A 144,179-nucleotide genomic window follows, 5' to 3' on the forward strand; every position below is an offset into this window, starting at 1 on the left:
ACGCCAGCAGCTAAGCAGAATATAGTAATTAGCTCTGTGTTTGTGTGCCTGAGCTTTGCGCCACCAGCTGGCGCCACCAATCTGGCCGCTCACGTTGACGCCCCCGCTAAACCGGAAAGCCGCCCGTGCTTGCCCGAATACCGGACACGCTAAATGTCTCTACAGTTGCCGGGAAGCGTGAGAAGCAGTCGGGGACCTTTTAATACTATCGCGTTCCACTCTTCAATGCGAAGCTTCAGCGTCCTCCAACATTTTCGACGTTTCTTTCGCGTTAAAGCGAGAAATGCACGAAGGTCAATTCGCTCGCTGCGGCTGCCGCGATTCCTCACTCCAGCATTTTGACAGCGAGCTTCCCCGCTCATCGAGCGAGATGTGTTCATGTTTACCTGTGCGCGCGTGACACCGTGCTTGTTAATTTTGTTAAGACACGTTGACGGGCTAGATGGTTTGAATCCATGATAGAATGTGTGAGTGCGACTGAACGAAGACTTAGAAAAAAACAGAGAGATCGGTGTCTCTGTGTGTTTTTTTCTACGTCATCGTTCAGTCGTGCTTAGATATTATATCATTGCTAATTATATTAGTAAGCGAATGTTTACAAGTTTGTATGGGCGATAAAGCTACTATCCTTACTTCGTATAGCTATTTAATTACTAATTTGCTGTCGCCATCGGTGCTTTGCTTTTCGGGCGAAACTGCAACTTTTTTTTTTCTCTCCTTATCAGGTGTAGTACTGTGCAATTCTTTTCTCTCTCTCTTTTTTTGCTTATTATCAGTTGTAGAACTAGTGCTCCGCCTGCGTTATCGCCGTGATCGGCGGATCTTGAGCAGCGGACGATAGGAAAGGAATTCAATAGAGCGAAATAAATCTCTGCATTACACTTGTCCTACTTAACATCGCCAATGCTTTGCCTGATATTTCCGATTCAGGGCACAGATAATTGGTTGACTCCCGTGATCTCACAGTGGCGCATATCCAAAGAGCTCAACTGAACGGATCAAAGACAGGGAGGATGTTGATTGGAACGTTATTCTTTATTTTACGTATTATCGAAGACATGTTGACAAAAGACGACGCACGCTAATGCTTTGAGCTATGTCACTATTTGAGTCCCGTCTTATAAGTCTCTACCAGATCGCCGGGTAGTGGGTAATTTGCATTGAGACAAACGCCGTTTAATCCGTTTCCTCCTAGCTTATTTGTTGGGAAACATGTACATCCAGGTGTGCATCCATTGGGACAGTTACTCGGCTGGCACTGCAAAATGAAAACAAGAGATATTTATTTGTACTGGGCAAGAACACCATAATCTTTACGAACTTCTATGTTTTCTTGTCATTTATCATCCGCTGTAATTAAGCTTGTGGCTATCATATCAAATACGATTTATGGAAACTGTCTATGCGCTTATGTTTGATGCAGAGGTATTAATGCCTTGGAAATTTAGTTCCTGGCATTGTGCCAAAATAGCGTGTATGGCACTTTGCTAAGAAAGCCGCCGCCCATAGACGCCGACGTGGTCGGCGCCCCCAACACGACGTACGCTAAAGCTTCTATCCCCCAAAGTTGGGACTAACGAAAAAATCGACCCTGTATGCCATGGAAATTATGAATGAGTCATTTGCTTTCCGTGCGGTCGCTGCTTGCGCAGTTCCTGGATGGCCCGCAGTTTATAAAATAAACATAAAAATGTTTGCAACGCGTAGTCGAAATAATATTGTGTCGCTCACTATAGGATATTAATATGTCGTGATGCTATAGATATATATAAGATCGAGGTCGCAGGTTTGATTCTGGGCGCGGCGGCCGCATTTCTGTAGGTGCAAAATGCAAAAAAAAAAAACGTTCGTGCACTTAGATTTAAGGGCACGTTAAAGAACACCAGGTGTTCAAACTTATTCCGGTGTCTCTCACTACGGCGGACCTCGTATCGTGGTTTTGGCACATCAAAATTTATCACATTTGAAGGAACGGTATTGCAGTTCCTTGCGCGCACTTGCTGGTGTAGTTGAAAGACCTGTGGCTATATATGCAAAATCCAGTGGGGACTAGCAAGTAATGTTTTATTGCGATAGCAATTATATGGACACTCCAGGTGCATTTTTGCCAACGCCGTGGTGTTCCGCTTAAAGTCGAAGGACGATAACACCGTCGTCGCGTGTGGTATGCTGTATGTTTGAGCGAAATCATGCGTGGGTGAGCCGACGATTGCGACTCAATCTCGCGCGGGCAAGGGAGGAAAGCGTAGAAGAAGCGTGCCGTCTTCCGTCACGCGCAAGGAACTGGGTGGATGGTAGATAGGGGGGGGGGGGGGGGGCGTTGTATTCGGCAGCAATTGCGTATAGCGAGGCCGCACGCTGTCGCGCGGGCTTTGTCTTAAAAACGATCTGATTTGGGGGCACAGTCTAGCTGGGCCAACGGTTCGTAGCATTGCGTGCGCTGTGTTCTCGCCGCTCAGTTTTCGTTGAAGCGACAGCACGAAGGTCACTTCGCTCGCTGCTGCTGCCGCTCTTCCTCACGCCAGTGTTTGCACAGCGAGTGTCCGCGGTCATTGAGTGTGATGTACTCATGTTTGCCTGTGCACGCTCACACCATGCTTGTTAATTTAGTTGGTAAGCGAATGTTTACAAGTTTGTACGGCTGATAATACTATATTCTTACTTATTATGGCTGTCTACTAATCTGCTGTCGCAATAGATGCTTCGCCTTTCGGGCGAAACTGCTACTTTTTTTGTCAGATCTATAGAAATAAACCCAATTATTTGTTACTTTTGTGAGCCCTTTATCAGTTGTATGAATATTTCTGTGCTTTTTTACTGCAGGAGCGTTTTAACTGAGGTCTGTCGCAGACTTCCGTTTCACGGGAACTATACATCACCCGAGACAGCTCAACGTGTTTCACGTAACTAGACGTATTTATTTATTTATTTATTTATTTATTTATTTATTTATTTATTTACTGGCGTACGCACAGCGCCTTCAAAAGGCATTAGAGTGGAGGCGGAATTACATAAAATAAAACATAAAAAACAATTCAAGCAACGTAGAATAATATACCATAAGTTCATGTCTATACTACACTCTAAAACAAAGTCACACCCTTTGGCTCGTATCTTGCCACACAACAGTAAACGTCATCTGTCTTGCCCGCATTTCCTTTCTTTAATGCTGCGAGCCCGGTACTTCTCAGTAACGAACGGCATGCGCGTTATCAGCGTGACATAGCATTCCCGACAGGAAAGTAGCGGGCGTGGCGTTTTCAAGAAAGGAAACGCAAGCAAGGCAGATGACCATTATCGTTGTGTGGCAGATATACACACCAAAGGGTGTATATCAAAGTGTATGAAGCGACTGTACGAACATGTAATCTGAAGTTGTTTTGACATCACTTGGTAACCGATTCCTGATTCGAGTTGTACTGGGAAAAAGGGACTTGCTAAACATGTTAGCTTTAAATAAAGCTTCTTGCAGTTCGTCATCAACACTCACAGACAGGTATTCAGGCATATGTAAATACTTCATGCGATCAACACCTGCTCTTGAACGAAAAATGACATAGTTTTATTCTGTGAGTTGTTTTTGCAGCACATCCCCCAATTTTCTTTGTTGGCGTCGGTTACACTAAAATTTCTTGTGTAATTTCCTGATACAAGCCGCACAGCCCTATTCTGTATTCTTTCCAGTTTGTCTACATTCGTTTGGGTCCGAGGATACCAAACCGTGCCGGCACATTCAAGTATTGATCGCACACTGTAAATACAGAGTAGAGCATTTGATTAGAAATTGTGTTATGTTTTTTTCTTAATACCCATAACACGAGATGCTTTGGCTGTAATGTGATCAATGTGACGTGTACAAGATAAATCAGTGGTAAAATACTCTGCCAAATATTTAAATTCTGAAACCGTCAGCAGTTGCATCCATTAGTATTATAATTAGGCTGAATTCTTTTTAAAGAAAAAGTCAAGGCTAGCCGCCCTGCGAAGGTGGCTGACCAGCGGAGCTTTAAACGTCGTGGTAAAAAAAACTTGTGGTAAAGACTTTATTGCATCACTCATTGTCCCATGGTAATGATGGTAACAACGGCTTCGTGGTCGCTATGATATACACTGATTGGCGTACTCGCAACTGCAAACACATTCTTTGAGGATGCTAAAGCGATGCACGTACGCCGCTGGGTGGTCGGTTGGGCCGGATTGTTGTGGCATCGCAAGCGAAAACTCTCCAACACGAAACGCGTTAACCACTCCCGCTTCGGCCCCGACAGATCCACATTGAAATCACCGACAACGGAGTGTTTTAGGTTTAGGGGACGCAAGTGGCTTGCGTACGGGAGAACTAGGGGCGACGGTACTGCGCATGCTGTAAGGTTTGGGGTCAGGCATGAAATAGATGGTAGCTGGCCCATGCCTCTGGCGCTTTTTGGTCAAACCTGGCCCTTGCGCCATAAAACACCACATATCATCATCATGGCCCATGCCTTCGTCCAACTCATCCACGCTGAGGACGTTGTTGAAGGGAGAGACTTGTTCTAACCGAGAACGAGGAACATGGGGTTTATTTACAGTATGTACATGAGAACGTTACAGTTCACCAGTCTAGCATGACTGAAAGAGAATGCACACTGAAGAGCCAACGACGGCTGCTTATGAACTCTGTCCTCCCTAGATCCCTAGGGGAGGAAAAAACGGCCGTTCAACCTTCGACCAATTCTGAGAGTCCAAAGTCATCGTAGCCGACCCGCCTTTGAGGCGGAGGGTTTACACACTTCCGCACAGGTTTCACTGACCACACCGAGGTGAGAGCGTTTTCGCAGACACGGGTCTTGCCCTGAACAGGTGCCTCTTGATCTCAGAGTTGACCCCGCAGACAGTGACCGTCGCGTCTGTTTATTGACTGTGACCTCTTCTGTTGCCCCTGAGACCACACCGCAAAACATCTCCTTCCAGGAGTTCCCCCGCTGCAAAAAAACCGAGACGGCGATGGCGAACCCTCTAAGAATACTTGGTCCGCCGACCGCGTCTAGACATGGTGGCGCCGACGGGCGGCTGACGCGGCGCATTGTCATCTTTACAAAGCGAGTCATCGAAGCAGATCTGCCAGCGCCGATGGGCTGTTGACTCGGCGCATTGTCGTTCTTACAAAGCGAGTCGCCGCAGCTTGGTGGGAAGGCTTCGGAGGTCGCTTCTCCTATAGATCCCCACCCCCGCAGCTGCGGCGGGCTGGGATAATTTTGTAGAGGTCGGTACCTCTGCAGGCCGTTCGTAACAATGGGCAGACGCAGTCGTAGGTGTCTGCGCATGCGCAGTACCGTTGCCCCTAGTTCTTGCCCACGAAAGCCCCTTGCGTCCCCTAATCTAAGACTTTAATGACGACAGGGGCAGCGTCATTGCAACTAACCCACGCAAAGTGAGTAGCTATGAACCTTACGGTACCATTGCATTTTTCCCTTGCTCACGAGGGTATGAGCCACTGATGACGACAGTTTTCGACATGGTGTTCTATATGCTGTACGGATGATTAGAAAGAATGTAAGCACTGTTCGCTTCACTTTGCTGAGTGCTTGTAGCCTCTGCCTTACGGGGTCATGAGACATCGCTTTTTGCTTGCTAACGGGGGTATATAGCCATTGACGACCATATAGTTTTTGTGTGCGGACGCCCAAATTCTATGGTACCCTTGCCATATACAGGTTCGTTGTAAAAATATATGTGCGCTGTTTCTTGTTACGTTAAGCTTCATATGCCATGTTGCGCACCACTATGTAATCATGTCGACGTCACCTTGCAATCCTACACACCCATATAAATTATTAAATACCTTGTACAATATGCAGTCACCTGCGAACATGCACACAGAAGAGGTAATATTATCACCAACGTCATTCACTTAAATCAAGAAGAGCAGTGGGCCAAACACCGACCCTTGTGGTACTCCTGACGTCTAGGGATGGGCGAATAGTGATTTATGAGACCGATTCGAATACGAATCGAATAGTGCCAGAAGCGAATGAATTGAATATTGAATGCCTTTTGAATAGTTTTCGAATAATGAACAGCCGTTATCACAATAAATATAAAACGATGTTCACATCACACTATTCTTAAAGTTCCCACATTTCTGTGATTACATAGTATACTATGAAGCATTGTTTAATAAAAGCAGAAATGGAACATTAGAAGGAGACAAGTGGTTTCTTTGCATGCACACGTCTCTTCAGAAAGTGCGAATCATATATCTGTATAGCCTGTAAAGTATGTCTGCCTAAGTGGCATAGCCTGCTCCACTACGCAAGTTTCCGTGTTTTATGTCTATACTATGCCCGTAGGGATTAAAACTTACCGTAGGTTCGCTCCAAATTTACGTTTAGTTGGGCGCAGTTGAAGTTTTGCTATATTAGAGAAATATTCGAAAAATATTCGCCTTTACGGACAGTGACTGATTTGAAGACCGAATCGGAGAGGATACTATTCGATTCGTTGTTCGTGTTTCGAATATTCGAGTTTCAAATATTCGCACACCTCTACTGAAATCACGTCAGCCTCACCCGATTTCTCTCCATTAATAACAATCATCAAACGTCTAAACTGCAGTTGCAAGCACATGTGCAGGTCAATGCGTCAATATCCCGCACGCAAGGGACGAAAGCAGGGAGGAAGCGCGCCGTCTTCCGTCGCGCGCAAGGCTCCAGGAGGAGGGCACGGAGGGGGATGTTTTCTTCTCCGGACGGCCCGGGTGGCCGCGTGTACCCACCCATCTGCGACGGGTGCAGAGTGCGCTGTGTTTTCGCGGCTTCGTTCGCGTTTATGCTAGAGGCAGCACGACAGTCTATTGGCTGGCTATTGCTGCCGCGCTCGCTCACTCCAGCGTTTTGACAGCGAGTTTCCGCGGTCAACGAGCGAGACGTGTTCATGTTTGCTTGTGTGCGCGTGGCACCATGCTTGTTAATTCAGTTACCATGACTATGTTTAGAAGTTTATACGGCTGATAAAACTACTATCCTTACGTTTACTTACTTCGTGTAGCTTGTGGGAATTATGAAAGTTCATATTTTCCCGCGCGCCTACGCGAGCTATGGAAGTCAGGAGAGCAGACGCCTTCTTCCGATCTTCCCGTCCGGGGAGCCAGGCGACTTTTCACGCAGTTGCGCAACCCTCTTGCAAAACGGTTGCAAACGTAACGGTCACGTAGCCGCGTAGTCGCGCGCCCATTGGACCGTGAAAAGAACATGGCAGGGGGCGCCGAAATCTGCGTGACCGGCGAACGCCGGAGCGGAAAGACTGCGAGCCACGACGAAAGAAGGATCTCAGGCAAACATCTAGTTCTTATCATTTGTCGTGCCCTGTTTTTGTTCGCCTCACGATAGACCCCAGCAAACGTCGCGGTCGGAACTAGCCTGCTTCCACATGAACCCCTGGAGCATTAAACGTTGTTTGTTATTCTAAGTCATGTTGTCATGTTTCTGCTTGTCCTAGTACCACTGAAGCGCCGCCGTACAAGACGAGCAAAATGCAGTCGGCCGTCAAGCCTAAGCCTCACGCACCAAGGCGGCTTGAGAGAATCCAAGACTATAGCTGTCCACTAATTCTCTATCGCAACTGATGCTTCGCCTCTCGGGCCCAACTGTGACTTTTTTCTTCGCTATTACAACTTGAGAGGCCCAAGAGCTGCGTGAGGTACATTTCTCTTTGATGTAGCGTGCTTTCAGTTGTTCACGAGCCGTTCTATTACCGCTTCTAGCCAGTATGGCAACGCGCTTAAAGTATGACTCACATGCGCAGGCATTGCAATGCGCGCTAAATGGCACGCCATCCAATTAATTTAAGTTTTCGGAATGCCCTGTGTGACGGTGCTCTGTGCGCCTGTGTGTGTTTCTCCTTTGCTTGTGTCCTTTTAGCGCCCTAAAATCATGTTTTCCAAAGACATGTGAGTCGTATCCAACTTGTGCTTCACTTAGGGGAAGTTGCACAGTGCTTGTCCTTCATAGTAAGGTTCTACATAAAACGGGCAGAATCAATTGTACTTCAAAATAGAAGAGCTTGATGAGAATGCTGTGGAACAATGCAGATGATGATATTATTTGCACCACCTGTGCATTCCAACAAAGCAAGGCTTTGGGGGAAAAGTGCGCTAAGAGAAAAATCCCAGAAATATTCTGTAACTATAACTCCATAGGATTTAAAATTGGCTGTTTAAATAGAGCATCAACTTCAGCGTGTTCGAATATCAAGGTTTACTCACTGTTCTGAAGCATGAGGAGTGGTTTGCGTTCTTTCCCCATTCGAGGACACCTCCACTGTGAGGAAACAAGCGTCATGTTACCAGCACATTAAAACACACATATATCACTAATGTTTTTATATATGTAGGACTCAAGGACAACGAGAAACTGTACGACATTCCGCTCACGCACCTGTCAAGAGCAAGAACAATAATTTAGATGGGCCTTTTCCCCCAATATTTTGCGTGTCATTTTCATCACGACAGACGGCGACACCTGTTAGATCATATGACCGACACTTCCGAATAAATCGAACAATTTGTGTCGTCTTTCCCACCATGTGTGCATGATATATTGTTAGGTGGCAGAGGGCCACTCCTGCTATGCAACGATTATGCTATGAGGTTATCTCATCTCCCTGACCACTATGTCACCTGACTTTAGCAGAAATGGCTGCACGGCTTTTGGTTTGCTTTCTTGTTCATTTTAAAGGAATCGGTCTCCCATCGTGCTTCACAATATTATAAGACACCTCTAAGCTACAGTGAAATCTTAACCTGTACGGAATGTGCTGCACTACTTGAGCGCTTAGCCGTCACATTTGCCCCAGAAAAATGCATCCTAAATCATTTTGAACTGCAAGGCACACGAAAATTTCTTATAATACATTTGAATCTCCGCCCTTCCCACGGCTTCTTAATGTCACAGGTGTTTTGGTTTGAATGTATAGACGAAGTCTATAAACAAAACGAAAAATTTAGGATGCACACCAAGAACTAATTTATGTCGAAAATGAATGCAAGCTGTTATGAATAGCATTTGCCAACTATAAAGACTGCTTTGTGCGATTTTATCACTATATATATATATATATATATATATATATATATATATATATATATATATATATATATATATATATATATATATATATATATCACTGGCTCTTCTTATTCCGCGACGTGTGCTTTGTCTTCATGAGTACCATATCTATTTGTAGCCTAACTTATTTAGCTTGACGAAAGTCTTTTAAATAACGAGCTAAGTCTGTCGTATCGGTACCATGGATTGTAGCACTTAGTAACACAATGCAGTGCTGCTTATTGTTATCACACATTATGGTAAATGCGAACAGGTTGTGTCTCACTCCCTCCTTTGATATAACTACAAGACGCATTGTCAAGCTCGGGTGTTCGTTGACTAAATGAAGAGCCATAAAGCATGCGGCCTGGAGCGCTTTTCCGTGTGACCTGGTGGTCCTCCACGGCACTGGCGGGGTGCCACTTTCTATATTTATCTAAGCCTTGGAAAAATTCTCATCACCTCCGGCCGGCTTCCGCAACGCCTGTGCATATCTGCCGCCACGTAGCAGGCCCTCCTTGGTCACAAGACTTTCTCATCCCTAACTGAGGCATAGCACGTTAGATATTATGCCATTGTGGTGCCGCTGTGGCACGAATGTGTCACATTCGAGACGGACGCTTCGTATGCTCCAAAGTCTTTGTGCCGCAAACGTAACTTTTGAGAACAATTAGCTTGAAGTCTCAAGGTCTCAATGTTACAGGCAATCTTGAGACCATTTTCACAAAAAGGCATCCCTCTGGCTGACAAGAGCCAACTCACGGTAAACGCGATCATGGCAGTTCTTCATCTCAGTTTCCATACCGAAGTGGTGAAAGAGCACTTAGTAAACAACGCATATGACATATCGTAATCTAGCCATATGAAGGCAGTATGTTATTATTTTATGAGAGCTAACAAACACCATATGTTGGGTAGCAGGCACAGGCTAGCAAACGCCTCTCGGAAGGGGCACCACACCAACACACTTGAAGTGGAGCGACACACAGCACAAGAAGAGAAAGGCACACCACGGCACATCACACACAGTCCTTAAAATATGAAGGCCACAGATGAGGACAGAGTGCCATCGCGAGTATAATTGTAGGTCGGCTTTGCCAGCCTCATATCGACTGGACGTTCGACATTTTGAAGATAATAGACAAATAAGCGACGTTGGTAATGACCTTGCTGTTAGAACATGCGGAATGTCGGACATGTTAAAAGCAAGTGCGTAGGTGATTCGCCGTTGTACCCACAAGGCGGGCACGAAAGACTTCGCACATGTCCTATCCGATGCTGTTGTTCCAAGTCAACCCAACTTGCCACGGGTCGGTGGCTATAATCTGGCACTAAGAAATTCTGCTGTAACTGATATGCCAGAAAAGACGCAGACATATGTCTGAAAAGGCACGAGCGAAAAAGCGTACTTACAAAACACAACCAACCATGCTGGCGACTACAAAAAGACACAGAGTGTTCGTTGATTTTATGTGCATGCTTAGATGCAGAGACTCACGCTGCTTCAGAAGTACGTACTGACTACCCCCATGAAATTGCTCCTTATATACGCGCGGCAGAGATGAATGAAAAAAAAATTATTCCGTCATAGAGCGCTGCGCACAGCAGTAGTGCATCGTTTAGTGGCTCTTTGCAGCTGTCTTCTTTGACGCCGTCGGCGTGGCAAGAACAGTGGGATTTCTCCGAGCTTATGAAACACGGAATGCGATGGCGAGAGACAACGTGGAAGTCCACGTTTCGCCCGTAGTAACGCCAAAAGTAATTCAAGTTGGAAGTTTGAAATAGCATTCTAGTGGGTACGAGGACATTGCATTATTTCTGGCAATACAGCAGCCGATGAAGCAGCACGACAAGCACAGCTAAAATGTGACGTGGTTCCACTCTCAATATTAAAGAATGAATTACGCTTCATTATAGGCGCTATGTATTTCAATATGTGTAGAAATACGTGGTTTGACCAGAATTCTAAGAACTCAGATTTGTGCCGTATCGATCCGTTTATAGAATTCAAGTTTTCATCGTAATAAGACATAAATATGGAAACCCTTATTCATCGACTAAGGCAGGCACTTCCGACAAAATATATTTCTTACATAGAATTGGCCTTGAGCAAAGCCCCGAATGTGATTGTGGATTTGTAGATGAAGATATACATCACCTCCTTCTCGATTGCACACCATCAAGACATATCATGACGCCGACTTAAATCAACTCTAATGACATTGGACTGTAGACCCTTCAGTTTAAAGAAAATTTTGGGTCTTTGGTCAAAAACGGCCTTTCAGAAAGGTGGTTGAAAAGCATTGCAAACTTTTCTCGAAGACAGCGGCATTGTTGGCCGTTATTAACGATTTTAGCGTTCCTTTTATTTCAATGCGGCTGTATATATGTATGTGTTTGTGGTTTATGTTATCTTGACTGTTCTGTTCTGACTATATGTGATAATGCATTTACACAATGTATGCACCATTCACTGACTAGAGACTGTACTGTTAGGTGACAGTATCATTTGTATTTTTGAGACTTTCTTCTACAGTGCTGTAGAACTATTTAACATGTGTACCCTACGTACTACGTATTTTTTACGTCATAATGTTACTGTGAAAACGTTGCTTGAAATGTTGGTGCTTGTATTAGAAGGTTGCTTGATATGTTATCTTGAACCCTGTACGTTGTAGGTTAGATCCATTCAAGAGGTAAGGAGTAGCCGGTGCCTTTAATTGTGCGTCAACATATCCTTATATCACATCAGTAAAAAAATGTTAACAGAATTAACCTGCAGGAACAGATAAAGGACATCCGTGTTGGAAGCTTATAAATGGCTGGAATCGTGACGCAGGCTTTGTATCCAAAAAAGAAGAAATGGTAGCCTTTTCGCGATTTTGAGGTAGCGGACGCCGCAAGACTGCCGCTCCCCCGCCAAGTATACGTACCCAATCAGCGTTCCGTGCGAGCGAATTCCGAGCTGCGAGATCGGTCGCGTTCCCACATCGTGCGAGCAGCGCTGTAGAAAAAAATTATCGAGGTCCTTGCTGCGCGCCGTCTGGCGCATCCACAAGGTGGAAGACTCGTGAGGTATGATCCCATAGTTTCCCAAATGCCAGCGAGGCAAAGAGCAAGATGTTGCACGGGCCGAGAAACTGCGGATGGCCAAGTTGATAACGACCACGATGCTTGTATGCTCGCAGCATTTTCGACCAGATGACAATTACTTTATTAATGATTTCGTTTGTTAATGGGAAGCATTCTTGCCTCATTCTTTGCATTTTGCGGCCGGTAGGTTTCTGTCTCACCTTGCTTGAATAAAGTGAAAATAATGTGTGGCTTACGATTGCGTCGAGCCCAGCTGCCAGGTGCTCGAACCATAAGGCTACGATCACATTCATTTATTGCGAATATCATTCTTTTCCTTCTTTAGCCGTTCCGAGCCTGCGTGCCTGGGTTGCCCCGGCAGACAGTGGCCCGAGTTGTCCAAGTGGCCGAGGTTGTGTACCTGCTTGGGTCACTAGACATCCGCTCCTGGTCGTGATGGAGTCGTGGTCGTTCCACTGTCTCGTGATCCTACTCTCGTCATGCAACCGTTGCCACCCTTTCAGTTCCAACCCAGCGACCCATGTTGTCCAAGTGGCCGAAGTTGTGTACCTGCTTGGGTCACTAGACATCCACTCCTGGTCGTGATGCCGTCGTGGTCGTTGCACTGTCGTCATTCCATCTTCGTGATCCTACTGTCGTCATGCAGCCGTTGCCACCCTTTCTGTTCCAACCCAGCGGCCCAAGTTGTCCAATTGGCCGAGGTTTTGTACCTGCTTGGGTCACTAGACATCCGCTCCTGGTCGTGATGCCGTCGTGGTCGTTCCACTGTCGTCATTACAGCTTCGTGATCCTACTCTCGTCATGCAGCCGTTGCCACCCTTTCTGTTCCAACCCAGCCGCCCAAGTTGTCCAAGTGGCCGAGGTTGTGTACCTGCTTGGGTCATGTTACGTTTCGCCTGTGACGCGCGGTGTAGCCGGCGCGGATTCAACGGACGCCGGGGCTTCGTTCAAAGCGGCGGACATTTTGGCCCGTTCGGAGCGGCCGCGACGCATCCCCGCCGAGCGCGTCCCGGCATGTTCAGTGCCACGTGTCTTCGTGTGTGCGTGTGTGTGTGTGTGCCCACGCTTGTCAAAGCGCGGCAGCCGGGGAGAGGAGCTCCCCCAGTGTGAAGCGAGGAGGTCTGACCGGCGCCGGCCCGGCTGATGCGTCACCTCCTTGTCTCTACATGTCTCTCAGTCCGTCCGTGCCTTGCTGTCACGTGGTGTCATCTCGTGACCTTCCTTCTTGCCCGCGACGCCAAGAGTATAAAAGCAGCTGCTCCCGGACGCCAAGAGAGAGGCTCCGATTTCTTCTGTTGAGTAACGTGCTCTCCCATCTCTCTACTTCGGTCGACCTGACCGCCCGCTCTTTGCGATGCTAAAATAAACAAGTTGTTCTGTTAGCAGTCGCCTCATGCTTTGCTGGGACCTTCGGATGCTTCCAGTGTGCCCCAGGCCGCCAGGCCAACGCTACCCTTGGGGCTTGCGACCCATTTGCAACAACGGGCGCCAACGGTCCGGTTGCAACAACGGGTGTCAGCACTGAGGATCCAACAGCTGGTGGCAGCGCTGAGATTCCAACAGCCGGTGCCATCGGTGCGGTTCAAACAGTCACTAGACATCCGCTTCTGGTCGTGATGCCGTCGTGGTCGTCGCACTGTCGTCATTCCAGCTTCGTGATCCTACTCTCATCATGCAGCCGTTGCCACCCTTTCTTTTCCAACCCAGCAGCCCAAGTTGTCCAAGTGGCCGAGGTTTTGTACCTGCTTGGGTCACTAGACATCCGCTCCTGGTCGTGATGCCGTCGAGGTCGTTCCACTGTCGTCATTCCAGCTTCGTGATACTACTCTCGTCATGCAGCCGTTGCCACCCTTTCTGTTCCAAGCCAGCGGCCCAAGTTGTCCAAGTGGCCGAGGTTGTGTACCTGCTTGGGTCACTAGACATCCGCTTCTGGTCGTGATGCCGTCGTGGTCGTCGCACTGTCGTCATTCCAGCTTCGTGATCCTACTCTCGTCATGCAGCCGTTGCCACCCTTTCCGTTCCAACCCAGCGACCCATGTTGTCCAAGTGGCCGAGGTTGTGTACCTGCTTGGGTCACTAGACATCCGCTCCTGGTCGTGATGCCGTCGTGGTCGTTCCACTGTCGTCATTCCAGCTTCGTGATCCTACTCTCGTCATGCAGCCGTTGCCACCCTTTCTGTTCCAACCCAGCGACCCAAGTTGTCCAAGTGGCCGAGGTTTTGTACCTGCTTGGGTCACTAGACATCCGCTCCTGGTCGTGATGCCGTCGTGGTCGTTGCACTGTCGTCATTCCAGCTTCGCGATCCTACTCTCATCATGCAGCCGTTGCCACCCTTTCTGTTCCAACCCAGCGGCCCAAGTTGTCCAAGTGGCCGAGGTTTTGTATCTGCTTGGGTCACTAGACATCCGTTCCTGGTCGTGATGCCGTCGTGGTCGTTCCACTGTCGTCATTCCAGCTTCGTGATCCTACTCTCGTCATGCAGCCGTTGCCACCCTTTCTGTTCCAACCCAGCGACCCAAGTTGTCCAAGTGGTCGAGGTTGTGTACCTGCTTGGGTCACTAGACACCCGCTTCTGGTCGTGATGCCGTCGTGGTCGTCGCACTGTCGTCATTCCAGCTTCGTGATCCTACTCTTATCATGCAGCCGTGGCCACCCTTTCTGTTCCAACCCAGCGACCCAAGTTGTCCAAGTGGCCGAGGTTTTGTACCTGCTTGGGTCGCTAGACATCCGCTCCTGGTCGTGATGCCGTCGTGGTCGTTGCACTGTCGTCATTCCAGCTTCGCGATCCTACTCTCGTCATGCAGCCGTTGCCACCCTTTCTGTTCCAACCCAGCGGCCCAAGTTGTCCAAGTGGCCGAGGTTTTGTATCTGCTTGGGTAACTAGACATCCGTTCCTGGTCGTGATGCCGTCGTGGTCGTTCCACTGTCGTCATTCCAGCTTCGTGATCCTACTCTCGTCATGCAGCCGTTGCCACCCTTTCTGTTCCAACCCAGCGGCCCAAGTTGTCCAAGTGGCCGAGGTTGTGTACCTGCTTGGGTCACTAGACACCCGTTCCTGGTCGTGATGCCGTCGTGGTCGTTCCACTGTCGTCATTCCAGCTTCGCGATCCTACTCTCGTCATGCAGCCGTTGCCACCCTTTCTGTTCCAACCCAGCGACCCAAGTTGTCCAAGTGGCCGAGGTTGTGTACCTGCTTGGGTCACTAGACACCCGCTTCTGGTCGTGATGCCGTCGTGGTCGTCGCACTGTCGTCATTCCAGCTTCGTGATCCTACTCTTGTCATGCAGCCGTGGCCACCCTTTCTGTTCCAACCCAGCGGCCCAAGTTGTCCAAGTGGCCGAGGTTTTGTATCTGCTTGGGTCACTAGACATCCGTTCCTGGTCGTGATGCCGTCGTGGTCGTTCCACTGTCGTTATTCCAGCTTCGTGATCCTACTCTCGTCATGCAGCCGTTGCCACCCTTTCTGTTCCAACCCAGCGGCCCAAGTTGTCCAAGTGGCCGAGGTTTTATATCTGCTTGGGTCACTAGACACCCGTTCCTGGTCGTGATGCCGTCGTGGTCGTTCCACTGTCGTCATTCCAGCTTCGTGATCCTACTCTCGTCATGCAGCCGTTGCCACCCTTTCTGTTCCAACCCAGCGACCCAAGTTGTCCAAGTGGCCGAGGTTGTGTACCTGCTTGGGTCACTAGACACCCGCTTCTGGTCGTGATGCCGTCGTGGTCGTCGCACTGTCGTCATTCCAGCTTCGTGATCCTACTCTTGTCATGCAGCCGTGGCCACCCTTTCTGTTCCAACCCAGCGGCCCAAGTTGTCCAAGTGGCCGAGGTTTTGTATCTGCTTGGGTCACTAGACATCCGTTCCTGGTCGTGATGCCGTCGTGGTCGTTCCACTGTCGTTATTCCAGCTTCGTGATCCTACTCTCGTCATGCAGCCGTTGCCACCCTTTCTGTTCCAACCCAGCGGCCCAAGTTGTCGAAGTGGCCGAGGTTTTGTACCTGCTTGGGTCACTAGACATCCGCTCCTGGTCGTGATGCCGTCGTGGTCGTTCCACTGTATCATTCCAGCTTCGTGATCCTACTCTCGTCATGCAGCCGTTGCCACCCTTTCTGTTCCAACCCAGCGACCCAAGTTGTCCAAGTGGCCGAGGTTTTGTACCTGCTTGGGTCGCTAGACATCCGCTCCTGGTCGTGATGCCGTCGTGGTCGTTCCACTGTCGTCATTCCAGCTTCGTGATCCTACTCTCGTCATGCAGCCGTTGCCACCCTTTCTGTTCCAACCCAGTGGCCCAAGTTGTCCAAGTGGCCGAGGATTTGTACCTGCTTGGGTCACTAGACATCCGCTCCTGGTCGTGATGCCGTCGTGGTCGTTCCACTGTATCATTCCAGCTTCGTGATCCTACTCTCGTCATGCAGCCGTTGCCACCCTTTCTGTTCCAACCCAGCGGCCCAAGTTGTCCAAGTGGCCGAGGTTGTGTACCTGCTTGGGTCACTAGACACCCGCTTCTGGTCGTGATGCCGTCGTGGTCGTCGCACTGTCGTCATTCCAGCTTCGCGATCCTACTCTTATCATGCAGCCGTGGCCACCCTTTCTGTTCCAACCCAGCGACCCAAGTTGTCCAAGTGGCCGAGGTTTTGTACCTGCTTGGGTCGCTAGACATCCGCTCCTGGTCGTGATGCCGTCGTGGTCGTTGCACTGTCGTCATTCCAGCTTCGCGATCCTACTCTCGTCATGCAGCCGTTGCCACCCTTTCTGTTCCAACCCAGCGGCCCAAGTTGTCCAAGTGGCCGAGGTTTTGTACCTGCTTGGGTCACTAGACATCCGCTCCTGGTCGTGATGCCGTCGTGGTCGTTCCACTGTATCATTCTAGCTTCGTGATCCTACTCTCGTCATGCAGCCGTTGCCACCCTTTCTGTTCCAACCCAGCGACCCAAGTTGTCCAAGTGGCCGAGATTTTGTACCTGCTTGGGTCACTAGACATCCGCTCGTGGTCGTGATGAAGTCGTGGTCGTTCCACTGTCGTTATTCCAGCTTCGTGATCGTACTCTCGTCATGCAGCCGTTGCCACGCCTTCCGTTCCAACCCAGTGGCCCAAGTTGTCTAATATCTAGGCACGGGCTCGGGGTCGTGATGCTGTCATGGCCGGTGCATCGCCGTCATTCTAGCTTTATTGTCTGACACTCGTCGTGCCGTCGTTGTCAAGCCACCGTCACATGCAGTCTTCATACATTCGTTGTCACATCGTCAAAGTGACGCCGTCGTGGTCTTTCAATCGTCGTCATTTCAGCTTCGTTATCTGACTCTCCTACTGTTATCGTAACGCCTTCAACTCCGACTCAGTGGTCCAGGTTGTCTAACAGCTTGGCCCATTAGGGATGTGTTCGGGGTCGTGATCATTCTTCTCATTCCGTGGTCGTCACACCATCATCACCATACAGGTTTCGTGCTACACTTATTGTCACGCCATTGTCATTATACACTCATCGTTGTCCCATTCTCCTCATGCCGTCGTCATGCCATCTTCCTCAGTGCGTCGTGGTCATGCGTGCGTTGTCACACCGTCGTGAGGATACCCTCACTGTCGTTCCATCATTATCATTACCACTTCGACATCTGACTCTCGCTATGCCTGCAGGTGATGAGGTCACCTGCAGGCATAACGTCAGAATAACAAGAGCATACCAACAAGACCAGGCGTAACAAGAGTCATAATGCGAGAGCATTCTGATTCTTCCACGCGGTACTTTTCACTTGATGATGCGCTCGAAGGTAAAGTCAATTTTGTGGGTGGGCCACCCAAATTTTGGGGGTGGGCCAAGTCAGTTCTTGAAGGGGGCCCGGTTGGTTTTGAACACGGGTCAACTCAATTTTCGAACTGGGCAAAATAAATTTATCTGGGTGTGGGGCCACGGCGTCCGTCCGACGCCGTTTCTGTTCACCATGTAGCAGTGCTAGGCGCAGCAGGACCAGCGCCGGGAACGTGACATCATCACATGGTCACATGGGTTTTTGTGCTATCGGATGTTAAGGGCTGACACTTACCGGATTTTCCGCTTCATGGGGCATGTAAGATTTTCGCCTTAATAAGACGCGAATTCAGAGCCGCTACAACCCGAAACATGAAGACATAGCATCGGAAGCGCACATGTACAGCGCAAAGAGCGATTTGCAAATTGTTTTTCTATAATGAGATTCATGATATTTAAAATTGTAGGTCATATTGAAAGCCCCTGGTTAGAGGGTGGAAGCCAGAGTCACCGTTGTTCTTTGCGAAGCGGGTAATCATTTCCGCGCTAGATTTTGATGCGAAAACATCGAATGACCCATTGAGCGAAAAGGCCGGCATGTGTAGTAGCGAAACAGCGAATAAATTCCCATTGGCTACGACACCACGTCACGTGTGCGTCTCGAAGGAGCACAGCGGGTTAGAGGGAACACCTATTAATTGGGGCGCTGGCGCGTCAGGAGTTGCGAAAGCAACTCCTGACGCTCCAGCGCCCCTTTTGGTGTTCCCTCTCGCTCCAGAGGGCAAGAGGGAAGAGGGCAAGAGGCGTCGCAGCGATGCAAGAGGGCATCGCTGCGACGCCCACGTCACTCTCGTTTTCACTTTCGGAAGCCTGCGTTATCTATGCTTTCCTTCTCCGTGCAAGCTCTCGCCTGCATTCTAGCTTCGCCTCGGTAATCACTATAAAGAAATTGATGTATAAAACAGAATAAATTCGAAGGGAAAGGCGTTGGCAGTAGTAAGTTTCGAACATAGGTCCCCACGCTTATAAGGCGAGTGCTTTCCCCCCTCAGCAAAACTAGCGCCTCCAAGATAGCAGGACTGTGGGCTAAGTTTTGTGACATCGTGCTTCTTGGAGCGAAATTTCCATTGCAAAGCAAGGCGTAACGAAAGCGGTGACATCAAAATCACTGCGGCTTACTCGGGATCATCTCTATTAGATCCTATATGACAGTCGGGTAAGGTAGCATGACGTCCCGGATCAAAGCGAACCGGCCTTGTCCTATCTAGGAGGCATTGGACGAGCGTCTCTGCGCGCTCGTTTTGTCCCGACGAGTTCATTAAACGGTGGACCGCTCAGCGGCGTTCAATTGGGCATTATTGGTTTCGCATTCACAGCGCATAAAAAAAGTGCTTAGGTGTCCTCGGATTTTATTAAACTCGAAATTTGTAGCCGCAATAAAAATACATCGCAAGTTAGATCAATGCAACGGCGGCTTACTGTGTTTAAAATAGAAGGCAGCTTCGAAAAACTAGCTCATGGAATGTATGAAACGACGCATCTTCTGCTACGACGCAAACTCTGACGCACATCGTGCGCTCTTGTCTGCTTATTAGACGCCTGCTTATTCCTAAAGGTTAGAATTTATGCGCATTTTGGTCAATCATTCATGTTAGCATTATTTGTGGCTTCGTGGTATCCAGATGCTTGTGCTAGCGACAGTCCTAAATTATAAGAATAGTGACATTGACACTTAAAGTTGTGCGTCATTGTTCGCTGTACTTTGCGCACATGCAAAGGTATTGTATAGGCAAGAGCAGCATCTGGAACGTCAGTATTCATACTCTCTACCATGGACGTTAACTTCTTATCCACACGCACAGTACCCTCGAGAACACCACGAGAATGTGGTGGCATGTGATGACAGAGAAATGACTCATCTTTTGGTGGTATGGGAGGCAGTCCAGATTATCACGCCCATCATACGAACTAGCCCGCTAGATAAATTACCGGGGTACATATACCCAGCATCCATTATAGAATGTCTAACCCTTTCATCCTGAGCCCCTAAAGCTTGTTACGAGAGCCCTAGTCTTCGTGACACCCAGGTGGCTCACAATGGTCCTGGCTGGTCATCCACCTAGACAGAGTAGAATGGTTCGTGAATGGTTTAGTTACATTACGTTACGTTACATGGTTGCGTAAGTCTGACCTTCAAGCTTATGCAAAGCCGAACTGGAACTCTCAGAGCGCCGATGGCGCCGACCAGCGTCTGCGTGTTTTCCGCTAATCCCATCTCGTGCGTCGCCGGGGCGAGACACCTGCAACGCTACCGGCGCGCTCATCACACCAGTCTCTCTCAGGCGCCTTCTGTGCAACGCCAAACCATGCTATCGCTTTCAATGCGTCGCCTTGGGGTAAAACCGTAAATTTCAAATGGGAAGCATTTCGTGGCGAGCATTCGCCACTTTGACAGATTCATCCAGCCGCATACGTCTTGGTGCTCTCGTGGTCGTTTCGTTAACTTACCAAAACTGGCATAGTATGGCAAGAGTGTATAACGAACATAAATGATGGGTCATGACACGAATGTCATGACATTCGCTCCATGTAGATAACGAAACAGCCACCTACGTCATGGTGTTCTCATGGTTGTTTCCTTAACTTGGTAGGCTCCCAGCACAACGTCGATTCCCACAGGGTGTGGGCTCTGCCGGATTTCTTTTTCTTTTCGTACATACATACATGCTTACATACATACGTACATACATACATACATACATACATACATACATACATACATACATACATACATACATACATACATACATACACACACACATACACACACGCATGCATGCATGCATACATACATACATACATACATACATACATACATACATACATACATACATACATACATACATACATACATACATACATACATACATACATACATACATACATACATACATACATACATACATACATCGATATATAGCCCCCAGCAACTGTGGGATGCACCCAAGTTATGCTGACGCATTAGAACGCTGTCAGAGCTGCAACCCTGTAGCCTTCAAGTTTCCTTGCAAAACGTTTACCAGTCCGACATGGAACGCGTGAGTGATTGCGACCGTTTCACCTGTCTTTGTTCACAAAAGCTCGCGCCCTTTCAGGCTACTTATACGCTCACTGACGTTTACAGGTTCACGAACTTCTCAGAACTCATCAGAGCACTTCCACGAATATTACTCGCCTCCTAAAAGCAACCTTTGCGATGGGCTCTGATCACGTGAAACTTGCCACTTTTACATTTATGATCGATAAGTTATAGGGCGTCACTTGCATTTTTTTAGTGTTGTTTTGCGAGAAGCCACCATAGAAGCTTTAGCGAGAGAACGCTGCGCCAACGTCAAAGACTTTGTAGCGCTAGCGACATCGACGCGATAGGTCCATAAAGCTATAAAGAAGACGAGGTCAGGCAATGCCACGAGTGGAGCGCGAGCTTAGCGGGAGCTGAGGGCCGAAGAAATAATAATAATAAAAAAGATCAGTGGAGATTGAGTTGTTCCTTCAGGAGTTATACACTTGTGAAAGGATCCTGTGTCCTGTATTCCTGTCGAAACCCTCACGAACAAAAGGAAAAATGAGAAAAAAAAGGTGATGTTTGGGCCACTCCCATAACGGCCATTTTCCATGTGGCGCCCCAAATGCCCATATTGCGGCGGGGAAGCGTTGGGGTAGGAGTTGTGTACAGAGTCGTGCAACATCGTCAGAGAAAGCATTAGGTGGAAGGCCTTCGTAACTAGAAAGTTGCACACCTATATCCGATTGCGCTCAACATTCATGTAACACATTCCTGCCTCATCTTGTAAATTGTCTTAGTTTAGTTAAAAAAAACTGAGGAGCCGTTCCACTCTGTGAAGGTGGATGACCAGCGAAGCTGTAGAACGTCACACAGGTTTATGCCAAGGAACACGCATTATATTCATCATTTGGCAATGCTAGTGACGCCAGCTTTCCGATTGCTGACATACACTGATTGGTTCGGTTACACACTTGGACAGAATCTTGGCGAAAGCTAAATCTATGCACGACCGTTGTTGAGTAGTTGAGTGGCTTAATTGGATTGGTGTGATACTTCAAACCAAACCCTTTTAGCACCCTTCTAGACAACAGCGCCTTGCGGCGTGCCGGCCCCCCTGTGTCGATCTCGGGCGACTTGAGCCCTCTGACGGAGATGACTGCTTCCCTATCTGATAGGAAGCTCTTGATGTAGTTATACGTCCGTTGCTATAGTCCTATTCGTTCGATGTTTTCCAATATGGTTGCGTGGTTGGCATTATCGAAAGCTTATTTAAGGTCAAGACCCAAGATGGCCCTTGTAGGGCGCGTTTTATAATCGATTATCTGATGCTTAAGTTGGAGCATCGCATCTTGTGTCGAAAGATTTTTGCGAAATCCTATCATTGTATTTGGGTATATGTTATTATCCTCTAAGAAGTTATCTACCCTCTTTAAAATTACACGTTTCATTATTTTCCGACGCAAGATGTTAGGGAGTTTGGTCTGAGGTTGTCGATCTCAAGCTTTTTACCAGCTTTTGGAATCAGCGTTATCGTCGCTTTCTTCCATTGAGCTGCCACTTCTCCCTTTACCCAACACTCGTTTATGTATTCTGTTAGTTTGGCTATAGATTGATCATCGAGATTCCTGAGAGTCTTGTTGTTTATACCGTCCTGGCCTGGGGCGGATTTGGTGTTTAGCTTTTGTAGGGCTGCGCGGATTTCTGCCTCCGTCAGTTCCTCATCTAATTTTGCGTTTGTATTCCCGTTGTAGCTAGGATAGTTGCAAGGGGGTGCCTGTGTTAAGTATTTCTGCTGTAATTCATTGAGAAACTCCTCTTCTGTGCCCTCATATGCGTGTATTAACATATTAATGGCTTGCATGCGGTTTTCCTTGTTATTGTCATGGTCAAGCAGGAACCTGAGCATGTGGCAGGTTTTGCCGGTGCTTAATTGTCCGTCCATGGGATTACATATCGCGTCCCATTGTTGTTAAGTCAATTGCTTAGCATGTTCTTCTATTCTTTTGTTGAGGAGCGCTATGCGCTTTCTTAACTTTCTGTTATGCTTCTGACCGCTAAGTCTTTTCTGAAGCGACTGCTTAGCTTCCCACATGTGGAGAATTCTGCTGTCGCATTTATCGAAGTTAGATTCAGGTGGTGCTATTTTTTGGCAACTTTGACGTCATCACTGAGCTCTTTAGTCCATTGTTCTATGTCAGCGATTGATCGTTGCTGTGTCGTCTCTCGCGTTCTACGAAACAGTTCCCAGTCTACTTTTTTGATCTGTCGTTCCCTAGGTCTATTCGGCCCTTCTCTGACGTGTAACTCCAATATGCGGTGGTCACTACCCAAATCTTCCTGTGTGTTGAGCCACCTCACCTTTTCAATATTGGCAAAGGTTAGGTCTGGGGTTGTGTCCCTGTTTAGCGCCATGCCTACTCTGGTTGGAGTGGTGGGGCCTGTGACGAGCGTGAGGCCTAATTCTTGCGAGTCATTCCCTTCCTTTTGCTCTGGTATATAAATATCAACACGTGGTGATTGAGTAATTAAAGTCTCCTATAACTACCGGATTTTGTCCAGCAAGTCTGAGTGTTCTCTGGAATAGGTTCTTGAATTTGTGCTTATGTAGCATGGGGTTGCTATAAATGTTCAGAATAAATATGCTACGCGCTGTCTTCTTTTGTGGGATGAGTTCCAACAGAATATTGTCAATGTGCGTTATGCCTGTGTTGTGCTGCACGCAAGTTATGTTTCTTTTTACCAGTGTGGTTAATGTCCTGGTGTCCCCTTCGGCATAGCCAAAAGATCTGTATCCTCCTAGCTTTGCAATCCCGTGTGTTTCCTGCAGAATTATGACGTCCGGTGTATCCTTGTCTTTTAAATACTGCTGACCAACTGACTTTTGGTTTCCGTAGCTTCTACAATTCCACTGCCATATCCTGAACCCTTTTTTTAGCGCGCCTCATTTCAGGTGCGACCATGGGAGGCAGACGGGAGGTTGGAGAGAAGCTCATCTTATATAATTATGTGGTTGTGAAGTGGGTAAGGATTGCGGTGCTTCTGACGCAACAAAGGGGAGTCCATTACCTGGTGACTGGTTTGCTTCTAGGATGTCTAATTTACTCATAATTGCTGATATTGCCTTAGCCATTTAATTCATCATTTCGTCCTGTTTTTCATTTGACCTTTCTATCTCTGCTAAGGTCTTTTGAATATCGGCTAATGCTTTATCTACCACTGCGTTATCTTGTTTATCACTGATGGCTTGGGCCTTGCGTTTGAGTGGAGGGGGGCCATCCCCTTCGTCCATCTTATTGTCCGGGATTTCAGATGGCTCTTTCGTGCTCGCGTGGGGAGCGCGAGTTACCTGATTTATTTGTTTTTTTTCTCTTCAGATTTTAATTTTATCGCTCATACGTGCTAGCAACATCCTCAACTGCGCGTTCACTTGATTTAGTTGCTTGATCTCGTTATTAATTGCAGTCTCCTCTCCAGCCTCCGGGCGCTCGCAGTCGACCACGTCTGCCCAGCTCACCGTGTTTGTCTGGTTTGCTGAAGAGGGTGGCGTAGTTCTGGACCTGGATCTGGATCGTGTCCCCGGTGTCCTGGAGCCGGACCGGGATAAGGATCTGGTGGTGGATAGAGACCTTGTTCTCGATCCGGAGCGTCGTTCCCTGGCGTTTGGGAGGCCAGGCGTTCCGCGAGGCTCTGCCCTGTCTTCTCTTGAGATAGCGTCTTCATGTTCTTCTTGTCGTTCTCGTTGCAGTCTGTGCCTTTGTATCTGTTTAACCATGAAGGGCTTTTTGAATTTGGCTTTGCACGTCTTGTCTGCGGTCGGATAGTCCTCGCTGCATGACTGACATTTAGGTTGGCACCTGTGCTGTTTATCTGGGTTTGGTGTTCCACATCCCGCACAAATCTTGTTGTCAGGGTTGGGATATACATCTCCTCTGTGTCCAAGTATGTTGCATTGGTGACAGAAATCCACTTCTTTGCTGTACAGGGAGCAAGGGAGTAGCGCTGCCCTGTATCGGACGTACGTGGGCACTTTGCGTTCTTCAAAGAGCACGATCACTGTGGTGGTATTACTGAGAGCCTCTGCTGCTATCACCGCTGGGTTTTTACTCGTAACCGCCGCTGCTGTGATGTCTCTTGGTCCCTCGTCGAGTGGAAGTCCTCTGATGACTCCTTTGGCCGTCATGTCAGGCGCTGTCTCGTAAGCATTGGTCTCGTAAAAAGTGTCTTGAATCTTGATACGTGCTACTTCCTGATATTTGTTTGCACGCTCTTAATCCGATGTACTGACGATAAGGATATTTTGATAATTGTTGGGGCAGACAATGCCCTCCTACCTTTCGTCTCGAGGAATGCCTGCCGCATCTTGTACCGCAGCTGTGAGGTGAACTATACCGTGCTGGGATATTTTGAGTCCTCCACGTGGTCTGATCACAATCTTGTAATCCCCTCTTGGCAAATGTGGCATTCTGCTTGCCTGGCGTGTGCGCTCTAGCTTGCCTTTCCATGGGTTATTGTTGCGCTTGTCGAGCCGCGTTGGCGACAAGGTGCTCTCGCGACGTTGGGAGGTTCGCCGGTCTGATCTTCTGTGTCTGACCTCCTTCCTTCCGTTGCTTGTATCCATTTCTTCCTAGGATATGCTGCGCCTCTCTACGGGGACTTCCATCGTTGAGAAAATGATCGGCAATTCTCGAGGAACCCGGCTCGGGCGCGTGGCTTCGCGGCTCCCCCGCCATGAGGTCGGGCCAAAATATTGTCGTAGAGGCTTGAAAAATGGGAATCCCACCTGGCATTCGGTGTTCCCTTGTTCCTGGGAACGAGCTCAGTCCGTTGGCGTGCAATAGCGGGGGGTTTTTTTGCGGTTTGCGCCACAAGAACATTCGTGGAATGCGGAGCCGACGTGATGTGCATCCGCTCCCTCCATCTTCTTCTTCTTCTTCTACTTGTGCTTAATAACTGAATGAAAGAAATAATAAATAAATGGCAGTGAAAGTGGATGAAAAACCAACTTGGCGCAGGTGGGGAACCATCCGAAGTCGTCGCATTAAGCGCGCGATGCTCTAAGCAATTGAGCTACCGCGGCGCAATTGGTTAGATCATAGGACGCGTAATGCAAAGACGTGGGATCGTTCCCCACCTGCCGCAACTTGTTTCTTTCATCCACTTTCATTGCCAATAATTTATCATTTCTTTAGTTCAGTTAGTGAGCGCAAGTAATTTCCCCTATGTTTTTGTTGGCGTCTTTGTTTGTTGGCTTTTCGTGGTATCCAGATGCTTGTGCTGGCGACAGTCCTAAATGATAAATATTACCGGTGGCATTGACACCGAAAGCTGTGCGTCATTGTTCGCTACCCTTTACGCACATAGAAAATTATTGCGTAGGCGAACTAGGCATATGGAACGTTGTTAGTGTCCATACTGTCCCTCATGGACATCCACTTCTTATCCACAAGCATAATACGAACTGATACCCACGAGAATACCACGAGAATGTGGTGGAATGCGTTGACAAAGAAGTGACTCATCTTTTAGGGGTATGGGATGCCATCCAGATGATCACGCCCATCATACGAGGTAAACTGCTGGATAAATGACCGGGGTAAATGTGTCCAGAATTCTTTATAGAATGCCTAATCGTCTTTCATCCTGAGCCCCTAAAATGTGTTACGATAGCCCTAGCCTCAGTAAGACGCCGCCACCGGTGTCTTACTGAGGCTAGGGCTATCGTAACACTTTTACGATAGCCCTAGCTATCGTAAACACTGGCTTGGGATGGGATATCTCGCCATCGAGGTGAGATGGGATGGCACCTGCAACGCTACACGCACGCTCATCATGCCAGCCTCCCTGAGACGCCTTGTGTGCAACGCTAAACCATTCTATCGCTTTCAACTGTTGGCCTTCGGGTAAAACCGACAATTTTGAATGCGCAGTATTTCTTGGCAAACATTTGCCGCTTTTACAGCGTCTATCTAGCAGCTCACGTCTTGGTATTCTCACAGTCACTTCGTTAATTTGTTATGTACCAAAATTGGCATAGTATGACAGGAGCGTATGACGAACATAGATGGTAGGTCATAACATGAATGTCATGATATGCGTGTTATGCAGTCATGAAACAGCCGCCTACGTCTTGGTATGTACCAAAATCGGCATAGAATGACAAGAGTGTGTGACGAACATAAATGATAGGTCATCACGTGATTGTCGTGATGCGTGCGTCATGCAGGTAATGAAACAGCCACCTACGTCATGGTGGTCTCAGGTTGTTTTTTTTTACTTGGTAGGCCCCCCGCACATTGCTTCACACAACGTCGATTCCTACACGGTGTGGGCTCTGCCGGATTTCTTTTTCTTTTCGTACATAAATACATACATACATACATACATACATACATACATACATACATACATACATACATACATACATACATACATACATACATACATACATACATACATACATACATACATACATACATACATACATACATACATACATACATACATACATACATACATACATACATACATCGATATATAGCCCCCAGCAAGTATGCGATGCACCCAAGTTATGCTGACGCATTAGAACGCTGTCAGAGCTGCAACCCTGTAGACTTCAAGTTTCCTTGCAAAACGTTTAGCAGTGCGACATGGAACGCGTGAGTGATTGCGACCGTTTCACCTCTCTTTGTTCACAAGAGCTCGCGCCCTTTGAGGCTACTTATACGCTCACTGACGTTTACAGGTTCACGAACTTCTCAGAACTCGTCAGAGCACTTCTATGAATAATTCACTCCTCCTAAAAGCAACCATTGAGGACACATAAACATTGCCATTTTTACATTTATGATTGATAAGTTATGGGGCGTCACTTGCATCTTTTTTAGTCTTGTTTTGCGAGAAGCCGCCATAGGGCTTTCGCGAGAAAACGCTGAGCCAACGTCAAAGAGTTTGTAGCGCCAGGGACATAGACGCGATAGGCCTATAGTCGCATACAATTTTAGAAAAAAAGGGGAGGCCCCGCCCAGATGACCGAAGCGCGACAACCGATTGCTGCCGCGACTAAAATAGTCCCGCTCTAAAAATCGTGCTCCGGAAACGGGTCATGCTCGGTATAAATAAAGACTTTGATGACGGGTTTAGTAGAGCTCTCATGTGCTGCAGCACATGCCGGGTAGCGACAGAAAAATAACCCCATGCTTTCTGCAACGCTGCCCTTCGTCTGCTCATAGCAAGTGACAAATGTAGAAAGAGCTGGCTTTTGCGCTTGTTCACATGTACACTGCGTATCCACTACTGGTTTTCCAAGCTTAAAATGAATCAGTTGCTATAGAAAAAGTACTTGTATAAAACGATGTATTTATCGCAACCATTACAAACCTGGGGTGAGGGTATGGTTGAGGCAGAAGGTACAAGAATGCTTCATTCATTGTTTTAAATAAATACTCTTGGTTTTAAGTAGCATAAAATTTATATTTTTTGGTTTTGTGTTGTCACAATTTCACAGCACGCATTCTACAGCTTGTGCGTGCAGTGAGCACTCGTGGACAGCAATCTGTCGACGGTGCTAACCAACGCTCGCACACTGTGGCTAGACGCTCGGTTATCTCACTGCTGACAATGATCGTTCACACTAAGTTCCAGGCGACAAACCTTTGCGTTGAAGGCTTCTTCTGCAAATATTTTCTGTTGAGACACTCGTAGGTGTGTTTCATGCGCGCACACTTTTCTGATTTCTCCTGAGAATGGTTTTGCTCCATCACTTCACCCCGTCCGACGAAAAACGCAGCGACACGGTACACGAACACAAGCGCCGCTAACAGTATAGGAACCAGTCTTTGGGAAACTTTTCTCGTCGTAACTTCTCTCGGGAGCGAAATAAAATAACATGGAATAAACATGCAGGATGTGTGTTCGTAGCGGTCGCTGCGGGATCCTGTTTCCAGGCAAAGCGTAGCACAGCGCATGCGATGCTCGCTGCAATGTTCCTTCGCCAGATCACGGCTCAGAAAAAACACACGCGGCACAAATGCCGCATCGTAAGCTCGCAGTAATATTTCTGGCATGATAGACCATCACAAACAGTTCTGGAATTCACTCTGACGAGAGGCTCAATCACACAGCTGACGCAACCTCGCCCAGTTCGAAGCGCGGGCGGCCATCTTCTCTGTCGGCGGGGTCATCTTCTCCGTCTGGCTCATGACGTTAGTCTAGAGTGCGCGCCCATTGGTGGATGCTCGTGTGCATCCACCTCGGAGGAGTAAACGCCCCCTTTTTTCTAAAGTTGTATCGGGCTATAGGAAAGAAGAGGAGGTCAGGCAATGCCACGATGGCGCGCGAGTTTAGCGGGAGATAGGGGCCGAAGAAATGATAATAAAATAGATCAGTGGAGATTGAGTTGTTCCTTCAGGGGTTATACGCTTGCGAAAGGATCCTGTGCCCTGTATTCGTGTCGAAACATTCCTGAACACAAACAAAAAATGAGAAAAAAAGGCGATGTTTGGCCGCTCCCATAACGGCCACTTTCCATGTGGCGCCCCACATGCCCCTATTGCGGCGCGGAAGCGTTGGGGTAGGAGTTGTGTACAGAGTCGTGCAACTTTGTCAGAGAAAGCATCAGGCGGAACGGCCTTCATAACTAGAAAGTTGCACACCTGTATTCGATTGCACTCATCATTCATGTAACACATGCCTGCCTCATCTTGTAAGGGGTCTTAGTTTAGTTAAAAAAAACTGAGGAGCCATTCCAATCTGTGAAGCTGGATGACCAGCGAAGCTGTAGGACGTCACACAGTGTTATGTCAAGGTACCCGCATTTATTTTCATCATTTGGCAAACTAGTGACGCCAGCTTTGTGATTGATGATATACACTGATTGGTTCGGTTACAAACTTGGACAGAATCTTGGCGAAAGCTAAATCTATGCACGACCGTTGTTGAGTAGTTGAGTGGCTTAATTGGATTGGTGTGATACTTCAAACCAAACCCTTCTAGCACCCTTCTAGAACTATTCTTCGTCTGGTTCTCAAATTTCCACATTGAAGAGAGAGAGACAGAGAGAGACGAAAGGCAGGGAGGTTAACCAGAGGCGAGTTTACCGTTTGCTATACTGCACTGTGGTATGGGACATAGGGGTTTTAAAGACGACAAAGGGTGAGAGGAGGAAAAAAAAGGACTAAGAAAAGAAAGAAAAACCCGTAACGTAAAAGTCGTTCCAATCAAAGGCGTTCACACAGGCCGGTCGATCTCAGGCGGCGCAGCAGCGCTGCTTGAGGTGTTTCAAAATTCGGTGTTTCAAAATTCTTTCAGCTGAAGCTGGTCGTTCAAGTGATTCAGCACGATAGAAAGCCATTGTCTCTTCCAACTGTTCAGCGGGAACTGGCAAAGAACATGAAGGATTGTTTCCGCGTAGCCGCAATCGCCACATGCTGCGGTGTCGGCCTTCGCTATGCGGAACGCGTAGGCATCGGTAAACGCGACTCCCAACCATAGCCTACACAAAAGGGTCGCGTCTCTTCGTGGAAGTCTTGCGAAAGTCGGAGGCTTAACGTTGGATACAGGGTGTATAAACGTGCGTGCATACAATGTGGTTCATTCCACTCTGACGTAGTGCATTGGCATGCAAGTAGGCGGAGCATCCCTGCAGCAACTCTCCTAGACAGCGGGATTGATGGGCTGTTGTCTTCTGCGTGAGCTAAACGAGCAGCTTGATCGGCACGTTCATTGCCGATGATACCACAGTGGCTTGGTAGCTACCGAAAAATTATTTCATGTCCTTTCTCAGTCAGGTGGTGTGTGGCTTCTGTGATTTCAAATACCAACTGTTCATGCGGACCGCGCCGTAAGGTTGACAATTGTCAAAAGCCTGGTTGGCTCTAGAGGCTGAAAGTTTGTACATACTGTACGAAATGGCGTACCGCCTTGACTAGCTTTCAATGGAGTCAGTAACGTCCTGGATTATAATTATAATTTACACATTTATAGACAGTCTAATAGAACTTGTGGCTACACGGGATTATTTAGTCGCAGCTATTTGCAGTTTTTACATCAAGAAATTAAGGTGCACAAGCCGTTGTAAGGACCTGCTGTTTGTCTAATAAAGTTTTGGCAGTTTACGCATGAAATTTTAAGGCTGTATATGAACGGAACCTTACAGATGTGCGAGACGGTCTAATTAAATTTAAATTGAACTGAGCGTGGATGGAAGTCTCCTCAAGGTTCACTTTCGCGTAGCAGCATTACCATCTTGCATTCCTTTCGCTGTGAAATACAATTCTTTCTCGATGCTTGATAAACTACCAAATACATCGTGTTCTTTACACTATTTTGCAGAAAAGATAAGCGAAGGCGTATATTTTTCTGAGCACTTTCAGGAAGCTAAGAAGCATGTAGTGCCCACAGCTAAAATAAAACAAAAAGTTACTTCGCAAACGTCGAAAAACGCAGGAAAGCAAGAACTAAATCGTGACACACTTTTTTAAGGCGAAAACCTTAGCTGCCAGTTTTGGCGGTGATGTTGGCAAAACTGCACCGTGACGAAAAATGGCTGACACTGCAAGGAGCAAAAATAACATTTAAAAATGCTTATTTTGACGTCACATTTCTCGAGAAGGTTCCTGTAAGCAAAGTAAATTAGTGGCTTTGAACAAAAACATTTGGTACATTTCGGTCTGAGTGGGAAATGAGCCCGGGCCTCCGCGGTGAGTGACTAGTACGCTTTTTTGAAGTCATGGCTAATTTTTTATCTATTGCCGGTTTGGCGAAAAAGCAAACGGGAACACTGTACGTTCATAAAGGCACCAACCGCCTTTGGGTGGAGCGCCCGTTAAAAACGCTTCGAATTACCAAGTTCATCCATCGTACTGATCCACTGTGGATGATCACTTTGACTCTTGAGTGCATCTCTAACATATAAGATGCTCTCAGTAAGTACTGCCTCGCAAGGTGAGCAATCAGCAATCCCGGCTGTGATAAGTCCTTTCCATAGACTGTGCAGGCTCAATAACATGACGATATCCAAGGGTATGCTTCCGAAGTTTGGGACAGGTGAAAACCGGATGCCTCGATGTGACATCGGGAGGTTCTTTCTTAAAGTTCGTTGGAGGATGTCCCACAGAAATACGGCATGGAAGCATTCGCGGAAGATATGTTCAGGGGTCTTGGGCTTTTTGCACAAGAACAGTCGACAGAGTATACTAAAAAAAAATTATTGAAGCTAGAAAAATGGCGCAACAACGCATTGCGTACATAAATGATGGCGTTCTGCTGGCAGCCACACGGACACCAGAAAATGCCGGAGAAGATACGCTACGAATCAATCCAAGACAAAACACCATGATCATGAGGGCTGACAGTGTACCGGATGGTTGGCTACTGGGAGATAACTAACCATTACAGATTGGGGAAAGTGCGTTTTCCTCCCGCACACCCATCACTTAATAAGCAGCAGGCGGTGGCATGGTGGCTCTTTCAAACACATATCCAAATCCGGAGACTTATAATCATTATTACCCAGGCCAATATCCGGCCAATTATAAATTTTGTCAAGAAATGGCGGACCTGGATCACATTATCTGGGCCTGCCCTCGGGCGCCCCAACAGGGCCAAAAAATTAAGGATCGGAGCAGTGGGAGACCATGTTGCTAAGCTCGGCCTCCGAAGACCAACTTTTGGCTGTCCAGCAGGCCGAGGATGTTGCTAGAGCTCAAGGGCTTCTGGCCGCCATCTAGGCGAGGTTGGCCCCCCCCAACAATCTGCCGGCTATATAAATAAAAGTTATTTCTCTCTCTCCCACTTGAAGCTAGGGCTTAACTGGCAACATATTGCTGCGAAAGAAATTTTTTTTCTGAGGAACAAATTGGCATCTTTTTATCTCTTTTATGGACGTCGCCTGCTGGACCTGCACCGTATATGGACCGGTACAAATGCACTGGTAGCATCACATCACATACATATTCGTGCAGTTTTATTCTATTAACTCTAGACAAGTACTCCAAAGAAACCCGATCTTTCAAAAGCTGGAAAGCTCAAACAACCTCACGTAAGGAACTACGAACACTTGTGCATCTTGCATCGCTCGTCGACACAAGATCATCTAACACTCCACTTAGCCCCACTTGTATTCTCCGCAGCTTGATACGGACAGGACTTCTTCAAAACGTTCAGCAGGCACATGTTAGCAATGTGGCGTTTGACTAGCTTGACTAGATTGTCTGTCGTCGTTTTCGCACCTTTCACATCAGATCAGTTTTACAAGGTTGACACGTGCTCCTGTAGGAAGGAGGAATAAAGATAGGAAGACAGGCAGATTACCCAGTGTAAGTACAAGAGACCTACTCTGTGCTGGGGAAAGGATATAAAGAGAATGAAAGGAAACAGGAGATCGGAGATCTAAAATAAAAATTTGGTTTTCTAGCCACACCACTATTAGGGCAGGCGCATAAGCGACCTCGGATCATTATCTCGTGGCCTCAGAAGTTTATGGTTAACATTGTGACCTGTACAGTGCAAGATTACTACTATATTGGCCTTGACCGACTACTGAACAAAACGTAGCCTTAACAGGGCCAAGATGAAACAGTCTATAGAATTGCCTAACATTCAGCGGAATTTCTTTTTCCTTCCGGGTACGACGATTGCCTATAGGTCCCGAAGTCATCAGGACAGATAACCCTGAGCATATACGAAATATATCTGATGCGTTCGTGATGACAAAGCAATTATGTTAAAATGAAACACACTGTTGAAAAGGCTTTCTTTTTCTCTTATTGACAATGCATACATAAAAAACTTCATGTGCATCTCTCTGCGTTCACCCATACACTGTGACTGTATACGAAGTGTACTCCACAGAAGTGAGTGAGTGAATAAGCTTTACTTCGAAGACCAAGTTGTAGATGCTTGAAGGTGGGCGGCCACCTTATTCCAGGTAGCCGGGGCCCCGGGCTGGTAGCCTACACCTATTCACTAGCCGATGTTTGTTCTCAGGTTTTGGGATTGTCAGCTGCGCCTCCCATTGGTCTTCTGTTGCTACTTGCATAGGCATTGTCCGTGGCTTCTTTTTGCATTCCCAGACCACGTGGGGAAGGATGTTTAGTGTGTTGCAGAATTCGCAGCCTCTTGTATTTTTCGAGGCGTACATTGTGTGTAGTAGAGTGCCGTTTAGGTAATTGCCCATCTGAAGTCGGCGTAGCACGACGGTTCCTTCTCTGTAAAGCTTGATGTGTGGCGGCGGATATTCCCTCCCGTTCTTCTTGTAATGTTCTAAAATGTATATTGTATCATGTCATCTTGGTCTGACGGTACACGATGTCCTGGTAGGGTTGCCAAGCGTACAGGTTCTCGGGCAGTGGCGTGAGCCGCTTGGTTTCCGACTAAAGATTCGTGTCCCGGGGTGCAGACAATGTACGTTTCAGGGATGTCTTGGTTCTTGATGATGTTGAGTGCGTTCTTGCTAACTATTCTTTCCCGAAAATGGCGACAGGCTGTCTCCAAGTCTGTGATGACGATGACCGGCACGTTACATCGGCACGTCACACAAAAGTCCACAACGTGCTCCACAGGACAAATGATTTTTTTTATGTTGCTTGGCTCCCAGGAAGGTTCTTGGTGGTGGTGGCGGTAAACTTTATTGAAAGGGGTAAGGGTAAAGGGAGACGTGGCTGACGGATCGGGTTCAAGGAAGGCCCCGGGCCTGCTTGGCCTTCTCCGCCCAGTCCACCAGGAATGAATGAATGAATGAATGAATGAATGAATGAATGAATGAATGAATGAATGAACTTTATTCCCCTTTTAAGAGAGGGGAGGGGCCGGAGGGGAGAGAGGGAGGTTCAAGTACTCGAGTCCCAGCAGGCGTCCGTCACCACATTATGTGTCTAGACGTCCGTCTACCAGTCGTGGTAGACCTCCGCTACCTCCTCAGCCCACCTAAGGACTCGGTCCTGTAGGGTGCGATTGGAGCTGCGCAGGGCAGTCTCCCACAGCTCCTCGCTACTAACTAATGGTTTAAGCATGAGGGGGGGTAGTTTTGATGGGGCATTGCCCCATGATATTGGAGAGATCTGCTATTAGGATAGGGCAAAAGCGCCACATGGGTGTCGTGTATGTGGCGGGAAAGCATAAGTGCAAAGTGCGCGGGGTAAGAAAAGTGCGAGTTTGTAGTTGGCGCCACAGTATTTCTCTCTGGCGCGTTCTAGGCACGAAGAGAGGTGGATACGTTAGGCGTTGGTGTCTGTAATGTGTACAAATTTCATGAAATGTGACGAGTGTGTCTTTATTGGTGTGTTGTTGAGAGTCATTGGGTTATATAGTTAGGCCCATATTTGCGGCCACTCATTCAGTGAATCCTCCAGCAGCGGCATGAGCCATTTCGTTGCCGTGGAGTCCATGATCTGCTGGAGTCCAGGCGAGAGCGATGTCGTTTTCTGGTGGCTGAGTGACAAGTAGAGAGTGCGCGAGGTTGTTAATGTAGCCGTTACTGAAGTTCCGGATAGCAGTCTTAGAGTTACTAATGATGACGTCGCAATCGGGTAGCCCCGATGCGAGTGCAATGGCGGCCTCTTCCGCGTGGCCCGCTTAGGTGGTCTTGACTGATGCTGAACAAACAGTGTTTCCCTGGTTGTCTACGACCGCTAGAGCATAACGATGTTTAGTGGTGTAGGCTGCACCGTCCACATAGTAGACTCCTTCAGCCTGTCCATAGCTGCGTTGTAGTGCCTTGGCCCGAAGTTTGCGGCATTTGACGTGAAATTCGGGGTGCATGTTTCTGGGTAGGGGATGGATGTGGTATTGACAGTGTATGTTCGGAGGAAGTTGATGTCGCTTGCTCTGGTTGAATGGTGGAGCATGATGAAGTTGTCTCAGGATCTCACGCCCAGCTTCCGTGGTGGTGAGTCTGTGGTACTGCGATGATAGATGTGCTTCGGTTAATTCTTGAAGTGTATTTATTAAAGCTCTTTAATTCAAATACGTACATTTTCTTGCAGCACTTTCACTCATTCTTTTTTCATGCTAGTCATGGATAGCTATCTTTTTATTAGCTGCGAACACTTCGCTAAGTTACTCATTAGATAACCTAATCATAAGAAGGCAACAAACACTGGCACCAAGGACAACATAGGGGAAATTACTTGTGCCTAATTAGTGAAGTAAAGAAACGATAAATTAATGGAAATGAAAGTGGATGAAAAGACAACTTGCCGCTGGTGGGGAACGATCCCACAGCTCAGCTTTTCTGGCTTATATAGGTAGACTTTCTTAATACTTTCCGTGTTCTATTTTGGGTGCATAATTGGGCGGTTTTAATTTTTATTTCTTTTTGTAGCAGATGCATGTGCAATGAACTTCACGCGCTCATGTGCCTGCATCGAAGGACGAGGAAGAAGAAAAGCTCCACCCAATGGCGATGGCTCAGGTAAGAATTTCTACTCCCTCCGTCCCCGGTTCAGATGAACCATAATAGATTCTGAACTCGAACGTAACATGAGCCAATGGAGCGACCAGTTCAAAGGACTCTCCTCCCGTTTAGGTCCCCGAACCTCAATGAGGCGCGTTATCGGACACTCGTACAACCCAACACGACTCGCTAGCCGCACCGTGTAGCATATATGCTGACAGGCTGTCGTTGATTTGACATTACTACCGTAAAAGAGCGTGGAAAAAAAAGAAACGTAGCAAAAGCGAGAAGAACGCGGGAGGCTCGTCGTCGTTCTCTTCGTTGCTCGCAGGTGCTGCATTACGTTTGCACCGTCGTGTACGTCCTGTCGCTTTTGAGTTGGTACTCACGGCACCCACCGTGGTTGCTCAGTGGCTGTGGCGTTGGGCTGCTGAGCACGAGGTCGCGGGATCGAATCCCGGCCACGGCGGCCGCATTTCGATGGGAGCGAAATGCGAAAACACCCGTGTACTTAGATTTAGGCGCACGTTAAAGAACCCCAGGTGGTCGAAATCTCCGGAGTCCTCCACTACGGCGTGCCTCATAATCAGAAAGTGGTTTTGGCACGTAAAATCCCATAATTAATTGGTACTTATGGCTATTAGGGGGCTTTTCGGTCACCTCATCGCTTGTATGAAAGCCCGTGACTTTCTTTCGGCTCTTGCGTGGTGTTCTTTGTGGACGGTGGTTGCACTATCGCCGCCCGTACTAAGGCGCCGAGGCAGAGAGCGCGACCCCTCGAGCCCTCTGCTTGCTCTTGTGACTGCGAGTCGTAGGGCCCCTCCGAGTAATAGTGTATATTACTGTAGCGCACATTGACACGAGCACGCAAGACGGCACACGAGAGACACGGGCACGGCGCTGTCTTTCATTAGTTTTCTTATGTCCTGGGCTGTACGAGCCACAGGTATGGTACTCCGAGATGTCTAATAGCAACGATCCCGCATTGCAGCGTTAGATGTCCCTCCGAGCTCGGCAAGGTGTCCGAGGGTTATAGGGCAACTTGCGCTAGGATGTCCGGTGCCCCTGTTTCTCGCCTCGAGTGCAAGCCGCGTGACACGAATGAACAAATTGTCAACGCTCCGTGAAGCTGTGGCAAAACCGTCCCGGAGGCTGAGCTGGCCATAGCGTTGCGCTGCCAAGCACGAGGTCGCGGATTCTACTGCCGGCCACTACGGCCGCATCTCGATGGGGTTGGAGCGCGAAGTCGCTCGTACGCCGTGTAATGGGCGAGCGTTAAAAAAAAAAAAGAACGGGGATCAGAATTATCCGGAGCCCTCCCCCTTTACCCCTCCCCGCCTACACACACACACTTACAGAGTGCTTCCATAACCAGGGCCCGTACTCGCAGCAAAAGTTCTCATGCTAAAATTGTTAGCGAAAACCCATACTAGCCAATAGCAAGGTTGGCCGTACTAGCGACGGCAGCAGACCAGCGACAAAGAGCACTTACGAAGAAAAAACTCTAATTCGGCCCCTAGATCTCGGTTTCGGCGCGTAACAACGCGCGATTTATTTTAACCTGGGGCCAACGGATTCGGGCGTTATTGATTTTTGCTAAAGAAACGATGCCCAACAGGCATAGGCCATTGCAGGCTTTGATATATAGTACTGCACAGACTACAATAGCATAAGACTAAGAACATGGAATTCGCGTAGATGCACTGCGTTCGTGAAATTTACATTCATTTAAGGGCTTTAGGTAAAAAAAAGCGCCAATACGGTGTTTTACGTGTCGGAACCACTATCTGATTACGAGGCACGCCGTGGTGGGAGTGCTCCGGATTAATTTTGAACCACCTGTGGTTCTTTAGCGCACCACATGCACGGTGCACGGGCGTACGTTTTTTCATTTTGCCCCCAGCTGATTCCTGCCGGCGCGACCGGAATTTGATCCCGCGACCGCGTACTTAGTAGCGCATTGCCAAAGCGACAAAGCAACCAAGGCGAGCCTACCAGCTGTCGTTTATTTCCATGAGCTGACATTTCTGCGCCGCTGACAAGTACGCTACCCTACATAAATAGCTCAAGTTCATTCGCGGGCTTCGCACATGTGCGTATTTTGCCCGAGTCATTTTGTTTTGTCGTGTTGGTTTGCCCAAAAGGGCGTGCGATTGGCTTCGCTAATCCTCGAGGCTGTCACCGCACAGACGCGTTGCTATTATTCGTATTTACGCGGGGTAAATTGCTACCGTGAACGCTTAGGGAATTCCGGCGTTGCTTACCGATATATATCCTGATACACATCTAATTAAAGAAAGTTGTGGGTTCCTGAGCACGCGGCAAACTGCACTGGTTCTGCGACGCCGTTAACTGGGCCAATTGCAAAGAACGACTGCTTCACCGGCACCAGCACGTCGCGCCAGTCTAGGGTCCTTCGGACTGCACAAGGCGTCGGATATCGTATATAACTGAAGTACTATAGCGCCAAACAGACTACACAAGAAGAAGAGACACGGACGAGCGCTTTCTTCTGGTGTCGTCTTTTCTTCTCTTCTTCTTTTCCTTTCTTCTTCTTGTGTCGTCAGTTTGGCGCTATAGTACTTCAGTAATATGCACCAACTAGCCCAACAAAAAGTTCTGATCGTATATAACGCCGGCTCTGCGAGCGACGTCCCTATAGCTCCGACGGAAGTGAACTACAGCGCGCATTCTTGGCTCACTCTGTTGCTTGGCGCCCATCGGCAACCACGACGTGTCTTTTCACCGGAAACAAGCCGTCGTTTATACTTTACGAGACGTGTCAAACTGGCGACGAGGAACCGCTGAACCTGCAACATGGGACACGGGACAACGCGTATATACTTGCTGGAGCTCGAGGCACTGTGCCAGTCTACGGCAAGGCGCGTGTAGGGCTGTTCGCAGCCCCATTGGTTTCTCCACGATGGAGATATCGCAAGCTCACGCCTCGTACAATGCCTATCGCATATTGCTCGAGAGACGTGACACTGCTGCAGCGTGTTGAGTCGGCCGAGCAGTCACAGCCGCTTTCAAGTAGGCAGCGTACGTCGACGCCGCAGCGAGTTTTGTGGCGTCTCTTCAGAAAGTAAGCAATCGGGAACAAGCCATCGGGAAGAAAAAAAATCGAACAGGTTATTTTCTGCCTATTTTGTACTTATTCCTGGAAGCCTACAGACAAGGCGGCGCTGGTTTTAAATGTAATGCAACCTACACGTGGTCCGTTCGCACTGTTATACACATAATGGGAATATGACGTAATAGTTCTGCGGAAATCCGCAAGGTGGAGAGAAGTAATTAAGGGAACATGAGACATCCACCGAATGGTAGCAATTCCTACAAAAGAAACCTACACGGGTTCCTCGAAAGAAAAGCCTCGCAGTTCAACAAAAAATCATCCCGGTCCGTGACTCGAACCCGGGACCAGCGCCTTTGCGGGGCAGCCGCTCTACCATCGGAGCTAACCAGGTGACTAGCAAATGGTAGGGCGAAGTCGAATTTGTCAACAACTCGAAGGCAAGAGTTTAACGTTTGACCTTTATACCCGTATAGGTTTCCTTTGTAGCAATTGCTACGATTGGGTGGATGTCTCATTTTGCCTTAATTACATTATTGGAATGGCAGCATAATTTACTCATCACGTTGTTGCTGCAAGTTATTACACGCAGAACGAGGTCTCGCAGTCGGAGACCGAAGCGTATACCGTCAATTGCGACTTCCTGTACCTACAGACGTACGAAGTTAAAAAAGAAAAGCAACGGAAATGAGAAGCAGTAGCCCCAAAACCACGTACTTTTTATAAAGCAAATGCAAGCGTATACATGCAGAAAATACACAGCAGCATATTAAATATAGAAAAAAAAGGAAGTTAGAAGAAATACATTTTTTTATTAGAGTAACCCTTGTCCATGTCTGTCATCATCGTTTGCCATGTCTGACTCCATCTCCATAATCCCGTGTGATCACAAGCGATACGGCATGAGCACCCCTCTGTTGGATAAATCTATGCAATCACATGACGTATACGGGACTTTTCTTTATTAGTGTTGTCCTTCCTTCACAGTGAAAAGGTAGAGAGATATCAGGCTACGTCTACGAGACCATCGTGGGAACCGCTGCAGCAGTTATGCAAATGCGCAGGTGCCGGCCGAGCGGAAGAAACCAGCCCTGGTTCCCCATCCAGTGGCAGCACCGCCTAAAGATTTCCTGTCGCCGTTCGTGCCGGACGTGGCGGTGACTCCAGGAGGTCGCGCGGAACGCGTCAAACTAGCACAGATCGAGAGGGAGACCGACCCAGTGAACGTCGCCGTGAGGGTACGTGGAAAGAACGAGCCACTGTGAAGGGGGCGCGGGGCTTGTGATCCTGAAACGAACGCCTGGCGTGTGATTACAGTCGAGTATGTGATTACAGTCGAGTATGTTACAATCATAGTCGAGTTTGCACATCGAGAGGGAGACCGACCGAGTGAACGTCGCCGTGAGGGTACGTGGAAAGAACGAGCCACTGTGAAGGGGGCGCGGGGCTTGTGATCCTGAAACATACGCCTGGCGTGCGATTACAGTCGAGTATGGGATTACAGTCGAGTATGCGATTACAGTCGAGTATGTTACAATCATAGTCGAGTTTGCACATCGAGAGGGAGACCGACCCAGTGAACGTCGCCGTGAGGGTACGTGGAAAGAACGAGCCACTGTGAAGGGGGTGCGGGGCTTGTGATCCTGAAACATACGCCTGGCGTGCGATTGCAGTCGAGTATGGGATTACAGTCGAGTATGTTGCACTCATAGTCGAGCTTGTTGGTTTGTTGGTGCGCGATCGTCGCACAACTCGGCCAACGTGCCGCGGTTTTCTGGCATGAGAAGGAAGGAAGGAAGGAAGGAAGGAAAACTTTATTTGGTCCTGCAAGTAGTGATAATTCATCACTAAGCGGGCCGCTCCCACGTCGGGACCGGAAGGCCAAGCCTCACGGCCACATCGTGAGCCTGCTGGACAGCGCAGAATTGTTCATCCAGGTCTGGGCTGCGAAGTGCAGCCTCCCACCTGGACGCATTCTTGATCGCCGAGTCTTCAATTATTTCGCAAGACCAGAGCATGTGTTCGAGCGTGGCTAAAGCACCACAATCTTGGCAGTAAGGCTCTGTATACGTCTCTGGATAAAACATGTTCAGTCTCCGTGGGCAAGGATAAGTACCAGTCTGTAGTAAGCGTAATGTGAGTGCCTGAGCCCTGTTTAGTTTAGGATGCGGCAAACTGTAAACCCTGCGATTAAGAAGGTAATACTTCGTGATTTCATTGTATGTGGAAGGGGAGTCTCTATTCTCGGGGAGTACCGCCACGCCGTTGCGCGGGGCAGAGCGGAGGGTAAGATCTCGCGCTGCCTCATGAGCGGACTCATTGAGATTCGGAGGGGCTCCCTCAATCATCCCAAGGTGAGCAGGGAACCAACATAAGTAGTGTTGAGAGATCTCACATGTCTGCATAATTTTAAAAGCAACCTTAGCCACCGTGCCCTTCTCAAAGGCCCTAACGGCCGACTTTGAATCGCTATATACAAAAGGCCTGCGCCTGTCAACCAAGGCGAGCGCAATAGCCGCTTGCTCCGCGACCTCTGGCCTATCAGTCCGAACGGTAGCAGCGTTAACGAGACTGCCCTCATTGTCCACGACAGCTATGGTAAACACCTTTCTCTCCTCGTTGAAAGAAGCATCGACGAAGCCAACTTTCTGATTCTCATCACGAATGAGTCTCAGTAGGCAAGCTCCCCTTGCCTTTCTTCTACCAACATTTCGCTCCGGATGCATGTTCCTGGGAACAGGCTTGACGTGATACCGATTACGGACCTTCACGGGAATACCGACATGAAGCTGTGAAATCTTCTCCTGAGGAACCCCTAACTCTCTCAGAATCTGCCGACCTGTGCTAGTCGTAGAGAGACGCACCATCTGCGTCCTCTCCTGAGCCTCAGCTATCTCATCCAAGGTATTATGAATTCCCAGCTGGAGAAGTCGGTCGGTGCTGGTGCACATTGGCACTCCCAACACTTTCTTCGTGATCTTCCTAATCTGCGTGTCAAGCTTTTCCTTCTCCGATGGTTTCCACTTGTGCATGGCCGCCACATAAGTAAAGTGACACAATACAAATGCGTGCATAAGTCTAATGAGACTGTCCTCCTTGAGCCCCGTCTGCCTGTTGGCCACCCCTCTTCACTAGGCGTACCGCATTTTCTGTCTTGACAATGATCTTCTGGATCGTCAGCGTGTTGGCGCCGTTTGACTCAATAATCATCCCCAGAACCCTAATCTTATCTACCCTAGGTATGAGATTGCCATTTCTTGTACGAAGCTGAATGCTCAGCTGGTCCACGGGGATCCACGGGCATGAGAAACGCTTAGTCATTTTAAAACCATCAACTTGTCTAGCTACGTCACTTTACTTGGATGGCTCGTGCACCTCTATTCCGTACAGGGAGAGGGAAACGTGATGTGAGGAAGAGGAGGAGGGTGCGGGAATGGCGGAGTAAGCGCCGGAGTGGAGAGAGATGAAAGCACGCCAACAAGTGGAAAGGACGAACACGTGGCACGCGCCACAGTAGCGTTTTCAACTCCCCACGAGATCATCACCAACGCACCGCATCGCGTTTAAAGAAACTGTCGCGCCATGACGTTCAACAACACTACTCGCACGTGGCTTGCGCCGGATTGCATTAGAACATTTCCCCGGCTTGGCTCTGCTCCATGACGCATTATTCGGCGGCACGTGCACATGGCGTGAGCCAGATCGCGTTAGGAAATTCTCCCTCCATTTTGCGAAAATTTACATAACAGAAAGATTTTAGGGCATACAAATGAGCGCACACAGCACGTAAGCGCTTTGCGAGCTCTTCAGTGTGGACATTCCATGACAACGTGTCGTTGTCATGGAATGCCCCCAGGTATTTCGGGCTATTTACCAGAGTTATCGGAGGACATGAGCATGCAAGGCAGTCACTGGTGTGGAGATAAACAGGGGAAATATCCGTGACTGCTTTGTATGGGCTGTGAAAACATATCATATTAGTCTTCGATTTATTAATGAACATTTTGTTGTTAATGAACCAATCAAGTAGTTTAGAGACATCATACTGTAACAGCCTAGCGGCTTCGTTCGAAAGTTTGTTCGATACAACCAAAGCCGTGTCATCAGTGTATAAATAAATTTTTGATTTTAGTGGTAAGCAAGCAAGATCATTCATGTAAATGTTAAACAAAACCGGTCCCAATACGGACCCTTGTGGCACCCCTGATTTAACACGCAACAAAGAACTATAGGACTCCGCCACATGGACACACTGCTGTCTGCCTGTTAAATAATTAAAAAAAAAAGAGTAATACGGGTCTCTGAAACCACATCTGATTAGTTTTGATAGCAACCCTTCATGATCTAATGTGTCAAATGCTCGTTATAAATCAACGAAAAGAGTCAAAACAACATTGTTTTTTTATCGATTTCGTTACAGATATAGTCATTAAAATCTTCCAACAGGCCCACAGTACTCTGTCCCGAGCAAAAGCCAAACTGCGCTGGGTTAATAAGGCTAAACTTTTCACAGAATGAGGCCATTTTAACATAGACTATTTTTTCCAGTATGCTTGCCAAAGACGAAAGAATTGAAATTGGTCGTTAATTTTCGTAAAGTTCTCGAGATCCTTTCTTATAAAGAGGTCTCACAATGCTAATTTCCATGTTTTCATGTATCTGACCGGTTTTTAATGCTTCATTTAGGATGTAAACTAGTGTTGATTTGAGCACATCGAAATTCCCAGCTATATCTTTTATCCTAATTTTATCAATACCTGGAGATATTGTTAAACTCATGGATCGTATAATATCCCACAATTCTTCTTCATCAACAGTAGGCAGAAAAGCAGAATGAATGTTAGAGAACGTAACATTGTTTCGGATATTTGCCGGTATGCACCCAGTTGTAATGTTGTTTACTGATTCGATAAAGTATTTGTTAAAATCATTCGCTATCTGAACAGCAGGTGACTCGAGAAAGGCGTCCGCAAGAGTATTATCAGTACCCTTTTTTGCAGGTCTCCCTATTAGAGTGTTAACCAAGGTCCACGTTTTACCGGTATTACGACTGCAAGCTGCAAACTTGCCTGAGTGGTAGCGCTTCTTAGCTAGTCTTATTTTAGCGTTTACTCTGTTTCTCATCTGCCTAAATTCTTCTCTTGCAAGAGCGTCCCCGGGTTTATCTTGGCATTTTCTAAGGAGTTTGCTTTTAATGCTGCAAAGCTCCATTATTTCGTTATCAATCCACTTCTATTTCTTCTTTTAAGCTTTATTTTCTTTTCGGAGGAAGGGTAAATATCTCTAAAGGCCTCTACAAACACTTCGCAAGCCTTTAGGTGGCTGTGCCGTGTTAAAGAATCACAGTTGAATGTTCTCACACGTTTATCTACTTCATTAGAATTCAAAACATATTTCTCTACAGTCTTTGCTTCAGTTAAAGCAACAGCATCTCATGAAACTGCTATAGCGATAAAGTAATGGCCCGCTACTTTTTCCTTAATAACACAGCCAAATGAATTATATTTGCACATTTTTGTGCTGATATGGTCTATACACGACCTTATATTATCACATTTAAGATATGATCACTCCACATAAAAACTGTTTTAAACTTCTAGTCAACCTAAATCATAATCCGCAAATCACTGTCCCGAGATTATAGCAGTCAAACGCAAGATAACATTGCAATCTCAGCCACACACCATGCTTTATGCCGTCTCAAATCGACAAATCATGATGCAGTCCAGAGCAACATGAATGTGAAAAAGTTGCTAAGCTAAGGAAGCAACAAAGCTATGGGAGATACACAGAAGTCCTGGAATTAAAGCGACAAGCAAAAGCGCTTGAGTAGCTGGACGTAAGATTTAAGGCAACGGTATCCTTACATTTGTAAGTTAATTGAAACAATCTTGCTTGTGAAACATGCAACTTAATCCGCCGTTTCCTTATTCACTCCATCTGGAGCCTTAGCAAATTTATAACATGCGCAAAGCAAATACACTCACCTTTGTAAGGTTCATGTTCCTGTGTTTGCGAGTTCATCCCAAATTGCTGAATTGGCTGCGCGTGCGGGCACTGGGGAATAGGGTGCGGTCCTTATTGTCCCTCTTGTCTCCCTTCGCCGCTGCCGCCCGAAGAACGCGGTGGGGCTAGGTCGTGCGGGGGAGTGTGTGATGTTTACACCGTTTTCTTTGTTCACCCTTTCATTCTAGCCTTTCTTTCTATAAGGTCGTTTCAGTAAGGTCGTTGTGAAATGAACTTGAAACCTAAACCATGAAACTTGCGTTGCTCTTGCTATCGCATGACCATTGCAAGCTGTCCTCACAGCGTTCTATTACGACTTGTACTAAACAAATTTCACAATATACATGCATCTCAGTTTTGAAGAGCCCCTGATGATAACCGAACTCCACTGAAAAAAATTGCGTGGCAATCCTGGAAGAATTAAAGCACTCATACACAACGCGTAACGCCGAACATGCGTGCGTACAACCACGCTTTTCTTTTTATTACTTCGAAGATTGTTTGACAACGGAAAAGAAAATTGTGAAACAACAGTCTCATGCGTGAAATCGTCTCGGGTACTGTGCTTTCCTCTCGTGTACTCTAGCTGCTTTTGTTTTGACCCGCCGCGGTGGCTTAGCTGCTATGGGGATGTGCCGCTTAGCACGAGGTCGCGGGATCGAATCCCGGCCTCGGCGGCCGCATTTCTATCGGGGCGAAATGAGAAAACATCCGTTTCCCGCGCATTGGAGTCACGTTAAAGATCCCATGGTGGCCGAAATTAATCCGAAGTCCCCCCAGTCCGGTGTGACTCATAATCAATTCGGGATCTTGGCACGGACAACCACAGAATTCCCCCCTTGCTTTTGTTTCGTGTAATCACGCTGTTGAAATAGCAGCTGCCATAAAAGTGTTTTTTTTTCTCAATGACAACTGGTGTGGACCCCATAACAAATTTGCTAGTTAGCTTTCAAAAGTATTTGCTTTGTACTTGTACAACGTACTTATACCAGCTTTCACATCTTTACACTTACTATACCCTGTTCCTTCATCAGTGAGATATTGAGGAGGGCTAGTTGGTTCATATTTAGAACTGAGGTTGAACTTCGCGAATATCTTCAAATAAACTTCCAGTTGGCAGTCGGCGCTTGTCTGCGGTATTTGTTTCCTCGTGTCCTTGCTTTATTCGCGCTGTTCAACCTCAGTTCTGTTCCTTCAGCCCGCGTGGTTTCAAACGGCACTGCCGGCGTTCGCTTCGGTTTGCCGCACAAAGCGTTGACGACGTGCAGGCGTTCCAGCTGCTGCTGGATCGCGCCAAGGCCAGCCGTGACGTGTCTGGCCAGCCGGCCAGCTTCCAGTACACGCTGTGGTGCATGGTGGTGCTAGTGATCGTCGTCACGGTCGTCGGGGTCCTGCTGCTCAACATCGCCGCGCAGCGGCAGCGGGACAAGCTCACCTCCACCACCGAGGGTGTGTGTGATTGCTGGTATACGCTGGAGAGCTTTAGCGCGAGCGGCCAATACAGTTTCCGAAGTACCGGCTTACAGAGGCGCAGACGTCCACAGTAGCGACGGCGGCGCCATATTGCGACACTGGCGTAATCCGGAACGATTTGTTATGCATTGAATGTGTTATTGCTCTCGTTTTTCTCATTATGTACGTATTGAATTTCATCAAATGTATGCTTTATCAACGATTTCAGTACTAATCCATATTGTCTGCAATTTTTTGTGGTATACGTAAAAGAAATTGACATCATAGTACACATCTTTACATTGCGATATGTATTCTCCCATATTTGAACTGTGCCCCTTACACTGTTGTTTTGGTACTCTGATGTATTCACTTCCTTTTAGTTGACTTGTGAATCAACAACCAACACCTTTGTATATACATATACGGTTGCGCTTTTTTTATTCCTGCTATGCTAGGATTTCCTTTATATCTTTATATCCGACCTTCAGCTAACCTTCGGCTACAGGTCCGACAAGTGATTGTTACTTGTGTATAATAACCTGGAAAAAAGATACACATCTTTCTTTCTTTCAAAATAGTTACGGGCATGCGAGGGGGGTCGATGTGTCGTTACGTTACGACCGTGTGAAGAAAACGGGCAATAAAGCCAGAAAAAGCGTAGGGGAAATTACGTGTCAAGTTTAACTGAAACGGCATAAAAACGGTCCGCCACAACCCATCGCAGGATGAATGTACGTTATTGGGATTGGGAGATATGGATGAAGCGACACACCGCATTGTCACTGAAGGAACAAAATACTTTTGGCACAATTATTCTGGGGAATCGACCAAGATTGTGCGCATACCAATAACGCATACGAAGTGCCGAAGTTGCCTGTTCGAGGACACATCCATATTTGAAGTAGTAGCTAAGCGCGAATAAAACCACGGACACAAGGAAGACAGACAAGGACAAGCGCTGGACGACCAACTAGCCCAACAGACAACTCTTCGAGGACACATCCAATTAGCCGTACCGCGTGACCCAGGTTGTCTAATAGACCAGCCAGCAGCCAGCAGGAAGTATTGCATCCGGGCACACACCCAGCGTCTCATGCTTGACAAGATGGCAGCCGTCAGATACCTAGTGGTGCGAGCTTGTAGACAAGGTTGGGTCACAGGGTTCTTTGAAAGATGTTAGATACATACCGCAAACTGACTCAAGTTTCCAATGAATGCTAATCGCGTTATTAACGAAAAGAGGGGGAAATGAGAGTGGACGAAAAGACAACAGGTGGGAGCAGAGCCCACGTCTTCCGCATTACGCGTGCAACGTTTTGCCAATTAGGTGACGACGGCACACACCCCCGTTCCCTTCGTTGGTTATAGTATATGTGCGTGCCGAAAATTAACCCTGGGAGTGTTAGCCAGCGCCAGTCATAGGTGTGGCGGTGGAACCTTCTTTCATTGCATGTTTCTTCACATTGTTGCGTCGTAAGATAGAACAAACAGTGCTACGATGCTGTTAGTGTCTTATTTTTGCGAGAAGTGACACAAAACCAGACACGACACACAAGACTAGACAACAGGACGACTGCCCGAACGGCACTCGTCTAGGCACAGGGCTAGCTGCCTAGTCATGTGTGTCGTGCCTTTTCGTGCTAGTTCTTTTCAAAGTGAACTAGCACTAACCATGCAACAACAAGTTCTATTCTAGTATGTGTTATACCTGCCTCTCGGTGCACAGGTGTCAAACCCGCAGTGATCACTAATGTAGAGCAGAATAATATTTTGTTACCTATCTGCGAGAGCAGTGACATGGCATGAAAAAAAAAGTCACCCAACCCCCGGAAAGGAGTTGGTCCCGGGTTCAAATCCGGGAGCTGGATTGCGAAGCTTTCTTTTTGAAAAAGCCCTCGCGGGTTTCCTTTGTAGTTTCTTGCTATACAATTGGATGGAATGCCATTTTGTTATTTCCTAAATCTTCGTCCCCCTTGTGGGATTTCGCAGAACTGACTCGCCAATGCCATGACAAAACAGTGTTTTTGATGTGTTTAGAGAAAGTGTCACAAGATGACGCTACCAGCGCTGCTACTGCTGCCGTTGACGTATCCGATGTTTTTCTGTTGCGTAAACTGTGATACGTTCACGCCAAGACTCTCCATTAGAGAGCTTTATCTTGTCTGTAAAAGCTGGACAGTTTTTTTTACAGCGTTAGCCTTCCACAATTACCGTTATCGTCAATGGTTACCACGACGGCGCATACGCAGAGATAACTGGGCTCTCGGTATTGGCCGTTAGCGTCCGGCAAGTATACAGTGACGGCTTCGATACACCGGTTACCGCAATTGCTTGCTAACATACGGAAACACAAATGTTTCCGCTTTGATTCTAATGTGCCCACGTGTGTACTCGCTCTGTGACGTGGCAGAAACAAATAAATGATAAATCGGTCTTCGCATAGTCTCACCGCACGTTTATAAAGTACACCAGCAGTGATTTGTCGTCGTAGAGAAAGTAGCAACAGCGAATTAAAATCGAAGCGAGCAGTGTGGGAGTTGCCATGTTTTTGCACAATCACGTTAATCACCGGAAGCCGTCCCGGTAGACTTGCCGGACGGTAACGGCAAGTGTCGAGAGACCAGAAAATTCGTGCATGTACAGTCATGGCAGCCAGTACTGGTAACGATAACTGTTAGAAGGTAAGGCTATGCTGAAGCCAAAGTGGTTATATGAAACACACACACACACACACACACACAGACAAACACACACACACACACAAACACACACACACACGCACACACACGCACACACGCACACACACGCGCACACACACACACGCGCACGCGTACACACACACATACACACACACACGCACGCACGCACGCTAGATAGATAGATAGATAGATAGATAGATAGATAGATAGATAGATAGATAGATAGATAGATAGATAGATAGATAGATAGATAGATAGATAGATAGATAGATAGATAGATAGATAGGGTTTCAGCGAAGGACAAATCATTGAATGTAATAGCAAGGCTTACCCCCGTATGCAGAGATGCAACTTAAGTCGAAGCACATGCTTGACTTGATCCGAGTGACGCCAATCGGGAACGCCCGAAGGAAACGTAGTGAGCATCTTTGGGCACGTTAACGCCAGGCGTCATCTAAATCAAGTCAAGCATGTGCTTCGACTTAAGTTGTATCTCTGCATACGGGGGTTAGTGTTGTGCTGAAGGACTCTGCACATTGACAGTGCAAACTCGCCTCGATCGTTCGTCGTGACAATTGCGCTATCGCAATGAAAACAGAATCGAGCGCTGCTGTACTCCCAGTATCGTTGCTCAGACGAAATGACACGACGCGCAGATAAAGGTGCCGAACAGGACATGACCTTAAAAGAGCGCCACTTGGCCATCGAGAGCGACGTCTCTGATCAGGGGGCAACCGGACCCCAAGCCGGCACGCTTGGTGAAGACGGCGCTGGTGAAGACCCTGACGCCAACAGGTAACTGCGAGGCAAGCTGGGAGGCTATGGAAGCAGTTATCTGAACGTACGCCCCAACCTGTGCAAGCTATTTGTAAATATACGTGTCTGAAGTAGTAATTTGCCCACATTAAGAGGGGGTGAACTTGGGGCAAGTTGGCAATTCGTAGTAAACTTTCAATACGCGCTGCGAACAAGTGTAGAGGAAAAACGTACAACGAACAGGGCCCTGCTTCCGACTGGCGTTGACTAAAAGATTAACAGAATATATACCGAAAAAAAAAGAACCGAAATTGATAAGCAGACACGAGAAATAAGTTCGTATACCCGGTTAAGGCAATGGCTGGACAATGGGGCTAGTTTCGCTACTGGCAATAATGCGTCGCCAATACACTGGAAGCCAATGGTAAATTCGATACCTTTTGCATACGTGGCTCTTTCATTTCAACCTACGTAGCAATAAAGTAAAGAGATGCAACTATGTGTAGAAATGTGCTTTTGGCTATTTTCTTTTTCGGCATCTTATATCTTTTTCAAGACAGCGAAGACTGTTGCGATTGTTGCGGTTGTTGCGCCCCCCAACGGGCAGCGCTTTCATTCTTATCGCTTCGGCTGCCATTCTGTTCGTCTGCTCCCGCTAGTTTTTATGCACGTGCACGTTCTTTTCACATGCTCTGCAGTTAGTTTCTTTCTGTGTCCGCGAAGGTTTCGGCAATGTCGCAAAAACTGAGGAAAGGACGCAAGGCGTGCTGCAAGGCGGTGTGGTGGGGTGTCTCGGGGAGGCAGAGCAGGGCGAAATGTTTTCCTCACCCAGCGGACCAAAGGTAAGCATACTTTTCCTGCAGTCGTTATGAAGAAACAAGCGTTATCCACATCGAAACAGCTGTAGAAGGAAACGAAAGATCTTCCGCTGTTGTTTTCAAGTGGACATCTTTTCTTTCCTTTTTTTGTTTGGCACGGTACATTTTTCAGCGGTGATTGTAAGAAACTGAAGCTACTTGTTGGCAGTTGCGCATGAACCGATTGATGCTAGCCGACGCGCAGGCTGGAATTTCGCTACGGTATATGTTAGCGGTTAATCTTCAGTTTTCACATGAGTACAAAACTTTCAATTTATATCCTCAGAAGGTATTTATACTTGCTGCACAAACTGGTTACGCTGGAGGGCATTTCGGCGGTCAGTTTCTTTTCTCTCGACGTCAGCACCTTTGAATGTTCAAGAACACGGCAGACGAAAAAAAAAGGATCAGTTGCATAGCAGAAACTGCTTGCGTTTTTAACTCTACAAGAACACGTTCGAGTTACCTGCGCGATGACCGAGGTGCGCTGCAATGTTCAACCTGTGCCTAGAAGGACATGATTCTTTTGTCACTTCGTAGTCTTAAATTTGTTTTCGCTTTTAGGTGTCCTTTAATCACGACCACGCGGCATTTTGCCCACCCTTCAGATGTGACATATGACGAAATTACGCTAAATGAGGAGTTCTGGCGGGATTGACATGTGAGCAAACGTGCAACGGCTACCGCTTCTGCTCGGGCCACTTCACAGAGAGGGGCTATACGCTAACCCAGACAAAAGAAGACTTGTGCCGATTGCTGGAGTGGAGGAGTGGTCCCTGCTCGATGAAGGTAAGGAAAACAAGTTATTAGTGCTTTCGATTCTGTGCTTCTGCAATTGGTTATTTTCGCGCGGAAATTGACAGGGCATGGCGCAAGCATAGAGAAATGGTGCAAGTGCCACGAGAACGGCGAGCGCTGTCTTTTTCCACGCCATCGTCTCATGATGCAGCACCCAATTGCATGTTATACGTTACGCAGCGAAATCTGTGCACCCAGAAACCGCGCGCTTGTCAGTTTATCGCTTGCTCGTCTGCGGCGCGCGATGTTCCCGATTATTTTTGGATTGAATAATTTTAATGAAAGGTCCTGCGAGCTACGGGACGCAAGGCCCCATAGAGCGGGCTACTCCCTCGTTGGGGCCGGGAGTTGTAACTCCCTGGCCGCATCGTGGGCTCGCTGGACGGCCCAGAGCTGCTCCGCCTGGTCCGTCCTGCGTAATGATTCTTGTAGCCTGGCGGAGTCTTGATCCTTGTTTGCGTGGGTCCGACCACTAGGCCGCGAGCGAAATAGCGGTGCAGTTTTCGTTGACAATGAGTGAATTCAAATTCGTAAATTGTTGCGCTGCGCTTGGCGCTACAACCTACGATACGATGAAGCCCGTTCTTGCAGTGCACTGCCGCGTTCTCCCCTAGCTTAGTTAAAAATTAAATTATGTGGTTTTACGTGCCAGAACCACGATCTGATCATGAGGCACGCCGTAGTGGGGAACTCCGGAAATTCAGACCACCTGGGGTTCTTTAACGTGCACCTAAATCTAAGTGCACGGGTGTTTTCGCATTTCACCCCCACCGAAATGCGGCCACCGTGGCCGGGATTCAATCCCGTGACCTCCTGCTTAGGAGCCCATTACCATGGCCACCAAGTGACCGCGGAGCATTCTCCCCAAGTTTGGTTTGTCGTTTCATAGCGGAAATTATTCCGTAGCGAAAATTCCACCTTTTAGTTGCCCAACAGCTTTAAGCTATTGGACGTTAGTTTTCCTCTTATGGGTATTTTGCAGAAAAATGAAGCCAAACTGAATAAAAATTCGGCAGCACTTTGCACTCCTGTAACTCATGAAGGTGAAAGCCTGCTGCACATGTGGTAATGCATTAACTTATAAGATTGAAGGGGTCAGACTTCTTGCGAGACATAAGCCCGCACTGTGAAGTAAACGTATGGCGCTGTAGTTCGACCTCCTCAACGACACACGCGAGCACCTAATGCACTGCCTCAAGGTTGTTTCGTTCTGTTTCTTTCCAACCCGCCGTGCTTGCTCAGTGGCTATGGTGTTAGGCTGCTGAGCACGAGGTGGCGCGATGGAATCCCGGCCACGGCGGCTGCATTTCGATGGGGTGAAATGCGAAAACACCCGTGTACTTATATTTAGGTGCACGTTAAAGAACCTCAGGTGGTAAAAATTTCCGGAGTCATCCACTGCGGCGTGCCTCATAATCAGAAAGCGGTTTTGGCACGTAAAACCCCATAATTTTTTTTCCGATTCTTTCCGTCTTCTTTTCTTCCTTAGTTCCTTTCTTCCCTACTTTCGTTCTTTCTTTCTTCTTTTCTTTCGTTCTTTCTTTGTTCTTTCGTTCGTTCTTTCGTTCGTTTCTTCATGTTCAGGCATTGCGTCTCTGCCTGCTTACGTGGTTATGAGCCATTCCCGATGTCGACATCTGTGCACAGCGCAAAAGACGAGCACTGAAGGAAGAACACAACACAGGCGCTGTGTTGTGTTCTTCCTTGAGTCCTCGTCTTTTGCGCTGTGCACACGTACACACATATGTATATTGAATCACCAACTCACCCAAGCTTACACCTTACCATTCGTGATGATCATATTTTTTGCATCGGTGAACTAGACGCCGCCTATTTCTGATATGAACCATTGCAGCGAGCCACTTAATACTTTCGCTTTAAAACTCTCAATTACCCAATCCTAAAAAAGACGAATGAAAATCTGTCATCGATCACAAAAACTGGCTCTAGAAAAATGATGCCTATTATTCTCAGCCAGATATTGAGAAACCAGCGATGCTTAACATGTGGCACGGGAATAGCGCTAAAACTTGGAACTTTACTTATTAATTTTTGGAGGTATTGTTCTACTTGAAATCTGGCAATTACAATCAGAAGTGACCTGCATGGGTTAAAAGTACTATATTACGGAAACAGTTCTGTTTTCTGTCATGTGCACTACATATATGATAATGAACGGGCTTTTCAAGTCGTATTTTCATAAACGTGAAGCGATGTCATATGGCACGCAATGTGTTGCCAATGGAATTCACTTTACGATGGAACGCGACACTCAAGCATAGTTAGGACGCTGCCCTTGTGCTGTGTGCCTGTGTGTAGTGTTCATTTCCACAATTTGCCACTATGGCGAAAATTCGCGAACTATCCCACCAAGATGTTCCAGTGATGTATCTGTCTTTACAGGTTCTACACCGGCGCAGAGAGGCGGAAATGTACTCACCAGAGGCCGCAGGTGTCAGCCACTAGCTGAGGAATGATACACAAAGGTATCGCAAGTCAGCAAAGTTAAAGAGCTGCCGAAAGATTACCACGAGGGAAGCACCAGAAAAGTTGATGTATCGTGAGCCTACAGCTCTACCAACTCTTGCGGAGCCAGGTGTCACTCCATTATCGCAGGAGGAAGGGAAGGACATGGAGAAATGTTTTATGGAGCACGGTGGCGTGGTCGCGCACTTGTGCGGTGTTACCACTGTACTGAAATATGAGCTATACAGTAATATACTATAAGAAATATTTTCCTTTAATATTAAAGTGTCGCATAGACCTGGTGCAGCAGCTTATGCTGCACATAAATGACATCAATCTGGATCTAAAAAAAAAACCAGAGGGATAGAAAGTCCACTGCAGAAGGAAAGCTCCAGGAGCTTGAAAATTACGAAATTTCCTAATGATATTGTGAGCATTATATTGCTTCATCTTCTTCACCTGTATATATTCATAATCATGGCAAGCGTCATCGTCTTCAGCGCGCGACCTGCAAAATAAACCGTCGATGTTTAACAGCTGTCTCGCAAGTGGTGGAGGGGCGGCGCCCGGGATGGTAGTTGCGAGGCGCTTCGGTAGGTGGAGAAAGTGGGCGTGGGGAAAGCCGGCGCTGGTACGGACTCGAGGGCAAGCAACGGGTCTCTCTCATAAACATCGTAGCTACGGCGTTCGTCCTGTTGTCAATGCATACTTGATGAAAGAACGCTACGAAGACGCGGACGAAAGAACAACATGTACGACAGACAAGGCGCTGATGTGGGCGAGTTGGTGTTGGTAATGCATACTTGATGAAAAGAGCGCTACGAAGACGCGGAAGAAAGAACATGTACGGCAGACAAGGCGCTGATGTGGGCGAGCGCCTTGTCTGTCATACATGTTGTTCTTTCGTCCGCGTCTTCGTAGCGCTCTTTTCATCAAGTATGCATTACCAACACCAACTCGCCCTCATCAAGCTTCTGCTGTCCTGTTGTCGTCTTCGGCAGAAACGCGATATTACCGCAGTAATAACAAATGGGGCGGGGCGTAGGCCGGGCAGTGTAAAATGCTGTAGCAGGCGGACGGGTTGTCAGAGCCGACATATGGTTGGGAGCAGTAGCGGGAGCACGTGGCCCCTTCTGAATGAACGCTGGTTGCATAGCCGCAACCTGAGCATACGAGGTTGACGGCGAAGGAGGGGTACAGCTCGCAGCGCAGGTCATGGAGGACAGCTCCTCTTTGGTGATGTTGCGCAGGCCAGGAACCGAAGGTTGATGCTGGAGGACGGGAGGACTGAGCAGGCCGGACGCTTGGAGCTCTTCGCGTATGAATATTTTATTTATTTTGCCATTCCGATAGTTCTTATGGCGGTCTCCTGATTAGCCAATTTTTACAAAATATTTCGGCATATTTCCATATCTGCATATTTCCATCGTGCAGCTTATTCCTTGTGCTGACAATTCCTGCTCCCACACTTGCACCCTCCTCTTTAAAGAAATGTTACATAGCTACCATGCACGGACATTGGGATGCAAAGATCTCATTGAGCTTACTTCAGTAAAGTTGTCCAAGCGCTAATGTTGCTCCACACTTGTGGCTTTATTGGTTTCGTTAATATGACAAAGTGCGCGCGCGCGTGTGTGAGTGGGGGTGGGGGAGGATGTCTTCTTTATGCAGAGCCACGAATAATATTGATAAGTTAAGAAAGCACGCTGTGCCAGAAACGAATGTTCTGGAGAGGTTGGAATGTTTTCGCCTCCCTATTGTGTCGAACTCGAAATTCTCATGGCGGACGACCTCCAGTGAATGATAAAATTTGTAACACAGCTCTAACACCTGTTCTATGCATTATACAGGTCGCATGTAGATGAGCCTGTAAGGTCCGTTAAAGAAACTGCGTAATGTACGTACGTTCAGTGTGCTAGAGGAAGGTCTTGAAAAGCATTCAAAAGAGAATTGTTCTGAGCAGGTGGCTCTGATGCATCGAATGCAGACGACTTGCGTTGTTCTTAGAAAATATTTCTCCATGTCCTGAATCTACGCGTTCAGTAATACCTTTGTACATCACTCTGTCCTTGCCCAACCTCTACTGACGATGAACCGCCGACCGACACATGCTTCTCGTGTATTTACTGTTTCTCGAAAAAAAAACTTGTCTTGGAAATGTGCCCGTTGTGCCTAGACAACAGAACAAACGAAGTGCATTACAAATTTTAAGAAACATCTGTGATATGTTCGTCAGGAATCTTGTAATGATACCTTGCTCACAATGTTACAGATGTGAGTGGAGCTCTAGTGGTCTTACATGTTGTAGTACTAGCAATACCAAATATGAAAAAACTAGAGGCATGAATATAATTTGCTAAATATTTATCGGCACATTGACACGAGGAGACGTATGCAAAAATTTACAAGATATTGCTTCTTTCCTGGTCTAGCAAGTAAACCCGTTGTATGGACTAAGAGAGGAAGTTGTTTTCATTGGTATGCGAAAAATGTGGATCTCCTGCTCTTGCTAATCTTTTTATTATTCACAAATGACTATTGCGACAAAAAGTGCTTTTGTGGAGTTGAGTTGTGCACAGCAAACAAACACGGCTTCTGTAGCACTCTTCTGTCTATGAGAAATTGTAATAATAATAATATTTGGGGTTTTACGTGCCAAAACCACTTTCTGATTATGAGGCACGCCGTAGTGGGGGACTCCGGAAATTTTGACCACCTGGGGTTCTTTAACGTGCACCTAAATCTAAGCACACGGGTGTTTTCGCATTTTGCCCCCATCGAAATGCGGCCGCCGTGGCCGGGATACGATCCCGCGACCTCGTGCTCAGCAGCCCAACACCATAGCCACTGAGCAACCACGGCGGGTGAGAAATTGTAGGACGCTGTATTATGTATGTATGATCGTAGCACAGAATGCGCCCATGTGTACTGAATAATGACCTACTAAGCTGTACATTACTGCGTTGTGTATTTCACAGGTTTCTAATAAAAACAGTGAATAAACCATATTTTTTCTGCCTACTTATGTTTTGCCGGCACAAAATAGCCGCCGGCCATGCCTTGCTGGCTCGTGCACCTTGAACAGAAAAAAATTCATCGGCCCTTCCTATCTTTGAAGGAGACCATTCAAGCTCATAAGCGTTCTTCTAGAATGACGAAAATATAGCTTTAAGGATATAGCTATAGTGCAATGCCTATAGCTATAGAGTATTGCACTATAATGCCTTGCACTCTAGGGCCTATAATGCCATAGTGCATTGCAGTATAGCTATCGAGCAATGCCGGGCCGACCTGCGGCGAAGGTGAAACAGGCGTTAAGCACTCCCCCTACTTGGGCCCGTCCCATAGATAATGCAATACCGGGCCGGCCCGCGGAGGAGGTGCAGTTTGCCATTAAGGGGTTCACATACACAGCTTCGCTGGTCAGTGTTCTTCAAAGTGGAACGGCACTGAGCTTTCTGTTGCATTTTTGTTCTCCTGGAGTTTGGTCTATCAAGCGCCAGGAAAGAAGTTGGCGCTCATGACGCAATTCTCATTTACCTGGGGCGTATACCAGCCGACATAGCCGTGGTTAAAGCACGTGTGCGAATGTGCAAGGCTGCGCTGTTCGACAACGACGAAGCGTCGTTGCTCTCGTCGTGAACAGTCTTTGTCCTTATTGAATAAGAAAATTCTGGTACCCTGCATGGGTACCTATACAACGTTGACAACGTTATCTCTTGCTTCTGCTTGTCATCTTGGATTTTGGCAGAATATTGCGCTATCCTTCTAATTAATTCTAGTCGAAGGTAGCACCACGTTTGTTACACTCGTTTTTGAAGCGTTCGCATTCTTGTGATGCTTCACGCACTTTATGTGACTAGATGAGTATGTATGTAGCCGTTTTCCCTCCTGCCTTGGTCGCTGGGAAGTCCATGGTCGAGGGGCAACGCATGTGGCTGCTGTGCCGAGGGAACAGGTTAGAAGCCAATCGTAGGACGAACTGGGGTCAATGAGTATGTGGCGATGTGTACGTGTGCCGCTCTTCAGCGAACCTCATTGGCTCCGACATGGGTCACTGTGGATGCAGGACTGGATAGGCATTGTAGTTCAATGAGTCTTGACACCGACTTGGAGCACTGGGTATGTGTCCCTCGGTCTGTGCTGGTCTTCAATGACCATCTTTGACGCTAAGTGGTGTGTGCTGCTCTTCAATGAAAGTCTCTGACGCCGCCTTAGGTAACTATCGGTATGTGCGACTAGGATTATGCCACTCTATAATGATCCCTTAACTTTCTTTGACACTGAGCGGAATCGAACTCATGTCACAACGGTTCTTCAAGAACAGCAATCCGACACATTAGCAAGCTGCGCCACTAATACACTGGTTATGTGCCACCCAAATCGCGACGAGACGACTTCGGACAACTTTTTTCGGCCGCCAGTAAACAAGCCAAAAAATTGATTATTCTGGGAGATTTCAATGCGTCCCACCCAGCCTGGGGGTACCAAACAAAAACTCCAAAAGGCCACCGTCTAGCCCACGCCATGAGCCTTCATCAATTCACTCTGCTGACAGAACCTGACAAATCAACCAGAACGGGTAGCAGTGTAAGCAGGGATACCTGCCCTGACCTAACAATGGTCAAGGGGTTGACTCAAAGCTCCTGGAACAACCTAACGGAGAATCTGGGCAGTGGCCACAGCATTCTGGCCACAGAAGTCCAACTAGTGGCCATACGCACCCCAGAACGTTCAATTAAGATAACGAACTGGGACACTTTCCGGCGCAACAGAACCAAACCTGAACAACAAGACCCGCCATCTCTAGGCGAGTGGACACAACAGCTACAAGCAGATTTTAAAGCAGCCACTAAGCAAATTACTGCAATAACGGAGACACCGGATGTGGACAGACATCTGCTCCATCCCTGGGATGCTCGAAGAGGCCTGACCAAATGATGGAAGAGGCAGAGGCACAACCGTAGGCTGAAACAAAGAATCGCCCGGATCACAGTAGAAGCTGAAGAATACGCCACCAGCCTCACTAATAGCAATTGGCACAACCTCTGCGACCGCCTTAATGGCACACTAAGTAGTTCCAAAGCGTGGTCCCTCCTCAGAGCACTACTCGACCCAACACACACAAAAACGCGCACAACGAACACAGTCCGCACTATAATCCACAAAGAACGAATGAATGATGACGCGCTCCTCCAAACACTGCAACAAAGATACATTGCTACAGGCCACCGACCGGAGTACAAAGACTATCCACACGACGAAGAAACCCAATTGGACGGCGATATTACAGAGACAGAAGTGAGAGCAGCCCTACACGGCATAAGACGAAACACGGCGCCCGGAGCAGACGGCATTCACTATGCACTGCTACGCAACCTCGACGACCAGGTCATACAGCAACTCACTGCATACTACAACGACAATTGGCAAAACGGAACGCTTCCACAGGAATGGCGACACGCCGATATCACCTTAATTCCGAAACCCGGGAAACCGCTGTCCCTCCAAAATCTCAGACCCATTTCCTTGACTTCGTGTATTGGCAAACTCTTCGAGCACGTAGTTCTAAATTGCCTCCAGCCTCACCTCGAAGCGAACCAATTCTTTCCCAATACCTTATTCGGCTATCGACCAGGTCTGTCTGCGCAGGACTCTACGTGTACTAGGACTTCACATACAACACAACGGGAAGGCCACACATACCCTACCCATGCTCCGCCAACATGTTACCCAAATAACGCACATGGTAAAGCGCATTACAAACCGCCGACAAGGACTGAAAGAAAAAGACGTACTTCGAATCGTGCAAGCCCTCATAAGTAGCCGATTAACCTACCACCTCCTCTATCATAATCTGACTCAGACTTAGATGCACCAGACGGACACCCTCCTCCGTACGGCACTAAAGGCAGCGCTGGGACTACCCCAACATGCGTCTACGCAGCTCCTACTATGACTGGGGGTGCACAAAACCATCCGCGAACTAGTTGAAGGTCATTTTAACAGCCAATTGCAACGTCTGCAACGAACAATGCAAGGGTGCCACATTCTATCCCGGCTAGGATACCAAATACCAAGAAAATTACAAGAGGAAAACCGCAAACTTCCGCTTAGCATTCGCAACAAAATTCACGTGGCCCCAATTCCCCGGAATATGCACCCTGACCGTTATAAAGGTCGGTGAAAGGCAAGAGCACAAGCCCTGGCTCGCCTATTTGGCGATGACAAATCAAACACCCCAGTCCTATACACCGACGTGGCCCGCTGCCCACAAAAACGTGCCCTATGTCTAGTCGTACTAGATAGTGCAGACATTCTGAGAGCTTCGGCCACGCTCAACGCTGTGGACAGTGGCACGGCGTAAGAGGCTGCTATTGCCCTAGCCATCGTACACGCTTCAACCATGCCGGCGCCGGATGGACCTATCACAGTGGTCACTGATTCTCAGACCGCCTGCAGGACTTTGGCACAAGGGAGGGTGACACCCTACACACACCGCATTCTTACATCATTATACCCCTCAGCGTTACACAGGGTGCGTATCGTCTGGACACCTGGACACGCCTCTCTCCATGGTAATGAACCCTCTAATGCGGTAGCCCGAGAGCTCGCTAACTGGGCGCCATTGGAAGAGCTGTCCAACCCAAACGACGCACCGACAGAACCACTGAACTACACTGAAGCTCTATAATATTACAGAGATACCAGGAGACACTACCCTCCACGACATAATTCCCTTAATCGAGAAGATGCCGTCGCGTGGCGACAGCTTCAAGCTAATTCATTCCCCTGCCTCTTTTATCTTCACCTCTTCCACCCCACACAATATCCCTCATATTGTCTCTATTGTGGAGCAAAGCCCACAGTATATCATTGCACCTGGGAGTGCCCACACCCTCCAGGCTACTCCCCTATTCCTTCACCTTCCCCTTCCTCCTGGGAGACTGCGCTGGCCAGCTCAGACCCGCAAGAGCAGCGACGGCTGATCCGGCGGGCACGCGGAGTAGCGCGAGCCAATGGGGCCCTGAACTATGGGCTCCACCCTGTGAGGTAGTCGCCCAAACTCATGATAAATAAATGTTTTCTCTCTCTCTCTCTCTTTCAATGAACGCCTTTTACACCAATGCTTTAACTAGCAGCGCCATTAATTTACTGGGTAGGTGCCGCTCTTCAGTGAACCTTTCGCCAACTTGGGTCATTGACCACGTGCCGCTGAGTGTGCGGCAAGCGAGGGAATAAATGTCAGTGTTCACAGGCACCGTTACGGTACGCTTCTAGTCTTGGGGGGCCACGCGCGGAGTTCTAGGCAGCGCCACTAGATGGCTGAGCGTGTCCAGAAAGGATCGTGAGAGAGGAGCCCATAGCAGTATGACGCGTTTTTCAGCGTTCGCACGTATCGGTGTGCCATGCATTTCGGAGGCCACGTGAAGGTTTCGTGGCGGCGGCACTAGGTGGCGCTGCGTGTTCCTCGGGAAGCGCGAAAAAGGAGTCCGGCTGCAATAGAGGCCTCATACGTAACTCATTTTGACTGTGACAATACGTTGTGTCGCTATAATGATTCAATGGTAAACGCGTTGCTGTCGACAGTCACCGTGAGGTAGGTTCTACCGAGGTTTTATGTTACAGCATGCTCCCTAAAATATTCTTGACCACGTGTCCTGTTCGGAAGTGCGTGCTGTTAGGTATGGTCGGTCGCCAAGGGCCATACGTCATCCCCTTACCCTCTACTTGGTCGGGCACCGCGGGTGCTACGTCATCCCCTTACCCTCTCTTGGCCGGACCCCACGGCGCCGGAGAGGTCATTCACCCGACCTTCTCCCCGGATTCGTCGAAAAGAGGATCGAATTCTCCTTCCCGTGCTCGGTATTGCTGGAGGAGGGGCTCTCTCTCGGTGCCTGTCACGTGTCATCGACGGAAGCAAGATCCCGCCCACACGATTGTAGAGAGTTTATTTAATGGGCTCCGAAATGCACTTTTGAGATACTTCATACTTCATGCTCTTCTTATTTTCTTTCAACTACCTTTGAATAAACCGTGCAAGTTTCGCACTAGCAACTCGTCTCGCCCTTGCTCGGTCGCCATGGTCTACCGGATGCCTGCAGCCCGCCGACAACGCTACGCTACCCAATAAGTAATGTCGGTCGAGCTTCGAAAGGCAGGCGTCGCTACTTCTCGGCAGCAGTACGGCACGCTACCCTGGAGTACACAAGAAACTGGTTGCTAACGGTGGGATCGCCTACAAACGCAACAAACTGGTTGTAACGGTGGGATCGCCACTGAAGCGCAACAGTGCGTCCGAGCCAGTAAGACAGCGTGTGTCCTCCTCAGAGAACACGGCGAAACAATGTGTTTGCTACGGACGGTCTGCAACAAAGACGGATGGACAGAAAGGCAGACAACCTCACCGAGAAGATGCGCAATGCTTTACGGACGCGGCAACCGAAGGAAATGAAGCTCGTCAAGCCACTCGCATGCAGTGGTGGTGTCGGTAACCGAAGTGGGGTTTTCAACCACCAGGGCGTTAAATGCGACATGGCTGATACTCTTCATTATGCAAGAGTGATTCTCTTAAAATGTGTCGAATGCGTCTGCTTCCACCATGTTGCAACATGGCGCGTCGGCAAAGCGCCAATACTTCACTGTGCGAACTATGCTACTCGCCTTCGTGTTTGCAGCGGTCAACCAGCTTCTTTTTGGTGGCGTCAGATCGGCCAGCGGTGGTGCCGAAGACCTGTCGGATGCGTGAATGCGTGAATGCATTCACGCTTCTGCGTAAATGCGACAAAATCGGCAATATCACTTTCGGGGTTGACAAACCATACTTTCGCGACGCGGGTGAGGTGAAATGCGGCATTTACTAACTTTTGATGGTCGTCGCACTTGTTATAACCGCTGACTTTGTTGCAGTTGTGAATACATTACTCAATGTCGTCCCCGCGAAGTCTTGCCGAAGACCTGGCGATCACGCTGGCGATTACTGACAGTACAAAGTGGCGTGCTTGGGGTTGCTGGAGCTGTAGCGTTAGTAGAAGCAGGGGCCACCGTGCACAGCCCGTGGCCTGAGCCCAGCTCCAGGGAGAACAGGGTGCTGATGCGGCACGGGGATCGAGAACTTCCACCACATGAAAGGGCGGAACCGGACCACGATTATATTAGGTGAGGCCGCACATACCACTTGCGAAGATGGAGATCTGGAATGATGATAATGATTGTTTACAGCTGAAAACGATGAGGTGCCTTAAGATCGCTCGCTACACATATATATATATATATATATATATATATATATATATATATATATATATATATATATATATATATATATGTAATATACACGCTCAAATGAACCATGACTGCGGATGCAAAGGAAAGCTTACATGAAATTCTTCACCGACAAGGTTTTCTGCGAGATTCTGTGCGAGAAGCGAATCGCACCTCAAGCAAGCCGATTTCTTTTTTTTTAAATTGCTTCTTGTTTCTCAATTTTTCTTCCCGGAAAGAAAGACACAGAGCGTTCACGCGTTCGCCTTCTTCCGGTAATATAACGTCCCCACGGAAGCGGGCCTGGCCGTTTTCGTTTGCGGTCGTTCTTCTCAATCCTGTTGAGCACTCCGCTGTTCAAAGTGTGAAAAAGCTTAAGCCCCCCAAAATCAAAGTGAGAAGCAAGGGGAAAAAGGGGCAGAATGAAAGCGGTGAGCTGCACGCTCGAAAACGCCACGCGCGGCGTTTATATATATATATGTATATATATATATAAGAGTGAGAGAGAGAGAGAGTAATAACCTTGAACAAAGACGACATAGAAAGAATTGACTAAGTAGAGTCATGCTTAGGGAGATGGATCGATGAAAAGATACGTCGAATTATTCCTGGTTGTCAGGACGGCTGTCATCTTGCCATGAAGAAACATACGAAGTAAGAATAGTAGGTTTATTGGCTGTTCAAAGTTGCAAACATTCGCTTACTAATTACTACACATCTTACTACACTACACGCTTACTACACATCTAACTCGATGACCGCGCAACTTCGCTGACAGAACGCTGGAGTGAGGAAGCGCTGCAGCAGCTGCGAGCGAATTGACCATCGTGCTGTCTCTCGCTTCAACGCGAACTAAGCGGCGAGGACACAGTGCACACGAAGTTATGCGCGCTTCGCGCACTCTGTCCCCATCGGAGATCGCTTTCAAGATACGGCCCCCGCGGCCGCGCACCATACGCAGCCGCCGCTGGAGTGGAAGGCCCTTCTCCACGGTGCTTTACGCGCGAAGGAAGACGGCGCGCTTCGTCCCCGCTTCCCTCTCTGCGCGCGAAAGATTGAGCCACCATCGTCGGCTCACCTTTGCACACTTTCCATCGCACTACAGTATACGGCGCGCGGTAACGATGTTATCGCTTTTGGATTTTACACCGAACATCACGGCGACGACGACGGCAGAAATCCGCCTGGAGTGCCCACAGAAAACCAAGGACTGGCCGCCGTCCGAGGAAGGGGGGGCTGGGGGTTAGTCTACCGACGCCCGCCACCCCTGAACTCCATCAAGGACCTAATAAAGTTATATATATCTCTCTCTCCACAAAATTGCTCAAGCTATAAAACTGTGTAAAGTACATTTCGCTTTGCCCTGACAAACCTGTTTCGTCACCCTTCTGTACAGCCGTGACAGATATTACTGGAGGGCGCTGTAGACAGCTGGAAGGGGCCGCGCTTCTGCGTCACTTCGAGGTGGAGCTTGAAAGTGAGCAAATAACCAAGTGTTTTTGGTTGAAGCAGTGTCACCCACCGCCTGCCCTCAGTGGCCATGGCTTTCTGCAGGTGAACACGAGGTCGTAGGGTTCGATTCCGCAGCCGTTGCGGCAGCATTCGGATTGGCGCGGAATGCCAAAATGCTCGTTTACTTACATTTATGTGCGCGTTAGGCCATCCTCAGTTGGTAGAAATTAACTAGACCGGAGTGGCCCACTACACGTGTTTCGTTTTCCGTGTGTTTCCATGGAATGTTAATCCCTATATTCGGGTTCGATATCTCATTCTGTTTCACTATTTATTAACTGAGAGCGCGGTCCATTCAAAGCGCCTGGCTTTTTTTATGTAAGAGAGGTAGCGGTTTTGTTGGCAGTGAGATAAGCGTTTAATTAGCCGACGTACACGTCAAGAACTCTCCGTTGTTCTTATAAAATGGCAGGAGTGCTTGGCAAGACGAGAAAGTTTTTCCAAAAGTGTTTTCAAGCTAAGGAATTTGCATTTAGGTCAAAAGACTTCAATTACAGCAAATTCTACTGGTTACCAGATGTCCCGTTCCAAAATGGACCCCATCAGGTCACCAGTAGAATGCGTACGACTACCTTGCCGCTTCCACGGGGTGATACTAACGGCCACAATGTAGCTTTCTGACGCAAAAATTAAAAATTATTCCTATCAACTGCCTAAAATATAAACCTGGACACTTAAAAATGCTAGTGTAGCGAATACGCGTATGAACGCTACTGACTTGGTGAATACACGCGAGTGTGATTGCGAAGGAGTGCTGGTTAGTGTGAGTTTCAGTGGTTTCAGTTTCAGGGTTTCAGTACTCGTTCAGATCCGTGAAGGTGGCCGGTAACGTCAATCAGTGTGAGTGCACACCACTGAGAGTCTACAGCACTGTGTTGCAAATTGGCGTGATTGCAGTCCGTGTTATTGCATATGGCCACAGGTCGCTATTGAAACTTCACCCTGGGACTCGTCTGGGAAGGTAGCCGAGCGATTACTGTTGAGTTATATACTAAGTTGAAGCTTTTTGAGTCTTGGTCCTAGTGAGCCCGGCTGAATAAAATTTTTGTTAGAGAAAGTCTGAGTTAGCCGGGCTGCGTAAAGTTTTTGCTAGCCTGAATGCAAATTGAACCCGGCGGAGTAGCATTTTCATAAGCCTAAGTGCGAGCTCGCCCTACTGAGTAAAATTTCAGTTAGTCCTCAGAGTGAGCCCGACTGATTAGAATTTCAGTAAACCTGAATGCAGCCCGGCTAAGCAGAATTGGTCTGGTGAGTCTGAGTTCGAATAGAGGCGGCTCAGTACGATGTTGGTGTGTCTTAGTCCAAAAATGTATATTTGTTTCCAGTAAGACTGCGGGAGTTCTTGCTGATCTATATGCCTCCAACAATAATCTTCACCTGTCTTGCACGATACGATAACCGTGATCCCTATTCCATGACTTTCATTTCTTGAACGCCGTGCGTGCGGTACTTTGGGACGCGAACGCATTGCACGTATCAGAGTGACGTAGCCTTCCTAACAGCAAATTAGTGAACTCGGAACGTTAGGTGTTCTATGCAAAATTGATAACGACAGTTGCTGGCAAACAAGAAAAGCCCCAAAGCGTGTGAACATATTTAGACAACGTGAATTACGGGTTGCTGTACTGCTAGATTGCTGTATAGGAAGCGGCACTGTGTTATTTATGCAAATTCGGTGGCATTCCCTTCCTTCCAGAAACTGTTCTCTTTGCATTGCAATTCACGGTGATCGGAAATATCAGTTCAACGCACCTGTCATGAGGAATGGGTGACAAGAACACTCCTAGCACCCAGATTTTTTCACAGTATTGAGTGACTGCTCAGAGTCCGAAGTTTCACTAATGTCATCGTGTGCCTTCCGTATGCCGTTCTTCTGACGTGACAATGATCAGTACCACGTGACCTTGCCTGAACTTCCTCTTTCTGTCTTCACACGCGCTCGTAGATCCTTCTTAACTTCTCTGGAGCTCGTTTTATTTCGCCGTATGTGTGCGTGGCAGCCCGTAGGCCAATATCTACGTTTACTTAGCCAAGCTCATATGCTCCAAGATTACTTAGCAGAAGTTTTCTGTACTTAGCAGCAACATAACCCTTGCGATTTATTTGTGCGCTAGAAATTGCAGAATAGACCCGACGAATTGTGACTATCAAACCCTTTGGAAGCTTAACAACAGGCAAGGCAGCAAGCAGCTCAATTCTAAGAAACAACAAAATAAGCTCCAATGTGGTTCGTCAGGGGATCCACGAGAAATTATTTGAAAATCCTGGCACAACCTCGATAACCATCGTTGCTCGGTGATCGCGGCATTCCTTTCACTGGCGCGGAACGTTTTCGGCTCAGCTCTATAGCCTTCGAGATCGGACGCCGTGTATTTGTTCCTCGCACATCTTTACAACTCGGATGAAATTGTGTCACGTGGTAATGTAGAACCCTTTGTCTCTTGCAGTGCCGAAAAAACCACCGAGGAAGAAGCGGACGTTCCGACAACGACCGTCCTACCGTAGCATAAGCGCCGCCTGTCGTAGCCACGGGCGGAGCTTTCGTTCGAACATGCAGCGTCATCGCCACTTGACACTTTTCTTGCCATGGTCACGACGCACTTCATCCGCTGCTCCATCGCATGTCCGTGCATATGCGCACGGAAGCCTCAATGCAGGAGGGCCATTAAACGCTGTATTCGTCGTATTCTAGTGCAACCGGAACGTGATAGCCTATCCGCAGCTGCACATACAAAGGGGCAACATAAGCACATGTGAACTAGTAGCAGTAGTTAAGTAGGTCGAGTACTAGTACTAAGTCGAGCAGCTATTCCAATAAGGTCTAAAAATTTTCGATATTTCCTAAAACAGGGTCCCCGTAAACAAGAAAATGCCGCGAACATGCGCTAGAAACGACACCACCACCACTGTTGAAAAACCAAGTGAGTCCTTATGACGTAGCATATTTTTGTGTGTAATTGGCAAGTTTATCTTCTTCTTTCACAGATGTCGAAAGCATGTAGGTTTGGAGCAGGTGGCAACCGTGTTAAGAGCGCAGGGATTAGAACACGAGCTAAAAAATCCGAGGACGCCTATTAGAAGCACTTATGAGCTGTGAATGCGAAAGCGTTAATGTTGGATTGAACGCCGCTGAACACTTGTGCGAGTTACGAGCTCCTCGCAGCCAAGCGAGCGCGTTGGGACGCTTGGCGCGCTCTCATTTGAATTAAGACGGCAAGCTGGGCGAGTTGGTGATTAAACATGTTCCTACGGGTGGGCAGGGCAACCAGGACGAAGGACGAGAGGAAATACACAATACAAGCGCAGACTAACAACTGGTGTATTTTTTCAAACAAGTGACTATAACATACAGAAGATGTAAACACGTGTAAAGTGACGTTTACAAGGGTGTTAGGCTATCTTGCCATTCAAAAAATCAGTTTCTTTATCCTGCAGAGTGATAGAAGTCTGGCTGACGCATGCGCCTGAGTTTACATGCATGAAGTAGGCTTCCACAATCTCGCGGTTGATTTTATTCACATTTTTATACAATATTTCCGTTTGTTCAAACGTAGGTTTGCATAAGCAAACTATACAGTGCGCCGCCAGATTAGAACCTGTTTCATTCCTGATCGCACCTAGGCCGCACCTTTTGAATCACACCTTTTTGAATGGCGCGATTGAATGGTGCAAGCGGGATAGGGGAAAGTTGACGTGGAGGAGCCCGCATGGCGAGACTAGAAATGAAATAGACTTCATACTCTGTGCTAAACCTGGCATCATACAAGATGTGGACGTGCTCGGCAAGGTGCGCTGCAGTGACCATAGGATGGTAAGATCTCGAATTAGCCTAGACTTGAGGACGGAACGGAAGAAACTGGTACATAAGAAGCCGATCAATGAGTTAGCGGTAAAAGGGAAAATAGAGGAATTCCGGATCAAGCGACAGAACTTAACTCCATTAACTCAGGAAGGGGACCTTAGTGTTGAAGCAATGAACGACAATCTTATGGGCATCATTAGGGATTGCGCAATAGAAGTGGGTGGTAACTTCGTTAGACAGGATACCGGTTAGTTATTGCAGGAGACGAACGATCTGGTTAAGAAACGCCAATGTATGAAAGCCTCTAACCCTATAGCGAGAAGAGAACTGGCAGAACTTTCCAAGTTAATCAACAAGCGTAAGACAGCTGACGTAAGGATGCATAATAGGCATAGAATTGAACATGCTCTCAGGAATGAAGGAAGCCTAAAAGCAGTGAAGAAGAAACTAGGAATAGGCAAGAATCAGATGTATGCGTTAAGAGACAAAGCCGGCAATATCAATACTAATATGGATCGGATAGTTCAAATGGGTGAGGAGTTCTACAGAGATTTATACAGTACCAGTGGCACCCACGACGATAATGGAAGAGGGAATAGTCTAGAGGAATTTGACATCCCACAAAAAGTAAAAAAAAAGCCTTGGGAGCTATCCAAAGGGGGAAGGCAGCTGGGGAGCATTAGGTAACAGCAGATTTGTAAAAGGATGGTGGACAGATTGTTCTAGAGAAACTGGCCAACCTGTATACGCAATGCCTCATGAGCTTGAGCGAACCGGAATCTTGGACGAACGCTAACATAATCTTAATCTATATGAAAGCGGCCGCCAAAGACTTGAAAAATTATAGACCGATCAGCTTACTGTCCGTTGCCTATAAAGTATTTACTAAGGTAATCGCAATTGAAATAAGGAACACCTTAGACGTATGTCAACCAAAGGACCAGGCAGGATTTGGTAAAGGGCACTCAACAATAGACCGTATTCACACTATCAGTCAGGTGATAGAGAAATGTGCGGAATATAGACAACCCTTACATATAGCATTCATTTATTACGAGAAAGCGCTTGATTCAGTCGAAACATCAGCAGTCATGCAGGCATTACGGAACCAGGGTGCAGACGAGCCGTATGTAAAAATACTGAAAGATATCTGCTGCGGCTCCACAGCCACCGTAGTCCTCCATAAAAGAAGCAACAAAATCCCAATAAAGAAGGGCATCAAGCAGGGAGATACAATCTCTCCAATGATATTCACAGCGTGTTTACAGGAGGTATTGAGATACCTGGATTGGGAAGAATTGGGGATAAGAGTTAATGGAGAATACCTTAGTAACTTGAGATTCGCTGATGATATTGCCTTGCTTAGTAACTCAGGGGACCAGTTGCAATGCATGCACTCTGACCTGGACAGGCAAAGCAGAAAGGTGGGCATAAAAATTATTCTGCAGAAAACTAATGTAATGTTTAGCGGTCTCGGATAAGGACAGCAGTTTACGATAGGTAGCGAGGCACTGGAAGTGGTAAGGGAATACATCTACTTAGGGCAGGTAGTGACGGCGGATCCGGATCATGAGACGGAAATAATAAGAAAGATAAGAATGGGCTGGGGTGCGTTTGGCAGGCATTCTCAAATCATGAACAGCAGTTTGCCACTATCCCTTAAGAGAAAAGTGTATAACAGCTGCGTCTTGCCAGTACTCACGTATGGGGCAGAAACCTGGAGGTTTACGAAAAGGGTTCTACCTAAATTGAGGACGGCGCAACGAGCTATGGAAAGAAGAATGATGGGTGTAACGTCAAGGGACAAGAAAAGAGCAGATTGGGTGAGGGAACAAATGCAAGTTAATGACATCTTAGTTGAAATTAAGGAAAAGAAATGGCATGGGCAGGGCATGTAATCAGGAGGGAAGATAACCGATGGTCATTAAGGGTTACGGATTGGATTCCAAGAGAAGGGAAGCGTAGCAGGGGGCGAGAGAAAGTTAGGTGGGCGGATGAGATGAAGTTTGCAGGCGCAACATGGCCACAATTAGCACATGACTGGGGTAGTTGGAGAAGTATGGGAGTGGCCTATACCCTGCAGTTGGCATAACCAGGCTGATTATTATTATTATTATTATTATTATGACAAGCGGAAGCGCATGCACGTACACCGATGCCCACAGATGCTCACACATTTCTAACACTAACGTGTACATACACAGCCTGTATGAAGAAATGCAGGAAGAGTCGTGCGCACACATGAACACAAAACGTGCATGGAAATGACACGCCCACACATACACGAACGTACAGAAACACACGAGCACTCACGAACTATAGAAGATGCTCACGCACGTGACCAAAACAGTGTTTTTATTTCTTTTTGATGAAATAATGAAAGGCGTTACAGAATGAATTGTACTCAACGAACAATTAAAATTGCAACTGATGGTGTCATACAAGCTAGTTGGTTGTTGGCACATTGAAACCTATACTCGATGTGAGATTGACTTGGTTAAATCTGTATACATAGACACAAAGCACGAGCACTTATATGCGAAAGGGACAAAATTTTACTACATACCAAAGTGGTGCATCTTTGAGTAGGTTAATTTAAATTGAATGGAAAGAATAAACATTATACAATCATTGAAAATTTGCTGTCTTATTCATCCATTTTTTCAGTCATCAAGTTTGAAGACCAATATGCTAAGCAGCAAAGGACCGTTTACGCAAGACGTTGACGGCGATCTGTACAACATTCACTTCAACCCGGACACGATTCGCGAAGCCCTCGCTTTCAAGCCCCGCCCAGGTGACGTCGTTCAGATGAGCTACTCGTCTTCTGGAACCCACTGGATGCAGCACGTGACACAACTCATCGTTTACAAGGGCAACAGCGCCAACTCGTACGACGAATTCCGTGAAAGGTCTCTGCTTCTCGAGCATCTTGGCAAACGAGTGGACGTAGTGACGTCAACGCCGCGGCTCATCCTGACGCACATCCGTCCAGGAAAGCTTGCAACCATTGCGGAGGCTAAGTACGTCTACGTCGCTCGGAACCCGTGGGACGTTTGCTGCTCATCGTACGGTGGCGCCATGAAGATACGTGAACTGAGTGAGCGGGTGGCCTTTGACGACTACGTGTCGATGTTTCTTGACGGGCGCGTCGGTGTTGGCCCGTACTTTGAGCACGTGCATGCTGGCTACGTGAGAAGAATGGACCCGAACTTTTTCTTTGTGACATACGAAGAGATGGTGACGGACTGCGAGGGCGTTGCCCTGCGGCTGGCGGACTTTTTGGATAGCGACTACGGTGAATCGCTTCGCACAAATCCGGAACTCCTGAGCGATGTCGTCAGGAAGTGTAGCGCCTCCTATATGAGCACTCTCTTAAGTATTCCAAAGGAGGAGTTTATTAAGCTTGTGTTCAAGAACCCGATTCTCTCACAGGAGACTGCTTTGAGAAGGACGAAAGACACGGAAGAGACTGTGTCCGTGGTTAGGAAGGCGAAAATCGGGAACTGGAGAGACGCATTCAGTAAGGCCGCGCTAAGAATGACATTGGAAAAGATAAACACATCTCCGCAGGCGGCATTCGTGCAGGAGCTGTGGAAAGATATATATGACGAAGTTGTCAGCTCAGCTATGTAGGCAACAACTGTAAGTAAAGCTTTGACTTGTAACGGAACGCATAACTCCAGACATGGAAATATGGGATTACTTTCAATTAAACTGCGGCTACTTAATTGTGTGATCCTCGTTCAAATGTATACCCGCACTATGTAGAATACAAGAAGCACGGTAATAGCATACTCAAGAGGGCACCTAGCAGAAGAGTTTGTTCGCATCACCACGAATGGATGTAACATATTACAGCCCATGGGGAATGAAATAAACAATATAGAGCGGTGACCGCAAGCACATTCAAATGCAATAAATATTTTTAGAGGTGAATGCTGCCTTAAAATGTTGTGTGCATATGGTGTTTCGCCACATTTAACTTGGAACTCGAACAACAGTCTCGAGTATTTGCCGGAAAGGCACCACCGACCAGGTCGCGCTCCTACATCGACAAAAATGGTACGGTTGCGCGAGCCTCTATCGGTAAACTGCGGAGAGAAAAAGTTGACGGCTTTCACAGAATTAGGTGTATAATGGTGGCTTACAGCTGCAGGCTGTTTATTGGCATAGTAGTGATATTAAAACCACCTAATGAGGTCAAAAGACATTTATAGGAACATCCACAGAGTTCGAAAAAAAATATAGGAAAAGTGAGCGGTCACCTGACCAGTTCACAAACACTGCGACAGTGATAATGCCGGTCTGTTTCCACTAGAGAGTTGGCATTGGGGGCGAAGGTGAGTGCTGGCAGTCAGGATGCTGCAATTGTTTGTGCATGTGAAATTTGATCACGTGACATCGCTTCTCTGCGGTAAGAACGCACGCGGTAATTTCTTGGCACAATTTAATGCAGGTATTTTATTTCGAAGTGTCCATAAACGTGTTCCATTCGTGTTCCTCAGCGCCCCAACATATATAAATAGGCATGGGAGCTTTCTGAAAAATATGTGGAATGAGCTTTACATACTGTTCGTACGTACATGCTGCGTGCAAGGGCTTATCTTTCGCTTATGTTTTGAGTATTTTCAGCGTTATATAACACTATAGTTGTAGCCATTCAGAAAATAATTGCACGGGTCACAATGTCAATTGCATCATGGCGGCACCTTTGCAGGCAGTTGCCAATGTTTGACCAAGATTTGCCCCTAGGGTGGTTTACACTGAGTAAGTAGTCTCTATATTTGTCACGAGGTGCATGCAATGCGTTGCAAAGGGAGGGCGAAGACGACAACGACTACGACGACGAAGGCGCGAGATATGATCCTGCAATGGCTCCCGAAAAAGGTATAAAAAAAATGACAGTCACTTTAACATACGTCAAAGAGCGTGAAGGCGAGGGCCTGCACGCTCAAGGGGCACCCATTAAATTACTTGACATTCTCATTCGAATGCATTGTTACCTCTTATTACTTGTCTCGTACCACCAAAGGTCGTGGGTTCGGGTGCCTTAGCTAACCTCCTAAAGCATGTATTTCCTTACCTGAAGGTAAACATTCTAATTTGCAGTTAGAAATGCATATATGCGAGGCGAGAACACTCAAAATTGCTGTCACGCCATCTGCTGCGACGAGCGATATTTGGAGATTCCTTTAAAGAAAAGTGTACTCGTGCACCTAGTACAAAACAGTGCCTTAATGTTTGCATGTTTTTGCACTGAACAAGCTTAGACTTGGCAGGCTAACCGTCTCGCGTCTTCTGGCCTTGTGTAAAACAAGCGGTATTGCATAGATGGTGACTGCAAGCCACGCACCGGAATGGATGTAGCCGCCCGAGTTTCTCGCTGTTCTCATCCTTGATCGAAGGACATCGTGCGCGAAGCGTTGTTTCCTGAAGCAGAGCTGGTGACACGCCGACACGTTTGCGGCATGACCAAACGTGGCGTCAAAACCAAAATTTATTTCGCTTGGACGTCCAGCATGGATGTGTAAGCTCAGATTCGGTATGTCTCAAATTCGAGACTAAAGGCTACAAGAGGTTAAACATAACTGTGCCCTAATCAACTTCGCCATATTTAAAGGGACACTGAAGGGAAAAATGATTTCTTCTGCATCAATAAATTACCTTTCTACAACGCCAAAAACACCACTCTTACATCGATAAGACGTTTGGTAAGCCAGAAAAAGCGCAAGTACGAAATACGGGTGGCGACGCCTACTTGAATTCCCCCACCGGGGGGCTGTGACGTCTTGGATTTTGATGGCATCTTCTAGGGCCTACTAATTATCTATAGCTGTGCAGATTAACTACATGGTGTTCTAAAGGTACCAAATATTAAACCTGGCAAGTTTCGGGAACCTTTACTCAGCCAACGCGGCCCAAATGCGAAAACATGCTTTGTAATTCCTGACGTCACGCTGACGTACAGAGCTGGGGTTTTGGCGCGAAATTCAAATACTGATACTTGGACCTTCATTTTCTCCTCTAATAATGAAACTGTTTTTTTAAATGACTGCCTGCAGGGTTCTCAAACTATATTTCATTAGTTTAAACTGATTTGTTGTTTCCCTTTAGTGTCCCTTTAACACATACGTTCGAATATTTGGCTCCCTCTAAAGGCTCAGAGTTCGCATCGAGCAGTTGGGTTTTCATTGTTGCCTGCAGGCTTACGCAACCGACCGATTATGCTGAAGATACCGTTTATAGCATCTTATAGTTCGTCCGACGATTACGTTATTCCCTAGTGCGAAATATAAACGCAACTTTACACGTGTTTTCCTTTCGTGATATGTCGAGGCAAAGAATTTTAGACCGAAATCGCCGGACCGACTGCCAGTTGACCGGTGGCACCTTCGCAGCGCGAGTGGCAGTGTGGGTACGCCGGCATAACGAGTGGCATCGGAACCATCTGTGGAAGAAGGCGACGACGAACGCGCGAGCAGTGCCACAAGTGCGTTCGCGTGGTTGCGCCGAGGTGCTCTAGCGAGCGGGTTGTGGAAGAAGACGAACCCGCGTACTTTACTGGCCGCGAACTTGCGATTTCGCTGTGGCGGTGCTCCGAGGAGGCACATGACGTCACAACGCGCGCCTCGCCGCGGATATTTCTCTCTCTCTCTCTCGCTCCCTAGTCACTACTGCGCATGCGCCACTAGTAGCAGCGAGCCACAGGTGTTTCGCCGCTGCGCAGCGCTGCGCCTTTCCGCCGCGGCCGTTTGGTATGACGTCACATCGCGTTCCTCGTCGTTGCGCTTGCCTCCGCTCGCGTCGTCAGCTGCGTCGCATGCCTGATAACATGTCGGAGGATTGAAAAAAAGAGCTCGCGTGCGCTGCAACCACAGTTGAGGCGGCAGTATTGACGTCGACAATTCTGATAAGCAGGAGGAGGCCTCGAATCGACATGGGAGCTAGATTACGAGGGAACGAATCGTCCAGGAAACAGATGAACAGCGCGCCGAACGACTGGCTAAACGCCGCAGCATAGCTAGACAACCAGACTAACCTGGACTTGCAATCGAGATTAACCAAGACTGACTATGCTATGCCTTAGCTTTCACTGCGTATATCCTGGAATTGCCGAGCTATGCCACTGCCATTTTTTTTTTGCACGTGCGCGTTTGCGCGGTTACTCCGAGGGACGGTGACGCTTAACCCAGGAATGGGCGCGGACGCAAAAGAGATGGGCTCTAAAAAGATGCGAAATAATGATACAACCAGACAGTCACAAGTAACCTTACTAGGAGCAAAGAGCTTCCTACAATTATTATTAGAGGGAAATTTTCCGCTGCGATTGTTCAGTCAACATGGTAATGACACCGAGTACATAGATTTGTCTGATCTTCGCGCTTGTAGCTTCAGGCGTTCTTGTCGCTTCATTTGTTGTGCGTTATCTGCCATCATTGACCAAAATTTCAAGGAATCTATGCCCTTTGTAAATGCAGAAGAGAGCACATCTCCATGGACACGCATAATCGCTGTTGATTGCGGTGGTTCCGCTTGTCCATGCGTCCGTGGTGCAATGGCTCCAGTGTGGCGCTTCTGTGCTAGAGCTCCTCGGTTGGAATCCTGCTACTGCACGATTTTATTAATGTTTTGAATGATTGAAGACACAGTGCTTTCCTTGAAATTAGCACTTTGCAATGTCACGAAGCCGTTTAAAGCCCGAAGGACGAAGTTTAGGCAAATGCATGTGCGAACCTTCCTTTCCATTCTGGCTGAACCACATTGCTTGCAAATGCAATAAACACTTGCACCATAGTTCTCCCAAGTAATTGTATGAAACTGAGATTCAAGCGCATGTACGTTTTTCTAAGAGGGGGCTACAATTATTCTGTCAGCGCCGATGCCAGAAAAAAACGCACCCACCTATTCAACTCGATATCAATTACGTTTATATATATATATATATATATATATATATATATATATATATATATATATATATATATATATATACCCATTAGTATACCCGCCTCTCCTCCTTCTTTCGGCTTTCTCTCATACAAAAATTGCACTGACAAAAACAAGCACTCAATTTTTCTACGGAGGGGTTAACGTCGTAACACACAGCATATGTAGTTCAGGGTGTGGCTTGTACTGGAATGTGTTCAGCTAAGATTGTTTCCTGTAAACACAAGGCCACATGAGAGAAGTTACTTATCATGTCATGGATGTCATCTAAGTTGTGCAAGAGCCCTCTACAATTCCAGTGGATAATAAAAGCAATTTTTAAACGGAAATGTAAAAAGTGGCATTAAAAAGTGAGTGAGAATAAGAAAGACGTTAGGTGACACAGGTCAAAAGAAGTAGCGATAACCTTTAGGTTATCGCTTTATTATTTAAATGGGTTCTTCAGACTTTGTCCATCATTCCGCGCTCGAGAGAGCACTTGTCCTTCGGCGTCGATGACACCCGGCGTTTTGGGTCGACCTCCATCGCTCTCTCTGAGGCTCTGGGGGACCGAGAGTTGGGCGCCGAGACACGTGTCTCGGGCCTTGGGGTTCGTTTGATTTTAGAGCCCTGCGGGACTGGTGTCTGCAGGGCCTTCGAAGAGGGTGAAGCAGTACTGGCTGCTTCCACGACGGGGGCGGGAGGGGTTGCTGCGGCACCACTGCGCGTGGGCTCGGAGGAATCCAGAGGCCTCTGACGCTGCCCCCGCCTGCGTCCCGTCGGCATAACTTCGCGAAAGGTATGACAATCGCTTTCGTTCCTCCAAGAACGAAATTTTTTCTTTAAAGGTTAATGCAATTACCTCCTCTGTCTTTTTTCCAGCAAGGGCAACATCGCGAGTAAGTTTGATGATCTCCTTTGCAGTTAATGCATTGTGGGGAACAAGTGCAGTTGTCCGATTGATGAGCGTTGGAGCGCCATTTAGCAAAGCTTCTTTGGCCTCGGCATGTATGTGAAGCATGTCCAAACCTTTGGTACTTGAAACATCGTCTGGGGTTCGGGATATATGGTCTCACGTTTACTTTTACGTACCCTGCATCCACTGAGACAGACATTACACTTGTTCCAAAGATAAGTATAAGATATTTTGTCGGGATTTCTTGGTCGTTTGTGTGGATGAAAATTCTTTGTTCTTTGCTAACATCTTGCTCCTGGAAACCTTCCAGTAGTTCCTCATTGCTCAGGCCAGTAAAGTCTTCCTGTGATATTACCCCTGCTTGTATTTAGTGTTCTGTGTGGGGAAACTGCCACTGTCGCGTCGCCAAAGCTGGTCAGTTTGGAGAGCTTTTGCGCTTGATCTTTGTCATTTAGTTCTAATAGGAGGTCTCCACTAGACATTTTTGAGGCTTTGTATGTCGGTCCGATTTTGTCCTTAAGGCACTTGGCCCACGAGGAATGGAGAGAGCTTTCTTACTGCCATGCTGTTTTCGCTGTGGGCTACATAATACTTCGGGAAAGATGGAGCGTTGCTCCGCAAGGAGAATTGTAACGGAGCTTCGATGCAGCATCTTTTCAGGCACCGATCATAAACGGCAGAAGTTTGCGCTGCCATAGGAAAATGTGTATGTTCCGCAACAGCGCCGACCACCCACCACGGAGCCCCACCAGGGGACGCGGCAAAGCTTGTGTACAAGCCTGCACGACGCCAGCCGTACGTAGTCGCTATAACCAAATATGGTGACAGGCAATAAGGCAACTACCGATTTCCCCCGGGTGGGTCAGTCCGGGGATGGCGCCTACGTGAAGCTGAGGGCAAAGGGGTGTGTTGGCGCAGCCGAGGGGCCGTAAAGGTCCAGACGCCTCACATTGGCACAACCCCCAGGATCCCCTTTTCTCCGGACACGGCTAAGCCGCGCACGGTTAGACGCGGGATGGTCTAACCCTCGTGTGCTCGGGTACGTGGTGTAGCAACACACCAAATGCCTGCTCACGCAGACAACCCTGTGTGCGTATATATATATATATATATATTTCTTATTCGTACGCTGTTCTGAGCTGTCCGAGTGTATCATACCAAGAACAACACAGTGCAATAGTGACTGCACCCACTTTGATTATGATCGATGTTTTAGAGGGAAGGGGAAAGTCAAGTTTGGACAAACGAGGAAAGAAAGAACTGTAGTCACGCTGTCGCGCAAGCATTGTAGGCGCCTATCGTCTGGACGCCTTTCTCTTCCAGGCGTTTTCTACTTCACTGTTGGGCCCGGCTTTGTCCGCTCTTTGTGAGCAAGCCAAGAGAAAGCAATGAAAAGTCAGTCCAGTTGTACAAAGGGGCCTGCCAAATATTTCAAATTTGTCTTCTAGATTCCCGTGTGCGGCGTGCCAACAGTGCGACATGATTATGAAGCACGCGGTGATGGGGGACTCGGGATATTTTTCACCACCTGGGGTTCTTTAACGTGCACCCAATGCGTGGCACACGGTGTTATTGCATTTCACCCCTCATCGAGTCACGGCCGCCGCGGCCGGGAATTATCCCGTGGCGTTTGGCTTGGCACCATAGCAACAAGAACGGTGCCTTTATCATCACTATAGCCACAATACCGTCCATCCGTCCGACACATAAGACGATCATTTTCAATATAGGACCCACATCAGCGAGCGAGCGAACGAAATCACCCTCGTGCTGCTTCCCGTTTCAACGCGAACAAAGCAGAGATATCACAGTGCACAGCAAGCTATAAGCACTTGGCGTAGATCGCCTTCGAGATAGGGCCTGCGCGACCACGCCATACACAGCCGCCGCAGGAGTACGGCTGGTCTCGATTCATAATGGTTCGACGCTGATGCATAAGGCGGAATAAAGTTTCATAACATTCTTAGTGACACCGGGCGACGTGGAGATGAGGAATTAGCACAATGTTTGCGTATACTTAGATAGCTCCCAGAGGAGTTCCTGCAGCACTTTCTTGTTTTAGTGCCGATGTTCTTCTCACGTTTCAGTTCTTGTTATCGTATACTCCCCAAAACACTAGCGTACCATGCTTTGGGTGCGCGTAATATAACTGCAGGTGGTGGAAATCAATCCGAAGCTTTGTATTGGTTATGCTATTCCTAATAGCCAATGGTGTAGTTTCACAGCGGTAAACAATACAGTTTAATCTAGGCTCGCCCCATTGCCCGTAATACTGAGATGCGTTCTTGGTTAGAATGCTCGCAGAGAAAGTGCATAGCATCGAATTAGAGGAAATTTCAATTCTGGCACTACACACAGCAAGTTATTAAGTTCAAAATAATATAGAATAACTGCGTCCACAAAACTAGGTCTTAGCCAGCCACTACTTGTCACAGGTGTGCGCAATGCAGCTGGTAACGCTAGGGTTTCATTATCATACAGGAGCATTCACCGAAGTTATGCGTGGAGCGGATGTTCTTGCGTTTGATCCCTGGCGCGTACGCAAAGCAAATGTTAGCCGTATGCCTATTTCGGTTGGCGCAGAAATTTTGCGTTTTCCTTTTCATTTAAAAAGGGAGGTTGAAGCTTTCAGTGCTCCAACTGATTTTTGAGCTTTCTTATTCTTTATTTTCGCCAACGTTATTCTGGAATGACGACGTTAGCTAGCGACTGCTCAAGGCCGCTTATGACTACGATGTTCCCTGCCTTTCCTTCCTCCCTTCTGTCTCTCTTTACGATTACGATGCCGATTCTAAAGGCAGGCTCGCCGGGCCAATGAGGCAGGTTGATTGCATTCGTAACTGACTAACGTGCAGTACGTTCACACAAAGAGTGCGGTCTGAATTGGTCGGAAAGATCCTTTGGCTCATTTTCAGCCCACTAGAGCAAGCAGACGAGATGGTGAGTCCAATACGGGTTCCTCTGAAGTCTAAACACCCAGACTCCAGGGCACAGTCAGAGCCGGTGTTGAGCCACCGCCGTTTCCACAGCAGCCGAGCACTTGGATTACGTGCATTGGTCGAGTTTTGTTAACCACAAGTTCAGGTATTACATGGTGTAAGGACCACTACAGCGCGAAGTCTTGGAAGAGATGCATCCTGCGCCCGGGAAAGGTTATGGGAAAGGCGGCAGACATACTTGAGGATTAAGGTGCATGTGTCCTGTTGGAGGTTTGATTTCTGTGCTTGGTGCAGAGCGCGGGAATCGCATCGTAGGAATACAGGTGTCTCAGAAGTGGCACGAGGTTGCGACAGATTATCTGCCACGTGGATGAAGCGACTACGACCATGCCCGTCTACCCACTGCACCTCAGAAGTGCGATGCGCGGACTTGTGGAGTCTGTAGTGTTCTTCACAGACTTGTAGCGTTCTTGTAACTTGCTAGAGGTGTTACGCAGTACTATACGGATTTAGTGTGTGTTTGCCCTGGTGTAGTGCTATCTGACGTACTAATTGACTTGATGGCATCGTGTATGACTTGCAGTTCAAGGAGCAGCAGGTTGGCGGTTTGTTCCTCGTTTGTGCGGGCAGATGGAAGTGCGGCGTAAGGTGGACTCACGAAGGCGACTCGTCGAAAACTTCCCTGCGAAAAAGCCGTCCCATCTGCATACACCACACTGAACCTCAGGAATGCTAGTATCACTAGCAGTAATTCGCATGCCATGTCGGCGAAACCTCCCATATTTTTTTGTGACACATGTATAGCACCACTGGGGAAGGTCATTTTTCGCCCTAGTCTGCGCCGGCTGTGCATAAAAATGCGACTTAATGAAGCTATTGCAGCATTGTGGCGATAATTTATTATCCAGCCTTGTTCACGTTATGTCACCAGCACTGAAATGGTATTAAGCTGAGTACCCGCCGTATTTGTTTAGTGGCTATGCTGTTGGGCAGCTGAGCACGAGCTCGCGGGATTGAACCTCGGCGACGTCTTCCATTTGTCGAACACAGGTATAATTAGCTGTGGATTGTTACTTGTCCTGGAGTCACACACGTATTGGCATTACCAAACCAAAGGCTTATCACTCGTTTGAGGGCTGTCCTGTATTCGTGTCGGTATTTTCTCGACGTATCGATGTGGTGCGCTAGATACCGCGTTCACCGCCTCATCATTGCCTTGTATCACAACGTGGCTTGTGCCACACCAGAAACGGTGGATCTTTCTTCGTTGGGAAGAAGAACATGTTTGAAATATCGGAGGCCTTCACGCTCATATTGTAATTGGACAGCTTTCAATGTACTTACTGTATCAGTGTATATATCTGTACTTTCATGCTTGTCAGTGATAACTGTTTCAGTGCCGTCAATATGACCTAAACTTCTGCTGGAAAGACTTCCGCAAAATGAGGTGACCAAATACACGTTCCCCAAATTTCATTCCCTGTTCATGCATCTAAATATCTTTGTGCGGGCAGTCTGTGCGCGATTCTGTGTGATTTGTACATTTTTCCTTAACGGCACCTGACTCTTGCATGTAAAATTAAATTATGGGGTTTTACGTGCCAAAACCACTTTCTGATTATGAGGCACGCCGTAGTGGAGGACTCCGGAAATTTCGACCACCTGGGGTTCTTTAACGTACACCTAAATGTAAGTACACGGGTGTTTTCGCCCCCATCGAAATGCGGCAGCCGTGGTCGGGATTCAATCCCGCGACATTCTGCTCAGCAGCCTAACACCATAGCCACTGAGCAACCACGGGAGGTTTTCTCTTGCATGTATTATGTCCTTCTGGGGAATGCGTTTCTTGTTTTTTAGTTTAGTTACGACATACTACAAAAGTGCAAAAGGTTCTACCAAGGGGCAGTCCTGGTAGTTTCTTAGCAAATTGAAGTATGTCATGATGGCTATTATAGTTAAGGCAGCTTGGTTCGCAAATCAAGTAAGCTTCTTTTCCTTTGTGTTTTGTTAATCTCTGAAGGACTCTGTCCCAATGGAAATGCTTGAAGATTTATGACCAGCTTTTACCATACCCACACAATTAATTTGCATTGGGAATAAAGAGAAGAAATCGTGTAGAAAAAGAAAACTTCAAGAAATTTTCATAAAAGCCATAAATACGCACAATGAAGCAACCATGGACGTTGCGTCACTGACAAAATGTTCTGCTCGCTAGTACGATACCTGCTTATAGGAATGCCTGTTTAGATGGAAGAATGCCCGTCATCTTGTCAATTCTTCTACATCTGATTGCTTTCAAATTTTCCTTATGAATCTGAGAGCCTCTTGGAAGGTTATGGAAGGCGGTGCATAGGATGCTTAGGTTCAGTCTGATTTATTGTGGGGCATGTGTCAACAACGTCCTTACGAACCACGCTGTTTTGCTTGTTTAGCTGATAAGGCGTTGCGCTCCTTCACACTCGAGGTCGAGGGTACGATTTCCGGCCGCATTCAATTGGGAACTGGATGCAGGAAACCCTAGTGCTCTGTGCTTCAGCCGCATTATAATGAACCAAAATAATTCAGATTAACCTGCATTTATCCAGCAAGGTTTGTCTCCCAGATAAGATTGTTGCTTCAATTTTGTTTAGAGAAGCTTTTCCAAATACCTTCTTCACTGGAAGTCATAATCTTGCATGGCACCATGCCGTTGGTACTTACCATAATCGCTGAGACGGCTAATGTGGAATAAGTAGCAAATGCTTCTCCCCATTTCTCTTGCATTCAACGCTCTTTCCAGATAACAGCTTACAGCAAAACCTCCCACTGTAAATCTAGCAGTACGGCCATTCCTTTTGATTGCAAGTGGTGATTGCCTGCACTGGTCCATTCCATCTTCACTGAACCTTCTTGTTGGCCTTATGCTTTGCCCCCCCCCCCCCCCCCCCCACGAGCGCCAAGCGGTGCATTCTACCCAGCTGGCTCGGCGGCATTTTCTGTGTATACGCGTAGCACGACGCCTACAGAGACGTCATTGATGGTCACCCAGCGGGCGCGTTGGAAACCACCCTTGGGTGGCAGTCATCATCATCATCAGCCTGGTTACGCTTACTGCAGAGCAACGGCCTCTCCCATATTTCTCCAACTACCCCGCTCATGTACTAATTGTGGCCAAGTTGTCCCTGCAAATTTCTTAATCTCATCCGCCCACCTAACTTTCTGCCGCCCCCTACTATGCTTTCCTTCCTTTTGAATCCAGTCCGTAACCCTTGATGACCATCGGTTATCTTCACTCCTCATTACATGTCCTGCCCATGCCTACATCTTTTGCTTGATTTCAACTAAGATGTCATCAACTCGCGTCTGTTCCCTCACCCAATCTGCTCTTTTCTTGTCCCTTAACGTTACACCTATCTTGGTTCCTTCCTCATTCCTTCTTTCATCATTCTTCGGTGGCAGTAGCAGACAACTCTTTGAAGCAGGATGGCTGATGTTTGCGGCTCCGATTTTCCGTTTGTTGGGGTGCTAGACTGCCTATTTCTGCTGTGACAGCTGCAGGGAAGGCGAGGGCCGCTAACAGAGTGGACGTGTACATCATGTTACAGGAGTTTAAGACGGCACAGTTCGCACACGTGCCAGGTGCGTGCCGCAAACAGGTGCAACAAGGTCCAGTTACGAAGTTGAGCTCATGCTAAATTAAGTACCCCCTTTATTGTCTTGGTTATTGCAATGTCTCGATTATTTTTCTTTAGTTCTAAACTTGCCACAATGCTGTTTCTGTGCGTTGAGATTATTAATGTTTCTGTACCACAAGACTAAGCAGACGTTTTTATGGTGCAGACTTGTATATCAAATGGCTGCACATGACATGATGCCAGGGTGCTTTGCGCTGATTTCGCTATTGAATACACTTGACTACGTATTTGACTACGTGACCATGTGTCACGTGTATATGCATAAACGTAAATAAGGGCTTTTTTCAAAGTCATGCTGGGCGAATGATATACAAATAAAGTATGCTTGTATAACGAACGTACATGAATGACTTAGCGGACTGCAGAATATTGCAGTCGTTTACTAGATTGTGAAATGCGAAGGTCTTAATGTACAGCCACGAGACACGCCATACTCAATGACTGTGGATGCGAAAAGCGTGGATCGTAGAATTGTCTTTTCTTTATGTGGTAATCTTTCACTACCTCGAAAGTAATTCCACCGGCACCATATCTCAGCCGCAAACAACTCTTGTCATTTAAGAAAAACACCGCTAATGCATCATGATTCTTTCCACGTATCTCATTACCGCACTTTTTACATGCAACACCGGAATAGCTCTGACAAGTAGAGAGTGGTGACCACTGGAAGGGTATACGTGGTTTCCTTTCACTGAGCGGAGAAAATGCGATAGGGTTGGCAGGCTGGGAGGAAACGATGGAATGCAGTTCGGCCAGGGGAAACGTGATCAATGAGATTGATTACTCAATCACTTTCTTTTGCCTTGACACTTATGCAGGCTCGAGCTATAGACGTGAAAATAACATTTTTTAAGCCCCCTTCTAGAATTGGCCTCCTGCAGAAATGTCGAAATAGTCATTCTCAAGAAAATTCCTTGTCATCGTCATTCTTTTTTTTTATTTCAGACGGCAAGCTTCAAGAGCGGTATGCTATGCAGCAAACGTCCCTTTACGCAGGACATCGACGGCGACCTCTACAACATTAACTTCAACCCGCACATCATTCGCGAAGCCCTCGCTTTCAAGCCCCGCCCAGGTGACGTCATTGAGGTGAGCTACCCGTCTTCGGGAACCCGCTGGATGCAGCACATGATACAACTCATCGTTTACAAAGGCAAGAGCGCCAACTCGCATGATGATTTCTTGAAAAGGTATCTAGTGCTCGAGCTTCTTGGCAAACGAGTGGACGTGGTGAAGTCAACGCCGCGGCTCATACTGACGCACATGCGGCCAGGAAAGCTTGCAATCATGGCGGAGGCCAAGTACGTTTACGTCGCTCGGAACCCGTGGGACGTTTGCTGCTCTTCGTACTGCCTCGCCATGAAGCTGCGTGAACTGACTGAGCGAATGTCTTTTGATGAGTACGTGTCCATGTTTCTTGAAGGGCGTGTCGGTGTTGGCCCGTACTTTGAGCACGTGCATGCTGGCTACGTGAGAAGAACGGACCCCAACTTTTTCTTCGTGACATACGAAGAGATGGTGACGGACTGCGAGAGCGTTGTCCTGCGGCTGGCAGACTTCTTGAATGGTGACTACGGCGAATCGCTTCGTAAAAATCCGGAACTGCTCAGCGATGTCGTGAGAAAATGCAGCGTCCGCTATGTGAGTGCCCTTATAAGTATTCCCAAGGAGGTGTTCATTAAGATGGTGTTCACGAACCCGAATGTGTCGCACGAGGCTGCTTTGAGACGGGCGGAAGACATGGAAGAGACAGTGTCTGCTGTCAGGAAGGCGAAGATAGGGAACTGGAGAGACACATTCAGTATGGCAGCGCTTAGAATGACCTTAGAGAAGATAAACTCAACTCCCCAGGCGGCATTCGTACAGAAGCTGTGGAAAGACATATTTGTCGAAGTTGTCGAAGCAGCTATGTAGGCAACCATTGCAAGTAAATTCTTCACCCTTGTAAGGCAGGGCACAACTCAAGACACTGGATTTTGCTTGGTTTTTCCACTAAACGGAGGCTGCTTAATTGCCTGATTCTCGTGCAACCTTTACGCTCAATGCGGAATACAGGAAGCACGGAAATACCGTACTCAAGAAGACACGTAGCAGAAGAATTTAATCACATCATGATAAATTGATCTGACAGATTTCAAAGCGCATACGGTATGGAATAAACACTGTAAACAACAGTGTTTACAAAGCTGTAATTAAACACAAGAAACAAGCGAGAACATCCCCTTGTAATAAAGAAACTTTTGAGAAGTGAATGCTCTTTTAACATCTTTGTGCGTACGGTATTTCTTCCCGTTCCACTTATAAATCGCGTAACTCTCTCGTGTATTCGCCCGAAAGGCGGCGACGGCCAGCTCACGCTGTAACACCGACGAAAACGGCATTAGTGACAAAAGTGACATTAAACCCACCTAATCAGGTCGCAGCACGTCGCTGAAACGTAAGTAGAATTTAGAAAAAAAAGAATACCAAAAGCGACCGATCACCTGTTCCGTTGGCAAACACAGCGAGAATGCAGGGCCGTTTCCACTAGAGAGCTGGCACAGGGCGAGGACGAGCCCTGGATGACGTGGTGGTGCAATCGATCATGCGTAGAAAGTTGAATCACGTGACGTCGTTTCGCTGCGGTGAGAACGCACGCGGCAATTTCATGGCGCAATTTAATATGTTTATTTTATTTTGTAGTATTCATAATCGTGTTACATTTTCTCTGAACAGTACTGACTGCGCTATTGGAACAGGATAAATGTGGCTCGGCTTTTCCTGGTGCTCCTCAGCACGTTCATCGTGGAATATATCAAGCCAAGCCTCGAATTATTTCTTCTTTGAATCATATTGTAGTCATAATAGAGATTCAAGATCACGTCTGTGCAATATTACACTCCTCATATTTTTCATCGACAGCCTTGATTGGTTCAAGACCCTTCTATGAAATTTTAACATCAGTAAGTTAACTTGTGGAAGGCTTTGGCGTTCTAGACGCTTCCATGTCAGGGTCGGTGATAACAATTGCCACAATGTAAAAAAAAATGTCTTGCTGCTTTCCTAGACGAAGAAAGAATGTCCTAGTTTCGATCGAAAGGTGGACCATTGATTGCGATAGCAAATTCGCAGACAGCTGTACGTAGTAATGATATTATCTTTATCGGCTGTATAAGCTTGTAAACATGCACCTACTAAGTGAATTAACAAACACGGTGTCACGCGCGCACACGTAAACATCAACACATTTCACTCAATGACCGCGAACACTCGCTGTCAAAACGCTGGAATGAGGAAGTGCGGCAGTAGCAGCGAGCGAATTGGCCGTCGTGCTGCGTCTCGCTTGATCGCGGAGTAAGTGTCGAAAGCACAGCGCATACGAATCTACCACCACACTCGGTGCATTTTGTACACATCGCAGATCGTTTTCAAGATTGCCGCGGTGGCTACAGACCGTGCGTTACAGCAGCCGCAATAGAACGCCCCCCCCCCCCCCCACCGTCCCTCCCCTACTCAGCGATGCCTCGCACGCGGCGAATGACAGCGCGTTTTCTCATCTGTTTTTCTCCTCGCGGACGAGCGATTGATCTGCAATCGTCGGCTGACCCTCGCAAGCTTTCGCTCGCGCGTACAGCACATGGCGTGTGGTGGCAACAGCAGAAATGCCCCTGCAGTGTCCATATAATTGATTTGGCTATAATAAAGGCAGCCTTGACTATTTCGTAGTACTGCTGGACAAAATATTAGGTGAACGTTAAAGTAAAAAAAAACTATTATCCCTCCCTACCTAACTTTGTGATTCGGCGTTTTTTCCCCTTCTGTTTCTATTACTCTTTCCGGGCGTCTGCTACGCCCAAAACTGAATATTACACCAAGGTGCGTTGTCTGTGTTTTTGCGTGCTAGTGCGAATGTGAACCAGACATGAATACACGGCATATGATACGCTCCTTATGCAGGTTAATAAAAGCTTACGCTAATCGCGAAGGCAGTACATTTTATGGTCGATCAAACTTACAAATGCAAAAAAAGGGATTTGCTGCAGAGACTTATTCACCAACCTATTTGCTGGCAAGTGGGGAAGATGCTTGCAGCATAAGGCTACGCAGATCACTGAGTCACGTGTCTTGGCACGCCAGCGGACAAAGATAACGGCCTTACTGAACCGAAACATCTGATACATGTCTGTGCGCACGTTGTCCATAAGAAAGCCGGCTTGTCATCCGCACGTCTCTGATTACTCAGCATCTGGACTGCGGGATCGGCAACAACCCTCCCATGCAACCATTCTCGACTTATCCAGAATGGTTGCTCGCTCCTTCTCAAGCTGAGACTAGTACGTCTGCAAACACCCGAAATACTATTTCGGCAGTGTCAGAACACCTCCTGCGTAGGCTTCACTGTAAGTAAGATGATACCGCGGTTAATGTTCTTCTGGAATGCTCGGCGCACAACGCTGGAAGGAGCCATATGGCGTCACTTACCGACGCCTCAACTTCAGGATGGCGATCCTTCAGGTACGCCTCTTTACTGCGGGGCCAAGAGTACTGTGGAGCCGGACTTTCCAGACTCTACTAGACCTCGTGGAGGACGTAGGCCTCTACGGGCGCGTCTAGGTAGAGGTAACCCATATACTCATCATAGATCACGCTGCTGGACAAACATTAACTATTCCTGTCCGTGATGTTTCTTGCCATCAAACTGTGTTCGCAATGTCACCAAAACATCTCGTGTGTCTACTGAATCAAAAGTCTTTTTTTCATAATTTATGGACGCCACATTCAGAGGCTGTTTGTACTCCACAGATTTATCACTTACCTTATTGATGACATTTAGATCTGATCCATTGTAGAACACCCCTTCCTGAAGCCAGACCGCTCTATAGGTTGATTGAAGTGTTGCCCCTATTCTATAGATTTCCTTTGTGACTGCTTTATATAATACTGAGAGCAAGCTAATGGGCTAATAGTTCAATTCTTCAATCTTCAACATCACCCTTTCTTGTTGTTTAGTATAACGCATTCATTCTTCCAACGCTATGGTACACGTAAGGAGAGGAGACATTGCGTATAGAGGGTCGCAAGCTTGTAAAGTGTAATATCCCCTCTATCTTTGATTAAATAGACTGTTATTCAACCGTGTCCTGCCACCTTTGTCTGGGACATGTCTTCCAATGCCCTTCTAAGTTCATTACTAGTTACACCTGGAGCGTTTGTATTTTCTTTGTGATTACTTTAACTCAAGGGGCGTGACTGTTCTGGGAATTGTACAGTCGATATAAAAGTCCGCCGTTGCCATTACTGAATCATCAATATTGCTGACGACATTACGTGCTCACCTTTAGGGCATACATCTTGCCCTGTCCTATGACAAGTTTTCGTCTCAGCTATTTCATGCGGCCTCCATTTTTTTACTGCTTCCTCATTTTTTCTGACGTTGTAATGTTCAATATCACTTCCTTTCGCCTTGGTTATCATCTTTGACCGTTAGGCGAATTCTGTCCAATCTCTTGAGTAACACATTTTCGCTCTTTGTCGTTTCCTCATGGCGTCCTTTGTTGCTTGGGACATCTTCGTGGTCACATTCTGCTTATTTAGTTTAGTCAGAACGAATGGGCAATGAAGCCAACGCTCAGTCCTTCTAGAGCAAATGCCATTTCAGCGTGGCTATGAACTTGCGATCGTTTGGAATTTGCTAAACTGCACAACAGCAAGGACAAAAGCGAAGTTCCGATTAAATATTGTGTGGCGTATTCCGCGCTATATTATTAATGTACAGTAGTAAATAGGACGTTTATACCAGGTGTTGGCTATAGCTTGACTAATTTCAGGCTCGTTATCGTATGCGTGGGATTTGCCCGTGAAGCGTTCTTTTTAATCGGCACAAAAATGTTGTCTGCGAGAATAGAAAAGAAAAATCCGCGTTGCAATAAGACAGACTTCAGGAAGTCACGCGGATACACATAAACAAGGAGTGCTATAGCAAAGAGTATGGGAGGTTTTATTCGTCAAAGCGATAAGCCTAAATAAATTAAAAGGGCGCGCAGAAAACAAGACACAGCGGGCATCAAGTTGCGCCGTCACCCTCGTCACCATCGCGACGGCGTGGAAGCGACGCCGATGCCATCTTGTTCTTCGAGGGTCCCGCCACCGGGGCCCACCACATGAGCCCAGGGTTATCAGACGGACGCGTCGAGTACCCGGTCGGAACGGGCTCCGTCCGGCGCCCCTTTCCCAGCGGCGAATATTTGCCTGCGTGGAGTTAGATCGAATGTCCAGCAAGCGGAGCATTTCGAAACAAATGAGAAACTTCTGGGAAACATCTGTGTTCTCGAAGATTCCGCGCTACGACGACAAAGAAGTCGCGGCTATGATGATGATATGTACAGATGTGCAAGATGACATGCAAATTATATATATATATATATACATATATATATATATATATATATATATTTATATACCGCGCTATCTTATTAATGTACAGTAGTAAATAGGACGCATATATATATATATATATATATATATATATATGTGCGCATATATATGTGCATTTCCGTTTTTATTTTTAAGATGCACATAATAATAATAATATATGGGGTTTTACGTGCCAAAACCACTTTCTGATTATGAGGCACGCCGTAGTGGGGGACTCCGGAAATTTTGACCACCTGGGGTTCTGTAACGTGCACCTAAATCTAAGTACACGGGTGTTTTCGCATTTCGCCCCCATCGAAATGCGGCCGCCGTGGCCGGGATTCGATCCCGCGACCTCGTGCTCAGCAGCCTAACACCATAGCCATTGAGCAACCACGGCGGGTGAAGATGCACAGACTTGTTTATCAATTAAATATGGTGAACCATAAGAGCCCGAAAAAAACGATTTGAAATTTGCATATTTATTTGTCAAGTAGATATAAAACTCACGATGATGCAGGGGCAGTAGGCAATGCGTGTCTGGCAGTGATCCCCGATCCCGCCCAGTAGCAGCCGCACAACGCGTAACAAAAACGCGCATTTGCTGCAAAGTATTTCAATTACTAAACAAAGCATTGTACTCGGTGTGCAAGTGTACAGCATATCGCTAGTTCAGATAATAGTTTTCTCGAGGTCGTACGCAACGATCTACGAGGGGCGTTCCGAAGGTAGTTGTCGCCATTTTTTTTTAAAGCGTAGATGTTAGACGAGGTGAAACAAACGATCGCCGAAAGAATCCACGGCCGTCTGCTTCAACGACGGAAGAAGCTGAGGAGGAATGACGCATGCGTAGAGCTGCGAAGGAGAGAGAGGGTAGCTGCACCCTGGCGTGCCATTGGTTATTCGAGTACAAACCACGATGACGCGGAGAGACGTGTGCTGACCACGTGGTCGCCAACGGAACCGTGCGCTGTTATCCGGTATGAACGGTTCCCCGCATTGAAAGTCGCACTGTCCAACAATGCTAGGTGTATAGTTCACGATGCAGTGGTGCATATTTTGTTGGCCATAAAGTTTCCGTGTCAAAATAAATTATGAAACTTACTTTAGGACCGTTCCTCGTACATTCACCATAAATGACTTGCAATATTAACAAGAAGAAAAAACAGAAATGCGTGCAACCTTGGAGAATTACTAGCCTCTTTCTAGCGGAGAGGTTTCTTTCGAGCAGTTGCGATAATTGTTTCAGTTTCCGGCAATTATATCGCGTACTTTAAAAACTTGCCCGTGTAGGACTGTTCGTTTCCAACCTTGCCCGCATGTAACACTTCGAAGCCTTTATTGTTGACAACTTTTGAAAAGGCAGTAATTCGACAATACACATGGTACGTCGTCAAAAAATTTACCATGGTGTCCTCCCTCCCTCAAGTTCTCTCGCTCCCCCTTCAGTGTCCGCTAGATTCGATATTGATGGAGTTAACAGTTCTCCTCGGGTAAACCGATATATTCTGCTTTGCTCATAAAAAGCTCATAATGCTCCGCATCGCTTGCATGGGTAGCTTACTGCAAAGGTCATAGATAGACACCTGCCTTTGAAGTTTGCCTACATATTGCCTGTGTCGCGCGCTTTATTTTCGCCACATATAAACAAAGTGTCTTGTCTAGTTCACGGAGGACATTACTGAAGCCCCTTAGGAACGTCTTATGACGCATGAAAGTGGGGAGGGGTGAGCAGCTAAATGCCGAGTATAACGCATGAAAACTGGGGTCAAGCGAACACTCAGCAACTGTTTTCAGACCACACAAGCAACCTACAAAGGGACGATTTTCCGTACACGTCACCTAAAAGCTGGACTCATTTGTTCAAAATATGAAATACAGTATTTGCACGATTCCGACGCGTACCTTTTTTTGAATAAAAATTGACTTGAAATTTGCATGCGCGTTCAAATCGCAACTAATTCTTCTCTAAACAAAAAACGAAACCGATACACTATAAAAAATAAAAGCTCAGTGCAAGGTAGCTATAGCCACACTGTCATCGAACCATTTTTATTTCCTTTTAGATGCCTTCGTTTGTGGTCGTCAATTTCCAGTTTGCTGCAAATGAAATGTGGCCTTTCTTGTGCATTAGACGAAACTGAAGAAAAGTTTATGTGGCCGCTAGACAGCGGAAAGTAAGTGTCATCGGACTACGATAGCCACTAGCCGCTATGGTTCAGCGGTGTGCGTGTCTGTGTGCCTTTGTATGTTCCGCAATAAAATTCCAACGCGGTATTTGTCGACTAAGGTTTTTTTTACTTGGTGTGCGCTGTAGAATCGGCGCTAAGCTATTTTTTGTGATATTTTGGACATTTATACGCTAAATTAACGGCACGTTACAATCGGGGGCACGGTAGAATCGTGCAAATGCGGTATCTCCTATTTCTGCTTAGCCGGGAAACAAGTAATAGTGTGGCTCTAATTTAGAAACAGAATGAAAACAAATCGATAAAGTGAGAAGTCACGCATGGCTTCAGAAAAAATTCGTCATTGTTTTGTTGGTGTTGAAATGGCTCCGCACGTGCGACCAAGGCCATTTTCACCATAGAGTTTCCTATACAATAATTACTTGAGGGAACTCTGGCGCTGCAATCGTTCTGCCACCATGGGAAGTACATGGATTTGTCCTATCTTCGGGCTTGTGGATTCAGACGTTCGTGTGGCTTCGTTTATTACGCGTTATATGCCTTCATTGTCGTTAGTTTCACAGCAATGTACGATTTTCGAAGTGGAGAAGACGCTGCGAACATGCGCAATCGCTACTAATCGCAACGGTTCATCTTGCGAGTTGGCCAAATCGAAACGCGCAAAGCATCTCAAGGCACTGGCATGCCCGCGATAAATTCGTAAGGACGTCAAATGTTGCTTGTCGTAATGGTTTCCACATCGGGCTTTTGTGCTTGACATTCTGTGCTCGAATCCTGCTGTCTGACAGTTTTAATAACGTTTCTTTAATTATTTCTTACGCAGTACTTCGTTGAAGATGACCAGTTTACAAAGTCCCGAAGCCGTTTGAAGCTAGAAGGGCGAAGTTTGGGCAAGTCCATGTACTTCCCATAATTTCGATGCTGGTACCTTTAGTAATTATTGCATGAATCTCTGCGATATTGACGAACATATCTACGATAAGTCGCGATGGCACAATTAATTTCGACAGCGATACCTGTAAGTGCTTTAATTAGAATTTTAATGGCGAAAAGTTACTGAGGCTGCAACGCTATGTTGGCTAGCTCTGCATGGAGAATCAGTAGTTCCGGCATTCGATAATCCAACGATCTCATGCCCTACGACACACCGGTTGTTGGGCGCGGCAGATGACAATACCATATCCGGAGCGCCCCATCTCCCGCACTCGTTAAATATAGCAAGCTGACTGTGTCTTCAAACACGGATACAGCGGTCCGAAAAATAAAGACTGGTCATGTTGCAAGTAGCGCAAGCTGACATTCGCTGTCGCCGTCTTTCAACCGCCGCTTCGCTCCTCGTTGGCTCTTTCATCCTTCGCTGTGCTCGTCCACTCGGTTCCGAGAGACGTCGATGCTTGCTGGAGGCATTGGCTGCAGGAACGGGCTCACGAGAGTTGCACTCTAAAATGAAACCAACGGAAAATCGTCGGTGCAGTCAGTGCAAATTCAAGTATCAGAACAATGGTCACCCGACCTTTACTGTTTGCCGTGGTCTGGGTATGAACCAGAGTGTGGGGCACACAACAGGGCTGCTGGGCATAAGGCAGAGAACGCTGCCATAGCGTTGTCGGACGAGCGGAACGTGACGGTGCGTCTCATCTTCTGCGTCTTTTCTTCTTTTTGTTTTTTCCCTTGAACGCACTATATAGGCGTCTGTGGAGACCATCAAGCGTCTATATACGAGCGGGGCGGCCGCGTGCCATCAACAGCGTGACAGCATGGTGACGGCAGCCGCAAAAGCGGCACAGACGGCGAGGAAGAACTGGCGCGCTTTGAGCGTCCGTATATCATCTATCTGAATAAAACTAACAAAAAAAAAACTTGCTGCCGCCACTTCAAAGCCCACTAATGTGTTGAATTTTACTACATCGATAGGCTAACTGAAAAAAACTGGCAGTGGCTTAGCTCGTCTATGCCAGGATATACGTAGCGAAAGCTGGTTAGCCTTCTTTAAACTTGATTGCAAGTCCAGGTTAGTCTGGTTGTCTAGATATGTTGCGGCCTTTAGCCAGTCGTTCGGCGCGCTGTTCATCTGTTTCCTGGGCGATTCGTTTCCTCTTCATCTCGTTCCGATGTCGATTCCAGGCCTCCTCCTGCTTATCAGAATTGTCGCCATACATACTGCCGCCTCAGCTGTGGTTGCGGCACACTCGAGCTCTCCTTTTCAATCCTCCGACATGATATCAGGCAAGCGATGCAGCTGGCCAAGCGAGCGGAGGCGAGCGCAACGACGAGGAATGCGGTGTGACGTCACACCAAACGGCGGTGGCGGAAAGGCTCGGCGCTGCGCAGCGGCGGAACACCTGTGGCTCGGTGTTACTAGTGGCGCATGCGCAGTAGTGACCAGGGAGTGAGAGAGAGAGAGAGAAATATCCGCGGCGAGGTGCGCGTTGTGAGGTCATGTGCCTCCTCGGAGCACCACCACGGCGAAATCGGAAGTGCGTGGCCCGTAATGCTTTCGCTTTAAAAAGAAAATCAACAACAACATGTACATGATATATCTATATAGCCGCTATTTCCAGCGTAGCTTTGCTTTTTAGCATTATCAATTATCATTCTCCCGGGCCCGTAATTAAAGCACATGCTCGACCGGCCAGTGGCGCGGCAATATTGCGTGTATTTGCGGGCTTCTCTCACGCTCGCAAAAAAAAAAAAAATATGTAGCCCGTATTGAGCCACAAAAGAAATGCATATGCAGTTGTTCCCCTTGTTCTACAATTTTCTGATTGGTACTTTTCATATAGTTATAATATTTGAGAAGTTGAATAATTACGAATAATTGCGTAATTAGGCGCAATGCAATATAAAAATATCAATATCTGGAAGAACTACGTGGCATGTGCATAGTTTTAAATCTCAGTGCAAGATAGTTTGTACACCACGTGTATTGAAATGTGCTAACAGATGGCCGAATAATAGATCCAGGTTGGAGTGTATGGCGAGCGCCTACGTAGATAGCCCCCTTAACAGCTATCATCTTCAATCCTGTAAGTAAACGCCACCCATCATCACAGACGTGGTAGAGTTCCGAGGTAAGCCACTACCAGGCTACCGCGGAGAAACGCCGCCAACTAATGACTGAATCACAATAGTACGAGCTTCGCCGCAGCCACCGACTCGCCAACCTGCCAGCGCTATCTCAAGACATGAGATCTAATGGGAGTCGATCAGCAGCCTTCTGCAAGGGCGTCTGCGTACCACTACCGGGAGCCACGGAACTTTACAGGAAATCTCAGCGATGACGTGAGCTAGTGGCTCAGCCGCTATCAGCGGGTGAGCCATTATAACGGCTGGAATGCTACTACCTAGTTATCTTAAGTTGGGTCGTTTCTTGTTTTCACCGCGTTGGTTTGGTATGAGAACCACGAAGACGCGTTGCCAACCTGGCAACGAGTAGTGGACGAAATTATAAGGTGCGTTCTAGAGCCAGCCAGCCATGAAGAATAAGAAACGCGCGCAACAGATGTTGTCAACAGAGTGCTTAGGTTACCGGTGGGACACGCAGAACGTACAGTCGCGGACAGAATAAAATGGACCACGGGATCTCTGAAAACGTTCAATACCCGAGCAGCCTGTCGCAGTAACCAGTAAAACTGCCCACGACAACGTTGTTAGCATGTTCTAGTCGAGGTCCAAAATGCAAATAGCAGATTGCGTTGTGAGGTTGCGGAGATATTCAGCTTTTTCTTGATTTCATGGTCCGTAATATTCTGTCCGCGACTGTACATTGAAGCTGCACTGAAGTTGTCAGAGTCAGCGCAGCCCGCATGGCCGAAGAGGACAATGCGGGCGACATTCGGATAGGTATTGCCGGGGTCGTTTATCACTTCCTTACTGGGAAGGAGAGTCTCGAGTGCGTACATGACGTGATTAAATATTGTCGAACATTCGAGACTCTGAAAACGCTTCAAGTAACGTCGAAGTTCGTTGCGCTGGCCAAATTGTCACGACCTTCACCGCCGTTGATATGAGCCATTACTTTGCCGCCTTGCAATATTTCGTCAAACATCCGTTCAATCGTGCCCGGGGAACTACGACGGCATTCTGGCGTTCCCGTGCAAGGTGGATACAGGCTGTGTGAACCAGTGTCTAGAACTATGAATGCCACGAGTTTCGATGATCCCGACCATCCTAGCCACGTACCGGGGTTCAGGCCCCCAGTTCACCCAGTGGCGTCTTCCGCAGAGCAACTTTATGCGCTCCGCGACAGGTATTTCAGCCGACGGTCTCCTTTAGTTCAGAAATGAGAAGTGCGTGTGTCGACTGCCCTAAAAAAACGCAGCGATTTAACCGCACCTCGTGAACGCCCCGTATGCTTCAAGTGCAGGCGTTCGTGGACACATAACCCGGTTATGGCGTATACTCGACGTCGACCATCTGCGACGCTTCTTAAGCCACCGCCGACATTTACACGGCGCAGCCAATGACCCGAGCACACCTTTTGGCCTTTAACTCCAACCTTCCACCAGAACATGTACAAGCAGAGACTGGATGGATGGATGGATGGATGGATGGATGGATGGATGGATGGATGGATGGATGGATGGATGGATGGATGGATGGATGGATGGATGGATGGATGTTATGAGCGTCCCCTTTGGAACGGGGCGGTGGGTTGCGCCCCCAAGCTCTTGCTACTATGTACACATGTACTGCGTAGTGATGCGCCTGCCTCTAGCGGGGCTTGACGCCATCTACTAAGCGCCAGTGACGATCCTCACTGCCACGGTCCAGGCCATGGCTCTCATCTCCCCCTCCCCCCCCCGGGAAAATAGCCGGAGCGGCCGATGGAGGGGAGGTCGCTGGACATACCACATTACACGCAAGTATGCCTCTAGCAGTTTCAAGGCTTCGAAGCAAGGTTCATGTGTTTATGGACGATGTTCTCACGATGGTTTTGATATATACAGGAGAAATGGTTTCGGTGTAGAGTTTTGTTTTTACCTAACAACGACTTGGAGGAAAACCGATGTTTTGATCACACAAACCTGCTAGCTTTTGGGCTGTGTCAGCGGCGAGTAGTTGCGCCTAGTTTCTTTGTGCACGGTGTCTGCCTCTTTTGCTGGCAAGGCGTTCAAGGCCGACTTCGCAGTCCTTGCTCATTCAACACATGATGTGGCTTACTGTCCTCTGCGATGAGGCCTACTAATCAGTAGGCCTACAGGACCTACTGAGTTTCTCCTTCGGAGCGCAGAGTAACTTAGCAGGAAGTCCGCGATATTCTAACTAGCGGAGTTATACAAAAATTACCGAGTCCTTGGGCTACGCCTGTCATTCTGGTGAAAAAAGAGGACGGCCCGTGCAGATTCTATGTTGTATACTCCATAACCAAAACAAAGATCTGTTCACGCTTCTTCGTTCCGTGATGTCATCGACTACCTGCATTCCGTATCTTATTTTTCTTCCGTGTATTTGCAATCTTGTCATTGACAAATTCTCATGGATGCGGTTGGTTAACAAATGACAGCTTTTCTTACAAAAGACGGATTGTTTCAATGTACTCTTATGCCGTGCGGCTTGTGCAATGCCCCTGTAACATTCGAAAGCTATATGAACACAGTTCTGTGGGGTCTAAGATTGGAGATTTGCTTATGTTACCAACGTGGTTATTTTTGTCTGGACAATTTACCAACATAACGATCACCTTGACGTTGTCCAAGCCTGTGTGGAGAAAGCTGCGCTAACTTTGAACTCAAAGAAATGTCGTTTTGGACCACGCCAAGCACTGGTTCTAGGACACCTTGTCGATGAGCTTGGGGTTAGGCCAAACGCGAAGAAATTTTTCGCTCTCGGTAACACTAAGCAGGTGCAGTCTCTCTGGGATCTGCGAAGTTTCCTGGCCCTGTTGTCATACTTCGGCGTTTTGTCCCCACTTTTGCAGACAAGACATATTCGCTGACTGACTTTGTGCCAAAGGAGGTATTTTTCCTACTGGACACCGGATTGGAAATCAGCATTTTCAGAGCTGAAGTTTGTGCTGACTTGAGGGCCGGTGCTACGCCACATTCATCCCTGTGCTCCTCCAGAAATCTGCACCGATGCTAGCGCAATAGGTCTCGGCGCAGTGCCCATTGAATGCCATGACAATGCTGAACATGTAGTCACAGATGGAAGCAGTCCATTGAGCAAGGCACAGCGCAGCTGTAGAATTACGGAACAGGAGTGTCTCGCAGTCGTTTTCGCGGTTCACAAGTTTCTTCCATACGCCTATGGCCGTCGCTTCTCTGGCGTCACCGACCACCACTACTCTTGCTCCTTGGTTGGCCTACGAGACCCATCTGGGTGCCTAGCGCGATGGGCCTAGCGTGATGGGCCTAGCGTTTACAAGATTGACTTTGTGGTATGCTGCAAGGGTGGCAGCCGCCACACTGACGCTGACTGCCCATCTCACCGTCCTATGCCGATAACTGAATGTGAGGCTAACAACTTCGATAAGTATCTTGCCGCTATTTACTCTTCGGTTCCTGACCTTGTTACTTTCCAGACAGCCCAGCAGGACGACCGTAGCTTCGTCACAATACCATCATCACAATACGGATGAAGTCGTTTCAGATTTTGTTTTTCTCTGGAAATTGAAAAAAGTTCCCATGAGTCTGATACTTCGCAGATAATGCAGCTTATCACTTTTCGTTGAGCCGCTAATTACCTCACACACTTCACTTTCTGCAGACACCACCGTATATATTGTCCTACAGTCCTTCTAAACTTAAGTTGGTACATGGCACAACTTATCTCCAGGTCACCAGGAAAACACGCATACCATTCACGAGCTCTCTGTTGTAGCACAAACAGCCTCGGTGTAAAAATGAAGGCAGCCTTTTCATGTTACGCTGTAATGACATGTACACGACATGTGTGGCACCATGTGTAATTGTGGCCCGCCCCTCCCTTCCATGCTGTAACTTACGTGCTTATTTATCGCCGACATTGATTGGCCTAATTTCCGAACCAATTATATTTTTTTTCTAAATGTAGAAGGCAATGAGACTGTATGTGCATGCATCATCAGTGTGAATTGTTGAAGTCATGACGGAATATATTGTTCAACATAAGTTTCCGAACTCGCCGTGCTTCTTGAAGCGAGAATAAATATCAGTGAGGCCTGTCCACATTCACTGTTTCTACCAGGCGTCGATCGCCGTTGTGTCGCTCGGCGTCGGCGCTCATGAGACGGTAAAAATCAAAACGTTGAGCGCTGCAAAATAATTGCGTAACGATATGATCTAACGCGCATGTCGGTGCGTAGATCTTCACGATTGCGAAGCGTTGACGAGATGCAATTACTCTGCAGGCCAGCTCGCCGACTGAAGGAATCCGACCTGATGCATTCAGCATGCTCACGCGATGGCAACGCGAAGATAGGACTTTTTCCATCGTGACGTCTAACGAAAACGCCGGGGAGTTTTAGGGCGTAGCTCTTAGGCGCCCGTTCGTGCCCTGAGCGTCGGCGTGCCTCGTCGGCGTAACCAAGCGAATACGGAGCGCAGCGGGGAATGAAAGAAAGGCGACAGCGAAAAGAGCGTGAGGAGGAAAGTGGCAAAGGAGGTAAAAGTGCAAGCAGGAAGCGGAAAGCGGAGGAGAAGAGTATGGCGAAAGGGTGAGGAGAAATGCCAAGGACTTGACAGCGACGAGAGTGCAAGAAGGAAAGCGGAAGAGGAGGCAACAGTGAAAGGAGGAAGCGGAAACCGGAGGACAGGAGTATGGCGAAAGGGTGAGGAGAAAAGCCGAAGACTGGATAGCAAAGAGAGTGCAAGGAGCAAAGCGATGAATCCACGTTGAAGCGCCGCCAGATAGCGCTCACGTCCGTGCAGCCACGGCAACGGCGGCTCCCGCTGTGCAGGTGAAAGGAAAAAAGAACCTGAAAGCTCGCCTTCGCGCCCAGCGTTCGCCGCGAGCGTTTCCCGGTAAAGGGTAGGGTTGAATAAGCTGCACTTGCCGGGGAGCGGCAACTGTGTGGCCTGTCTATATGGAGGGTCTCCCAACTGTTATGTGCCCAACTATTGCGTACCAAGATTTGAAAATATCCCAAATGCTATGTAGCTGGACGGAACTAAGGTGATGTCGTTTGCCGCCGCTTGCAGATAGTCAGATTATTTTTTGCATTTCGCCTAACAAATAATTAGTCTTAATTATTTCATAGATTTCTCAAACATTATTGTTAGATAAGTGGCAATGGGAAAATTGTAGGGCACCATGAAAAACTCTCGATACAGCTTTCTGTTGCTCACAACGTGGTACATAAAAGTGCTTTTCCGAGCGCGAAAGAAGCCCGCGTGTGCGCGCAAAGTGGCTGGAGTGGCCTGTCGCGCGCACTTTCTGCATGTATTCGTGCGTACCCGCCGTGGTTGCTCAGTGGCTATGGTGTTAGGCTGCTGAGCACGAGGTCGCGGGATCGAATCCCGGCCACGGCGGCCGCATTTCGATGGGGGCGAAATGCGAAAACACCCGTGTACTTAGATTTAGGTGCACGTTAAAGAACCCCAGGTGGTCAAAATTTCCGAAGTCCCCCACTACGGCGTGCCTCATAATCAGAAAGTGGATTTGGCACGTAAAACCCCATATATTATTATTATTATTATTATGTATTCGTGCAACTAATTAGGGCTAATCATGTAATCAGGCGGAATGCATAAAGTAATCTGAGTATTTCCCAGTGGCGGTGAACAACAATACCTTGGTCCGTTCAGAAATGTGGCATTTACATATTTTTTTTATCTTGGTGCTTGATAGTTGGGACGCCGCGCGCGGTCGCGCTGCCAGTCGGTGCGGTGATTTCGGTAAGCACTTTCGACTTCGACTTCTCAGTGTATAACTGCGCCCGTTTCCCATGGGGGTCCACTAAGTACGCGAACGAGGCCGAGACCTCGTTGGAGAGACGTCGCAATGTTTTCGCGTTCATAAACATACCTATATCCAAGTCTCCCTGGCTTCATTTTATATTGTGTTAGCAAGAGATGGTTGTAGTAGTAGTAGTAGTAGTAGTAGTAGTAGTAGTAGTAGTAGTAGTAGTAGTAGTAGTAGTAAACGACTTTATTGAGGTCCATAGGAACTAGGCAGGGGGCCTGCTAGGTAGGTCCTTACACAGTCGTTGGCTAGTCTCATGTCAGAACAGAGAGGCCGTGCCTCTCCGCTCGTTCACGGGCCCTCTGGACGGCCAGGAGCTGGACGTCTTGTTTCGCGTGTGTGATGGCCTTCGTCCAGTCTTCTTCTCGGTTAAAATCCTGTAACACAGGGCGCTGCCAGAGCATGATGCCTTAACGAGCAAAATTCAGTGCCACACTCTGGACACAATGGATCAATGTCCGGGTGGAGCTTGTTCAGAAAGCCCCTAGAGGGGTAGGACCCCGGGTGGAGCATGCGGAGAGTGCTAGCTTGTGGTCTGTTGAGATTATGATGGGGGAAGGGAAAAGTCTGCTTATTCCCTCTGTAATTATATGTGATTTCGTGAAATAGAACTAGAGGATCACTGTGGACGAGCTCTAGAGAACTCACCCGAGACACCATCACGTCGCGGCATATGAAACCTCGCGCACGGTCATGGGCTATCTCATCGGGGTTCAGGTGACCGATTAATACGTATGGTCCCATGTGAGCTGGGAAACAGATTATGTGGTGAACAATGTCAGTGGGGTGTTTGCCGTTCACAATCTTGGCTGCTTCTTTGGCTATCAATCACGATGCGAACGCTCTAACGGCTGCTCGGGAGTCCGTGTACACCGTAGTGCGTTTTGAGTCCAGTAATCCGAGAGCTATAGCAGCCTGTTCCGCCACATCGATCGAGGAGGTTTTCAGCGAGGCTGCCGAGAGGAGTTCTCCCCTGTCATTGACTACTGTTACGGAAAACTTGTTGGCACTGGCGTGTCGCGCCGCGTCAACAAAGGGCTCCGTTCCGGATATGTTCTTTAAGAAAGCTCTAGACATCGCTAAATTTCGACCTTTATTGTGTTGGTGGCGGACATTTCTTGGAAAAGGGTCTACATAAAGGAATTCCTTGTTTGAATATCAAGTTGTACGGTATATCCCTGATTGAAGATAGGACGGAGGCCTGCCGCATCCAGCAGTCTGCTGCCTACTTTGGAGTTTATTACCTAATAATTTGTGCTGCTCTTTGTGCTTCTAGTAACTCCGAAGTTGTTTTGTGTAATCCCATCGTCATGAGTTTTACTGTGCTAGCTGTGATTGGCACGCCGATCACCGTTTTGAAACTTTATCGCATGAGCGTGTCTAATTTATCTATTTACGTTTTGGTCCAATTGAGGGCCGCGACTATGTAAATGACATGGCTCATGAGGAAAGCATGATGAGCCCTAACTAGTACATCCTCGTCTATGCTACCTTTCTTGTTGGACACGCCCATAATTAATCTAAGACTGTTCTTGTGGTGAGATGGGCTATAGTCTTAGCGTTGCAGCCCTTTGAGTTTATTGAAAGCCCTAGGATTTTGGTAGAGTATACTCTCGGGATGGTGTGCCCATGTCTGGCACGAACGCTAATGGGTACCGGATTGAGTGGGGCGAGTCCCCTAGCACCTCGCCTAGCCTGTCTGTACAGCAGGAGTTCCGACTTTCCAGGCGAGAGTGCCAGTCCCGTACCTTCCAAGAAAGACTATATAACATCCAGAGCCTCCTGTAGAGCTTGTTCGACCGTTGTCTCCGATCCTCCAGGGCACTACATTGTAATATCGTGAGCATATAATGCAAGGTCGATTCAAATAGGTCGCGAAGCTTCGGGCGAAAAGTGATTCAGTACAGGTTGTCACCGACATCAGCATGGGGGGTTATGGGAGAAGCAATTAAAGCGCGACTATGTTTGAAGGGAACAAACAATGGGAAAGAAAAACGCGTTTTTTAATTCAAACGAGACACAGTTAGATTCAATAAACGAAAATAAAATTCCTAGTCTATTTTATATATTCGTGACGAGTTAAGAAAATACAAGTTTAATTTTATTATTATTAATAAATGCATTTCTTTTCAGCGCCTATCGCTACAGGGGGCGTGGACGCCACTATCACTCGCAATGCAATGCACGTCTTGAAATGGGCAGAAAGGCACACTCGTAAAGGTCACCTGTTGGAATACGCCCCCCTCACAATTTGTGCTTTCTTGCTTGTCGAAGTTTGTCTGAATTTGGTGGCGCGGGTAGCTTCATCGCTTCATAATCTGTTCAGTCAAAAGTAGTGACTTGCGACCGACAGATAATTGTGTACTTGTTTTCGTGCGACTGCGCTAGCCGACGGGCTTGGCATCCGACAATAGTATCAGCACTCTACACCTAAAGCTTTCGTCGGCCTCCAAAGAAAGTATGTTCTGTACAGGGATGCGATTTCGACAACCGTATGGCTGGCCTTTTCTTGCATCGCTTTCCACGCTGAAAGCTCGGAACGCCCATCAAGTCGAATGGCGGGGCATTTGAATATATAGCTCCAAAGGAACGAAAACAAAACAAATTTCGCGCCTTCGAAAACAAAATGACGTCACATCTGCTTTGAACGGACATGGCGTCACATTATTTTTTCTTCCACCCGAAGTGTTCCCACCACATACAGATGGCGCTAAGCCCCATGAACCGCAGACGGACCGCCATGTTTTGAACGTATGGCCTCCTATGAAAGCTTCGCTACCAGGTATATTTACCTTGTATAATGCACGACCTACGTAAGGAATTGCTGCAAGGCTTGCCGACAACTTGCTCATTGCTATATTAAACAGAAGGGGTAAAATAACGACCCCTTGAGGAGTACCCCTTCTTCCGAGTGTGAAAGATTCCGAGATTGATTACCTCAACTTTCTGGCCTCCATCCTGCTCTCGAGGAGGAATGTAACGAAGGAGAAGAATTTAACTCCTAAGTTCAATGACGATATCCCTTAAGGATATAGTCGTGTGCAACTGTATCGAAGGCTTTGGTTGGATTCAGTGCGAAGACCCCTTTTACATCTTTGTGTTGAGAGTCGATTATCTGTGCTTTGAGCAGGACCATGACATCCTGCGTTGAAAGTAAGGGCCTGAAAGCAACCATATTATACGGGAATAGTTCGTTCCGCTCGATATCTGTCGATATCATGTTATCCACTGCATGTTCTACTACTTTGCTAATGCAATAAGTAAGGGAGATAGGACGGAGGTTCTCCAAGCTGGGTGATTTACCTGGCTTGGGTATTAGGACCACCGTAGTCTTCTTGCAACTCTCCGGCACAACGCCCTCCTCCCATACTTCATTTATCTCCGTCACTAAGGCTTGAATGGCTTTGTCGTCCAAATTTCTTAAAAGCCAGCAATAGATGGTACTCATTTTTTTGCGCAAATTGGGTAAAAGGTAAACGCAAGGTGTGCAACTACATTGCATGAAATAGACATTTCCTGCAGAGTATAACGAAGTAAAAAAATCTTACAAAATAATCTAAGTAGGTAGCCTGAGAAACTGTGGAGGCTATACAACTTGGTATCTAATAGCCCTGCTCTAAAGACTGGCTCCAAACGCAGTGCGGCTCTGACGAAGTTCATAACGTATTCATTGTGATCAGAATTATATAGGCACCCGAGCGAATTTGAATGGGAAAGCATTGCTCGTCCAATGAGGCAGAAAAGCGGAGGACGCTTAAGCATAGAGAAAGAAAAAAGACTAAGAGCGGACACTCCGAGAAATCTGGGCTCAGGAACAACGTCATGGCTACGTAACGAACTAGTGCTCTCACCAAAGGCCAGAGGACGCAGGCGCAAAAAAAAGAAAATGTAATGAATTCTGCTGAATCGTTCTACAAAATAACAATTATACGCCCAAATTTGGCGTGTTTCTTATGAGTAAAAACAGAATTTATCCAAGACACCAATCACCATTCGTCCATCGAGAAGAAATGAACGATTCGTGTACCAGCGGCGTGCCAGCGTGAAGGTTTCGTGAACGTTGGCTGCGGTGGTGTTTTCGTGTTTTCGTGCGTCAGACAGGTGAGTCACGTTTTCAAGCGAAGCTTGGAGTAACTGACTTGTGAGGGCGATGAGGTTTGCTAAAAATACCAGTTTGCGACTGTATATGAGGCGGCTAGACGCGAACAATGCGAAAAGCATGCCCCCTAAAGAAATGCGTAGTGAGAAGGCTGTACCATGTGCTTTCTTGCTACCCCCACCGAGAACGGAATAATCTTTGTTGGTTGCGTTCCGCGAACATCATCAAGCAGCGCGAAGCCGCCAGTAACTTGCACCGCTTGACGGCTGTGCACTGCACTGCGACTCGCAGCTTGTCAGACGCCATCGAGACGCTGCGTCTCGGTTTGCGAGGGTAAACCGTTCCTGCCCAGGGCTGTTTGCGATAACCACGGTATCGCCACTCCATTGAAATAGTACGTGTTGGCGGACTAAAAACGATCTGCTGGACAACGCTTAAGGTCAATATCAGGAATTGCACATTTCAGGAAAATGCCGGTCTCGAGAAAAGTGGATTCCTAACCCGCGTTAACATGATCGCGTGACGGTTCACGGTCCCTTCGGTGGCCCGTTCTAGACGCTGGAAAGACCGTAAAAGGCGCCACGCCGATTCAAACCGAGAGCGGCGTTCCGGGGACGGGCGCGACCTAAATAAAGGAAAGCAGGACGTTAGGCACGCTGTAGCCAAGCTTTGCTGGCTCGTTTCCCCTATACAGTAAGGGCTCCTGAATATTTTAATAATATAGTTTGCAAACAATGGCATGTGACATAAACAGCGGGCGTAGCTTATTGCGTTTTGTACTGCGGCGAGGTGTGTATGTACGGCGCACGGACGGACGGTGGTGTATACGTCCGTGCTTGTTTATACAGAAAAGTAGCGGTGGAGAAAAGTCCCCAATGACTACTGCATGTGCTTATTGCGGCGGCCGTGTTGGGAAGTACTGCGCGTTCTAGTAACTTTCGGTTCCTTGCAATTTTTTCATGGCGGAAATCACTGCACAACGTATTCTCGCGTAGGCGTGGCGTGGAGCGCATTTGAACAAAGGCGTCGTATTTCGACGTTTCAGATTTATCTTAACTATGCTTATGTGAACTGCTATTTTGCCTACCAATGTACTCACTATACTGAGTACGTACAGGTGTGTCCAAAAGCTCACAGGCCGCGATGCCATGGGATTACATAGGATGGCGGCCTGGGAACTTTTGAATGCCCCTGTACGGGGTCTTAACATTTATCCTTGTAAGTCCGAGTGTTATGGGTCAGAGGTCAGAATGTGTCGGAGGTTTTATATTGTGCATCGGTTCCCTATTCATTCAAAGCGGTTTCCTGGTACAGTTGTGACGTGTACATATGTTTTTGGTAATTAACGAAGCGTGAACTAAGTGACGTTTTCAGACCCTGCTGATGCCATGCCGTCCGGCGGTCCAAGCTAAGGCAGCTACTGCTGTGTGTCGTGGTGCTTTAACAACGGCAGAACCCAGAAGAAGCCTATCTTGCCTTGGAATAAAAAAACATTGCGGAAACTGTGTCTCTGATACATATGACCACTTGTACCAAAACAGAGAAGACAAGCGCGATGGATAAAGCCGTAGTGATTTATGATTACCTCTATCTCCATCTGTTAGAACTTAACCGAAATAAAAATTGCGTCACGACCTCAATTCACACCAACTATTGAACTCGACAAAATAGGGAATCGCTAAACCAAAACGACAAATAAAATCGTTGCCATTTGGGTGGAGAAAAATGGTCTGACATGACAAGCTTCCGCTACAGCCTAACGTCGGTTACGCGGGGTAATCCAAATTTCGCGCCGGCGAAACCGAAATAGGAAGTGCAGGCCAGTTGCTCTCAACAACCGCCAGGCGTGCTAGGGTCGATTGGGCCGCTGGGGTGTACTGGAGTGTATTGGAGTATTGTCCACTCTTAACTTTTTTTTCTTTCTCTATGGCTTAGGCTACACTTTTCACAGTGGAACGCGATAGTATTTAAAGGTTCCTGACTGCTTCTCACACTTCCCCGCAACTGCAGCTTATGCAAGCGTAATGCATTCCTGGAAACGCTGCCGCAGAAAGCAATGAACGAAAGCGAGCTTTCTGAGGCGCGCAGCTCCAACTAAAACAGGCCTCATCGGCAGCTGGAAAAGGGGTCTGTGTTTGAGTTTCCGCGTATGTGTAATGGCATATTCAAACTAAAATCCAATGCGATCCTTTCTGGCAGTTGTGTGTAAATCGTACTTTACGGATTTCCTGACGCATTTCAGTTTGAGAAATTCAGTTAGTTCAGTAACGCCTATGCGCCACGCGGAGTGTCTGCGTGGATCGGGGTGCTTTCTCTCAAACCGAAAACGTCGCCGCCACCGACGCCGGATTTTCTGATACATGGGGCGCCTAACGCTGCCGCGTTATAATGTGGCGTGGTCAAGCGATGGCACCAAAAAGACACAGTGACGTTTCCGCGATGCTCATGGTAATGTGCAACGGTCCCGTGCGCAATAAATCTTCATCTTGTTTTAATATTGCGATAACATTTCTATGGACACCCCAAACGAGTTTTAATGCGAGAAGATTGTGTAGCCTCTGAGGCAAACATGTGCCGTGATCAAGCGATGGCACCAACCAGTTAGTGACGTTTTACTTCGTTGTACAACAGTTCCGTGTACAATAAATCTTCATCTTGTTTTACTATTCCAATAACAGTTCTATGGACACTCCAAACGAGTCCTAATTCGAAAGTACTGTACAGCCTCTGAGGCAAAACATGTGCCGTGATCGAGCAATGACACCAAAAAGTTAGTGACGTTTCACTTCGTTGTACAACGGTTCCGTGTACAATACATATTCATCTTGTTTTAATATTGCAATAACAATCTATGGACACTCCAAACGAATTTTATGCGAAAGCATTATATTGTTACGTGAACGCACAGTAGTGAAACTATTTACAGCTGCTATTTATTACAAGGGTAGCGAGCAATGGCCAACATGTAAGCCAACGAACATCAAAGAAGGCTCGTCGCCCTCATAAGATCAGCAGTGGCCGCTTATGGGTACCTCCCACTAAATCCAAGGATCATCGTCGCCTTCTAGTAGCAGCTAACAACATGTCCCATGAGGCCGAAAATCAAGCGTCATCAAGAGATGGCACCAAAAAAGGGGCAGTTCCACCCGAAAGGGAAAACACCGATTGAGGTAGCAAATTCGTAGATAGCTGTACGAGGTAAAGATAGTAGTTTGATCGGCCGTATAAACTTCTACACATTTGCTTACTAACTAAATTAACAATGATAGAATATGTAAGCGGGTCTGAACGACGACATATACACACAAACACACAAAAATACGCACTTTGTGCGTCTGCTTCTTATTAGGTCTTTGTTCAGTCGCGCTTACACAATCTATCATGCATTCAAGCCAACTAGCCCGCCAACGTGTTTTAAATCAACAAGCACGGTGTGACGCGCGCACAGATAAACATGAACACATATCCCTCGATGAGCGCGGAAACTAGCTGTCAAAACGCTGGAGGGAGGAATCGGGGCAGCAGCAAGCGAATTGACCTCCGTGCATCTCTCGCTTCAACGAGACCGAAACGTCGAAAGCACAGCGCATACGAAACTACCGGGAGTACGCGCACTCTGCAAACACCGCAGATCGCTTTGAAGATGAGGCCTGCGCGGGCGCGCCCTTTAGCCACGTCGCAGATTGCTTTCAGGACACACGAGCGCCCGCAACGCGTCCTTACGGCATCCGTCAAAGGCGCCTTTACGGCATAGAGGTTATCACTACATTACTTAGAGGGAAATCTGGCTCTGCTACGCTGTGGTATGCATTGGAATGCCGGTATATTGTGACTTCGGATTGGCATCGTTCTCGGAGAGACAGGACACCTTGAAGACGCGCTTGGCAAGTACCGTTCCGTCTGTCACACTGATTCATTTTCTACTAAAACAGCTCGTAAAAAGCTGTTTTAGCTTAATAATTACGCAAAAACATGTTTTGTTTAACTATGAGAACTTGTTATTACGTGTACGATTATATAATACGGAAAACGTATCAGCGAGCCGCTAATGTTGGAGGATAGACGACAAGGTTCGCGCTCGTTTTGAAACAGTTTGTCGTCTGTTCTTGCTTTTCTTCGCTTGGTCGTGCATTGTAGGTGAGTAAAGACGTAATATGCGTGAATGGAAACATTTTATGAAGATTTTACTTTGAGGACGCGTTATTTGTGTAGCCAAATCCACGTTTTAGACGAAGCCTCTTACAACACCAGCCAACACGAGCCTCGCAGACACATATACCGTCATTCCCATGACGGCACGGTGCCCCCTTAAGAAACTCCCATAGACGGTGGCGCCAGATTACCCTCTAGGTGTTATAGTGAGAAACTCTATGCTTTACGGTGTCCGCCATTCGCGTGCCCAACGCCGTAGTAGACGCTCTGGTTGTCTCCACTATGCATGGAGCCGCGGGCAAGGAGGACACCGAGGCACCTCAGAAGCCACCAGAGAGGAACGCCCATCCCGCCCCCTCACCTGTGCCTCCGTGCCTCGCGCGCTGCAGGAGAGGGTACGCATCCGGGCCGCGTTCCTCGCTCGCGCACGTGAGGCAGAACCGTGTTCGGGGGCTCACCTTTGCACGCTTTCACTAGCACATACAGTATACGGCACGCGGTGACGGTTTTTGTCGCCCTATGACTTTATACGGAACCTCACGGCGACGGCAGAAATGCGCCAGGAGCGTCCATACAATTGCTCTCGCAATAAAGGTTAGTGACGTTCCAGTTCATTGAGTTTCAGAATTTCCGGATTGAATTGCGCAAAACTTGCGTTCGCTTCGTGAACGTGGGCAAAATTGATATGTTACACATGAATATATAAAAAAAAAAATTCAGTAATACGCAAGTACAGCTTTTGCAGAACCCTTGTCCCCAAAGTAACAACTGCACGTAAGATGCAAAATGACATAGAATTTGTTCGATTTGAATCATCTAATGAATGTCGTTTACACAACCGCAATATCTGTTTTTGGTGCAGAGCTATGAATTTGTAAACTTCGTGCTTCCATTTTTTTTCAAGCGCTTCAATATTTGAAATTTTTTTTCACAATATTCAAGCCCTAAATCGAAATTCCGCTTCCAACAGCCGCTAGAATTTACCTTAATCTCTCAAATGCAAAAAATTTCATTAAAATCGGTCCTGGGGTTATCCCAGAAAATCGTTTTTGCGTTTTACATGTATTTGAATAGGCCGCGTCGGAGTCGGGCCCGAGCTAAAGCTTCCTCTCAAGACCTAGGGTGTTTAGCCGTCAGACAATCGACGACCCAACATCATATGTTTTCTAATGGTATCTCGCACCATTTTCTTTATATCTGCACTATTTTTCTTTAAGCAGCTTTGCCAAAGTTAGCTGGGTCACCTCATGGACTGGCACAGCCGGCCGCACACGGCAGCACGCCGAGTCAGCCAATGGCGCCGACACTCCCCCCAAAACATTGATCATACCGTAATCTTACACACGCGTTTAATGCAACGCTGCGGCAGACGCCCGCGCTGTCACCGACTCACGAGTGCAAGGCGAGGCGTGACCGAGCCGCGTTACAGCTTTCACGATCCTGCAGTCGAAATCTGCGTTTTCCGCCGCCTGTGCATCTCGGAGGGCGACACTATCTGTTTGATTAGCGCATGCGCCTTCGCGTACGCTTCCACCATTGAGAGAGGAGGAGTTCCGCGAGATGAGAGCGATAAGCGGACAGCTCCGACAACGCGAAACTGAGGAACGAGCTAAACGTGGCGGACGCCTTGAAACTGCGATGCCAAGTGGACGTACCATCGGGTTCCGCTCAATCGTTTCTGCAGCACAACCAGCGCAACATACCACTCACGATGAAGGTTTCTGCAAGTGGGTCATCTTTTCCACTAAGCAGCTATGTGCATACGACACAGTGGCACATACACAGGTCTAAGCGGAACGGATGGTAATCGCTCGATGAAATCTATTTGATTGTTGCATTGTGAGCCGACAAACGCTGACAGTTTCCCGTCGGTCTGATGACGTCAACCATCCAGGCATGATGCTCGCAACGCCACTGCTAGCGTTCTGAGACGCCTGGTATATGCGAGGGGGGCTGTTCGCGCTGCGCGCCTGCAGCTACCTTCATGCTACGTCGAGCATATACGTCGCCGTCGCGTTGGAACGCCGCCGCAGCAGGTCGAGCGCAACGCTAATCCTTGCTATTGCTTTGAACGCCTCGTCGTTTGCGAGTAGTAACAGTAATAAGCTTTGTTTGTCAAACGAGCAGGCGACGTCTTCAGCCTAGGTGGTCGGCGTCCTCACTCCAGGACGCCGTGGACCCTGGCCGTCTGCCGCGCCCTGGCCACCCACAATGGCAATATTTTTTGGCGTCATCAACTGTATGTAGCAAACAGTGGGCCTTCATGCCACGACACCACTGCACTGATGCTTGACTCCGTGGGACATCGAGCACTGCGCATGCGTATAGTCAAAGCCGGCGTACATCTATACATTCATTCAAATGAATAAACACATGGAATAAGAAGAAATCTGGACGTAACTTCTAACACAACTCGAGGACAAACGCAGCAGTTTATGCTCTCGCCATGAACCAATTTGGAAAGTGCCGCAGGTTTAGATGTCTCGCGATTTCGATAGCCCCTGCCTGTTTTCTGTGGCCTGTCTATATGTATTACTTCTAGAGCGTATTGAATAGTGTACGCAAGACATAGTACTATTTTAGAAGTACAAAATATACGGCTCTTTTCTTACCAACTTTAGTAAGTATTGGGTCGTGCAGTCGACAAAAGCCTAGTGCTCCCATCAAGCACTACTTTATAGGGCTGCGGTTGACATGCCTTTAAGCGCGTTTCTACGCAGAACTTTAAGGCTATCTTAGGTAAGTATTTCAGGCCCTGAGAAGCATAGAGTTTCATACAATGGCTAGAGGGATCTGTGGCTCTAGTGTCCACGGGAGTCGCAAGCAGGGCAGATAAGGCAGTATCGGAATGTTGGTAGTACAAGGATTTGCCTATACAATTTGCTTCTGGCTTTAAATGGCTTGGTGACTTTGTACTGCGCTTTAAGTTCAGACACAATGTTAAAACTGTCCGACGGCTGCATTCGAACCCAGGACTTCCAGCAAAAAAGCGCGACATTGTAACCATTACGCTATGGACGCATGGACAAGCGGAACCACTGCAATTAGCAGTGATTCCGCGTACTTGCAGATGCTCATTACCATGTGCATTAGAAAATCGCTTTGAAATTTAGGCCAATTTAGGCACAGATAATTCGCAACAAAGGAAGCCACTAGAACTTGTGACGCCCCAAGCACGAAGATCAGACGAATTTAATCCGTGTATTATCCACGATTCCCATGATGGGTGAACGATCGCATCGACAAAGTTCCCTCTGGTAATTAATGTAGGAAACTCTCAAGCGTTTGCTGCGATAACAGACGCAGTGTCGCTCCAGTTGTAGTCAGCGCCACCATCGTTCGGTAACGGAATCGAGGGTGCGTGCACACCTCAATTTCGTGCAAGGTTAGGAGGCCTCCATAGATGAGCAGTGCGTTTCGCGGCAAAAAAAAAAAAGAGAATAGACAAAAGAGAAGTCGGAGCACCGAGACCCGTGGCGGTAAGTCACCCTTGCCGGAGCCAGGGCTGCCTGCGGTCACCCTCTGAGAGCACGAGCGTTGTGCGCAGGAAACACTAGATTTCCCGTCGAGCTAATGTTTTCATGCACATATGCATTGGTCTGAGCGAAAACGACAGCAAAGTTGCAGCCTAAGAGCTATACCTCATCCTCTCGGTGGGGGCTTACAAACGCAGGCGTTTTTCCGTCGTCATCAGCTCGTGCACCCCTCAATGTGCGATGCCGGCAGCACCACAGTGGTGTATATAGTTCCTGCAGGTGCCGGAACTACAAGTCATTACTAAAGACTTTTAGCTTGTACGCTATTCCGGTAAACGGGAGCGGTTTGGGCGGATTACCGGATGGTCGGGGCGTAAACGTGAGCGGTGAAGCCGCCTGGTGTTGTAGAGCTCAACCAGACAAACGCATAGCTAAAACTGCAGTAACTCACCATATCCTGCTTCGCCACTCGTGCAAATTTTTGGCAGCGGCGTAATTGTGAACACGATTACGCCACTGTCGAAAATTTACCCCAGCAGCTAAGCAGAATACAGTAATTAGCTCTGTGTTTGTGTGGTTGAGCTTTGCGCCCCCAGCTGGCGCCACTGATCGGGCCAGTCACCTTGACGCCCCCGCTAAACCGGAAAACCGCCCGCGCTTGCCCGAATACCGGACACGCTAAAGGTCCCTACTGTCTCGCTCCCGGGTCGAAGGTGCCTCTGAGCTGGAGCGGGGCGCTCTGACCGCCTCAAGCGAATGTGCTGGGTGCGGTCCATTTCGACTATAGCTGATAGTATTCGGCGCCACTAGAGTGCTCTAGAGCGCTCCAAAGACATCCAGTCGAATGTGCGCTGCCGTGAAAAGCGCTCAAGAGCGCTTGCATTCGAGGAGCAGAAGATTGCAATGCGCGCTGCTGCAGCACCTCTACCACGAGCACGCAAGCCCTGGACTTTAGTCACAAACACACTAACACATGCCAGGACCCCCCTCCCCCCCACACACATACACACACAGAGGGACACAATTTTAATGCTACAACTAATTGTTAGGTCAGGTGCCAAGCATTTGGTCAGTAGCTGACAGCTAAAGCCAAAAAGCTCCGCCTGTAGCCTCTGACTTCACGGAACGGAAAGGTGTACTCGACTAAATAAAAACAAAAACAAATTAGGAGACTAGAAAAAAAATTATTTCATGCCAGCACTTAGACATTCAAAATTTTGGATGGTGTATCGTTCCAGAGGCAACGCAAGCTTTGACGGACACCGGGAAGATGCGTTCGCGAGGAATCTGACAGTGTAGTGTTCTTCGCGTGCACTTGCAACCGCCAAAGAACATTTGTAGCACCCCACAGTGTATGTGGCCACAAGGGCTAGAAACTGGGACTACAACCACATTTCCAGCAGTGGTACCTCATAGCCGCTCCGGGACTGTGGAGAACAGAAATGCGGATCAATCGCAATAGGGCCGCAGTGTCAGTGAAACTTAGTGAACCTCGGTTCTGCAGCTCACCTGCCACGGCGAAGCCAAGCACGATAATCAGGGTGAAGAGGAACAGGAGGATGAGGACCAGCGTGGCGTACACTATGAAGCTGTACATGGCTTGATTACTGAAAGGGTTAGAAAGTATTTTGGCAAAGTAATAAAACAAGAGCACACTGCCAATCAAACGGAGCCTGAAGGTACACTTTTCTACGTAAAGGACCACGCTGGCAAATTCATGCAATCCTGACCAGTCTACAGGCGACATCCGATATTGAATAAAGCAGCTCTGATGTGTATTTACTCCTGATGGCACTTCGTCTGTACGGTTGTGCATACGAAGCTAAAGCTCTGGAATATGAAGCAATTATGAAAAATATTTGTGCTGTATGTGGGTCACACGCATCTTCAAAGGTTAAAGGTTAGACTTGTGGCGAACGAATGTGCGCGAGTCGTATGAGAAAAGCAGTGCTGAGACATTAACAAGGATGGCTTACGGGGGCGATCGACTGGAGTCATGCTGCAGGTTAGCCTCCGTGGTTCTATTTTGTAACTGCGCTCTATATTTAGCCCGCGGGACAAATTACGCGGTGTTTCCATTCTGGCAGCTGGCCTAGCAGTAAATTTTACTCAGTCTCCTGAATATGGTGGTAGGAATTTAACGGGCCTGTCTACATCTGGCGACTGAAAAAAATATTCTGCGATAGCTTCTCTGGTGGTTGGGATCTTACAATTGTACACAAGCAAGAAGTGCTGTAAGACTAACTGTTTGAGTCGACAGATTTAATTTGTGGCGGCGATCTCAAGCAAAATATTCGTTTAAGAAATCTCTGAGAGCCGCCTGGGTCTATGCGGCTGAATCCTTTTTTTATGTACTTTATTTTCAGAGTGTCGGATGTTATGAGGTGGACTTATGCATCCGAATTTCGCGTGCATAAACCTCACCATTGAGTTTAACGCCGCAATGCATACGCGCGTAGGCACACCAAAGCGTCATCCACGTTTAGCTTCGTGTTCCGAATGACAGGCGTCGAAGATTTCCGAACGTGGGGCACTAATCTAGCGCTTGCTGGTGGCATGCGAGATATGATACAAACACGCCGGTACTCACGAGGCAGTGGAGGGGCGGCCTGAAAAACGACAAAGTAAATAAGCAGCTCAGGTGGCATGGCCAAGCAAGACAACGACAGAAGTTAGCAACCTTTGAACTCTCAAATATCACGGGCGCTTAGCACTCGCTATAAGACGTGTTCGCTGTGCGTAACGAAAAATTAATTGGCATGCCGCATAAGGTGTTCCAGTCCTCAGCGTCATCAAGCCATTCCCGGATAGAAGTCGCCACCATGCAAAGTTGGATGCTGTGTGCTGTGTACCAGGAGACATAGCCCACCCAATCTGCTTTTGCACCATCTCAATACTGTAAAGGGCCGTGTTAAAGTCGGAATTGAATGCACTTCAGAGATTGTTAACCAGGGGCCTGGCTTCTGGCCGCGTCCCACGCGACATTTTATGCGAAGAGCTCACGTCGATCACGGGCACGCATACCAAGAACTTTGTGCCCACCCTTCTTACGCACATCCAAGCCATCTTCCATGCAATCTCTCTTAACGCCACCTCTAACGCCTCTTTATTAAATGCATTCAGTACCATCAATTCAATGCATTCAATGTACTTGCATCAAATGCGCATCCAAAAGAAATCAGTGCTTTTCGTATATTGGATCGCTACGGGGAAACCTGGCAATTATGTCTACGAGCGTCACAAGCATCTAGGTATGGCTGGCATAGTAATGATTTATGCTACACAGATTCGCTGACACATGGTCCTTATGATTTAGAGTGTGCTCATAGTGAGATTCTTGCACTTTCTTGCTCCGCAATGTTTATAAACATTGAGTATACGCTCATTTGATCTCTAATCTTCTTTAGCCTCGGATGGTTGAGAACGCAGGCGACGAAAAAGGAAAGGAAGACGCCTATGGAAATAATGCACCTGTGGTTGCTGCTACTGCTCAACTGCAGCATGATATAGGGACAAACACAAACGAAGTAAAAAAATATTGCTGGACAAATGATTAAGCCATTGACGTGGGCGCCAAAGTTTCTCGGAGGCAAGATGACGACAAAGTCGAGCCTCATGTATAGGTAATCATTTCGAAACGTGCTTTGTAAAGTTATCCCAGCTGACGTAAAACTCCATGTAGATACACGATTATTACGCACGACCAAAGCATGCGATGGTAGCCTTTTCTATGCGAACATTGCTATGCGATTGAATAGAAATGGACAAAGGACGCGCAGAACGAGCCACCTAATCGCAAAACATTTGGTGCTTACGCCTTGTGGCCATTTTCGCAATCATTCACCGCCTTCAAGATTTAAAACAACAGCACTGCATATGTAAATCTCGGAAGCTATGTCTGAATTCGTTTGTCTCCTTTTACTGACGCCGGGCGGCGCCACCTTATCAACTCCGTGGTGAAGAATGAGGGCAAGCCGCAGCAAGAGTTAACAAGAACTAACTTCGTGGAAATTTCCACCATTCAGCCATTCATTCCAAAGAGTAGTGTGGTTGCCTAATAACTGATGCACCCGCCCATATAACTTCTTTCATATCTGACAGCCTTTCCTATTTTGCAAATGTTCAGCAATTTCAAGTCGCCTGAATGCGCCATCCCAATGCTCATTAACCTTCTTCACATTCAGGCAATGAAACATTCGAATTTATGAAACTTCATTTATTATATCATTCAGAATTAAAAAAGACGTATTACTTCAAAGTTAGAGCATGCATTTCTGTCTGATCATGTAATCTACCCTAATAAACAACATCCTTTATCTTGAATGGTCAAATATTTGAATTGTAGTATAGTTTGATTCTTCGCGTACAAATAATTCTAAACCAAACAGCTTTGCTTTGCTGGAACACAATAACTTGAACTACAATGCATCTGTTCAGCAGATGACTCTAAGCTCGTTTTGCGTTTTTCTATTGTTTATCGAGCCTGTCTTATTACTGCAAAATGTTTTCTTTACCTTCTTCAAACTAGCTGTTTTTACGTAAACGAATTTTGGGGGGAGATGGAGGGCTGTCAGAGATTTAAAACGCGGGGCTCGATATTAAGAGAGAAACAAATACAGAAGACTTGTATTTCGGTTACCAATAAAAGTAGATGAGAGAAACTTCGCAGCGAGAAGCACAGCATCCGCTCTTACAGGTGCATCTCTATTGCGCCTCCACAAAAATTCGCGGTACGCGTCCCCTCCTGGCGAGGAAACTTTCACCACCTCCAAGACGTCGAAATAGCAGGGGAGACGCACTGCCCTTCTTCAGTCGTCGAGGGCAAAGTTCACCTCCGCACAGGTGGTGAACTTGTCTTCGTTATTCACTTAGATCAACGCGGGTAAAATTTCGCTTTCTCCGGGAAACCCATCTCGAATGTGCACTCACGATTAGGACACATACAAAGGGCAGCATGTTGTACATGTATATATATAAATATATATTTTATTAGGTTCCAGATAACTGAATTTTGTAGCCACAGAGAATTTCTCAAGCTCAGCCTTTATGCAGCAAGAAACCCGGTTTTATTACACAACTCGTTCAAATATCACACCGTCCACTTGGCGGGAACCTCTCGTAACGCATTTCTAGTTGTTGGTTTCCAAGCTGATTATCTTGCACTTCGTTCTATGTGATTACGAATAGATTATTGCGTAAACGCATTCATCGCAGGCCCGTTGTTCATCATAAAGCTTTGCCTATAAGTCCTACTTTATTTGTAAGCAACTAATTGTCTGCTAATGCTGACAATGATGGTAAATTATGCATCCTCTTTTCTCTACATGATTACGAATGAAGTGTGTCCTAACGCATTTATGACGAACCGTCTCTTGTACGGGCCACCAGTGCAGCCTAAAGTTCTTGTAGCTAAATAAAATAAAAAACATTCCGATCGCTTACCTTGAGTTTTACTGGCGCGGCTTTTCCCACTATACCCGTAGGGAACTGGCGGAGCAGGGGGTGTAGGTGGTGGAGGAGGAGGCTGAGCGAACACCTGAGGGTAGTAGTAGTAGGGCCCGTAGTTGCCCTGGTCGTCGGGCGGAACGGGCGGCGGCGAAAAGTAGTCCTCGAAGCCGGTCTCATCTGGGGCAGAGGAGGGACAAAGTGAGGGAGAATGGGCACCGTCCACTGACCGGTTCATCGACGACTGAAATCTTTGGTCGCGCGTTCACCCGGGAACGGAGTTTGCTGCTTATTATTAGGGTGCGTATATAGCGGCAATGAAAAGCGTTCACAGACGATCCAATGAATTCGCATCCCCCCGGAAGGGCACTTCAAGTGCTGCCCCATAAACCGCCATCCTCCCATAACGACGATAATAGAAAGTGTTGGGGCATTCCCTTCCTTCAGGCACTTCTTCAACTTTTGGGCGAGGCGAGGTGAGTGACGGTGCCTTCTACCGTGCTCGGCCAACACCACCTAGATAGCACAAGTCCTTTTCACTCCGATCCATGACGTCATGCTACCTGGCCCGACTGCCATAGAATCTAATCGGGACGCTCCCGACTAGGCAACAGTGATTTTGACGTCACCGCTGTCATCACGCCAGTCTTGTCAATAGAAATTTCGGGCCAGGTAGCGTGACGTCATGGATCGGAGTAAACAGGCCTTGTGCTATCTAGGTGGTGTTGGCTCGGCACTAGAGGCCCGCGATGTGCGCGTCAGCAATGTCGTCACGTGACACCCAGTGATTAAGCCCTTTGTGCTGCGGGATTTCTTAAAACATCGGTAAAATTTTCAGAGCAAAAGCTACACAATGAACAAAGGTTAGAACCACACTACGTAAGTGCAGGCTATCAAATGAACGTTTATTTCGAAGAAAAGGTTTAGGGAAACGAACAAAACAGTTGAAGCGTTCGGAGGAAACTAGCGAATCCCCGAATCTCCTCTGACGCTTCCTCCCGTGAAGAGCTCTCATGCCAGCTGACAGGCACTGCCCCACGTTTTATCAGATCACATAGTGCGAGCTTGCACGCTGGAGCGGTGATAACATAAACCACTGGCTAAAATACCGTAGTGCCATGTTCGTTGGGTGAGGCTCAACAGGAAGCAGGGTAAGGCATGCACCATCACCGGAATCTATTTAGACAGTCTGTATATAGTCTACACGTTCCTGAGAAATATATAATGTGTACGCCGGCTAATAGATATCTGACCTTAACTTACGACATTTACTTTTTGTTAAAAGCGTCTAACAGACTTCCTACACACGATACTTTATTGTCCAGTTTCACACTGTAAGTATGCTAATCGTGTTCGTGCCAGAATTATAAGTTTATTTCGGCACATGCCACCAAATAGTGTGTATTCTGCTCATCTACATGTACTACTGTGCGGCTTTTCTCGTCCCCTCATTTATTTAAGGTTTGCATAGATGTTTAGGTGGAATAAATGAAAGTAAATGGAAACGGCCCGTTAGAATCAGTATTTTGACCTAAATGTACAAACAAAAAGTCTCGTTGACCGATGCTACCATAGAGACACTACTGTATGCAAAAATATAGAAGTCAAATTATATGGTTTTCTATCCGCGACAAAAAAAGTTATAAAACAAAGTCCAATTGTCAGAAGACCGGATTTCTACACCGTGCGCTAGTGGAAGGGCACAATGTGTGAGAAAGAGAGGAAAAAAATGAGAGCTTCCCAATTACTCGGGGCAACTTAAAGTTCAGTCTAATTATCTTAGGTAGTACTTCCGTTAGCCCACGTACTTCCCAAAATACGAACACACGCGAAAGCTCATGTGAACAAAGAGCTCACCCGGCAAAGGTTTATACGGAGGATGTGGCCCTGCAAAACAAATAGAGAAAATGCATACTTGCGAGCATACGACGAATTTATTTCCACACCACAAAGTAGAGGCTTCTTGAAAGCACAAGGCTTCTTAAAAGCCCTCGACATAAATGCTGCTACGCGGCGAAATCCCACTGCATTTTTTTTAAAGGAAGGCTGCTTCAAAAAAACACAAATGATAATTTACACCTAGGGGTTAAAGTTGCATGTTCAACAATAACTTGCATTATTTTATACGCCTAATAACGGGCATCACGTAGAAGAAGCCAATATTGACCTCGCCTTTTTTGAAGCACTTAGGGCTTTTCACAACTTCTTCCAATTCAATTTGTAGCTGACCCTAGACTGAGCTGGTCGCATTTGCACTAGGACCGTTGTGAAGAAAATACTTACGAAGGGATGCTTGGTACATCTCACTCAGTTCAGCTGGAAGAAAACAAGGATGAAATGTATGAAACGCTAAACACACGAGGACATCTTACACACAGCTGCGACAACTCTGCTACTGCTCGCCTACCGGCATGAGTTTGCACTTGAAAGGAATAGAGGTTAAAAAAAAAACGTAATCTAGAATCCTGCATTACGACTTCTCCTATGTTTTTGTTACCTGAATTTATACATTAAGCTGAATAAATGAATGTTGAATCAATGAAACTTCGCCCATGTCCCACATATTACGTCATATATTTTAATGTGTGCTATAACTCTGTCTAAAAGTAGTTGTTTTTACTGCCTTCGCAGATAAGCCGTCAAAACTAAAATTTAGCCTGGGCTGTGTTCTAGCCTGCGGAATTGGTCTAAGAAACTGGTCCAACTTGCGCAACGTCTGACTCAGCATTTTCACACTTCATTACCAAAACGATAATCGTGCTTCTAAGAGTGCGGGCTGTGCAAAAAAAAAACAAAAAAAAACAGATTGATCGACTTGCTGCATTGGATTAATGCACTACTGTAGCACCAAACCTTGGGACAAGAGACCAGAAAGACACGCACTGCTAGGGCACGTGATTTTGTCTTTCAAAGCGAGCTGGGCTCCCGGCAAAGTAAAAGAAAAAAGGCATGCAGGTTTTTCCTTTTGGCTGTGGTAACACGTGCTTCGGTGAGAGCGAGCGTAAAGGCAAAACCGCGGGGAACTCCCCCATTCCAGAAGCACTGGATTTAATAGCTGATGCAAACGCTAAGTGGTCAGTGGTCGATGTGGCCACAATGCGTCTAGACTATCGGTGGGAGAAATACAGGCTTGAGCGAGGGCTGGGATTGTCGTACAGCGTAGGTAACTTAGCAAAGTACAATATACATAGGCGAAATGCTTGACTGCAAAGAATGTATTGCAACTTGAATACATTAAGCAGGCTAGGGTATTATTCTGCGTCATAGCGATTTAAAAAGTGTGCATTAAAAGCTCTCATCAGGTCGTCCATTGCCCTGGTGCCTGTAGATTTAAACGTTACGCGACGACAGAGTGAGAGAAACTAATTTTGGGTGTGACAACCGGCAAGATAATTGCCACTGTGTGGGAGAATGCATGTTAAATGATTATAGCAAGAAGCTTATTGTCAAGCTATTGGATAAGCTGCTCGCTTCAAGCGACGAACTATGCTGATCGCTTTTCTATAGGTTTGCACCATCCGTGCAAATAGCGAAGTTGCCGCAAACGATCATGCCCAAACATATCATCATAGAAGAGAGACAGTGAACGCGACAAGAACCACCGTATTCGCCTATTAGAAAGTGTTAATTTACATAAATTAAATGCCCAATCGCTCACCCATGACGCTCAGTCAGCAAGGCACGGCAGAGGCGATAGATCTTCTTCTTTTTCTTCTTCTTCCTTGAGAGCCAGAGGAGAGAGAGAGAATGAAACCTTTATTTGAAGTCGGGACTTGTCAGTCGAGGTGGGATGGTCCCTTATTCCAGGAACCCTCTGGCTTGGATCGCAAGTTAAACAAATTAACAAAACCTTGTTCAAACCTTTTAACACCGCCAGTCTTCCGCCATTATTCTTTCGGAAGAACAAGGGCCCTTCTACAGTGACATATTTTGTTGGACCACTGTAGATCATGTCTAGTGTGTATTATGACTGGCGACATAGAATCCAGTCATGCATTTGTCAACGCCAGCCGATGCTACGTAAATTTGAATTTATGAATATGCTTCAGAAATTGGCTTTGGGGTCCTTGTTGTTTTTGTTGTAATTCTCATACATTATGACTCGTGCCCACAGCAAATAAAGTTTGTAACCAACCAACCACCAAGACTGAGGTAGATAAGGCCTAACAAATTTAACGGTTAAGTTTCACTTGCAAATTTTGAGGTCGTTGCCATTGGCTTAGACGTCGTCGTCGTCGCCGTTCCGTCCACCATCACCACCACCCGCAACACCGACATAATCATGAAGATGATGATGAAGATGACGACGATAAAGTTTGCAAGCTTGTAGCTAGAGCTAGAGGTGCAGTTCGAATGCTCAAACGGGTAAGCACTGACAAATAAAATATAATCCTAGAGACCGTTTAATGGTAAAGCCGGAAGCTGGACCCAAGGTTCACACGTCGGAATCTACATAGTACGCCTTTGCTGTCTCAAGTGCCTTTCGATGCGGTTTCGATCAGTGCACTTGGAAGTAATCAGGGGAGGTCGGCGTACAATGCCAATAACGGTCGGGCGAGTCCCCCCGAAATGAACCCCAATGAAACGCATAAAGAGTATCCTTTCGTTTGGTAAATGTAAGAATTCAGAAACGTAATGCCATATATTGCTGTTGGACTCAGAGTTGCATTCGCAGAATGATACAAGATGTCATTGTAACAGTCATAGCAGTATAAAAAGATCGAACACAGAATACAGACGGGAGCACAGGTGGCAGCGGAACTACGGTCCTACGGATGGCGTAAAGCCGCCGAAGCTTGCCGTCGCAAATCTTGGGGTGGTCTGTGAGTACGAACCTCTCGGAGTTGTATGAGTTGTGTGTGAGTGTGCGAGTGGAACTCTCAGTTGTCTTTCAAGTGCGAACTGTCTCGATGATGATGACGATGACCTTGATGAGTTGGGCGCATACCCACTCACGAGGATTGACCAAAAATTGGGCAGACTAACAACGTCTTGCAGCTTCGTGCTGCACGAGTGGTGGGTGTCAATGTTTCATCCCTCTTCACGAGCTTTTCTCCAACTCGCGTACTTCCACGGAACTGATTTATAACAACTGTGAGTGTGAGGTCGTATTCTTTTGTTTGTTACTTTGTTTTCAGAGTTAAGTTGCAACTGTGTGAACAAATATTTTGTTCCCCTTATTATGCGCCGCTGGAACTCACGATCCAGCGCTAGGATCACTGCATTCTATACACGTAAAAAAAATGGCATAATCATGTGGCCCACGTGTACATTCAGTTTCGCTTATTCACAATGTAATCCTTCTGGGGATTTTACCGGGGCGCAAAAACAACACAACAACGATGCCACTTACTTCAATCTTTCAACGGACTTTCGCACCCTCTGTTGCTGCTGTTGTCTTTCATCATAAATGGCGCCCCAACTATCATGCATCGCGTTTTGAATAAGACTGGCCATTCTACGTGAAGATAACAAAGTCAATGTTCTTCACAGCCGAGTAGAGAAGCCACGAGAAAATTTATTTGATACTACGAAATTAATTAATTAATTGCAATTGCATTTTTTACTTACAGCTCTGAATGACGTTCTGTCATTGAAAATTTTGAAAAAAATTGAAAGAAGCCTAGAACTGGGCATGTTTTCAGCCAGGTACTTCTTGCCCGTTTACTTTTACCAACTGATAATGAAATACCACGTAAAACGAACAAACAATATCCCGTGACTAACCGGCCGCCCGCTTCAAAACGCCGCGCCCTCAAACAAGCTCCACAGGAGTTAGTGGGCGGTCTGTCGCCCGAAGGCCCGGACAGCGCGATGCTTTGGTGTTGCTACGAGACGTGCGCCGGCACCTCTGCTAACTGCGGTGTAGCTTGTTTGAGGGCGCTGCTTGCTTGTGCCAGCGGACCGTTCGTCACATGATATTCTATTGCGGTATGAATTATATGGTCACTCCGGGCGCATTTCTGCGTCATCGTTGCCGACGCCGTCGCCATGATGCTGCATATTGACACGTGTACTTGTCTTTATCGGGCGACACGTTTTGCCGCCTAACAAATGTTATCGCACAGCGCGGGACACGCCTGCATGTATCCGAAGTTTCTGGAAAGTTATCGACGCTTCTATCCGCTGTCTGTTGTCGCCGAACCTTGTGTTATCTGATTTCATTGCCTGACGCGAATGGTGTAGAACCTTGTAGAAGGCATGCGGGTCCCAACAATTAGGAACGTTCGATGACTGCTGTATAAAAGCCGACGCGCTTGACCCGCTGATCAGATTTTCGACGATCGCCGACCGTGTTCGCCGCTATCGTTGTGCTATAAGTGCAGCCTGTTTTGTGGGCACAGGTTCGCCCAATAAAAGTTAGTTTTGTCTTTCACAGTATCGCTACTGTGTTCTTAACGTCACCACCACGTGACAGTATAAAGTGCACGGGTGGTAGCATGATAGCCACGTGCCGTATGCTGTCTATGCAAGTGAAAGCGTGCGATGGTGTGCTGAAGATGGTGGCTCAATCTCGCGCGTGCAAGGGTGGAAAGCGGGGAGGGAACGCGCCGTCTTCCGTTGCGCGCAAGGAACTGTAGAGGGAGGGGGAGGGCGTTCAACTACGGCGGCGGCTGCGTACGGCGAGGCCGGGCGGGGGGCCCTATATTGAAAGCGGTCTGCGATGGGGACAGAGTGCCTCGACAGCTGATAGCTTTGTGTGCGCTGTGTTCTTGCCGCTTAGTTGGCACTGAAGCGAGAGGCAGCACTAAGGTCAATTCGTTCGCTGCTGCTGTCACACTTCATTCCAGCGTTCCGACAGCTCGTGTGCTTGGTCATCGCATAAAATCCATCCATCCATCCATCCATCCATCCATCCATCCATCCATCCATCCATCCATCCATCCATCCATCCATCCATCCATCCATCCATCCATCCATCCATCCATCCATCCATCCATCCATCCATCCATCCATCCATCCATCCATCCATCCATCCATCCATCCATCCATCCATCCATCCATCCATCCATCCATCCATCCATCCATCCATCCATCCATCCATCCATCCATCCATCCATCCATCCATCCATCCATCCATCCATCCATCCATCCATCCATCCATCCATCCATCCATCCATCCATCCATCCATCCATCCATCCATCCATCCATCCATCCATCCATCCATCCATCCATCCATCCATCCATCCATCCATCCATCCATCCATCCATCCATCCATCCATCCATCCATCCATCCATCCATCCATCCATCCATCCATCCATCCATCCATCCATCCATCCATCCATCCATCCATCCATCCATCCATCCATCCATCCATCCATCCATCCATCCATCCATCCATCCATCCATCCATCCATCCATCCATCCATCCATCCATCCATCCATCCATCCATCCATCCATCCATCCATCCATCCATCCATCCATCCATCCATCCATCCATCCATCCATCCATCCATCCATCCATCCATCCATCCATCCATCCATCCATCCATCCATCCATCCATCCATCCATCCATCCATCCATCCATCCATCCATCCATCCATCCATCCATCCATCCATCCATCCATCCATCCATCCATCCATCCATCCATCCATCCATCCATCCATCCATCCATCCATCCATCCATCCATCCATCCATCCATCCATCCATCCATCCATCCATCCATCCATCCATCCATCCATCCATCCATCCATCCATCCATCCATCCATCCATCCATCCATCCATCCATCCATCCATCCATCCATCCATCCATCCATCCATCCATCCATCCATCCATCCATCCATCCATCCATCCATCCATCCATCCATCCATCCATCCATCCATCCATCCATCCATCCATCCATCCATCCATCCATCCATCCATCCATCCATCCATCCATCCATCCATCCATCCATCCATCCATCCATCCATCCATCCATCCATCCATCCATCCATCCATCCATCCATCCATCCATCCATCCATCCATCCATCCATCCATCCATCCATCCATCCATCCATCCATCCATCCATCCATCCATCCATCCATCCATCCATCCATCCATCCATCCATCCATCCATCCATCCATCCATCCATCCATCCATCCATCCATCCATCCATCCATCCATCCATCCATCCATCCATCCATCCATCCATCCATCCATCCATCCATCCATCCATCCATCCATCCATCCATCCATCCATCCATCCATCCATCCATCCATCCATCCATCCATCCATCCATCCATCCATCCATCCATCCATCCATCCATCCATCCATCCGTCCGTCCATCCGTCCGTCCGTCCGTCCGTCCGTCCGTCCGTCCGTCCGTCCGTCCGTCCGTCCGTCCGTCCGTCCGTCCGTCCGTCCGTCCGTCCGTCCGTCCGTCCGTCCATCCCTCCCTCCCTCCCTCCCTCCCTCCCTCCCTCCCTCCCATTCTCTTAGCCACGATACAGTTGCCAAAGTCGTCTACCAGCTTAGGCTACCAGGCCCAAGGCATTGCAGTTTCTATTCCAGCTGTTCAGCTATTCCATCGTTCCGGGTTCCTGATCTGACCCTCGTCTTTCCGTCGTCGTTACACCTTCTACGCTAAACCAGTGGCCCAAGTTGCCCAATAGCTTGGACAGCTAGGTGTGTGCTGGTGGCCGCGATTCCGTCATGCTCGTTGCGACGTCCTCATTCCAGCTTTGTCTTGCGACTCTCGTCATGCAGTGGCTGTTCCACCATCGTCGTCATGTAGCCGTCGTACCGCATTCGTTGTCACACCATCACCGCGATGTAGAGGCCGAAGTGAACTTGCGAGTCGACATCATTTCAAAAGGAGGACATGCACGCCGGAATAATCAATGAATACGCCCTGCGAGGACTACGTAGTAAATATTTGCTGAAACCCGCCTTGTCTCGGTCGATATATTGAAGGTCACGGCAGTTCCACAGTTTCCCACAACCGATCGTCAAATAAAGCTATACGATTAGATACAGTCTAAACTACCGTCGAGCGCCAAAAGTTACTATCAAATCCTTGCTCCTGTTTCGACCCCTAATCCAGATAGAATGTACGCAGTATCAAAATCTTCACGTAAATAATTAGACCCAGTTTTCTTTGTAGGGCACAATCTCGTGGCTGCTGGACGATTAGTTTGCTGTATTTGCCCTGGTAGGACAAGCAGTATTATGGGAAAGGACACACGAGTAAAACAGAACCACGATTACTATATATATATATTTTTTGACCGTACTTGTGGAGCCCGCACGGAGGAAGAAGCAAAGGCTCCTCCCAAGTTCGCTACTTCACGAAGAGAATGTGTTTCGCTAAAGCGCCAGTAGCCCAAGAAAAAAATATAGAAGAAAGAGAAGGATTGACGAAAAACGCCAGCATTCGGATCGAGTCGAAGGCGCTGGCAGGCGTCGTATACTATTTTTGGACGTCGCCCTCGTCAATGTGCTTGCGGGGGGACGCTGGCCCTGCGTTGTCAGGCGTCTCGAAGGCAAGCTTTAGGGGACGCCGAGAGAAGTGGACTTCGCGGACCGGAAGTGTCCGGTAGCGGACCAAGTTCACTTCCGTCCTGGGCTCCCTTCTCGGCGAACGCTTTCCTGCGTAACGTAAGGCGAAATCGTAAATGCTTGCGCCTCCGTTACGTGCCTTTTTAAGTGGATGCTCCAAGGAAGCACAAGTTACCTATGTGTCTACTGCAACAGCATAAAGCGGATGAAAACGCATAAAGAGCAAAAGCTTGAAATAGGCGGTTGATTTCAAACAGCTGTACGAGGATGTATACCAAATGGCAAGTAAGCAAGAAATAAAAAACAAGAGCGAAGAAAATGAGAAATTATGAAACTTGTGGAATTCGATGGCGTGAATCCTTCTACATAACAATTCTCCTTTCCCGTGTTCTGTATTTCGTACTTTATTATCACTTGGGTGTTTAACCTACAGGGTCGTTTTCCAGCTGCACCAATTTTAGAGAACTATAAATCATGGTTTTATATGTTAAGAATTTGATTGTCGACATCCTATAATGTAAGGAGACATTTACGCAGGTGTATGTGTCATAAGCGAAGTAACGCTGATTATCTTTTCCGGTATTTCACAATAGGCATTATGGACAAAGACACACCTGATCGCAGATCAACGACATTTCGCATTGCTGCTGTGTTCTTTAAGTTACAAACAATAGCAGGGCTTGTACTTATGACTAGGAAGCTCATTCCTACACGCGGTATGAAGTCTCCCTAATTGTAATGAAGTACCACAGCAGTTATGTACAATAAGCACTTTTACATGAAATGTCAACAAGCCGGCTGTCTATACCACGATTGATAGGCTTAGCTCACGTATACAATGCACATGGGTGTCTTGCCTAACTTGAACCAAGCTTTTATGAAGAAAGTGGTGCATTTCATGAGTATAAGGCCGTCTACGTGTAGTTCGTAAGCGCTGCTAGTTACCTAGAGTATTTATGAAGCGTGATCACATCACTACTAATCTATTTTTAATTGTGTAATCTTTGAAAATTCCCTAAAGGCAATAGGTGGGATTGTATTTGTTGTAAAGCGTGCCGAATAACACCTTGCATGACGGGATCTTCTACGAAGCTTTGTTTTTTCCTGGCCTTTACACGTTGCGCTTGCACATCAGTTATGCAGCGCTCTCGAGCGCGTTTCCAAAGAAGGAAGCCCGCTTGCGATTTCAGGTCAATTGAAGCCCTTGCGCAGCGCTCATCATTTTGTAACGCGCAGCGTGTCCCCTTCATTCACTGCATTCTTTCTTGGACTTCAGGAATGCCGATGCCCATTGCTTCCTAATAGAAAGTAACATGCGGCATTCGCATTACTTCGATAGCGACGAGGGAGACGCTTGGGGTGCCATCACGACGTCAGCGCAGCCGTCGCCGGGCCGTCGCACTCGACGGCGCAGGCATGGCCCGAGCACCGCTGCTTGTAAGGTCTCAAGGGTTACATTCTTGAAGCGTCCACCTAGTGGATATGTCCACTTCGTCCACTCCTGAAGGTCTGATCGGCTGTGCTTGGGTACCCCATCAGAACGACAGGCGCTCCCAGCCAATCGGCACTTTCGGCAGTCATGGAGGCATTGCGTAATCAAGAAGTACAGGAGGCATATGCGAATGTCATGGAAAATATCTACGAAGAGTCCACAGCTGCCTACGTTCTCCACGCAAAAAATAGAAAATTACCTATCAAGAAAGCGGTGGGGTAAGGAGACACAATCTCTCCAATACTTTTCACTGCATGCTTAGAAAAGGTATTAAAACTGTTAGACTGGGAAGGCTTAGGAGTGAGGGCCAATGGCAAATATCCCAACAAACTTCGGTTTGCAGATCGCACTCTCCGGTTCTTGAACACTGGGAATGAATTGCAACAAATGATCGCAGAACATAACCGAGAAAGTGTAAGGGTACGGTTGAATATTAATATACACGCGACAAAGGAAATCTTCAATAACCTGGCAAGGTAACAAGAGTTCAGGATCGCCAGTCAGCCTCTAGAGTATGTAAAGGGGTACGTTTATCTAGGCCAATTACTCACAGGGGACCCTGATCATGAAAAGGGAATTCAGCGAATAATAAAAATGGGCTGAAGTGCATACGGAGTGCAAGTACCAAATCATGACTGGGAGCTTATCGCTGTCGTTGAAAATGAAAGTGTACAATCATTGCATTCTATCGGTGCTACCATACGGGGCAGGAAAATGGAGGTTACCAAAGAATTTCGAGAACAGCTTAAGCACAGCGCAAAGAGCGATGGAGCGAAAAATGTTAAGCGTAACTTTAAGAGACAGAAAACTAGCGGTGTGGATCAGAGAGCAAACTGCCATAACCGATATTGTGGTTGAGATCAAAAGAAAAAAATGGAGCTAGGCAGGCCAAGTAATGCACAGGGCCGATAGCCTGTACACCATTGGAGTTACAGAATGGGTACCGAGGGAAGGGAAGCGCCATCGAAGACGGCAGAAAATTAGGCGGGGTAGGAACTTAGGAAATATGCAGGGGCAAGTTGGAGACGGTTGGCGCAGGACAGGTGTAACTGGAGATCGCTGGGAAGCACCATCGTCCTGCAGTGGGCATAAAATATCGGCGTATGATGATGCTAATGATGGTATCGCATAGTAAAACTGCCTTCATGTATGTTACGTCCCCCGATTGGACATCTCACAGGAGCTGCGCGAAGTAGTGAACTCATAATGAGTTTTCGCGATTCCACGAAGCGCCCAATCATCATCACCATCATCATCATCATCATCATCATCATCTTAATCATAATCAACCATATCGGACAGAGCACTGCTGTGACTCACCTGCCACCACGACGACAGAAGCCACCACGAGGATGAAGAGGAGCAGGCTGAGCACCGTTAGCGTGCCGTAAAGGACTGTGCTCAGCAAGGGCTGCCCCCTGAAAAACAATCAATGTGACTTCAAGAGGAAACAACAACTGCGACAAACACGACAACAACAACGACACTGCTTACATATTTAGGTGCAAACGTACATGTCAATAGAAACGTTCGGGATTGACACCATGTGCAGAGAATGCATGAGAACCAACTAGTTACAGTAAGAAGCGGCCGTGGTATCCCAGCGGAATCACAATGGGGTAGGGAGAGAGGGGGGATGGCCGAGCGAGGGCACATGTCACTGCAGCATATTGCACATTTGTAGGCATCACAACTCCTGATGAACGCCAGTTTAAATTTGGTAAGTTATTCATGGTTACGTTGCGCTCAGTTTTACACAGACGATATTAAGTGAATGACTGGACGTGGACGGTCGTAGCGCTACGTCCGTCCACGTCCAGTCCTTCACTTAATATCGTCTGTGTAAAACTGAGCGTAACGTAGTTATGAACGTTCACCAACTAGCCCCTTTCATTGCTTTACTAAATTGGTAAGTTATACCCACTATAGCATACGGAACGCAATCAAAAGCGACCGTTCCTGCTCGGATGGACAAACATAGTACTTCCGAGCTACGCCTCTGTGAACGCCCAGCGCGAGTCAAGGGGTGGGACGTGGTGCAAGTAAAGATAATAAAGAAAAGTGATTTTAGATTACGCCAGTTTCAGATTTGTTGAACGATTCGAGAATGTGGGATACATCTTTATTAATCGACATCAGTGGAGTACAAAAGCTTAAATTTGCGCTTTTCTTTCTTTTCTTTTTGACGCGCCTGCGACGCGGCGTAAACGGCACGCTCCTCCGCGGCCGCCATTTTTTAGACCCAAAAATAGACCTGGCGCGCCGTGCCTACTATCGAAAAATTTTTTTTACGCGCTGTCTGTTCCAAAAGAAAAAATGGCTGTGGCTTAGCTAAGGTTAAGCACAGGATGCGAAGCATACTAGCCTTTATTTTAGTTGTTGAACCACTGTATAGCCTGGTGAACTGCTGTTGCTTAGCTATATTTGGTTCGGCTAGACGAAGAAACAACTCATGCAGGCGAGCGCACGAGCTGAGACCCGGCTATGTAGCTACGCGGCCGCAAGCGAGCGCACGAGTGGAGCCTCCGCTTTTGCAGCTGTTATGACATCATATGGTAGCTACGCGGCCGCGCGCGGCGCAGCAAGGAAGAGCGTGGTTGTGCGGCTAGTATGCTTCGCATAATAGAAGCAACTTAATAACAAACATAGCAAACTTAGAAGAGAATAGACCCACATATGAGACGCGCAGCAGTGAACAATGGCTCATACCCTCAATGGTAGCTACGCGGCCGTGCGCGGCGCAGCAAGGAAGAGCGTGGTTGTGCGGCTAGTATGCTTCGCATAATAGAAGCAACTTAATAACAAACATAGCAAACTTAGAAGAGAATAGACCCACATATGAGACGCGCAGCAGTGAACAATGGCTCATACCCTCAATGGTAGCTACGCGGCCGTGCGCGGCGCAGCAAGGAAGAGCGTGGTTGTGCGGCTAGTATGCTTCGCATAAAAGTCTTACCCAACGCGATCGTGAGCAGAGCGTACTCGATGCCACGCAACGGCTCCGCGCCGGCAGATTTGCCGGCTAACAAGAACGGCGAGGAAACGCTGCGCCCGCTGTTGACGCTAGCACGGATAACAGTAGCGCGCTGTAGGCGACGAAGGCAGCTGCAACGCTCCCTCTACTTGCGATGCCCGCGTCAGACGGGCGCGGGCAAAGCGGCTACTTCTTTCGCGCCATTTGACGCCAACGAACCACCCATATAGAAAGCCGCACCAAGCCATGCTTGTCACGGGCGAAAACCAGGTGGAAGCTATTGCCACCGAACGGAGCAGAAACCAAGAAGGCCCCCCGTATGTTCGAAGGAAGTGTTAAGGACCATACTCGGAATGAGAAAAAAATGGCACGTTTTCTAAACCTCTTTTTTTGTTTGCGTTTATTTTTCACAGAAGTGCGCCTTAAAAACTTTCGTTTTCGCACTGGACGAAGCAGGTTTAATAGTAGGACGTTTTCTTCGGTGAAATTTTAAGCAAAATGCTACTGTCGACTCACATTTTAATTTTTTCCCCTTTCTTCTGATAATTTAATTGAAACTTTGAACACAATCTGGAAGTGCAGCTTTAGTGGTGGCAAATATGCGAATATGGAAACTTAAGCTACTGACACGTAACAAAGTTACCACACAGTCGCAAAGCGTGGGCCTTCCTAATATTATATTAAAAAATTAAATTATGGGGTTTTACGTGCCAAAACCATTTTCTGATTATAAGGCACGCCGTAGTGGAAGACTCCGGGAATTTTGACCACCTGGGGTTCTTTAACGTGCACTAAGTCTAAGCACAAATATTATATTATGAGCAACAATGATAAACATTGCTTTCATTTCGCAACGATGGCTTTTGTAACCAACGATAGTCGCTTGAAGATTTGAAGATTAATAACTTATTCTAAAGTTATTCTAAATGCTTCTAAATTATTCTAAATTAAATTATTATAGAACACTGAAATTCAGCACCAGGATATCAATTATTGCTCCAAACAGGCTCTCTAAATTTCATTGGAATTGACGGAGCGCTTGGAAGACACTTTCGCACGGGTAGTGTTGCCCATTAAAATAATGGCATTTTTCCTGTATACAACGATACCACAGTAAGGCACGTGCTTAGTATGCTTGCAAAAATATAAGCGATAATCCTATAACACATTTTCATTACATCGTTTCAGCAGGTGACCTCCATTTGTGCAGTTTTACAGGTGTCCCACGTCAAAAAAAAAGAAAGAAAGAAAAAAAAGAATTTTAAGTTTCACCCGAAGGCAAAGCTGTGAAAGCTCACGATTCGCAGTACGGCACCCAGATTGGGGAGGGGGGGGAGTAAAGGGGTAGAGGAATTCTTAAGGATGCGAAAAGTAAAAGTAAAAAGGTCGTAAAGGCGGCATTATGTAGCGCGCGGATGTAGGAGCAAGGGCAGAGAAGAGCAAAAAGTCGGTTAGCAATCATCACTCTTCTCTGTCTTCTGTCCTACATTGGTTATGAACCATGGCCAAATCGTCCAAGCTTCTACCCTAAAAAGGTCGGCCCAGCGTACATTTTTTTCTAGCCAGCTAGACAACGCTGGAGGAAGGGAAACAGAGAGAAAGAAAGAAAGGATAGCGATAGCTGACAACGATGAAAAACTACGATGCAATAATACTTAAGTCAATTGTCACGCAGTGCGTAGAGTCCGTACTCGTAAATTTTTAAACGATTTCAGTCAGTGCTGCATGTTCGAGAATTTTTCTGTCCAGCGTCAACGCAGTAGACCGGCGTAACTCGACGGGCAGCATGTTAAAAAATTACGTTTCAGAAGGCCTACCGGATTTGAACAGCTTTCAGTTAGAAACGTCGATATTGTAAGCCCTTTCATGAACATGCGTATTTCCGGTACTTAGTCGTAACGTCTTTGTTTTAGCAGTGTGTTGTTCAGGATCAGAACACTGTTATCACGAAGCAGAGCAGTTACTGATAAGTGCAGTAAATATGCGTGGTATTTCCGCATTGGGCAGAGAAAGTTTTAAAAATTTTAAATGGGGAAAACAAGAAATTCTCTGAGTTACTATAGGCTATTGGGAATAGTATGCGTTCGGTTCAGTTCGCTTCCGGCGGGCCTTTCATTTTTAAATTCTTGGCTCAAGTTATGCGGGACACCATATATATAATGCTGCCATTTCAGTTACCAAGATGCATTGTGGTGAAATCTGGCAGGTAGCTGCGTGGGAAATGTGCGAAATTCCTGGCCATGATATGGCTTGAAAGCTAAATGTACAGTGACGCTAAGGGCCCAATATAACGTCCTCACGGGACAATTGCTGCTAAGCATCAAGAACAGTGCCACAACAGGTACCGGGCACGTCGCAACGCTGGCATAAAGAGCGGCTTTAAAGGCGTCGAACATCCACGGGGCTCATAATGGGACCGGCGGGAAAGCGTCGGCGTTTGTGAGCGTCCAATGAAAGGATTAGATAAAAAATTAGCTTGATATTTTAGAGCTCAGCTCTTAGGCGCCCGTTCTTGCGGCGAGCGTCGGCGTTGTCCGACGGCGTCAGCGTAACCGAGCGAGCGAACGCCGCGGAGAATGAAAGCGAACGGGGAGTGCAGCGGGAGATGAAAGAAAGACTATAGCCCCGGAGTAGGGTGCCGCGGAACCGTGAGGTGAAAACCGGAGGAGGAGGGGACGGGAGAGGCCTACGCATGCGCTGAATTGCCGGCGGCCTAGGCATCCGCAGCTGCGTGGGCGATCTCGTCTGCGCTTACGAAGGGAGGGGGGGGGGGGGCAGAGTGCCGTGATGTGGGGAGGGCTACGCTCGTCCGTGGCGTCAGCTCCTGAGGGTAAACCCGAGGGCAGTCCGCGGTACCAACGCCTGTGAAGAAGACCATTACTCCTGCAAGGGGCGATGGCGAGCGGCCACGAGTGAGGCTCGATGTGACGCTCCCTTAGGTGTTGTCGCCGCTGGCACTCGGGGCGCGACTTCGCCGTGACGAAGGGCCACTCTCGTCGTTGGTGGAACGAAAGCGTGAGAAGAAATGGCTGTGGCTTAGCTAAGGTTAAGCCCAGGATGCGAAGCATACTAGCCTTTATTTTAGTTGTTGAACCACTGTTTAGCCAGGTGAACTGCTGTCGCTTGGCTATATTTTGTTCGGCTAGACGAAGAAACAACTCATGCAGGCGAGCGCACGAGCTGAGACCCGGCTATGTAGCTACGCAGCCGCAATCGAGCGCACGAGTTGAGCCTCCGCTTTTGCAGCTGTTATGACGTCATATGGTAGCTACGCGGCCGCGCGCGGCGCAGCAAGGAAGAGCGTGGTTGTGCGGCGGGTATGCTTCGCATGAAAAGCGTAGTGCCGCGAAAGACGGGCCGTGCGGCGGCGATGGCTACGGTATGGCGCAAGAGTAGCGCGCGTCATCTCTACGGAAACAAAGCGCTGCGTGATCTAGATGGCGGCTGCCGGGAATCGCGCCGACGCGTTGCCCACGCGCCGGCTCTCGCGATCTCCCAGACGCGCCACGATTCACTACGTTTGGAGAAGTGGCGCACGAGACAGGTTGTCCGCGCCTGCTAATGTATCGCGAAATGAAAACACCTACAGAGGTGCGCCTAAACTTCGGATTAGGGAGTACAGTAATCGTCGGTGGATTTTTTTCAGGGGGAAGGGAGCGTTTAGTGATACTTTGTGCCGTCTTTGTAACGTCATATTCTTCATGGAGGCACCTCTTTAAGTACACTATATTCCCTTTACGCGGACCAGAATTTCGTTTCTGATCCGGCAGCAGCATTTTTTAGCAAGTGCACATAGCGGGGAGCTTTAGCTCAATTTGGAAAATCGCACTCCGCTGCGCTCTGCCGACCGAAGCCCAGCTAAACACCATACTGCACTACACATAAATGCGTTTGATACTGAACTGCTCATTTAATTTCACGTTTGGCATACAGGTAGGTTAGAAACAACGCGCACAGAACAAAACTAATTATAATGGCGCAATATTCTTTGATTGTTTTAAGTTGTCAATAAGATATAGTGACGTAAAATTCCTCAGTGGCGAGAGCAACAGCGGAGGCTGGGCATGATGCGTAAGGCAGTATAGCCTGCACTAGGCGTAACTGACCGTATCGATAACGATAACCGGGGTTGCGAGGCTTTGCTACTCTGCGCCAAATTGGCTGTTTGTTGAGGCTTATAGCTAGAAAATTTTCGGATTGGCTACTTCCCTACTTTTTCTCTACATTTAAAAGCAACGTTTTTCTACAACAACTACAGAGAAACAAAACTTTTAACAAATGGAAGCTATAATTCGCTCTAGTACACCTCTTGTGGCGCACACAATGTGAAACGATCATCTTCATCACGTGTGTTTGGAAGAGAGGACGGAACCGTCACTTTGCAACAGACCAAATTCATTGAACAGAAATAACTTCTGATCATTCCATGGAATGTCTCCTTTTATAGTCGATTGCTCAGAAAACTATACGGTGAAAACAAAAGCTTTATTACGGTTCCATGATGAACTTGAGTAAAGGCATGTGAGACCACGACAAGATATGGCTACAAAAACTACTATAAAAACACTTTTTTTATGGATTAGAAATACTGACGAATATATGAGATTCCCTCGCAAAGTTTAGATGTGGCATCGGGATGCATTGACGAATTACTAAAGAGCGAGAATTGTGAACACGACATATTCGCTGGTACAAGAGTTCCGTTACAACTATTTGCGTTCACTTATTCATACACGCAGGGATAACAGTTCCCGAATGCGAATACGGAGCCACCAGTTTTGACTTGATCCCCCAGGATGCGTTTTAAATGCGCCGAAACGCACTAAACAGAACAGCTCCAAAAGCAGTAGTTCATAATCGCTTGCATCAATGTTTTCTTCTTAAGTGATTGGCCAGAGCAGTAGCCTGGCGACTTTTTCCGGCTACCTTTTAAGAGCCTACAATACCTAGTTAGTTACTTTTTTGGCCTGGCAACCCTGGTTGAAGCTTGGTCCCGGACTAGGAAGTTTGTGTGTTCATAGCATATTATGGGAACATTATGTATACATGCCAGGTGCTTTCTTTTTAATTGCGTCAGCATTCCTATGCCTACCAAACGAGGAAACATGTCCATCACGCAAGACGAACCAATATAAAGAAAATAATGCATAATACATTGTTTCTATGAAGGCGTTGTTGAAATATTTGGTGATGGCGGAATAAAGGCCATCTCTAGAATCACATGTGGAGCCGACATGGGGCATTATAGACATCAGGATAATTCCGATTTCGCGAAAATTTAATGCCACACACGCCACATCCCCGTTGCGTTTCGGTGGCTGCGGGATGTGCCTTCCGTGGGGATGTTCCTTCACCGACCAAAATGCCACCAATCTCATGGGCTCACGCGTTTCCCGTCGCCGGACAAGCAGTCATTGATAAGGATGATAAGGAGCAATGAGGCGTTATATAGCTCTAATGACGGCTGATGGTGGTTCGACGCGGATGGGCAAGGTGGAAAAGAGTGATAAGGGCTTATAATGGCCGGATCAATTCTAATAATGCTATTAAGCACCGATAACGGTTGCCAATGGTCAGATCAAGTACGATAATGTTGATAAGGACCGATTAGAGTCGGATCATGTCCGATAAGGTTGATAAGGATCGGATCGATTGCGTTAAGCCTGATTCCGGCTGATAAGAAGCAGATCGAATACGATAAGGTTGATAACAACAGATAAGAGTTGAAATGGGTCGGATCTAGTCCGATAACGACAGATAAGGGTAGATAAGCCTCATAGTGATCGGATGAAATTTCATAACATTAATAATGACACCGGGCTGCACGGGGATGAGCAGGTGGCACAATACTTACGCATACTTAGACAACTCCCAGTGGAGGTTGTGGGGGAATTTTTGTTTGTTTGATGTAGCTCTGTCTCTTCTACTCTCGGCGTGTTTTTATATGCTCCGCTCCGACAAGTGTATGCGATGGTCTGATCGCAACGCAAAGCAGAAGCGTTAGTCTGGTATGTCGATCGGGAAAGCTAAAGTGGGTGCTTATTTGTTTAAGCGGGCAGAACCTTGCTGGTATGAGCAACGATCCATGACACTCATTTTCAGTTACGTTGAGGAGCCCATAAATGGCATAGGGTACGCCTAGTCCGCTCACACTTCAGTGGCCTACGTTCCTTGTATACTGTATGAAACTACAAAAAATGAGAAGAAAAAGTGAAGTACCGCAATACTCACTGCTGATCTGAGCTCGGGGCTAGAAAGTTACAGAAAGCGTCATGTTCATGTGAAGTAAACAGGCCATGCAGTCCTTCTTAACACGGTAAAAGAAAGAAAGAACGCCTCCAATAGATCCTTTGACAATATGACAAAATGTTGTAGAAAGAAAGCAGGCGCACGAATGTAAAATAAATTATATATATACAACTGAGGTATATAGCGTTTAGGCAACTACCAGACTTCGTCTTCCTCTAGTCTAATTCAACTTCTTCCTTCCCTTCACCGTAACAATACCATCATCAACATCGGAGCCGAATGTCATTTTTGTCCTAGTGCTACGGAACTACATTTATATTCCAAGGACCAATTGCCGTTGCTTTTTTTTTTTCAGCGAGCTATCTACCCAGCATCTTTATTCAGCAAATGCCTACGCACTTTGACACCCGACGATCATGCGAGGTATTTCGTTACATAAACGTCGAGATAAAGCGATGTTTGTGGTAGAAGAAAGTGCACAGAATATGTCGCGATGACGATGATAATGAAGTTAACGATGACGACAATGATTACTCTTGCCATCTTCTTTCTAAAAGTGTGGCAACAAATAACTACGTAGCCTATGAAAGCCAGTCACGTTTTACTGCGTGAATTGCAGTCGAGCATTCTGTATATGTCTTGTAAACTTACGTGCGCCAGACATGGCCTCAAGTCCATCTCTTCGCTGCTTTTACTAGCCACTACTTTAAACATCTCTTACTTTTTTCGACCGCTGATCAGTTAACGCTTCCGACAGCTTCGCACCCCGGTGTTTCTGGAAAAGGGGACGTTCCCTATGGTTTTGACTGTTATCTTGGCTTGCCATTGAAAGGCACCGAATCATCTCCAGGAGTTCACATTAGTATTAAAAATAAGTCATCTGGTAGCAGAAAATGATGTCACTGACCTCCGCGATTGGACAGCGCAATGGAGCGGGGTGCGAAATTCTCTGGGACAAGTGGCAATACGTAAGTACAGCGTGGAAGCGACTGGAACATGGCAGGCATTGTTACTAGACGGCGTGGCAGAATAGTGTGATATGCAGTTAAAATCACAAAATGATGAAGGCCGCGACGGCGTAGGTACAGCAGCCTTAGATTGAGTGTAACTGTGCACTAGGAAAGACACATTGGAAAACTTTCTTTGTTGTTGGAAAATATTTGTAAGAAAATAAAAGGCCAGTTTGTATTAAATTCCCACTCATCGTCATAAAATTTGCTAAAGGCCTCCTTTCAGTACGGCTTGCAAACCCGCAGAGATGGTGACATTCTCTAAGTGCCACACATGAACATGAGCAGCTGCCGCAAACTGAACGCAGGTGTTTTCTGACATTTCTGAGCCTCAATAATTTATACTGTAGCAGGATCGACATTAGGGCGAGTTGGTACTGGTTGAACATTTTGAAGATGCCCCTTCAAGAAGCTCAGTAATTTATCTTGTTTGGATGTTTGCGCGCAGCTTGTTTTGCCCTTGATAGGTACAGTCGCGATCAATTTGAAGGTGATCGCGCGAGCATCGACCGGCTGGCCTTCCAAGCAGCATAGCGGCCGATTTTGGAACTGCGAAGATAAAAATTGCGCTGCCATCTTCCCCTGTCATGCTCTTCCAGGCTGCAACCATAACCCCCAAGACCAACTAGCCACATTTTTGTGTTTGTTTCCCTTTCATGGCAAATACCTGTGTGCGTCGCTTCCTCATGCATATCTTGGCTAACAATGATGCCTCTGTGCAAAAGCTCATAACGCAATCGAAATGAATTCGCAGGTTATGCCATTAGCGATGACGGGAGTGACAGCTTTTCAGGGAACAGCAAAAGAGAGAGAGGGGAGCTATCTGATGTTTCCCTCCCGACCGACGGTGATGACGTAACGTGGCGCTGCTCCTAGTTTTGGTCGTCGCTCGAGCGATCACCTTCAAATTGATCGCGACTGTACAAAGCGTATCCCCCAAAAGTATGTTTGCCTAAATAAGGTAAAAGTGCACCGACAAAAATGTCTAGTTTCATTCTAATTAACTGCAATAGAGAAGTGTCCGCGCTTTAAATGCTGGCAGTAGAGTTACCACGCAAATACCGTTTCCGCTACGACATGGAACCAAACATTCGAAATATGCTTACAGCGCTATAGGCAAGACGAAAATCAGGGGCCCCATAACGTAAAACTATTCTGCTTTTATTCCACTCGTATGACGTCAAATTTTCGCAACCGCCGACGCAAGGATCGGGCGCTCAGCGGCAGCGGTGTCTGAACAGCCCAATCAAGCGTTATCCTCGTTTATAGGAGGCCTCTTTTGTTTGCGTTCAAAACCAATGGCATTGCCTACACTGAGCGTTTTTTAAAATCTTATTGGTTGACAAGAGGCGAGGAGCACGCTCAAGTGGAGTGGGTTTCGATGGGGCCGAGCCAGCGCAATGAAAATATATAAACGGGTGCGAAGGTCAATGCCGCCGTCCGCCATTGGTCCCCTTCCCTCTACGTAGCTTGCGGTGGCTTGTAGAAAATCCCGGCGGCTTGCAATGGAAGGTTCAGAATAGCACTAAAACGGATCCTCACTAAAAGAGAGTAGCCAGAGTGGTGTCGTTTACGTACTGAAAGGGCTCGTTAGCGTTATACTGCCTCGCGACATGTTTTATTATGCGCAAATAAATATTTGCTCTCCAGCAGGTGCAAATAGCCAGTACCTGAGCGATATACGACAGCCTTCTTCACCTTATTTTGGGATGGGGCAGTCTCCGGCTATTCAGAACAACATTAGTGGTGTTCGGCATATTAATGCACCTTTAACCCATACACGGGACTCTGACGAGTTTAGTTTTCGCGATTTTGTGATGTGGCGTGAGAAAGAGGTGATGGGGGCGCAGCCTCAAAACTTTTGAACAATAGCATAGGGTTAAGGGTGAAAAGGCGCCGAATGAAAAATAATTATTTTTCATTTATTTTAAGTCTATTCATGCATAATCAGTGCGTACACGTCATATCAAATGGGGAGCTATCGCGGTTTTCGTGACGTCCAGTGACAGACAGGTGAAGTGGGGGCTCACCCTAAAATTTTTTCGTCAGTCGTGGAGGCATGATTGCAGAATTGGAATAGAAAAGTTTCGAATAGCTTTACGTTGTTAGCGCCCCAGCTTCCGTCCAGTGCAGCTCGGGTTTGCGTTTTCGTAATCACCAATAGTTATGTGTAAATGCCATACGTGCTTGGGTTGTGCGAATATTTGAGTTTTGAGCGCCAATTGACTATTTCCTCTTCAAGTAGACGAGGCGGATTCAAAAGCAATCTTTAAATTGAAGCCGATTTATTTTTTTTAGTTACCCTAATATTTTTACTTATATTTACTGGTTTCTTCTTGTTCGAATTTGGGAAAACGCTAAACCGTCACACGAGGTTGATACACTGGTTAATTCTTTCAAGAAACCGAGGGTACTATTCTGGACATCGTCAAATTCCGCCGTGTTGTCTAATTCGCCATCTTGTGAGCTCTGATTGGTCCAGAGGACTGGCACGGCGCCTCTGATTGGCTCAAAAATGTCGCCATAACAAAATTACACGACATGGCGGAATTTGGCGATGCACATGTACTGACTAGCACTCCGAAAGCCTTTGAAACTCTGCCGGACTACTTGGCGCTGTAACACGTACAGTCGCGGACAGAATAAAATGGACCACGGGATCTCCGAAAACGTTAAATTCCCGAGCAGCCTCTAGCAGCAACCAGTAAAACTGCCCACGACAACGTTGTTAGCATATTCTAGTCGAGGTCCAAAATGCAAATACCAGATTGCGTTGTGAGGTTGCGGAGATATTCAGCTTTTTCTTAGATTTCATGGTCCATAATATTCTGCCCGCGACTGTACGTTACAGCGCCGCCCGCTGTCGCTTGGCTTTCTATCGCAGGGAATGTTGTCCAAGAGTACTGAGACCCAGAACGCTTACCTTCAACCCTACGGTAGCGTAGCAACGGTGGAGGATCGTAGGGACGAAGCAAGGCAGTGGCAGTCATCGGAGGTGGAGGAGGTGGACTAACGAGAGGAGTGGGAGGGTAGTAGAAAGGGATGTTGTAGCCCTGGGGAGAGGGAGGGGGAGGAGGAGGGTGGTCGAAAGGCTCGTAGTAGTCGAGGCCGTACCGGTTGACTGGCGGCGGGGAAACGTAGTCCATGAATCCGCTCTCGTCTTCAGAGGAAGGCACGCATGCGAGAGTTCGTAAAGAATATGTCAGTGATTACGTTTTTTTTTTTCGTGGCCAATAGACTCTGCGGAAGCGCGCAAGGTGGCGAAAGGTTAATAATAGAAGAAAAATTGTCATCAACCCGCCTGCAGCGTGAAGCTACGAAGAAAATTCTAAGCAGTTTTTTTTTTCGGAAACAAAGGTTTGCAGTTGTAGAAAACTTTACCCTTGTCCGGTGACGAACACGAGACCATCGCTTTTCATGGACTGCATCAATGCCCTTCAAGATTGCCATCTCTCACGGCAGTCACACTTCCAAAAGGGCAATAAAATAGAAGATGCCGTTACAAATTTCTTGAACCCTGCGATTCACAATTAGAAACAGTATGCACGTGTCCCTGCTATCACCCATCGCGTTCTTAAAAAAATTACCATTCTATATGAATACAACCAAGTGCATATTCTTCGTAGTTAAGCAGAGCCGCCATAAGTAACTTTATGTTCCTGCCCTTCAATTTGTCAATTAAATGCAATTAGCAATTTCCTTAAATTGCTGCTCCGAATGGTATCCTTTCGATGAAGAATTTGTAGAAAATAAAAATACACCTAAAACTGCCATATTTTCGGCCAGGTACCTCTTGTCC

At 47.3% G+C, this 144,179-nt stretch overlaps 5 protein-coding genes and 1 long non-coding RNA gene across 8 annotated transcripts in view; 3 read left to right on the forward strand and 3 right to left on the reverse strand.

Moving 5' to 3' along the window:
• Window positions 1-1,073: 1,073 nt before the first annotated feature.
• On the reverse strand, window positions 1,074-25,874 carry LOC135898612 (uncharacterized). The gene is made up of 3 exons (XR_010563375.2): window positions 24,503-25,874; window positions 8,243-8,297; window positions 1,074-1,258 (listed from the first exon to the last, which is right to left on the reverse strand). It is a non-coding gene; the product is annotated as an uncharacterized lncRNA (long non-coding RNA).
• A 660-nt stretch (window positions 25,875-26,534) lies between these two features.
• Window positions 26,535-68,566, forward strand: LOC135898665 (uncharacterized). The gene is made up of 6 exons (XM_065427751.1): window positions 26,535-26,556; window positions 36,308-36,397; window positions 40,517-40,690; window positions 46,727-46,907; window positions 50,269-50,407; window positions 67,713-68,566. Exons 2-6 carry the CDS (start codon window positions 36,383-36,385, stop codon window positions 67,768-67,770), a joined length of 567 nt encoding a protein of 188 aa, XP_065283823.1. The 5' UTR covers window positions 26,535-26,556; window positions 36,308-36,382; the 3' UTR covers window positions 67,771-68,566.
• On the forward strand, window positions 50,955-73,006 carry LOC139046646 (amine sulfotransferase-like). Of its 2 annotated transcripts, none has more exons than XM_065427748.2 (4): window positions 50,955-51,210; window positions 51,834-52,014; window positions 54,427-54,518; window positions 71,735-73,006. In XM_065427748.2, the coding sequence occupies exon 4, from the start codon at window positions 71,756-71,758 to the stop codon at window positions 72,701-72,703; it is 948 nt and encodes a 315-aa protein (XP_065283820.1). In that variant the 5' UTR covers window positions 50,955-51,210; window positions 51,834-52,014; window positions 54,427-54,518; window positions 71,735-71,755; the 3' UTR covers window positions 72,704-73,006. The 2 variants fall into 2 exon arrangements, with proteins under 2 accessions (XP_065283820.1, XP_065283821.1); XM_065427749.2 differs by having other exon boundaries at window positions 54,427-54,509.
• Window positions 73,007-73,369: 363 nt separating this feature from the next.
• Window positions 73,370-86,717, forward strand: LOC139046644 (amine sulfotransferase-like). The gene is made up of 2 exons (XM_070523640.1): window positions 73,370-73,410; window positions 85,471-86,717. Exon 2 carries the CDS (start codon window positions 85,492-85,494, stop codon window positions 86,437-86,439), a length of 948 nt encoding a protein of 315 aa, XP_070379741.1. The 5' UTR covers window positions 73,370-73,410; window positions 85,471-85,491; the 3' UTR covers window positions 86,440-86,717.
• Window positions 86,718-90,476: 3,759 nt separating this feature from the next.
• Window positions 90,477-122,870, reverse strand: LOC135898611 (uncharacterized). The gene is made up of 7 exons (XM_065427662.1): window positions 122,821-122,870; window positions 121,446-121,478; window positions 121,020-121,049; window positions 119,160-119,342; window positions 116,308-116,326; window positions 115,227-115,324; window positions 90,477-90,753 (listed from the first exon to the last, which is right to left on the reverse strand). The coding sequence occupies exons 1-7, from the start codon at window positions 122,822-122,824 to the stop codon at window positions 90,569-90,571; spliced, it is 552 nt and encodes a 183-aa protein (XP_065283734.1). The 5' UTR covers window positions 122,825-122,870; the 3' UTR covers window positions 90,477-90,568.
• A 5,485-nt stretch (window positions 122,871-128,355) lies between these two features.
• The window catches only part of LOC135898610 (arp2/3 complex-activating protein rickA-like), a 21,180-nt gene continuing 5,356 nt past the window's right edge, over window positions 128,356-144,179 (reverse strand). The window contains exons 4-7 of one of the 2 annotated variants that reach the window (XM_065427660.1): window positions 143,304-143,540; window positions 139,353-139,371; window positions 131,468-131,565; window positions 128,356-128,745 (exon numbers count right to left, since the gene is read on the reverse strand). In XM_065427660.1, the coding sequence (XP_065283732.1) occupies window positions 128,567-128,745; window positions 131,468-131,565; window positions 139,353-139,371; window positions 143,304-143,540 (533 nt within the window). In that variant the 3' untranslated portion in view covers window positions 128,356-128,566. The remainder of the gene's footprint in view (window positions 128,746-131,467; window positions 131,566-139,352; window positions 139,372-143,303; window positions 143,541-144,179) is intronic. The other variant, XM_065427661.1, reaches the window with a different exon arrangement.

Source organism: Dermacentor albipictus, chromosome 8, assembly GCF_038994185.2.
Source record: "Dermacentor albipictus isolate Rhodes 1998 colony chromosome 8, USDA_Dalb.pri_finalv2, whole genome shotgun sequence".
Taxonomy (NCBI): Eukaryota; Metazoa; Arthropoda; class Arachnida; order Ixodida; family Ixodidae; genus Dermacentor; species Dermacentor albipictus.

Coding starts and splice junctions, on each gene's coding strand:
- LOC135898665 (XM_065427751.1), top strand. Junction 46,908..50,268: donor GCTCACCTCCACCACCGAGG/GTGTGTGTGATT, acceptor CACGACGCGCAG/ATAAAGGTGCCGAACAGGAC. Junction 50,408..67,712: donor GAAGACCCTGACGCCAACAG/GTAACTGCGAGG, acceptor TGTCTCTTGCAG/TGCCGAAAAAACCACCGAGG.
- LOC139046646 (XM_065427748.2), top strand. CDS start 71,756: ATGCTAAGCAGCAAAGGACCGTTTACGCAAGACGTTGACGGCGATCTG.
- LOC139046644 (XM_070523640.1), top strand. CDS start 85,492: ATGCTATGCAGCAAACGTCCCTTTACGCAGGACATCGACGGCGACCTC.
- LOC135898611 (XM_065427662.1), bottom strand. Junction 121,050..121,445: donor GATGTACCAAGCATCCCTTC/GTAAGTATTTTC, acceptor TTTGTTTTGCAG/GGCCACATCCTCCGTATAAA. Junction 119,343..121,019: donor TCCGTATAAACCTTTGCCGG/GTGAGCTCTTTG, acceptor CCTCTGCCCCAG/ATGAGACCGGCTTCGAGGAC.